Source organism: Balaenoptera musculus, chromosome 2 (genome assembly GCF_009873245.2).
Source record: "Balaenoptera musculus isolate JJ_BM4_2016_0621 chromosome 2, mBalMus1.pri.v3, whole genome shotgun sequence".
NCBI classification, from domain to species: Eukaryota; Metazoa; Chordata; class Mammalia; order Artiodactyla; family Balaenopteridae; genus Balaenoptera; species Balaenoptera musculus.
In genome coordinates, this window is record NC_045786.1 from 19,170,355 (window position 1) to 19,309,101 (window position 138,747).

Consider the following 138,747-nt stretch of genomic DNA (forward strand, 5'->3'; position numbering starts at 1 on the left):
TCCCATTTCTCCATATCTTGTACAGTGTTTCTTATAGTCTTGTGTTTTTGACAAAGCCAATCTAGTGGGTATGAAGTAGAATCTCACTGTGGATTTAATTTACATTTCCCTAGGACTAGTGATTTTGAACATCCTCTGCTAGGCTTTTGGTCATTTGTATATTGTCTTTGGAGAAATGGCTGTTGAAATCCTCCCTCCCTTCTTTGGGTTGTTGTCTTCTGTGCTGTAAGAGATCATATATTCTAAAGATAAGTCCTTTATCATATGGATCTTGTTTTTTTTTACTCCAGTCTGAAAATATCTGTTGTTTGAGTAGGGTATTTAGTTCATTCATATTTAATATTTATGTAGTTGCTTTTACATCTGCCATTTGCTATTTGTTTTCTGTTTTTCTCATATCTAAAGAGATCCCTGTGTTCCTCTTCTTTTTTTTGGCTGCACAGCATGGCTTGTGGGATCTTAGTTCCCCAACAGGAATTGAACCCGGGCCCTTGGCAGTGAGAGCACGGAGTCCTAACCACTGGACTAACAGGAAATTCCCTGTTCCTCCTATTGTGAATTATGTCTTAGCAGTTGCTCTAGGGATGACAATATGCATTTATCACTCTTAATCACAGACTCCTTCAAAATAATACAAGTTTAATTCTGTCAAAATGTAGTAAATTTGTTCCAGTATATCTCCTTTTCTTTTCTTTGTGCTATTGTTGTCATGTTACATCTGTACGTGTTACAACTTAATACAATGACATTAACTACTGGTTTATATAATCTTAAGTCCTCTGTCTTTATCTAGGGATGTCTTTATTTTGCCTTTGTTTTTTAAGGATATTTTTGCTGGATATAGAATACATGATTAACAGTTTATTCTTTAATCACTTGGAATGTGTCGTCCCACAGCCTCTGACTTCCATTATTTTTGGTGAAAAGTCAGCTGTTAATGGTAATTTTGGTCTCCTTTTCCAATAGGTTGTTTTTCACTTGCTGCTTTCAAGAATTTTTTCTTAGCCTTGTCTTTTAACAGTTTGACTATGATGTGTATAAGTGTGGATATTCTTGAGTTTTCCTACTTGGGATTCGTTGAGCTTCTTGGATCTGTAGATTAATGATTTTCATCAGATTTGAGACGTTTTTCGCAATTATTTCTTCAAATATATTTATTTGCCCTTTCTCTCTTCTTCTGGGATTCTCCTTTCACATGTGTTGGTGTACTTGATGTTGATCTGGTCTCTGAGGCTTTGTTCATTTTTTTCATTGCTTTTCTCCCTCTTGTCTTCAGATTGAATACTTTCTGTTGATTCAGCTTCAAGTTCACTGATTCTTCTTCTTTCAACTGAATTTTTCATTTCAGATATTATATTTTTCAGCTCCAAGTTTCTATCTGGTTCTTTCATATACCTTGTATCTCTTTACTGAGATTCTTCATGCATTGCATCATTTTCATCATAGCTCTCATTAATTCTTTAAACATGAATTCCATTAGTTCTTTGAACATGTTCATAATAGCTGCTTTTAAGTCTTTGCTCATTCTAACATCTGGAGATACTCAGTTCCTGTTGAATGCTTTTCTTCCTCAGTAAGGGTACACTTTCTTCTTTCTGTGCTTTGTAATCTTGTTGAATTTCAGATAATGTAGCAATTACTAATTCTGAATTTTTCCCCAGAGGGTTGTTCTTGTTTTATTTAGTAACTTGCCACCAGTAAATTTGTGAAATCTGTCTCCACGGCAGTGTGCAGTCACCGATGTCTCTACTCATTTTTTAAAATATTAAATCTTGCTTCCTAAGTGTTGCTGCTGTGATTGCATAGCTTAGCGTATAGCCAAAGATTGGACAGAGGTTGTGTTCAAACCCAATCAGTCAGGCCTCCACTCTGCCAATGGATCTGTGTGGGCTGGCAAGTACATTCAGTGTTCAGGTCATTTTCAAGTCTGCTCTGGTCTGTGCTTTCTGATGGGCTTTTTTGCTTCTCCCTTGTGCATATGTGCAGGCTTTGGCAACCCATGTACCCATGGTATGTGGGTGGCCTGAACCAGCTTCAGTTTCCTCTTGGCATGCCTGTACATCTGGAGTATATAGAGTGCTTATCAAACCCAGATGGCTGTCTTACCTCCTAGAACTTCCAGTGAAATCCCTAACTACTCTGTTGTTTGCCCCAAACAGGACTACAACCTCACTGAGCCTTGTCTGCTTACCACTGAGCTCCCAGGTTAACTTACAATGCGTCATATCAAATGAGTCCCCTCTGGCAGTGACAGCAAGCCTTGTTCCCTGGGTCTGCTGTTGCCCTGGTTGAACTACTGCACGCGTAGACCTGGCCCAGGATGTGGCAGCACAGGAATCCCACAGGCTCACAGGTTCTTTCCCTAACTGGGTTTCATGAATAAGCACTTCTTAGTTTGTTGTAGATCTTCAGTTAATTTCCAGAGTGCTGAAATGGCTGTTTTATTAAACAGTTTATCCAAATTTATAGCTGCTTTTTAAAAAATGGAGATGATTTGTCAACCTCCTCCCCTCATCATGCTGAAAGTGTATTTCCCCAGCTTATTTGAATCACATTTCAACCAAATCAGTTTAATAAGAATGGACTTCGAGAGGACTTGTAAACTTTTTAAAGCTGTCCATTGAAAGCTACCACAATGCCAGAGTTTTACAAGTAACCTATACCTATTAAATAGATTACTTGTGGTAATTGATACATGTTTTATTTTTAGATATTCTTTGTTCATATTCATTTTAAAGTAAATACTGAGTTACTACAATCTGGCTAGTTATAAGCATTTTTCTTAATGTAAGTATGTAATATTTTAATAAAATATGTTGGAATGTAGACTTGATCTTTGAATTGAAAAAATAACACCTAGTCGTGGACATAAAATTTGGAGAGTTGATACATTTGAACTGAGGATTTTATTAATATGTAGATTCTCCCCTGCCCCCATTCTGTCACATGAATCCCTATTCTTTTGGGCAAGAATGTGATTCCCCGACACACACCCCTCCCCACCTTTTAAAACAGAAACTTAATTTAGTTATGTATCAGTGCTTCATATGGGAATATAATGGGTGGCTAATCTGTTATGAATTTGAGAATGTATTTCATGAAAAAAAGAAATTACAGAGCTGCCAAAGAGAGAGGGTGAGAGGGAGAGAGGTCGTAAAACCTAGTTTGGGGAACTCGATATGAATCTAATCTCCTGCAGTTCTGGGAGCAGGTATGTAACTCATACCCAGGGAGCCTGGAATCTGAAGGAAGTGGTAGGTCGCTTTGGCTCAGGACAGGAGAAGAACTGCTAATGTGTTGAGACTGTTCTGCACTCTCAGCATTTGCTTCGACAAAGACTGAGTGCTTATCGAGGACCAGATGTTCGTCAAGCATGAAAGAGAGAAAGTGAGCCATGGTGGTGGATCCACGTTGGATACCGCACAAAAGGGCCACTTAGAGGTGTGAACAGGCCTCAGAACAGGATAGTCCAAAGTGGGGCTCTGGATTCCTTAAGAGCTAAGAAGAAAGAATGGATTACATTCACTTAGGTCAAGGGAGTTACAGGTGAGAACAGCTGTGGGCACAGAAATGCCCCTGAGAGAAAGAGTCAGCTTTAAAACAATTGCCAGATCCAGACTGCTCAAAACCATCTTAACATGAGAACTCTACCACCCCCTGCGGTTTTGAACCTGGCAGCATGGGAAACCATAATTAGCCAGCTGAAGGAGGAAGGATGGGATGAGGCAGGAAAGAAGAGGACCATGCCTGCTTTCCACCCCTACTGCAGGTGGTCTGCCTGTAGCATGGCCTAGCTGATTAACTCTGACTTGGCATTTTTATAGTGATGTATACTTATGTGGGGCTGGACATTATTTTTCAGTGCTTTGTGAGTTAAAGCAACTCTGGACTTACTACTTGAGAGTAAGGGTTTTCAACCTGGGTTGGGAGAAGAACCTCTGAATATTTAAAAGGGTAGTGGGAGATGAAGTTGCCTTCTAATTATATCCCATGAGTCAAAAACAGTGGTTACATATATTAACAGATTTTTGTTTGAACACTTTTCTGGGTGATATAATTCTATTCATAAGATTTTTCAAAATTGAAATATTTGTGTAATTTCCATCATAATCATGTATGGGATATGTGTGTAAGTAACTATTTTAACAAAGTTTCTAATGTCTTGGTATTTTTAAAAATTTTTATTGAAGTATAGTTCATTTACAATGTTGTATTTCAAGTGTACAGCAAAGTGATTCAGTTATACATATATATCTATATATATATTATTTTCCAGATTCCTTTTCATTATAGGTTATTACAAGATATTGAGTATAGTTCACTGTGCTATACAGTAGGTCCTTGTTTATCTGTTTTATATATAGTAGTGTGTATATGTTAATCCCAAACTCCTAATTTATCTCCCACCACTGCCCCCCTGCTATCCCCTTTGGTAACCTTAAATTTGTTTTCCGTTTGTGAGTCTGTTTCTGCTTCGTAAATAAAATAAGTTCATTTGTATCTTTTTTTTTTTTTTAGATTCCACATATAAGTGATATCATGATGTCTTTCTCTGACTTGACTTCACTTAATATAATAATCTCTAGGTCCATCCATGTTGCTGCAAATGGCATTTCATTCTTTTTTATGGCTTAGTAATATTCCATTGTATATGTATACTACATCTTCTTTATCCATTCACCTGTCAGTGGACATTTATCGAAAAGATACATACACCCCAGTGTTCATAGCAGCACTATTTGCAATATCCAAGACATCATGGAAGCAACATAAATGTCTTGGTATTTTGTATATGATTGTATTTCCTCCTCCCCCTTATATGATATTTATTGTACTATATTATGGTTCAGTATTCTTTCCCCTTAAAATTCCTATGCAATTTAGTCATGTTATATTTCATAATCATTATCAGTTGAATACTTTTAATATTGAAATAGCTAATCTAGGGATTTAGTAGAATGATCTATTTACTCTATTGTTAAAATAGGGACAAGAGAAACTGCTTTTAGTTTGATTACAGCTCTATTTCCCCCTTTATTTTGTTGATAACATTTTTATGATTATGTTAAAATTCAGGAATTATTTTGTGGGATCTTATTCTTTGCTCTCCATTTTATGTTGGTAAACTCTAAAGTTATATATCCTTGGTCCTTTTAGCTTCTGTCTATATTTTTGTATCATCTGTATGCTGATGACTTCTTAGTCTTTCTCTACAGCCCTTTTCCATTTAGGCTACATGTCCGACTGTTTTTCTCCATAGTATTTGATTTGTATGTTCATAAGAAGCTGTTCTTGGGGACTTCCCTGGTGGTCCAGTGGTTAGGACTCCGCACTCCCAATGCAGGGGGCGTGGGTTCGAACCCTGGTCCGGGAACTAAGATCCTGCATGCCACATGGCACGGCCAAAAGAAAAAGAAGAAGAAGAAAAAAAAGCTGTTCTCTAATTTATTGTTTCTGTGTCTGCCTTTTCCCACCTGGTGCTGAGTTCTAGGAAGAAATCTTGAACACTTGTATCTCTGAGACTAAATGGAGTGCTTTATAGGTAGACAGCTAATAAATTTTTCAGTGAGTGAAAGAATAATAGGCATTCAGTAGATTTATCCTAATTCCCCCCATCAGGCAGGCACTGGAACAGATGGGTCAGATTCTCCATAGACGGTTAAATAATGCCAAGAGAAGATGAGTAGTAAGCGGTTTTTTCATCTTTGAAAATATCGCAGTGACTATAACAATAAAGAAGATGGAATGTCTTCTTGAGGAAAATCTGCCTTTTTTGGAAGATAAAATGTGCAAGGTAGAACTGAGTGCCAGGCTAACAGTATCTTTTACATAGAAGGATCTGTTAACTGGATAAAAAGATAACTTTAAGACCTGCAGCATGTGAAATTCCTTAAGTATTCTGGATTGATTTCATACAAGATGTGTTTTACTTTTGATCAACCAGTTGCCTCCATTCACAGTCCTGAGGCATGTTAAAGACCAGTTGTTGGTAAACTTGAGATGTTAGGAATGTCTGTATAACTCTCCTGGAAGTTCTGAACTAGGTGATGAAAGAGACAGAGGTGCGAGAAGACGGAGAAAGAAGAGACAAAATATAGAGGATTGGAGAAGATGGTTGCTAAAGGATTTCCAGGGAGAACAAAAGAGAGACTGTGTTTATATTATTCAGAAATAAGGATCGTTATCTAAAAAGAAACCCAAATCAACTATAACCAAGATATAAATGACTGAATGATTGTAAGAAATTTGTGAATCAAACTATGCAAAGCCTGGGCTTCCCTCGTAGCGCAGTGGTTGAGAATGTGCTGCCAATGCAGGGACACGGGTTCGATCCCTGGTCCTGGAAGATCCCAAATGCCTCGGAGCAACTAAGCCCGTGTGCCACAACTGCTGAGCCGTGTGCCACAACTACTGAAGCCCACACTCCTAGAGACCGTGCTCTGCAACGAGAAGCCACCGCAGTGAGAAGCCCACGCACCGCAACGAAGAGTAGCCCCCACTCACCACAACTAGAGAAAACCCGTGCGCAGCAATGAAGACCCAACGCAGCCTAAATTAATTAATTAGCTAATTAATTTTTTAAAAAAAACTATGCAAAGCCTGATGCACAATGTTTCCTGGTGGAGGGAGCATAGCTCCCACCAGGTAGAAGCATCTTGTCAGCATTAACTCTGCTAGGCCAAAAGGTTCATAATTTTTTATTTTAATTTTGCTGAAAGACAATGTTTTATACTGTTACAGCACAAAGAAAACTGACTTCAAAATTTATCAAAACTTAATGTGATTTTTTTTCTTCCTGTTTGGGAAGTTGATAGGGCAAGTGCATACTTGTACCCTGGTTCTGCTTTCTGTATGCTTCTTCATCCTTGTTAGATTTTAAGATTCTTAAGTTCATGCTTCTTCTTAGTGTCATAAGATCTCCTCAGATCCTCTCATATAAAATTTGAAGAAAGAGTTGTTAAAGGAGTACATATAAGGTAAAAAGAATGTCTCTCTTGGTTAGGTTTTATAGAAAATACACCTTTTCTTTTCTTTTTTTTTTAAATACACCTTTTGTAAAAGTGAACTGTTACTATGCTTCTCAGTACCCCGAATCACAAATTTCATTTATCCACCAAAGCTGCTGTTGGTCACTGTTAGAACTGATTATATGGTTAGCATTATATTTTGTGAATTACTTGTGATGCCAAGGTGATGTTTAGGATTTGTGCTTAACTCTGGGGGAAATATTTCTTTAAATGGATAATGCTGATTTTTTTAAGAGGGTTAACATAAATCATAACAGTGGGAAAATAAATTTTTACCAGAACTTTCAAACTATCTCCTATTTCCTATGCACCTAATACCATCAGCATGAAGTCATCCACACAATGGGTAAATTTGATGTCCTGTAAGGTAGTGAGAATATCAAGATCTTGGTGGATTAAATTATCACAGAATTATCAGCATTTGATGAGCAAATGTTGTCTTGAGGCAAGATGATGAAGTTGAACCCCTATCCATATCAAGTAAGAGTAGAAAGCTTCTGGTACCCATGGTTAATTTGTGAACTGATTGTATCCTTTGATCATTAAAAAAAAATTTAGGGGACTTCCCAGGAGGTTCAGTGGTTAAGACTTCGCCTTCCAATGCAGTGGGTGTGGGTTTGATCCCCGGTTGGGGAACTAAGATCCTTCAGGCCTCACAGCCAAAATAACCAAAACATAAAACAAGCAATATTGTAACAAATTCAGTGAAGACTTTAAAAATGGTCCACATCAAAAAATCTTTTTAAAAAATTTAGTTCCTTGATTGTAAACAAAGAAAGAATGTTTTATTAATTATGCATGTTAATGCCTTATCTATATTTGCATTTATACTGATTTTTTTTTTTTTTTTTTTTTTTGTGGACTGCACCGGCCCTGGCAGCGAAAGCGCCAAGTCCTAACCACTGGACCGCCAGGGAATGCCCTATACTAAATTTTTTGGTCACAAATTTTATGTGGCCAAATGTGCTGATACTTTCTTTTGACACTTCCATTGTTTTTGTTTGAAAAATCTTCAAAAACTTACAAATAATACCACTCATCCATATTTTCTTCTAAAATATTTAATGGTTTCATTAAAAAGACTAAACATTTTTACTACCCTGGAGTTTCTTTTGGTGTATATGTTGAGATATGTAGTTAACTTCTTATCACTAATTGATTTTTCCCAAACCATTTATTAATAATCTATATCATTCTCATTGATTTGTATAGTTTCTCTTATGTTAATAAGTTCTCACCTCTTACTGTTTTCCAGTAATATGCTTATTCTTCTGTAGGCTAGTATTTAATAATTATATTTTTATATTTACTAGTTATATATTTTATAATCTAACAGAAAAAATTAACTTTCTTTAAACATATTTAAAGCTATTTTATTTTAACTAGAAACAAATCACTATATGTCTATGCAAAAGCAACATATGTTTATTGCTGAAAAGTTAGAAAATATAAGAAAATAAATATGAACGAAGGAAGGAAGACCTTAGTAGTGCAGAGTGGATGTAGCTATGCCCTCATTCTCTAACACTGGGTTCCCCCACGTGCAAAGTTCTGAGGGGTGATGCTAAGCTTTTGCCCTACCTCCCTTCCCCTCTTAGAACCCACTTGGGTCCCAGGTTGGTGACTGAGGCACCCTAATTGTTTCCAGTGAAAAAATCTGGCCAACAAGGGGATGGCCATAACACCTTTCTTGGTACCAAACTCCCTATACAACTAAGAGGTTCCTATGTTTGCCCAGACTCTGGAGCAAAAAACGGCTTAAGACTTTATGAAGTAGAGATGCCGACCCATTTTCTTGTAGATGGAAGTGCCATGCTGGCTGACTGTAGTCATGAGAAATAAGCTCAGTACCAATATTGCCTTCTCCCTCATAGGAAGCAAAGACCCTCGTGGGAAGGGCTAAAGTAGGCACGTGCCAGCTGATGCTCCATATCCTCACAGTGCTGGGGGGTCAGGGGCACAGGGCATAGTCTGGAGTCTATGGGGCGAAGTATGGAAGTAAAACAGCTGAAATTTTAACTTGCATTCCTAATGAGTTTTCAATGTCTGAGAGTTACAGAGAAAAGTTACAAACACCCCAGTGTGCCTACGGAATCTCAGGAGTCACAGATGGTGTCTGCTCTGGCTAGGTAGCGAAGGTAGGAAGAGGGTGAAACTTTTTTCCAGCTATAAACTGCCATGATAAGCAGAAATTATCCTAAGGGGGCCACAGAGATGAGGGGTATGTTGGGCATGAAAATGCTCAGATCAGGTCTCCAGTGTTAGGGACAGGGTAACCAACCACGCCAGTTTTCCCAGGACTGTCTTGGTTTTAGCACTGATAGTCCTGTGTCCCAAGAATGCCCCAGTCCTGGGCAAACTGGGGAACCTACTTGGGACACATAGTAGACTGACAGCCCCAGCAGCTGTCCTTCTGGATCCACGTCTGTGTCTGTCCTATGCCCATGCATCCCACAACTGCTCCCAGCCATTGTACCCACAATAGGGGTAAAATACAGGCCCATTCCTGGAAGATGCGGGATTTCTTTATCGTATGACTTTGGCTCCAGGACTCCCCTTTGGCCTGGCCAGAAATGTTTTTTAGAACTGTGCTGCAGTTTAGACTCTCTCTACCCAATCCTCTTTGTTTCCCTCTACCTCCACTTCTTCCATTCTTCCTAGCTCCCTCCCTCCATAATTTTCTATGGCCACTAACATATACCACAAATTTCGTGGCTTAAACCACACATATTTATAGTATAGTTCTGGAGGTCAGAGGTCTGAAATGATTCTCACTGAGCTAAAATCAAAGCTGCATTCCTTTCTGGAGGTTCTAGAGGACAATTAGTTTTCTTGTCTTTTCTGACTTGTAGAGGCCACCTGTATTCCTTGGCTTGTGGCCCCTTCCATCTTCAAAGCCAGCAATGACCTGTCGAGTCTTTCTCACATCATTCTGACACTTTGCCTCCTCCTCCACATATGAAGGACCCTTGTGATTACACTGGACCCACCTGGATTTGTTAAGGCATCCATAACAGATGTTTTTCATCATAAAACAGATATTACTCTGGCATTATTAATTCCATTAGCATATCTATTAAATAAGTATGCAGGAAACCACCAGGGGATTATTTGAGTCTTAGATAGGCATGGGAGCTCTAAGCAACATCTTTCCTTTTTTTTAAAAAAAATATTTATTTGGCTGTGCCAGGTCTTAGTGGCAGCACACGGGCTCTTTTAGTTGCAGCATGTGGCATCTAGTTCCCTGACCAGGGATCGAACCTGGGCCCCTTGCACTGGGAGGGTGAAATCTTAACCTCTGGACCACCAGGTTAATCTTAACCCCTGGACCACTTAGGGAAGTCCCTAAGCAACAACTTTCTAGAGGGCATCTGTTTGCAAAGAAATCTGGGAATCTTAGCTTTCAAGCGCTTGGGGATCCAGATAGCATTTGACAAGGAAATACAGAAGTTCAGAGTTGGCCTAGCATATACTCCTTGAGTATCTCTGGTCTATACAGAACACTAGAGTCAACCAAATTTTGACAACCTACCTGGAGTCCTGGTGTGTGGTTCTTATCTCCCTACAGCCTGGTAGTGTCTTTGACCCTCATTCCAGGCTGCATCAGCAAGTGTCAGAGTCTTCTTCAGATGTCACTATAGGGAGACTTTACTGGTCTCATAGGTCACCCTGGGGAGTACTGCAGAGACAAATAGAGGACAAAAGATAATTTTATGGATGGGCTATTATAGGAAGAAAATTGTGGGTGATCAGAGTTGAAACCAGTCACACACACCAAAACCATTTGGTCTAGCTAAGCTGGATAGACCTGAGAAATGTTTTTTTGTTTGTTTTTTGTTTTGTTTTTGTTCATTGCTCTTTCACCAGTGAAGACACTGTCCTGGAGCCAGCTATCACTTCAGCAGGGACCCTGCCTCCCTCCAGAGTTTTTCGGTGCAATTGCTTGCTTTCTTTCTTTTTTTTTTTTTGGCTGTGCCGCATTCCCCAACCAGGGATGGAACTCGTGCTTGCTGCAGTGGAAGCGAGGAGTCCTAATCTCTGGACCTCCAGGGAATTCCCCCAGCAGCAATTTCTGCTGAAGGTCTGGACACCTGACTTCTGAGTCACTAATTCCAAACAATTTGTTGTCAAATCATTCAACCTACAAAGCACAAAATGGCATTAAATGGCCTCTGAAGAATAAGTACCTAAATTAATATCTATGCATTTGTCTTGCTGTAAAATATGGCTGCCAAACTTTCAAATTTTGCTGGTGCATCTTGTGCAATGGTGGTATCTGTTACTTTTTAATTTGATCAAAATTCTTAAAATCATTAACATGATTTTGATCTTGAAACCATTAACAAATGTAATAGGAACCTGCTGAGTTTTGGGATAGCTGGTTTTGTATTAACTGTTGTTGTGAGACTGCTTCTGCTTCTGTTTCACCCACAATACCAGGTTTGGCTTAATTGCATTGTAACTGTATAATTACAGTAATTGTATAATTACTGGATCAAGTACTACATTAAAAGGAGTTTCTGTATACAGTCGCCTGTTTATACCAGTATGGAGTATGGAGTCAACCTATTTTGCTTTATTCCTAAGAAATGGAATAAAGATGGAAACACAAATTGCACATAGAGAAAGGTGGAAGCAAGGCAAAAGATTAAATTATTTAAAGTTTGGGAAATTTTCAAGAATATGGGACAAGTATAAAGCATAAGAGGTTTCATAAAAATGGAGATGATAAGATTCCACAAGGTCACTATGATTATTAGATTCAGGAGTGGGAAACAGATTTGGGTGGATAAAGCAAAGGAGCAAAGAGACTATTAAGAGGAAACACAAAAGTCAGATGTCCCTATTAGTTAGCTAATTACTGAAAAATTTGGCTAATAGAATTTTAGGGAAATTTAGCTATATTGATTTTTTAAATGTGTAGCAACGATCTTATACCTCAATAAAAACAGAGTACCTTGTTTGCATTCTACTTGATTTTTTTTCATCTGCATACTATTCTTTAATATTCTTCAATCTATACCAACCAGTTTGTGCCTTCCTAAGTACTGCCAGAAACTATCAACTCTTTCTCCCTGTTACAAAATTATAGCTTAAAAAAGTTCTTCACTCTGGTTGTCAAGAGAATACAGTATATCAAACAATAATTATTTACAAATTATAATGAAGAATAATGTACCATTACAAAAAAAAAGCCCAGATATAGATATATCAAGAAGTGTACAGGATTTACATAATGAAAAAAGCTACCAAAGGCTAATGAAGGACATAAAATAAGACAAATTGAGAGACATAAATGTACCCTGGATATACACTGATACAAGAGACTGATTCTCAGTTAAAATTCTCTTAACCTAATTACAATCCAAATCTCACTAAGAACTCTCTTTAGCTTGGCATAGTGATTAAAAATTCATCTCAAATAATGTAGAGGTAAACATTTCCAAGAGAATACTGAAAAGGAAGAATAAGGAGGGGAACCTTGGACCTGTAATAGATATTTATATTTTATACACTACTGACGCTAGAAGAAGCAGACCAGAATGGAAAACCCAGAAACAGAAAAAACATCCGAGAATTAAATGTAAGATTAAGGGGTAAACTAGGTGAGGAAAGATGGATTGTTTGGGACAAGTGAATAACCATTTTTTAAAAAGTTCTCAAATGTTACACCATGCTCCAAAATAAATCTTGAATTGATCAAAGATTTAATTAGGGTAAAATAAAAGCAAAAACTAAAATATAAGTGAAGAAAATGTGCAGACAGAAGGCTGGGCCACAGGGGAGGGTCAGGAGGCATGCGGAAACGCGTCTTCATTTCATCTGGAAAACCTGCGTTGGTTTCTCCTAAGTTTGCACTTGATGACACCTGTTGCCACAATCTCTGGAACCATGAAAACAGCTTTCTGTAGTTACATCTGTTAAATTCCATGAAGAAAGGCTGGGGCCCAGAGGGATGTGAAAAGGAATAAACTGAGGAATAAGGAGATTTAGAGAGTTTTCTTAGGGGAGCTCTCTGGGGGACGAGGCCTTCAGCATCCTGAAGCTCCACGCCACTCTAGCCCCAGTCGCATGCGAAGACGACTTTCTCACGGGAGATTCTAACATTTGCAAATGTCCAGAAACGCTCAGCCAGCTCGCACCACCGTTGGAAAAGAACCCAGCGCAGCCCACAAAGAATCGCAGAGATTTCAGACGCTGGGGCCTCGCACATGCGCACTGGGCACTACTGCGCTCCGAGCCTCTGTGCGCAAGCGCAGTGACGCCTTCTTACGAGGCGCGCACGCGCAGTGTTTAGCTGTATCGCTTGGCTACGGTTAATCTGGGCTGAAAGATGAGAAACCGCGGAGCTTCCCAGCTGGGATGTTGTGGCGAGAGCGCGTTGGCTTATCTGTACCGCTAGTGTTAGGCTCAGGAGACTGTGAGGAGCCGAGGGGGAGGTGAGGTGTGTCTGAAGCCTGTAGGCTCTGCGATGAAGAAGATTTTTGGCTTCGTAAGTAAGAAGGGCGAGTCGCCCTTGGGCTCCTCCACCAGCCCGCGGAGAGAGAGCGGTAATCGAGTCAACTCCCGGCCCGAGTACCACATCCGAGACAAGGATCTCGGGAAGATCCACAAAGCTGCCAGCGTGGGCAACGTAGCCAAAGTGCAGCAGATTCTGTTGCTGGGAAGAATGGCTTGAACGACAGGGACAAGATGAACAGGTAACCGGGGCGGGCGGGAGGAGGCGGGGCGGGCCTGGGACGGGCCCCTGCTGTCAGTGTCCCCTCCGAGGCTCGTGGACACCTACGTGGGGTCCCGCGCCCCGCAGACTTTATAGGCAGCAAAAGCCTTAGCTGGTTTCGGACCCGCTCATGATTCCCCTTATAGAGCACTTTACTGACAGTTTTAAAGTCATTTGACTGAATGTCAGTAATCACAGAAACGAAATTAAACATGAACAGCATCTTATTTTTAATGTACACATTTCTATACCGTAATGTTATATGTTACAGAGAAGTGCATAATGAGGAAAATAACTCTCATGACAGATCAACTTCTGGACTAAAAATTTTTCAGATACAATCCAGTATCTTTTTTTTTTTTAAATTATTTATTGCTGTGTTGGGTCTTCATTGCCGTGCACGGGCTTCTCATTGTGGTGGCTTCTCGTGTTGTGGAGCAGGGGCTCTAGGCGCGCGAGCTCAGTTAGTTGTGGAACGTGGGCTCGGTAGTTGTGGCTCGCCGGCTCTAGAGCGCGGGCGCAGTAGTTGTGGCGCATGGGCTTAGTTGCTCTGCAGCATGTGGGATCTTCCTGGACCAGGGCTCGAACCCATGTCCCCTGCATTAGCAGGTGGATTCTTTTTTTTTTTTAGTTTATTTATTTTAATTTATTTATTTTTGGCTGCATTGGGTCTTCACTGCTGCACGTGGGCTTTCTCTAGTTGCAGGGAGCAGGGGCTACTCTTTGTTGCAGTGTGTGGGCTTCTCATTGGGGTGGCTTCTGTTATTGTGGAGCACGGGCTCTAGGTGCGTGGGCTTCAGTAGTTGTGGCATGTGGGCTCAGTAGTTGTGGTTTGCGGGCTCTAGAGCGCAGGCTCAGTAGTTGTGGCGCACGGGCTTAGTTGCTCCACGGTATGTGGGATCTTCCCGGACCAGGGCTCAAACCTGTGTCCCCTGCATTGGCAGGCGGATTCTTAACCTCTGTGCCACCAGGGAAACCTGCAGTATCCGTTTTATATCCGTGTACACCTATGTATATATGTTCTCTACTGAAGGACCTTAGAAGACAGCTTTGAAGTGGGAAGATGGCTGTGTCCTTGAATAGGAAGACTCATTTTCTTAAAATGTATGGTCTTCCCATATTTAAACCAAATAAGCATATGATGGTTTAAAAAATTTTGAGTTACACATACTTTCTTTATTTGTTGTGATGAAATTAAAAGTTTTATGTAGTAGACAAAGATTTGCCCTTCTAGATATCAAAATGTGCTGTAAGTTCCCACAAATTATTCGTTTACTAACAACTGAAAAGACAGATAAGTGAGTGGAACAGATAGAAAATGCCCAAACACCCAAATATATGTAAGACTTTAGAACTTGAACTGATGACATTTCATATTAGAAGGAAAACATAAATTGTTTGTAAATGGTGGAGAAGTAAACTGCTAACTATTTAGAGAAAAGTTACTAGATTTTTATCTCACAACAATAAGTTTCAGATGGAGTACAGATCAAAAAATTTAAATATACAAAGTGAGAAAACAACCAGAAGAAAGCAAAATTCCTATTTATACATTTTTTGTGCTGACAAAGATCTTCCTAAGAATGACTTCAAAAGCAAGAATTCTGGAGGTTGATTTAACAACATAAAAAAATTAAAACCCTCTGTAGATCAGAAAAGAAGATTAACAAAATAAAAGACAATGAGCTTTTAAAATATATCAACGTATTTGTATCAGGCAAGAAAAGATATCTTCATTTTACAGAGAATTCTTTGAAATCAGTAAGGGGAAAAAACCTCTAATTTGAAATTGAGAAAAGTACTTTTTTGCATATCCATAAGTGACCAATGGATATAGGAAAAAAATTTAGCATTTCTGGTAAGAAAAGGAATTTAAGTTAAAGAGGAATGAAAGACCATTTTCCCTTCACAAAGTTTGTGAAGATGAAGAACAGTGGTACTTATACTGCTGTTTAAAGCCTAAGTTGCTTTTGACTTTTCAAATAGGCAATTTGGTGATAAGTACCACATTTAAAAAATGTATATTCCCTTTACACATCAATTCTCTTTACACAAATTAGAGGTAAATAATTAGAGATAAATTAGAGATAGATAACATACAATTTGTTGTTCTCAACACTGCTTAAAATAGCAATGTATTAAGAAGAAATCAAAGGATTTTATAAATAAATTGCAGTGTATCTGGTATGGAGTAATATATGACCATTGAAGGTGGCATAGATAACAGATGTATGTTGACCTGCAGAGATGTACTTTGGTAGATCACTGAGAAAAAAAAAAATCAACTTCATTATATATAAACACAAGAAGACTATGGTCTTATCTTAGCCAAAAGTATGTACAAAAATGTGATAAAATTTGTTATTTCTGAGCACTTGTATTATAAGTGAAGCTTTCTTTTCCTTTTAAAAAAATCTGTGATTTCTACAGTGAACATGTACAAAAATTCTAGTAAATGTTTAGTATTAGTGAAATAATCCTGAGAGAGAGCACGAATATGAATCTTGTACAGATAAAAATAATTTCTCACTTTCTATTTTTTTGTGGAAGTTTTTCAAGGATTGATATCTTCTGGCAACTTTTAGCCTCTTCAGAAGTAAAGGGAATCTTTTTATCTGTGCCTGTAGATTTTACTAGGTATATATTTCGCTATATACACGTTTTTGATTTTGTGTAGCTTTATTACCTATAATATGTAAATGATTATAGATTAATCATTTTACTTCATTGCAGTCTTATGAAAATAAAAAATAGTAAATATAAGTGGTGATTATTACTATTGCAAAAGTTTATAGAGTTTTAGTTGTGTCCTTATGAAAATAAAAAATCAAAAATACAAATGTAAATGATTATTACTATTGCAAAAGTATTGCTTTACTTCCCAAAAGTTTTCTTTAAAAATATCGAACTCTCCAAAGTAACAACTGCCAACAGAAATACAAAGAATCATGAGAGATTACTACAAGCAACTATATGCCAATAAAATGGACAACCTGGAAGAAATGGACAAATTCTTAGAAAAGTACAACGTTCCGAGACTGAACCAGGAAGAAATAGAAAATATAAACAGACCAATCACAAGCACTGAAACTGAAACTGTGATTAAAAATCTTCCAACAAACAAAAGCCCAGGACCAGATGGCTTCACAGGAGAATTCTATCAAACATTTAGAGAAGGGTTAACACCTATCCTTCTCAAACTCTTCCAAAATATTGCAGAGGGAGGAACACTCCCAAACTCATTCTATGAGGCCACCATCACCCTGATACCAAAACCAGACAAAGCTGTCACAAAGAAAGAAAACTACAGACCAATATCACTGATGAACGTAGATGCAAAAATCCTCAAAAAAAACTAGCAAACAGAATCCAACAGCACATTAAAAGGATCATACACCATGATCAAGTGGGGTTTATGCCAGGAATGCAAGGATTCTTCAATATACACAAATCAATCAATGTGATACACCATATTAACAAACTGAAGGATAAAAACCATATGATAGTCTCAGTAGATGCAGAAAAAGCTTTTGACAAAATTCAACACCTATTTATGATAAAAACTCTCCAGAAAGTAGGCATAGAGAGAACTTACCTCAACATAATAAAGGCCATATATGACAAACCCACAGCCAACATTGTTCTCAATGGTGAAAAACTTAAACCATTTCCTCTAAAATCAGGAACAAGACAAGGATGCCCACTCTCACCACTATTATTCAACATAGTTTTGGAAGTTTTAGCCACAGCAATCAGAGAAGAAAGAGAAATAAAAGGAATCCAAATCGGAGAAGAAGAATTAAAGCTGTCACTGTTTGCAGATGACATGATACTATACATAGAGAATCCTGAAGATGCTACCAGAAAACTACTAGAGCTAATCAATGAATTTGGTAAAGTAGCAGGATACAAAATTAATGTACAGAAATCTCTTGCATTCCTATACACTAAGGATGAAAAATCTGAAAGAGAAATGAAGGAAACACTCCCATTTACCATGGCAATAAAAAGAATAAAATACCTAGGAATAAACCTACCTAAGGAGACAAAAGACCTGTATGCAGAAAACTATAAGACACTGATGAGAGAAATTAAGGATGATACAAACAGATGGAGAGAGATACCATGTTCTTGGATTGGAAGAATCAACATTGTGAAAATGACGATACTACACAAAGCAAACTACAGTTTCAGTGCAATCCCTATCAGACTACCAATGGCATTTTTCACAGAACTAGAACAAAAAATTTCACCGTTTGTATGGAAATACAGTAGACCCCGAATAGCCAAAGCAATCTTGAGAAAGAAAAACAGACCTGGAGGAATCAGGCTCCCTGACTTCAGACTATACTACAAAGCTACGGTAATCAAGACACTATGGTACTGGTACAAAAACAGAAATATAGACCACTGGAACAGGATAGAAGGCCCAGAGATAAACCCGCACACATATGGTTACCTTATCTTTGATAAAGGAGGCAAGAATATACAATGGAGAAAAGACAGCCTCTTCAATAAGTGGTGCTGGGAAAACTGGACAGCTACATGTAAAAGAATGAAATTAGAACACCCCCTAACACCATCCACAAAAATAAACTCAAAATGATTAAAGACCTAAACGTAAGGCCAGATACTCTAAAACTCTTAGAGGAAAACATAGGCAGAACACTCTATGGCATAAATCACAGCAAGATCCTTTTTGACCCACCTCCTAGAGAAATGGTAATAAAAACAAAAATAAACAAACGGGACCTAATAAAACTTAAAAGCTTTTGCACAGCAAAGGAAACCATAAAATAGATTAAAAGACAACCCTCAGAATGGGAGAAAATATTTGCAAATGAAGCAACTGACAAAGGATTAATCTCCAAAATATATAAGCAGCTCATGCAGCTCAATATCAAAAAAACAAATAACCCAATCCAAAAATGGGCAGAAGACCTAAATAGACATTTCTCCAAAGAAGATATACAGATTGCCAACAAACACATGAAAAGATGCTCAACATCACTAATCATTAGAGAAATGCAAATCAAAACTGCAATGAGATATCACCTCACACCGGTCAGAATGGCCATCATCAAAAATCTACAAACAATAAATGCTGGAGAGGGTGTGGGGAAAAGGGAACCCTCTTGCACTGTTGGTGGGAATGTAAATTGAGACAGCCACTATGGAGAACAATATGGAGGTTCCTTAAAAAACTAAAAATAGAGCTACCATACAACCCAGCAATCCCACTTCTGGGCATATACCCTGAGAAAACCATAATTCAGAAAGAGTCATGCGGGCTTCCCTGGTGGCGCAGTGGTTGAGAATCTGCCTGCCAATGCAGGGGACACGGGTTCGAGCCCTGGTCTGGGAAGATCCCACATGCCACGGAGCAACTAGGCCCGTGAGCCACAATTACTGAGCCTGCGCGTCTGGAGCCTGTGCTCCGCAACAAGAGAGGCCACGATAATGAGAGGCCCGCGCACCGCGATGAAGAGTGGCCCCCACTTGCCGCAACTAGAGAAAGCCCTTGCACAGAAACGAAGACCCAACACAGCCATAAATAAATAAATAAACCCAAAGTTAAAAAAAAAAAAAAAAAGAGTCATGCACCACAATGTTCATTGCAGCTCTATTTACAATAGCCAGGACATGGAAGCAACCTAAGTGTCCATCGACAGATGAATGGATAAAGAAGATGTGGTACATATATACAATGGAATATTACTCAGCCATAAAAAGGAATGAAATTGAGTTATTTGTAGTGAGGTGGATGGACCTAGAGTCTGTCATACAGAGTGAAGTAAGTCAGAAAGAGAAAAACAAATACCATGTTCTAACACATATATATGGAATCTAAAAAAAAAAAAAAGGTTCTGATGAACCTAGGAGCAGGACAGGAGTAAAGACACAGGCACAGAGAATAAATTTGAGGACACAAGGAAGGGGGAAGGTTAGGCTGGGACGAAGTGAGAGAGTAGCCCTGACATATATACACTACTAAATGTAAAATGGATAGCTAGTGGGAAGCAGCTGCATTGCTCGGGAGATCAGCTCGGTGCTTTGTGACCACCTACAGGGGTGGGATAGGGAGGGTGGGAGGGAACGCAAGAGGGAGGAGATATGGGGATATATGTATACATATAGCTGATTCACTTTGTTATACAGCGGAAACTAATAAAACATTGTAAAGCAATTATACTCCAATAAAGATGTTACAAAAATTATTGAACTCTCCAGTTATGTTTATCCATTGTTTAATCCATTTATTCATCAAATATAACTTGAATACCTATTATGTAGCAGATGTTTTCTACTCAGGATCCTGCATCTATGTCTCAGAACACTTTCATCCTTAAAAACTTCATGTTGCCCCCGTGAGCAAGATGAGAAATTTAAAATTGAAGTATTAAGACTTAGTCTCAATTGAAGCTTTTCTCCCTTCTTTCAAACAGAAGCATTTCTGAAGGTAGGAAATTGTAAAAGATAACCTTTACTTGTCCTTTTGAACATTTATAATGGTATTAAATACTAATATTGATCATTGGAAATGTCTGATTTCACACAATCTATAAATGTAAATATTGAATAAAATGAGCCATCCCTATTCATTTGAATCCTGAATTTCCTTTGGCTTAAAGTTTCCCGAAAATAAGTTAGAATTACTTTTTAAAAAATTCTTGTTTTGTTTGTTATTTTCGTTCTCTTTCCCTGTGCTGCTTTTATTTTATTATTTTAAAATTGAAGTATAGGTGAGTTACAGTATTGCCCATCATGCCTTTAAGAACTAAAAGTTATTTAAGTGCCAACCGTGTGACTAGAACTGCAGTAGACCTGTTATATAGACCATTATTTCATTTAATGTAAGGCACCATGGATTGTATGATGCCCCACTATTTTATATATTAATAAGAAATTTTTTAAAATGTTGCCAACTCACAGATACAGAGAACAAACTAGTGGTTACTAGTGGGGAGAGGAAAGGGAGGAGGGGCAAGATAGGGGTAGGGGATTAAGAGGTACAAACTATTAGGTATAAAATAAGCTACAAGGATATATTGTACAGCATGGGGAATATAGCCAATATTTTATAATAACTATAAATGGAGTATAACCTTTAAAAATTGTGAATCACTATGTTGTACCCCTATAGTATATAATTTTTATTTTTTTATTTTTTTAAATTTTTGGCTGTGTTGCTTCTTCGTTGCTGCGCGCAGGCTTTCTCTAGTTGTGGCGAGCGGGGGCTACTCTTCCTTGCGGTGCGCGGGCTTCTCATTGCGGTGGCTTCTCTTGTTGCAGAGCATGGGCTCTAGGCGTGTGGGCTCACTAGTTGTGGCTCGCGGGTTCTAGAGCGCAGGCTCAGTAGTTGTGGCGCTCGGGCTTAGTTGCTTTGTGGCACGTGGGACCTTCTGGGACCGGGGCTCGAACCTGTGTCCCCTGCATTGGCAAGTGGATTCTTCACCACTGCGCCACCAGGGAAGTTCCATAATATATAATATTATACATCACCTATACTTAAATTAAAAAAAAAAGGCAACTTTAGGCACAAAGGCATTATGATAATTAGACCAACAGGAAAAATGAGAAATGAACAAACGAAAAGTGCTACCAATTATAGTTGTAAGACATCGTGAATTATAAATTTCATTCCAATATCAGAGATGTTAAAATGTGAGAAAATGAGCATGTTAGAATCATTGAAGTACAGTGTTCTCTCTAGTCCTCAAGACATATCTTCAAAAGAGGTATAATATCCTTTTACTTAATTGAAATGTTGCCCTTGTAAAGTAGTAGTAATAGTAATAATTATGATAGTATTACCTAATAATTATTGAGCTGTTATCTGTGTGGGGAACTGTTCTAAACCCTTTGCATGGGTTCTCATTTAAGCATCACAGTGGTGTCCTGTGAGATAACTACTGCTCTATCCCCATTTTGTTGATGAGGAAATTGAGGCACAGAAAGGCTAAGTGACAGCTAATAAGTGACAGAGTTAAAGTCAAATTCAAACCCAAGTTGAGCTGAATGTCAAGGTCATGCTCTTTCTTTTTTTTTTTTTTTTCATGAAAAGTGTGTGGAGAGGAGTGTATTCATTTGTTTGCCTGTTTATTTTAGCAAGGTACATTGGAGGGAGAATTCCAAAGGAGCTACATTTAAAAAAAAAATAATTAATTAATTAATTTATTTATTTATGGCTGTGTCGGGTCTTCGTTTCTGTGCGAGGGCTTTCTCTAGTTGTGGCAAGCGGGGGCCACTCTTCATCGTGGTGCGTGGGCCTCTCACTATCGCGGCCTCTCTTGTTGCAGAGCACAGGCTCCAGACGCGCAGCCTCAGCAATTGTGGCTCAGGGGCCTAGTCGCTCTGCGGCATGTGGGATCTTCCCAGACCAGGGCTCAAACCCGTGTCCCCTGCATTGGCAGGCAGATTCTCAACCACTGCGCCACCAGGGAAGCCCTGGTCATGCTCTTTCTATTCAAGCAGGTTGTTCTTTCATTAATGTGGAGAGTAAGAAGAGCTAATATATATTGTTCTTTCTCCAGAAGAAAACTAAATATTTGTTTTAAAGGGATAGGAATAGCATGCTATTAAATGTTTTCAATTACATGAACAATTGTATGTTTTGAAATAGTGCACTGCAATTTCCTAAAATCTCCTCTCGGTTTCGTAGGACTGCTCTCCATTTGGCCTGTGCCAATGGCCATCCAGCAGTGGTAACTCTCCTAGTGGAGAGAAAATGCCAGCTTAACCTCTGTGACAACGAAAACAGGACAGCGCTGATGAAGGTACAGAGTAGCCAACCTTGTCAACGTGAGATGGATTTGATTTAACTACTTAGAATAAAAATGGATTTATCTCATTTAAATATAACGAATTGGTGAAACTTCTGGAATGTTTACTTTGAATTCCTAGAATTTACAGTCTGTTTCTTGGCATAACACTTATAGGCCATACAATGTCAGGAAGAGGCATGTGCAACTATTCTGCTGGAACATGGTGCCGACCCAAATGTCATGGATGTCAGTGGCAACACTGCCCTCCACTATGCTGCCCTTTATCAGAATATATCACTCGCGGCAAAGCTGCTTTCACATGACGCCAGTATTGAAGCAAGGAACAAGGTATAGCTCAACTAACTTTATTTACAAAATATTTGCAATACATGGTTGGTTGTTTTTTTTTTGTTTTAGCTGCAGATGTTTTATCTATAATAATATGTATACTGAATACCACCCATCAGGCCCTGTTACCATGGAAACAACTCCAAAGCCAAGTCACGGGCTGGAGAAAGGTGGTGCTCACAGAAAGAGCACAGTTCCGTCTCCCAGCCACCCTTCTACCCCAGAAGGAAAATCTTCCCATTAGGATATGCCTGGGAGTGGGTGGTGGGCTCAGAGCCCATACAGGACGAAGACCTGGGGGGAGTGAGGTGAGGGGGGCGCTGGCGGCTCGCAGGGGCTCAGGGAATGGGTGCCGCTGGGGATGGATGGGAGGAGGAAGGAGACCCAGTACCCGGCAGGGAGAGCTGGGTGAGTGCAGGTGGCCAGGGCAGGCAGCAGGCCCCAAGCCCTCCAGGACCCCAGGTTCTCAGATCGGGGAAAGTGGGGCAGGTCGTGTTTGACACCCAGCAAGGTGTTCGCTTATGCTGGTGGCCATGTGGTCCACCATGTACACCTTGGGGTCTTCCACGCTCAGCCTCGGGCGGCTCCTCAGCAGGGTCGCAGCTGCGCATGGGGAGCAGGTGGCGGCGAAGCTGCTGTTCCTGCTGTTTCTTTGGGGCACACATTACCTCCTCCCGCTGCAGCCCCGCCAGGAACTCCCTCTGCTGACATAGATGGGGTCAGTTTTACATATTTGGAAGCTCAAGCATTCCCTGAGTGAAAATATTTTGAAATAACTTAATTATCTAAGATTTCACTTTAAATCATGATATTTCTAAAGAAGCATTAGAGGGTATAGCTTTCCTTTATGTGTTTATGGCAGATATTTGTGAAAACATTGCATTTGTTAAAGGTAAGACTTTTTTTTTCCCCAAATACTTTTTCCCCCACTCAAGTTTTTTTTCTGATTAGTGTAAAACAACACAGAAATGCAAAACTTGCCTTGGAGATAGACTTTGTCCTAAAACTCGAACAAAACCAAAGCATTTTATAATATAATAGCAATCTTGCTGCTGTTGACAAGTTCCTATTTATTAAAAATGATTTATGTAAAAATGATTTCTCTCTCATTGCCTAAGGCTTCAGAGGGAAAAAGGAAAAGGAAAAGGAGAGAGCAGTTGAAATACGCAGGCCGGGCTTCCCTGGTGGCGCAGTGGTTAAGAATCCACCTGCCAGTGCAGGGGACACGGGTTCCAGCCCTGGTCCAGGAAGATCCCACATGCCATGGAGCACCTAAGCCCGTGCGCCACACTACTGAGCCTGCGCTCTAGAGCATGCGAGTCTCAACTACTGAGCCCACACGCCTAGAGCCTGTGCTCCACAGCAAGAGAAGCCACTGCAATGAGAAGCCTGTGCACCGCGACAAAGAGTAGCCCCCGCTCACTGCAACTAGAGAAAGCCCGCGCGCAGCAACGAAGACCCAACGCAGCCAAAAATAAATAAATAAATAAAATGAATAAATAACTTAAAAAAAAAAAAGAAATATGCAGGCCAATTTGGAAATTTGGCAGTTGGGAAATGCAAGTAGAGGTTTTTGGGGTTTTTTTTTCCCCTTCAGTTATGTATTTAGGCAAAGTTCTTTCAGTGTTTGGGGATAATAATTCTTATTTGGGAAAGAGCCTGAGTGAATTGTAACCCTGCCTAGAGATCAATTTTAGGAGGAATCAGAGGAAATCAGATTGGCAGTGAACGTGTAGTGATTAAATGGGAAATAAGGAGAAGAACAAATAATTAACTGACATATTATCCTGTTTTGGCAGAAACAGCCACTTAGGTAAGAGTCTAGACTCTGCTCCCTCAAATCTAGAATGTCTTGATGGGAAGTAAGGGTTTTATAAGTAATGAGATCAAGTTGCATTTTGAGTTTACTCGTCCTTGTTCTACCTATTTACCCAGAAAAATTAAATGTAGTTTTGGTGACTCTTATCTCTTACACTTTTGTTTTTTTATTCAAATCCTCAATTGAGGAAAGGAATTGGCCTTGTGGGTAGGAGATGAGACTGACATGGCTGCTGCACTAATTCTCAGCTAGAATTGTGCTCGCGAACCACAGTCACCTGGGAGGACTTGGAAAAAATTTACAAGCCTAGGCTCTCCCCTGAAGACTTTGACTGAATAAATCTAGGAAGGCCCGGACGTGGTGTGGTTTGGAAATATTTCCTCGAGATTCTGATACAGCCCTTGGTTAAGTACGTGGAATGGATGAGTGTGATTTATAAATTCACAGATCTCGAAAATAAGAAATCTCTAGAAGAGTTGGAGTTTGATAGATGCTACTTCCATCAACTCCCTCCTTTCCAACAATATTAGCCTGACTTTTATCTTTTTCTGCCTCTGTGATTAAGAAGGTAAACGGGATATTATTGGCAATATCTATTGGCTTGAAGAATAACTCCTTTTTCCTTCCAACCACTAATCATTCACTGGCACTCAGAGAGTCTTTAGAAATTTGCTTATGGTGAGTCATTTAATAAGTAGAGTGTGACCTTTTGCGGATTTTGCACCTTTTGTTATCCAAGTCATTAGGTCAACAGATGTTTATCACAAACATTATCAGGGTTTTCCTGACTGCAGTAATAGTAAAGCATGAGCCTTCTTTTGGTGAAAGCTGCATGACAGACTCTTGCAGTGTGTCTGTTAGGTTCACCGGGCCCTGGCATAAGCAAGATGATAGTCTTAAACATCAAAACCCATGAAGTTAGTAACAGTACAGATAGGAATTGTTTTAATAATTTAGTTTCAGCAGTCTTATGAACTAATTATCCATTTGGTTAACATTAGGGAGAATTATAGAAATAGATTGTAGTTTTAACAGGCATTGGAAACGTTCTTGAAGTGGGTATTATGAGTCTTAATAGCAATTTTTATTACATGTTGGGACCCACTTTTTTTTGTAAAACACATAATACTAAAGAAAGGAAAGGTTTTACATGCAAATATTTGCTTTATACCCACCTGTTTGAAACACTCACAGCAAACATTTAAAACACAAGTGGGCTATAGACTAAACGTGGCCCCTGGATGTGTTTAGCTTTCCTCCACAAATTGAGTCAGCATTTAAAATTTAGGAGACTCATGCAGAAATCTGCATTTCAGGCTTCTCTTAAGGAATCCAATCTGGTCCCCCTTGAGCCCACGCTACTGTTTGGTCTGCCGTGCAAAGGGTGCCCCTTCTGTGTGGGGCACGTTCTCCGGTTTGCTGGGCTCACCTGGGTTCTTCACTTACTTGGGTCACCTACTTTGCCTCCATAAGCATTTGTGTTTCCAATTCCTGTATTACAGTTTATTTTGATAGATATTTCTAGATTTTAAAACAGTCATTAATTTATAATCTATTTCATATTTTAAAAGAATCTCTTAAGAACGGGATCGAATTTTTCAAGTTAGAATTTATAAGTTGGTTTTTAAAAAAAACTCTTTTTCTTTACATGTTCATGTGAAGAATCATGTTCCCATTGGAACGTCTGTAAACCTTATGAGGTTAATTGGTTATCGTTGGATAGATTATGCATGTTGCAGACAATATTATATCTTTCTCCTCAGCATTGTTCCTAAAATATGCAGTTGATTTAATAGTTAAAGGAGTGTTTAGAGTGTATAGACTAGTATAGAGCAATAAAATAACTACAGTATACCTGATAAATTCCATGATAGAAGCAAAGATCCTTGGAACCAGTAAATGTTGGAAGTGAGTTTTAGAGAATGACTTTGCAGTTAATCATGTGAAGAAGTGAGGAGGAGCATTTTAAAGGGAAGGAAGCAGCACAGGGCGGGTGAGAAGGAAGGGGCTCCTTTTTATTTACTTTCTATATTAGATGTTTAAGTTCAGAAAATCTATTATAAGTTTTAAAATACAGTTTAGAAATATGTAACTTTGTACATTCTATATAAAGTGTTTTTGCTGTTTTACAGGAGGACCTCACACCACTTTTACTTGCTGTAAGTGAAAACAATCAGCAAATGGTGGAATTTTTAGTAAAGAAAGAAGCAAATGTACATGTAGTTGATAAGATGAAAAGGTACAGTAGTTTGTTCTTTTTCTTTTTAAAAACCTGAGTGCTGTTCTAGAGTGGTAACAGAGAGATTAAATTAGTAAGAAGAGGATTAATGTATAATCAACACATCGTCAGGTCGAAAAGCAATTATTCTGCTGTGTATCATGAAAAGTAATATATAGCAGGATTCATATTCCTTTATAATATTGACTGATGTCATTTGCAACCTGATTTTTTTCTTTTTTTGGTCATATGATCTTATAATAGCTAAGGGATTTCATATTAGTTTTATTAGCTTGATAAAGTATGGATTCTACTTTTTAGTTTACCATGTGACACAGTATTGAATTTCTTAATTCTTTTTTAATAATTTTTTAACCTCTACTTTGTATATATTTTTCCTTAAAAGATGCATATCTTTGGGATGACTCTTTGCTTTAAATTACTTTCTTTGAAGAATACTGATGTTACTAGGTTATCACTAAGTGATTGTTAATCACTATTACCAGATACTTTGGGCTCATCAGTTTTTATCCTTTTTCATTTCTAGTACATTTTGATGTTCTTATTTTTAATTGGTGAAGGTAGAAGGAAGAAAGGTAGCTTTAATTGGATAAACATTTCCTTCAATGAAGACAAGTCATAGGTGGGTGATAAAGAGGAAAGTGATGGGCTTTAGATTCAGACTGGGTTTAATTCCTAGCTTTCCTACTTATTAGGTGTATGACCTTGGGAACGTTACTTATGATCAGCAAATATGTTTCCTGATATGAAAAGGAGGATAGTAGTATATCCTTCAAGGGTGGTTGTGTGGAAGAAAGATTACATATATAGTATTTCATTTAGTGCCTAGCACATGCTTATCAGCATCATTAACTACAACCATGACTATTTTTATTTCATTATTAATAATATTATTGTTTTAAGCCTGCAAATAGCTTTTCCTTAACCTGACCTCTGGCTGATTTTGAAGTAAAATGTAACAGACTAAGGAAGAAATGGGGAATTCTTCCTTTATATACTCACCTGCTTCAGATAAGTGACCTCAGCATAGTTTCTTGTCCATCAAGGACTTTAAATTAGCAATTTCTACTACATGCTATCCTAGTGGGACAGGAGGCTTCTTTTTTGTCCCTTCATTTTAGCCTTGGAGGTAATTTACAAAGATGAACACTTGAACATGTAAATGGTCAGTTCTACATGGATGGGCAAGATATTAACTTGGTAAAGTATATCAAATTAGCTGTTAAAGTAAGTTAGCTAAACTTCCTAAGGGTGAAGTTATCTCTCTGTTATTTTAGAACAGCCCTCATACTTGCTGTAAACTATGAATCAACAAATATAGTCAGGCTTCTTCTTCAGCAAGGTATTGATGTCTTTTCTCGAGATATCTATGGATGGACCGCAGAAGAATATGCTCTTATTAGTGGTTTTAATATGTAAGTGTTTACATTAAAATGCCAGTTATCACTAAACTGTGGTTAAAAATAATTTAACTGTTACTTGTTATGCGACAGGTGAGAGTTCTAGTTTGGTGCGGGCAGTTTGGGAATGGTGGTGGGATGTTCCCCATCATCAGCTGGAAACCAGCCGAAAGGCCAGACTAGTTAGATGTAGCAGTGGGCACAGGATTCTTTATCTCAGGACTTTAAGAGTTTATATCCTTAAAGATCCTAACATTATGCATTTCATTCCAAGTGTAACCCCTATGCATGGGGTACAAGTAGTGTCACAGCTCTGATTTTTCTAACTTGTTATTTGGGTCTTGAAATGTTTGGTTCAGCAGACTATCCTATATTTTCTCTTGGGGACTTACTTCTATACTCTCCCTCTTAAATTTTGCAAGAACCTAAGGGATTCCCTAAGATCAAAGAGGCAGTCCTCTTCCACAAGTCTTTTGGAGGGGAAAAAAAGGGCATTCTCATCATTCTGTTGATTGCATTGATTCTCTTGCTGCAGTGTTGCTACTAAAACTGGTCTTAGCAGGGTCTCCTTGGCAGCTGGATCTGGAGTCTGGATGTTGCTCTATAAAGACCTTTAATAATTTTAAAAGAAAAAAGAAACCAGTCCTGCAGTCGGGTCACGATTGACCTTTGCTCCCAGGATGCCCTGGCTGATCCAGATTCCTCAGTCTTCATGGTGATGCACACTTAGACTTCAAAGTGACAACTTTTTCAGTTCTCATACATATGCCTGTAGCTCAGCCACTGTTCCAAAGTACCAGCACCCAGTTCTGGCACCTGGGCCTCCTAGCTTTAGCCACACACACCCTCCCTGACACACTCAAAAACCTTATGTAGAGCCCACATCTTAGCCCAGATCTTCACGATGAGTTACCATTTGAGGCTCTTACTTATCTTTTCTGCTGGCAGATGTCAATGGGAACCGTTTTAGGCTGTCAGAGAGGTTCAAATGCTCCTTCCCGGAGGGAGCAGACTTTCCTTTCCCCTTTGTTACCAGACCTGAACCTCAAGGCTGCTTTATATCCTGTGGGGCACTTTTTCTTAGGTCGTGGAAGGTCCCATATCATCCTCCTCAGAGTAGTGGGTGCCCACTTGCTTGAGATTCCATAACTGAGGTTGGCCCCTCAAGTGATCTGTTTTCCATGATAATGAAAATCTTCTAAATGATTTACATCTGCCTCAGCCTTCAAAGTATCTTCAGATTCTGCCTCATAGGGAACCCATTCACCAGAAATCCGTGAATCTCAAGTAGGTTAGCTGGCATTAGGAGAGGTAAGCCCCGTCCAGGACTTGTCAGTATCCATTGTAAAAGTAAGGTTATGTCTTCCAAGTGGATTGGAGATGATCATGGAGCTTAAGCAGCATTCTAAGAAAGATCTGCTGGTTCAGAGTTTGAGTAGGTAGAGAAGGAGTAGTAGTGGTCCAAGCCAGGTCTGGACTTGGATTAGTTTTCTACTCTTAGTGCGATTAGCTGCCATAATGGGGAACAGTTATGTTATCTAATTTAATGAGGTCATATATTTATAAATAAATTCAGTTACAAATTATAGAACAGCTGAGAGTCCCTGAATTACAAACCACAAAGAAGGGACAGCTAATCACCATAATTACTGACATTTTTCCTGAAAACTGCAACATTAGAATGTTAAACCTATGAAAAGACACACACATTGGGTTTTTAATATGATTTTTAAAAATTAATTAATTTATATATTATTTATTTTTGGTTGCATTGGGTCTTTGTTGCTGCGCGCGGGCTTCCTCTGGTTGCGGTGAGCGGGGGCTACACTTCGTTGCAGTGCGTGGGCTTCTCATCGTGGTGGCTTCTCTTGTTGTGGAGTTCGGGCTCTAGGCGTGTGGGCTTTAGTGGTTGTGGCGCGTGGGCTCAGTAGTGGCTCGCGGGCTCTAGAGCTCCGGCTCAGTAGTTGTGGTGCACGGGCTTAGTTCCTCCGCGGCATGTGGGATCTTCCTGGACCAGGGCTCGAACCCGTGTCCCCTGCGATGGCAGGTGGATTCTTAACCACTGTGCCACCAGGGAAGTCCCACAATTGAAGTTTTGATAATAGCTCTGACATTGTCTGAAGTGATCTAAGAATTTAATATATTTGGTAATTGTTTTTCATATTAGTATTAAAATAGTAATGTTATTTATCACATTTTTAATACATAGCAATCGCCAACTGATTTCTGAATATAAAGAAGAAAAGAGACCTAAAACTCCTTCTCAAAATAGCAACCCAGGTAAGATGTCTGATAGTGAATTACTCTTGGTGACCCTACCATAGATAAAGTAAGAGTGAGGAAGTTTTAGTAATGAAAAAAACCAGTGTGTAAATTGCATGTATATTTTTATTTTTTTAATTAATTTCTTAATAGTCTAGTATTCAGAATTGTTTAAGTTAATTGTAGGTAATTTAAAATCAGAGACAGTATTGTCTGAAAAGAAATCCACATATTTAATTATGGCCCCTAAAATCCCGTATTATATCTTTGTGTAAATAAGAAAAAAGATTTTTAAGTTAATATGTTGTATGTTTCCTCTATAATCACATGAATATTAGTTATTGTATAGTGATTAGCCTCACTAAAAAAGTTACCATCTTTAAGGCTGGGAACTCAACAGTACCTTCCTGGTACTTTAAACAAATGGCAAAAAAGAAGAACTGCAAAGCTGAGCCAGTGTGCAGCGTACCAAGAAGAGATTATTTTTGAAAGATACCTACCGATAGTACAGAAGTCAGAAAAGCAATGCCTGGTTGAGAAGCACTGGTTATTTTCCATATTATTGTACCAGCGAGGTCTCGCTCTTACCAACTTCATTCCTCACAAGTCCAAACAGAGTGAGATAGGCTGACTTCATTAGAACCACGTGTTTTCTTCTGTGTGTTGGATAATTGTCATGACACTATAATTTTGTTAGAACGAGATGCTCTGTTGCCATTAGTTAAAGGATTATCATAATATTCAAATAGCCCAACTGGAGACTCAGCAAATTCTAATAAAAGCACAAAAATACTTCACATTAAGAAAAACACTATTGTGTTCCCTAGATGTGGCACCTAGCGCGTTGTGCAATCTGTATGAGGACACCTCTAACATAGTAGACCTCTGTCCATCAAAGAACTTCTGTAGGTTGGTTTTACATGTTAGAAGAGATACAGAGATGAAATAGAGCTTTGGTCTTCAAGGTGCTCATAATAGAGTTGTCCCTGGTTAATTTGTGTATTTTTTTAAATGGAATTTTCAAAGAAAACATTCTTATTTATTTGTTAATTTGTCCACTTAACAAATAACTGTCAAGTATCTTTTAGGTACTATGCACTATTCTGATGTCACAGGATGCAAACATTTAAAAAACACAGTCCTTGCCCTCCAGGAGCTTGTTATTATAATGATCATTTTTATTATTTAGTATACTTTATTCTGTGCTTACTATGTCCCAGAGCCCACTAGGAGTTTATAAATTGTCTTTATGTATTTTTTTTAATTGGTGTTTCATATGTGCCAGGTATTTTAAGTCCATGGTGAGGAATTAGAGTTTTTAAAAAGTGAGTGGACTTTAAGGTAATTGTGCAGAGTGAGGAGAAGTTTGCCAGGTAAAGAGGCAGAAGGACAGCGTTTGGCAGGAGGAACACCTATCAAGATCACGTTTTGCAGAAAGAGCAGCAGTGCACAGGCTAAGATGTACGAGTGAACTTGGCAGGATTTATGAGCAGTTCAGTTTTGCTGGTGCATAAAGTGTGCTGTGGGGATGGTTGGTAAAGAACACTTGAGGAGGGGCTGGAGAAAAGTAGGGCAGGCCCTGAGCTCCACAGCGGGACAGAGGGAAGGTCTCCTGGGGACAATCTGAGTCACATACTGCAGGGATCCTCCTCAAGGAATTTGAGTACCAGCCAATGACGAAAAGATGTCAATGGAATTACAAAGCCCTTAACTGAGGACTGAGGGTCTTGAGATGGAGGGAAGTAGCATTATTCCACATAGATCAGTTTCTTTTCTTTTTTTTTTTTTTTTTAATATTTATTTATTTATTTATTTTGGCTGCGTCAGGTCTTAGTTGTGGCGTGCAGGCCCCTTGTTGCAGCGTGCGGGCTTCTCTCTAGTTGTGGCGCGTGGTAGATCAGTTCCTATATTTGTTCATCTGAGTGTGCTAAATAAAACTCTCATTCAAAATAAAAAATTAAAAAGGAAAAACAGGGGCTTCCCTGGTGGCGCAGTGGTTGAGAGTCTGCCTGCCGATGCAGGGGACACGGGTTCGAGTCCTGGTCTGGGAAGATCCCACATGCCGCGGAGCGACTAGGCACGTGAGCCACAATTACTGAGCCTGCGCGTCTGGAGCCTGTGCTCCGCAACAAGAGAGGCCGCGATAGTGAGAGGCCCGCGCACGGCGATGAAGAGTGGCCCCCACTTGCCGCAACTAGAGAAGGCCCTCGCACAGAAACGAAGATCCAACACAGCCATAAATAAATAAATAAATAAAATTAAAAAAAAAAAAAAAGATGTCAGTATATTTGAAAAAAAAAAAAGGAAAAACAAAAAAAAGAAAAGTAGGAGAGAATGGTGGTGATGTTGCAAAAATTTTTTTAAATGAAAATTTCAAGGAGGGAGTATCAATTATATCAAGTAAAATTACTGAAAAGAAAGTTGGATTTAACTCTTAAAAGTTCTTTGGTGGTAACCTTTTCATAAGGACAATTTAAGAGTCATAACATCTACTTTTTACATGAATGGTACTTCTGATGTCCAAATATGGAAAAATCATCACATCTACCAAGGTCCTACCTAAATTTTTCATAACAGCGGCAGGTGCCCATGCAGGGTCAGCGAAAACGGTCTGGCCTGGTGAGTACGCTTGCCCACGTTTTCCCAGAGTTGTCAAAACCTGGGAGTGGGACTTCCCTGGTGGTCTAGTGGTTAAGACTCCTTGCTTCCACTGCAGGGGGCATGGGTTTGATCCCTGGGGAACTAAGATCCTGCATGCCGCTCGGTGTGGTCACAAAAACAAAAACAAAAACAAAACAAAAAACCTGGCAGTCAACTGTGAGGAATTAAACCCTGCTTAGTTGGAGAAAATTAACTGATCTTTTCATTTTCTTTATAGGAACTTTCATACTTTAGAACATATTATCAATCGTCAGAATTCTTTGTTTTTTTTCTGGTTGAAATAGGATTGTTGCTTGTTTCAATTAGTTTCTGACATCACTGTTTCATCTATCCCTTTTATGCCTTTATTCAAATGGATATAGAAATACAGGAATCTCCAAGGCAGATATCAAGAAAAACAGATTTGAGGAAGGTTATTCTGTGAAATAACCTGACTGTAATCACATATAACACATCAACCCAAATGATACAGATTTCATGTAAACAATGCAACTGTTTGAGAGGTTCCCCAAACCACACCAGGTTCGGCTCTTCCATAGAACTCCCAGGACTCAGCATGTGGTGGTACTCATGCTTGTGATTTATTACAGTGAAAGAATACCAAGCAAAATCAGCAAAGGGAAAAAGGCGCACAGTGCGAAGTCTTCAGGAAACCAGGCGCAAGCTTGCAGGTGTCCTCTCCACGTGGAGTTACTGCATGTGCTTCATTCCCCCAGCATCAGATTATGACAACACATGTGAAATGTTGTCCAGCAGTACCAGAGTCTCTCCCTCCCTCCTTCCCTCCTTCCCTTTTTTTGTTCATCAGCTTAAGATACGATGACATATGCCTTACAAGCTGAAAAAGCATGATTTCTATAATCATTTGCCACATAATGAGAAGGATTGAGAAAAATGACATCCCTCACTACTACACAGCACTAACTGTTTGGACCATGCTGCTCTATGTGGTGGGTCCAGATAGACTCTCGAGCAATGGAAGGAGACAGTCTCAAGAGATTATACTTTTAAAATGTATATATATTTAAAACTTAAAAAAAATTCAACTTCTCCATCCTCACCATCCAGTTGACCCCATTTGCCCTCCCCCGCCTCCCTTTCAGGAGATTATCCTTTATAAAACTGGAAGTACAAAGTCTTTCATGCTTATCTTGCAATTGGAAATAGGGCCAGAAAGAGTGTGTTTTCTGTGTTTTACCATGCTCTAAAGTACAGTGCCCATAGACCAGGCTTCCTTGTGAGAGGGCGTTTTCACCCTGAACTGAAGAGCCGGAGAAGTTGTGTTATGTGATGGCAAAATACATGTATTCTCTACGCACTGCTCTGAGTGATGGAAGTCCAGAAATATCATGCTATTTAAGTTTGCTATTGTCAGTTTATGGTACTGATTCTACTAATGATATCATTTTCTGTCAGTCTCACAGTTTGGTTAGGATTACGGTCATTGTAAACAGCACTTCACTTTTAGGTATCAAATTTTGATAAGTACCTTTTTTTTTTTTTTTTTTTTTTGCATTTGATAAATGTAAAGGAGGGGAAATGGCTCTCATGCATAATTGCCTAGCAGTGGTATAATCAGCATTCACTCTAGTATACTCTCCAGGTGTGGTTCCAAAGGAATACTTTTTTTTTTTAATTAATTAATTAATTAATTTTATTTTGGCTGCGTTGAGTCTTCATTGCTGCACGTGGGGGAGTTGCGGGAGCGGGGGCTACTCTTTGTTGCGTTGCGTGGGCTTCTCATTGCGGTGGCTTCTGTTGTGGAGCACAGTCTCTAGGCGTGCAGGCTTCAGTAGTTGCAGCACGTGGGCTCAGTAGTTGTGGCTTGCGGGCTCTAGAGCACAGGCTCAGTAGTTGTGGCGCATGAGCTTAGTTGCTTCGCGGCATGTGGGATCTTCCTGGACCAGGGCTCGAACCCGTGTCTCCTGCATTGGCAGGCGGATTCTCAACCACTGCGCCACCAGGGAAGCCTGCAGAGGAATACTTTTTAACAAAGCATCAGTCTTACACTTTTAATATTCTGTATTTTTCTATTGTTGATTTAAAATTTATTTTACTTTTTCCTTTAATAGTGGATGAGAGTTCTGAAGAAGAGTCTTTAAGCAGGTAGGATTTTATGGATTTTTAAAACTTGTATGTTTAACTAAGGGAACATGGAGAAAAGAAACTAACGTTTGTTGAGTGTTCTGCTCTGGGTTAGACACTGTATTATGTGCTTAAATTTGTTACATCATAGAGTCGTCACAACCACTTTGCAAAGTAGCTGTGCTATTATAGCTTGCTTTAATTAATTAGACAGCTGTGGTTTGGAGGGGTTGGTTAATTGACCCATGATTCCATAGTTAACAAGTTGCTGACCTATGATGTGACGGTCAGCTCCAGATCCACTCTCACGTCCCTCAGCAGAGATTGATAAGTACCCGTGTAGCACTGGGGTCAAGATACAGACCCAAATCAGATCAACTCAGAAAGTCAAATTTAGTTATGTATTAACTCTGATTTAGAGTTTTCCTAAGAAGCCTGGTTAGTCCAAGCCTTTGTCCTGATATTTTTGACAATTGCAGTGGTAACTAGTACCTTGTATTTACCATTAAGGTGTTATGGCAGATCTCAGGTAGCTGAGTCCTCAGAACCATAGGGTTTTATACAAGCAAGACCTCATTAGGCAGGTCTTCTTAGATATAATGATGTCTACTCTCCTTAAGGTGAATTAGTTTTCTATAAGAGAAGAATATCTACCTATAGACCATGTTATGTTAATTAAATTCAACATCTACACAGAGCATCTGTCTAGTTGATTTCTCTACTTACTGCCTTCCCAGTCTGGTTTTGGTTTTCCCTTCAGGGTAGTACCCTTGCCTGGTTCTCTGAAGTTTTTTCTTTTTTCCTAGAGTCTTTTTTCTTTTCTTTTCTTTTTTTTAAATAAATAAATCTGTTTATTTATTTATTTATTTATTTTTGGCTGCATTGGGTCTTCGTTGCTGCGCACAGGCTTTCTCTAGTTGCGACAAGCAGGGGCTACTCTTCGTTGCGGTGCACGGGTTTCTCATTGCAATGGCTTCTCTGTTGCGGAGTGCTCGGGCTTCAGTAGTTGTGGCACGTGGGCTCAGTAGTTGTGGCTCATGGGCTGTGGAGCGCAGGCTCAGTAGTGTGGCGCACGGGCTTAGTTGCTCTGGGGCATGTGGGATCTTCCCAGACCAGGGGTCGAACCCGTGTCCCCTGCATTGGCAGGCAGATTCTTAACTACTGTGCCACCAGGGAAGTCCCGAGCCCATCCTTGATTCAGGAACCATTGCCTTCACAGGCTGAAATCTTAAAGGTTGGAGGCTGCCATTGAGCAGGCCTCAGGGGTGAGGCACAGGGGTGATTTGGGAGGGGAGCCTATAGGAAGGAAGATACTTAGACAGTACATAGGGAAAGAGAGGCACAGCTGCCAGGACTCTGTTTCTACAGCACTGTCTCTGCTTGGGGATCTGAGTGCCTATGAGGGTTTTTAAGAGCTAGCTTGACCCTCATCGTATGCCTGGTTCTCCCCCTCTAGGTTGGGAGAGATGGAAGCAGAAATAGGTAACTAAAAGCTTTTCTAAAACAGAGGCCACATTTTAATGATGTCAAGAAACATCATTTAATATATAGATAACCAACATTTCACTTGATTTGTTTTGTTTGTTTTTGTTTAAAGAAATGAAGTCACTCATTTTTGTTATATATTTTTGCTCTGAAGGCTTTCCAACAAACCTGGTGTTGATGATTCATGGCCTACATCAGACGATGAAGACTTAGATTTTGATACCAAGGTAAAAGTTCTCTCTTGTGAAATTAGTTTTCCTGCTTTGAATTTAGTTTTGTGTAGTATTAACTTTTAAAATTTAGCAGTGGTCTACCTCTCATTGTTTTATGTTTGTAATAGAAAGTTGGTCAGAGCAAACCATTTTATAAAAATATGACTAGTTGAATTTTGTTTTTACTTTGCTAAATACTGAAGGTCGGGGCTGAAGAGAAAATGGGCTGGGAAGTAGATAGTGACAGGAAAAGTGTATTGGGAAGCGCTTTCCCACAAGGGAGGAAATACGAAATTTGGTCAAGGATAAGGATTCTTACTGTGACTTTTCAACCATACGGACGTGACTTATATAATACTCATGCTTAAATGAAATCTTTAGTGGGTACAGTTACTTATTGTAATAATCACAGAATTTTCCTGGGGCCTTTCAGTTCCAAAACTATATAGCATATATCATCTAGTTCTTTTTTCTTGGACAATTTTTATTTTGGTATCATAGAGTTGTTAGGAGAGAGCTTTTTTTTTCTCTGTTTCTGTCTTTGGTTCTGCATTAAGACTAAAATAACAGTCGAAATTATGGAAATTTAGAAATTAAAAATCTGTTTCTCAAAATCCATATTATGAAGGGATTTCGCTGTGTTTTCTGAAGCATTCCATTAAGCGTATATTCAGGGAATTCCCTGGTTGTCCAGTGGTTAGGACTCCACGCTCTCACCGCCAAGGACCGAGGTTCAATCCCTGGTTGGGGAATTAAGATCCCGCAAGCGGTGCAGGATTTTAGTTCCCCAACCAGGGGTTGAACCCATGCCCACTGCAGTGGAAGCATGGAGTTTTAACCACTGGATCACCAGGGAATTCCCAATAATTCTTATTCTTAAAGCTCTTGTTTTCTTCTCTAGAATGTCCTGAAACCAAGCTTAACAAAGCTAATGAGTGCTTCTCAGCAATCCAAGAAAAACAGTAAGTTATTTGAAGACTGTCCTTCTTGTGTTATTCACTGATTTGAAATTACAGATGTTCTCATGTACTCCACCTTGTTTTCACTATAGTAGAAGCAAAATGTGGCATCGTGAGACCAGAGAAGAGAACCTTCTTTGAGGACAATAGTTTTGATAGTGAAAATGAAGATGTGGTCGAAACCTTTCCCAAACCATCAGTCAGACTCCAGGGCGTCTCTCATCCTGCTTTCCCATCACCTGAACCTCTCCCAAAACCCCTCAAGTCTTTAGCAGGCCTTGGTCTTACAAAGGTAAGTTGTTCTGTTTTGTTTTTAACTTTTTTTTTCTGTGCTTTTTCACATACCAACCCCCTGATTCTTGCAGTGATGAAAAGGATCCCTTACAGAAATGGAATTCCTCAAGATCACGATAGAAAACAGTGTAATAACAAGAGCAATATATGTGTAGGATTGAGATTTATGAACGTTGGTGGCAGTAAACCATTCTGAAGTATGCCATTATGAAAGGAAAGAATTAGAAAGCAACTAGAAAGAACAGCTAGATGAATATGAAGATGGGGAGGGGGATGAAGGGGAAGAATTCGTTTAAGAAGGACAAGATGAATGTAAAGATTGAATGAGGGTCAAGATGAGAGAGATTATTATACAAACACAACAGAAATAGTGGGGTTAAGTGAGAGTAGGAACTCTATATTATAAAATATGATAGAAATTATTTCAAATTCAAATTAACAAGAGAAAGTCAGGTCGTGGGAAAAAAATGCTCTTACTCTTTTGAATGACATATAGTTGATTTTTATGAAGATCTGAAAGAAAATTTGATCCTTACCTTTTTTTGGTGGTTGTTGTTGTTTTTTAATTGAAGTGTAATTGATTTACAATATTGTGTTAGTTTCAGGTGTACAGCAAAATGACTTGATTATACATATAAATGTATATATCTATATTCTTTTTTTTCAATTCTTTTCCATTATAGTTTATTACAAGATATTGAACATAGTTCCATGTGGAAGTTAGTTTTAATTTGAAGTTTTTTCCTTTTTAAAAAATTCTCACTTTTAAGTTAATAAAGTGATGTCTTATATTTAATCTAGCAAAACCTTTGTTCATAGATAATGCAAGATGAGCTCTATTTTAGGCCTTATCAGATTTATTATGAATTAAGAATTTTTGGCCCTTCTGTTTCTTGTGGTTTCTTACTTACTGTTTGGTATATACTTAACTTACTTAACTAATTTATCTTACTGTTTGGTATCATCTTGGTAGGTGTTTTAGATCTTTTTGAGAATAAACAGAGAGGAAATAAATAAGTATTTTATCTAGTCTTTCACTAAGATTATAATTTCTAATTATGTAAATGAGGTTCTTAATTTCAAGTCATTAAATGAGAAAATTTTAAACTGCAACAGTCTTAAAGAAAAAAATATAGAAATCTTTTTTTCTGGAGAGATTCTGATTTATCTTTTCCTAGTAATATCTGCACATAATGGGCACATATACACACATCAAATGAATGAAATCACAATTTATGATTGTTTTCTAATATAAACTACTTGTTATTATAAAATAATAAGGAAGGAAAAATTACCAGCAGAGTGTACAAAATTATCTCTGGAAGATAATTTTTTACTTTTTAAAATATCTCCAGCAATAGGTACATTTCATGTTATTCTTGAGAAACTTTATTAACTTCGGTATTTATAGTTAAACTAGCATGTAAATATTTTGTTATACAAGTTAAACTAACATGTAAATTCTTTCATATCTAAAACTCAGGAATCCTGGTTACTTGATTTTTTAGTCCCTTTGTTCTTCCCTCATGTGAATATTGGGTCCTGTTTGTTAATCATAGATGTATCTGAGAACTTTTAAATCTCCAACTTGGATAATCATAGTTTTACTAATTTTTTTAATACTAAATCATTTCCCCAATCTTTAACTGCCATTCTATAAGGCGTAGATAAGAAGAGTTATTAGCGTGCTGTTCACAGGTGAATAAGAAAACCATGTGAATTTTAAAATAGGGTTTTATATTTCTTTCTTACATCATAGTAGTACTTAAAATTGCCTCATAATTCCATAATCACATAAACATTCTCTTCTACAATTTAAAACTTGTCTTTTAAGATTAATTTTTGAAAAGGAGTCTTCTTGTAGTCTCTTGAATTGGTGTTTTACAATTAAATCTTTTCATTAAACTTAAAAATGCTTATTGCTATAATATCCCAGAAATGAATATTTGCACATATCCATGAAAGAGTATATTTTATATCCTTGAAACAAATGTTGCAATATATAGTCGAAAAATTGAATCTCATAGTTTTCTTCCCCAGTCTTGTTTATATTTTCAAAAGTTCAGAATTCTGCATAGGTTTGCATCATTTAATTATACCAGGTTAGTATATTTTACAGATATTTATCTTTGCATCATATGCTTTTCCTGAATAAGTTTATAAGTTACTAATCCAAATGTATTTATCCAAATCTTTCTTCTAAGTCCCCTGGGTGCCTCAAATTTGTTATGCCCCAAACTGAAGACATTGTCCCTGATGCTTTCCTCTTTCCTGACTCTTTGTAAGCTACTTTGTCATCTGTCTTCACCATCCTAGTAGATAACATCACTGAAATACCGAAGCAGGAAAAATCCTGGACCCCATCCCTCCCTGAAATCACCCCATCCTGTTGCTCATCAAGTTCAGTATTTTCTACCTGCATACCATTTTCATTTCTTATTACTTTCTCACTTATAATTTTGAAATGCTCTTTTCTAGTTTTGCTCCCCTGATGTTCATCTTTACGTTGCTGCCAGAGTGACCTTTCTAAAATATATTTGTGAAGATGTAACGCCTCTACTTATGTAGTGGATCCCCATCGCATGAAGGAGAAAGTTCATGTTCCAGGAGGACACTTGCTTTTTTTGGTTTGGTTCTGATCCTCCAGTTTTGTCTCTCCGTACCATTCCCAGTAAATGTGTTCTAGTTTTCCACGTGACTTGTTATGTTGTTTCACGCTTTGTCCTTTTGCTCAGGCTGCCCTTTCTAGAATCCCCTTCACATCCCCGCTCTACACTGTGTCTGTCTTTTAAGACACAGACCTGTCTTTGCAGCATTTCCTGAGCTACCCAGATACAGCTGACTCCTCTTTCCTTTGTGCCCTTCCTGTACTCTGTTCACATCAATTGTAGAGCTTTTGAATGATACTTTTCTGTTCTTATTTGTTTTCATGCAGCTCTACTTCTCCTAGAATACAGAGCAGAATCGGTCTTCTATTTATATTTCCAGCTTCTCCCAGGATAGTGCCTATGATCTGATAGATCCAGTAAATGTTTGTTGTCTTACTGATTGATTGAATGACCAAATGAATGAATATGATGTTTTCTGGAATTAGGTGTTTGTTTTATTTTGTTTTGTTTTTATAGGAAGGAGCAACAAATCCAGAAATTGGAGAAAAAGAAAATGATACTGATATTGAAAGTGCTCCGCAAGAGCAAACAGATCATAACAATTTGACTTCTTTTGATGGAGCACACAAAAATAATAGGAGTGGTAAGTTAGTGAATATTTATGAATTTTTTCCTGTGCTTAAAGGCTAGTATAAAAACATCTAAAGTGTGTAGATCCAAATATACTATCCGTTTCTTTTTTTTTTAAATTAATTAATTTATTTATTTTTGGCTGCATTGGGTCTTTATTGCCCGGGCGGGGGTTACTCTTCGTTGCGGTGCACAGGCTTCTCATTGTGGTGGCTTCTCTTGTTGTGGAGCATGGGCTCTAGGCCCATGGGCTTCAGTAGTTGTGGCACACAGGCTCAGTAGTTGTGGAACACGGGCTTAGTTGCTCCGTGGCATGTGGGATCTTCCTGGACCAGAGCTCGAACCTGTGTTGCCTGCATTGCAAGGCAGATTCTTAACCCCTGCACCACCAGGGAAGTCCCAGTATCCATTTCTTTTTAAGTATGTTTCTTTTGCTCTGTTTCTTCAGAAGTATCCCAACTACTACCAACTTTTTCTTCCTGAAAATGCCTCAACCCTCCGAAATTCTTTTCTGCTACTTTATTTTATTGAAATATTTGTGGATGGAGATAGACTTATATATGTATTTAAAATTCATAGTAGTAAATGTTCTCATGAATGTATCTGTGGCTGCGTTTTACAGATATGATGTCAGCATTAGGATTAGGAGAAGAGGAAGATATAGAATCACCTTGGGATTCTGAGGTACTGTCTTCTATTATTTTTTTTTTTTTTTTTTAAATATAAGCACTGAGTGATGTTAAAACATAAAAGGGGGGATGCTTTGACTTTACTTTCTCACCTTTGCATTTGCCCATCAAAATTTTTTCCTTATATTTTTAACCTGTAATTAATTAAATAATTGTGTGCTAAATATAATAACTACCACATAGTGCACTTTTGTTAATTTGCAAGATTCACTTAATGAAACCAGTGTCGTATAGAGCAAAAACCAAGGCTTAGAAGTCATAAGGAATCAGTTTGGGTTCTGAAGTTAAATATATCTAAAAACTGAAGCATTATTCCAGGTCAGCCTATGGCCAAATGTATGTTTCTTTTTTCTTTTCTTTTTTTTAAAAATTTTTGTTGGAGTATAGTAGATTTACAATGTTGTGTTAGTTTCGGGTATACAGCAAAGTGAATCAGTTGTACATATACATATATCCACTCTTTTTTAGATTCCTTCCCCATATAGGCCATTACAGAGTATTCAGTAGAGTTCCCTGTGCTATACAGTAGGTCCTTATTATTGATCTATTTTATATATAGTAGGGTGTATCTGTCAGTCCCATTCTCCCAAGCAAATGTATGTTTCTTTGGTACATATGAATGTGTAAAACTCCTAGTGAGGTTCAGAGAGAAACAGGTTGAAATGTAGTTTTTTACCACTTAGACCTGAAAAAGATAGTGCCTGAGACTTGAAAGTATTGTTACATTTGGATTGTCAAATAGATCTGCAAGGAACATTTCAAGAGAAGCAAAAGAATGGGGAATAATAAGTATGTGGCGTTATAATAACAACAGTTTGGTTTAGCGATGTTTTAATAAGTACAAACCATTTTGGATAGTTAAACTAGTGTGCGTTGAGTACCTTTATGGCAGCCGTACTTGAAGTAACGTAAATGTAAAGTAATGATGACCTGTTGTAAGGTGACAGCTATGGAAAGAGATAAGAAGGTCCTGATCTGTTAGACATAGGCAGCTGCTGCAGTGATACAGCACTATGTTTAAAGTCAAAAGACATGGTAGCATCCTGGTCTGTCACTAGCTGTGGGATCTTGGAAAAACTTGTCTACCCTGGTTGAGTGTCAGTGACCTCCTTCGTAAAAATGGTACTGGTACCCACTTCTCAGGTATGTGTAGGGAAGAGATGTGGTAACGGCTGTGAACACACATTGTAAACTGTAAGGGGTGCTATAGAAATGTAAGACAAAAATGATCACAGTGGCAATTAGTGACTCACTAAATGCTGGGGCACTTTTTTAAAACCTGAAGGACAATAAAATGACAGTAGTGTTAAGAATGGGGAAATTAGAATGGGCATGTGGATTTCTAGTTTGGGGTATGTTAGGTTTCTGTAGACTGTTATCGGAGATCTCCTATAGGTACCGAGTGCTTTGGTACTTGAGGTGCTCTCGACATTTTAAATGTTTTGATCTTAAATAAATTCCTGTTATTGAATACCAACTATGTGCTGGGCAGTTAGACACTGACTGTACCAATTGAGGGGTTAGGCTGTAGTGTTGGGAACATAAAACCAAACAGGAATCCTTTATAAGTCACTGTTAAGTCCTTCATGTAAAGAAAATGGAGAATGTTACATTAGACAACATTGAGAGAGTTTGTAGTTAGGATGGGGATGGGATTGGGAGTGGAATTTAGGTAGTCAGAAAAGATCTGCATGTGAGAAAAGCTACCAAGGGGAGGATGGGAAGGAGCCAGTCATGTGAGGGTCAGGGGAGGGACATTCTGGACAGAGAACAGCGGATCCCATCTGTTCGTCACTTCACTCTCGCATCTTGGAATGACCAGGAAACAGGAAGTGGGGTAACTGTCCTTACAATCATTTTTATTATTGTTGTTGTATGTAGAAAATAAAATGTGCATAATAAAAGCTTGGCACATTTAGATGATTAATAAATAAATGTTCTTATTCTTCCCTTATTAAAGCTTGCTATACTTTTTTGAAGAGTTGCATAACTATATTTAAATTTTTTGCTATTATTTAAACATAAAAGTTTTTCTTACTACTTCGCTATTTTATTCAACTATTTTTCCTATCAATAAAAATTTTATCAAATAACAGATTCTTGTAAGCCCTTGTTTACCTAAATGAAGCAGCTTCTACAGTGTTCTGTTTATGCTCAACATGACATACTTCATGGTTTTGTTTCATGCCAAGTATATTATTTTAATACTAAAAGATTTCTGTCTTTAGAAATATTTTAAATTTATAGCAAGTATACTTATTAAAGAATTTATTTAAATACATATTTTTTAAAAATACTCTCTTCTTTTGACAGGGAATGCAAAGTAGAGTTAGGTGTTTTGAAGTTAATTCTTTGCTGAAATGTGCCTGTAAGTCAGTATTGTGTCTGTGAAAATAATTCCTCTGGCTTTCCATGCTCAGTTTACAGAGTCAGTAGCCAAATGAGGATAAAAGATAGACTTGCTCTAGAGAGTGTATATGAAGTTTTCTATTTAAATGTTTGGGTTTTTCAATCCATGCTTCTCTTATTTTTAAATCTAATTGCTTGTAAAGTAGGAAATTTTAAAAAGTAGGGTATTTTCAGGTATTAGAAGGGGATTAGGAAATCTTTATGCAACTCATTATTAATATCAATTTTAACAGAGTATCTCTGAGAGTCTTCCACAGAAGTATGTTGATCATTTATCTGGAGCTACAGGTCAAAGAGGAAAAAAATATATTAAATGGACAAGTAGAAGGTAAGAACTGTATTTTTATGAAAAGTCATTTGACAGCATGTTGATTTAAAATGGGAATTCTGATATATTCTAACAGGCAAAGAAAATCACCTGTCGGTTAAGAGGAAGAATCATTCCTCACACTGATTTCAAGTTGAACTGAGCCTGTCTCATTCTGGAAAACAAGTGCTGTATCAGAAGAACTAAGCAGCTACATCTTTTTTTCTAGTCAAAAATCCATCAACAGTCTTTAGGCAGTTTTTATTTGGCCAAAAAGCAGTGCTTGAATACTTAACTGTGTTGCTGTGCTCTATTTAAGTTCTGACTGTCCAGATGTTCTTTGTAGACAACATGCCATGATATAATCATCTATCTCCATGTCTGTTATCAAGTTACACTGTGAAGTGTGCCACCCTTTTGAGGTGGTCCTCAAAGACACAGTTTGCTTGTTGTTTAACCAAGTGTCCTAAAGCGTGTACCTGAAGTTATATCATTTTTTATTCTAAAAAGCTATGCAGCTTATATTCTGAAAACTGTTAAAAAATATAACACTGTTGATGTAAAAAAAAAAAAAGAAAATCACCTGTCAAATGCATAGTGAGGAAAAAGACGAGAAAGGAGGGAAGCTGTGGTATCTCATCTGGTGTCAGCCACAGATTAAATTGAGAGTCCCGTTTAAGGAGCTAAATTATTAGTTCTGTTTCAAGGTACTCTACAACCTAAGGAAAGTCGGGAAATGAGGAAGAGGAAAGAAGGAATAAAGAATGAGAGAGGCAGAGGTTACAGGGAGTAAATGAAGGAAAAGGTGTTAGGGAGGTAATTGTGGAGGTGATGAGGAAACTTGAGAGAACTCTTGTTAGATGACTTCAGTGTATTTACACTGAAACAAGGTTAGGTCATTGCTGCTCCAGAGAATACTGGAAGCAGGAGTGGGTGCTAGAATTGGGGTAAACCCCAGCTCCTCCTTGTAACTATCAGGCATCAAAGATATATGTTGTGTTGGCATGTGTTATTCAAATGAGATTAATTTGAATATGGAAGCATTGGCTGTTTTTTTTTTTTTAAGATAGGTTTTTGTTTGTTTTTTTTTTGGCTGCTTGGCTTGGCATATGGGATCTTAATTTCCCCGACCAGGGATTGAACCCGTGCCCCCTGCAGTAGAAGCATGGGGTCTTAACCACTGGACCGCCAGGGGAGTCCCTAAGATAGCTAATTTTTTGATGATAATTATTTCACAAAATCCTTTTAAACATTAGCATGATATACTAAACCAAACTAATTTTGGAAACAAAAGAAATTAATAGGGTTCATTCCCTAAATGCTAAAATTGTTATTTTCAGTAAATACTACACTGATTTTGAAATATGAAAGATTTTTAAAATCTAATAATTCTGTGGCAGTAAAATTTATTTTTTCCTTTTTGATAATTGTGCTTCGATATTGAAAACTTATTATACATTATTTCTTAGATGTGTCTTATATACCTTCTTGCATGAGTGGATCGAGAAACTTTAAGATGACTAAACTAGAGGATCCAAGAAATGTAGGCATACCAGTAGCCCACATGGGTATGGAAAAAAAGAAGAATATTTTTATGAACTATTATTCTACAAGTGTATATCCAAGCTGATCAGTTCATAACACTTTCTCTGATGAGAAATGAATTATACATTCAACTGAACTGTCATCCCAACTGTGCACTTCCTAAATTACAGGACAAATTGAAGAACATGATAAATACTTGTAGTATAATGATGTAAATGTTGCTGCTGTATTGCATTCAAGATATGCTGTTGCATTTTACCATCAGCTTTCATATTTACCTTCTCGGGGTCATGATTTGTTCCTCTGATTAAAGATCACTTTTCTCCTCATCAGTCAGCATGTTCACATTGGTACTTGTGCATTTTTCGATTTTATAAAGGCTTTTGGAACATAATCTTACTTTTGAAATCTTAACTGCATGTTTTGTTAAACCTGTACTCCTATTTTTTCTTCAGTATCTATAGTGGATTCATATGTCTGTCTTGTTGCTGTCCTAACTTCCCCCAAGAAACAAAACACCAAAACCTAAAGTATTCACTGCCAAGGCCAAGCATGAGGATTCTGCTCAGTACTAACTGCATGAATATATAGTTGGCTTTCATAGTTACATGTAGTTGATTCTATGTCCCTTTTGCCTTTTAGATTCTCCTGAAAAATATCCTCACTTGAAGGTAAAAACTTATATTTTTATCTTGAATTATTAACTACAGATTGTATCAAATGTACATTATTTATTAATCAACTTGTTTCAAAACCCATTCAGCCTGCAGTTGGAGTGAAAGATTCTGTTCCTAATAAAACAGTAGGAATGTAGGATTTACAAACATCCAGATCAGGTAAATTTTGCAGTGCAAATTTAACTCTGGAAAGAGGTACACTAAAATATTTGAAATGCTCACAGTCTTCATATTCCTAATTCTTTTTTTTTGCAAATTTAATTGAAGGATTTGACATAAATAAGGCACATGTTATTGTTGGTATCCATGTTTTGAAAAAAAGATATTTATAAGCCTAAGAAAAAGATATTTTTAAAATGTAAACTTTAACTCAGATGTTTCTATGTATGTTTCAATACCCTAAAGTTCTCACTTTGGAATCTCTGTACTTCTTAGGGATTCTCAGAGGTTAATTATTAGATTCTAAGATATTTCCAGTTTTATAAAATGCTTATTTGAACTCTGACCTTTACCTAGAGTAAAGCTTCACTTGCTAACATGTCAATTGTATTTCAACTTTAATTATTTCGTTTTAGTGGTGTTACACGGATGAGCTTAAGCCAACCAGATGTTTTGATTAGCAGACTCTGTGTGTGTGTGTGTGTGTGTGTGTGTGTGTGCGTGTGTGGCCTTTGATTATTGAAAGTGGGGGAAAGTAATCATACCTTAATGACGATTTGATAGACACAGTCTTTTAAAACAGTAATTCTGGGCTTCCCTGGTGACGCAGTGGTTGAGAGTCTGCCTGCCGATGCAGGGGACGCGGGTTCGAGCCCTGGTCTGGGAAGATCCCACATGCCGCGGAGCAACTAGGCCCGTGAGCCACAATTTACTGAGCCTGCGCGTCTGGAGCCTGTGCTCCGCAACAAGAGAGGCCGCGATAGTGAGAGGCCCGCGCACCGCGATGAAGAGTGGCCCCCGCTCGCCCCAGCTACAGAAGCCCCTCGCGCAGAGATGAAGACCCCACACAGACATAAATAAATAAATAAATAAACCCAAAAGTTAAAACAAAACAAAACAAAACAAAAAAAAAAAAACAGTAATTCTGAAAGTTTTTGGCCTTAAGATCCTTTTATTTATTTATTTATTTGTTATTTTTTTATGATCCAGATATACGATACTTTTACACTTTTAAAAATTATTGAGAATTCCAAGAAACTTTCGTTTAAGTAGGTTGTATCTACTGATGTTTACTGTATTCGAAAATAATAAAAATTTAAAATACAACCACACACAATCATACATTCTATTAGCTATTAGAGCTATGATGTTATCACATATCTTGTCTCTGGAAAACTCCACTGTACACTTAAAACAGAATGAGAACGGAAATAACGTTTGCTGTTATTGTGAAAATAGTTTTGGCCTCTTGGACCCCTTGAACGGTTGGGTCTTGGGACTCCAGGGATCCTCAGGTGACACTTGAGAACTGCTGTTTTAAACCATTTACAGAGCTCATGGATGTGAAATGATAAAGGGGCCCTTGTGATGAAACAGGCTTTAAAGTTTCACTTTTACATTTCTTGCTTTCTTCTTTGATTTGTCTTTTTTTTTTTTAGATTTTTTTTTCTTTATACAGCAGGTTCTTATTAGTCATCAATTTTATACACATCAGTGTATACATGTCAATCCCAATCACCCAATTCATCACACCACCATCCCCAACCCCCCACGACTTTCCCCCCTTGGTGTCCATACGTTTGTTCTCTACATCTGTGTCTCAATTTCTGCCCTGCAAACTGGTTCATCTGTACCATTTTTCTAGGTTCCACATATATGAGTTAATGAGTTAATATACGATATTTGTTTTTCTCTTTCTGACTTACTTCACTCTGTATGACAGTCTCTAGATCCATCCACGTCTCAACAAATGACCCAATTTCGTTCCTTTTTATGGCTGAGTAATATTCCATCGTATGGAGTATTATGTACCACATAATATGTATGTACATGTATGTACCACATACATGTATGTATCATATGGTATATGTATGTACCACATCTTCTTTATCCATTCGTCTGTCGATGGGCATTTAGGTTGCTTCCATGACCTGGCTATTGTAAATAGTGCTGCAATGAACATTGGGGTGCATGTGTCTTTTTGAATTATGGTTTTCTCTGGGTATATGCCCAGTAGTGGAATTGCTGGATCATATGGTAATTCTATTTTTAGTTTTTTAAGGAACATCCATCCTGTTCTGCATAGTGGCTGTATCAATTTACATTCCCACCAACAGTGCAAGAGAGTTCTCTTTTCTCCACACCCTCTCCAGCATTTGTTGTTTATAGATTTTCTGATGAAGCCCATTCTAACTGGTGTGAGGTGATAACTCATTGTAGTTTTGATTTGCATTTCTCTAATAATTAGTGATGTTGAGCAGCTTTTCATGTGCTTCTTGGTCATCTGTATGTCTTCTTTGGAGAAATGTCTATTTAGGTCTTCTGCCTATTTTTGGATTGGGTTGTTTGTTTTTTTAATATTGAGCTGCATGAGCTGTTTATATATTTTGGAGATTAATCCTTTGTCCATTGATTCGTTTGCAAATATTTTCTCCCATTCTAAGGGTTGTCTTTTCATCTTGTTTATGGTTTCCTTTGCTGTGCAAAAACTTTTAAGTTTCATTAGGTCCCATTTGTTTATTTTTGTTTCTATTTCCATTACTCTAGGAGGTGGATCAAAAAAGATCTTGCTGTGATTTATGTCAAAGAGAGTTCTTCCTATGTTTTCCTCTAAGAATTTTGTAGTGTCTGGTCTTACATTTAGGTCTCTAATCCATTTTGAGTTTATTTTTGTGTATGATATTAGGGAGTGTTCTAATTTCATACTTTCACATGTAGCTGTCCAGTTTTCCCAGCACCACTTATTGAAGAGACTGTCTTTTCTCCATTGTATATCTTTGCCTCCTTTGTCATAGATTAGTTGACCATAGGTGTGTGGGTTTACCTCTGAGCTTTCTATCTTGTTCCATTGATCTATGTTTCTGTTTTTGTGCCAGTACCATATTGTCTTGATTACTGTAGCTTTGTAGTATAGCCTGAAGTCAGGGAGTCTGATTGCTCCAGCTCCATATTTTTCCCTCAAGACTGCTTTGACTATTCGGGGTCTTTTGTGTCTCCATACAAATTTTAAGACTTTTTGTTCTAGTTCGTAAAAAATGCAATTGGTAATTTGATAGGGATTGCATTGAATCTGTAGATTGCTTTGGGTCGTATAGTTATTTTCACAATATTGATTCTTCCAATCCAAGAACATGGTATATCTCTCCATCTGTTGGTATCATCTCTAATTTCTTTCATCAGTGTCTTATAGTTTTCTGCATACAGGTCTTTTGTCTCCCTAGGTAGGTTTATTCCTAGGTATTTTATTCTTTTTGTTGCAATGGTAAATGGGAGTGTTTCCATAATTTCTCTTTCAGATTTTTCATCATTAGTGTATAGGAATGCAAGAGATTTCTGTGCATTAATTTTGTATCCTGCAACTTTACCAAATTCATTGTTGATTAGCTCTAGTAGTTTTCTGGTGGCATCTTTAGGATTCTCTATGTATAGTATCACGTCATCTGCAAACAGTGACAGTTTTACGTCTTCTTTGCAATTTGTATTACTTTTATTTCTTTTTCTTCTCTGATTGCCGTGGCTAGGACTTCCGAAACTATGTTGAATAATAGTGGTGAGAGCGGACATCCTTGTCTTGTTCCTGATCTTAGAGGAAATGCTTTCAGTTTTTCACCATTGAGAATGATGTTTGCTGTGATTTTGTCATATATGGCCTTTATTATTTGAGGTAGGTTCCCTCTATGCCCACTTTCTGGAGAGTTTTTGTCATAAATCGGTGTTGAATTTTGTCAAAAGCTTTTTCTGCATCTATTGAGATGATCATATGGTTTTTATTCAATTTGTTAATATGGTGCATCACATTGGTTGATTTGCGTATATTGAAGAATCCTTGCATCCCTGGGATAAATCCCACTTGATCATGGTGTATGATCCTTTTAATGCATTGTTGGATTCTGTTTGCTAGTATTTTGTTGAGGATTTTTGCATCTATATTCATCAGTGATATTGGTCTGTAATTTTCTTTTTTTGTAGTATCTTTGTCTGGTTTTGGTATCAGGGTGACGGTGGCCTCATAGAATGAGTTTGGATGTGTTCCTTCCTCTGCAATTTTTTGGAAGAGTTTGAGAAGGATGGGTGTTAGCTCTTCTCTAAATTTTTGATAGAATTCACCTGTGAAGCCATCTGGTCCTGGACTTTTGTTTGTTGGAAGATTTTTAATCACAGTTTCAATTTCATTACTTGTGATTGGTCTGTTCATATTTTCTGTTTCTTCCTGGTTCAGTCTTGGAAGGTTATACCTTTCTAAGAATTTGTCCATTTCTTCCAGGTTGTCCATTTTATTGGCATAGAGTTGCTGGTAGTAGTCTCTTAGGATGCTTTGTATTTCTGTGGTGTCTGTTGTAACTTCTCCTTTTTCAGTTCTAATTTTATTAATTTGAGTCCTCTCCCTCTTTTTCTTGATGAGTCTGGCTAATGGTTTATCAATTTTGTTTATCTTCTCAAAGAACCAGCTTTTAGTTTTATTGATCTTTGCTATTGTTTTCTTTGTTTCTATTTCATTTATTTCTGCTCTGATCTTTATGATTTCTTTCCTTCTGCTAACTTTGGGTTTTGTTTGTTCTTCTTTCTCTAGTTCCTTTAGGTGTAAGGTTAGATTATTTATTTGAGATTTTTCTTGTTTCTTTAGGTAGGCTTGTATAGCTATAAACTTCCCTCTTAGGACTGCTTTTGCTGCATCCCATAGGTGTTGGATTGTTGTGTTTTCATTGTCATTTGTCTCTAGGTATTTTTTGATTTCCTCTTTGATTTCTTCAGTGATCTCTTGGTTATTTAGTAACGTAGTGTTCAACCTCCATGTGTTTGTGTTTTTTACGTTTTTCCCCTGTAATTCATTTGTAATCTCATAGCGTTGTGGTCAGAAAAGATGCTTGATATGATTTCAATTTTCTTAAATTTACTGAGGCTTGATTTATGACCCAAGATGTGATCTATCCTGGAGAGTGTTCCGTGCGCACTTGAGGAGAAAGTGTAATCTGCTGTTTTTGGATGGAATGTCCTATAAATATCAATTAAATCTATCTGGTCTATTGTGTCATTTAAAGCTTCTGTTTCATTATTTATTTTCATTTTGGATGATCTGTCCATTGGTGTAAGTGAGGTGTTAAAGTCCCCCACTATTATTGTGTTACTGTTGATTTCCTCTTTTATAGCTGTTAGCAGTTGCCTTATGTATTGAGGTGCTCCTATGTTGGGTGCATATATATTTATAATTGGTTTATCTTCTTCCTGGATTGATCCCTTGATCATTATATAGTGTCCTTCTTTGTCTCTTGTAACATTCTTTATTTTAAAGTCTATTTTATCTGATATGAGTATTGCTACTCCAGCTTTCTTTTGCTTTCCATTTGCATGGAATATCTTTTTCCATCCCCTCACTTTCGGTCTGTATGTGTCCCTAGGTCTGAAGTGGGTCTCCTGTAGACAGCATATATATGGGTCTTGTTTTTGTATCCATTCAGCAAACCTGTGTCTTTTGGCTGGAGCATTTAATCCATTCACATTTAAGGTAATTATCAATATGTATGTTCCTATGACCATTTTCTTAATTCTTTTGGGTTTGTTTTTGTAGGTGCTTTTCTTTTCTTGTGTTTCCCACTTAGAGAAGTTTCTTTAGCATTTGTTGTAGAGCTGGTTTGGTGGTGCTGAATTCTCTTTGCTTTTGCTTGTCTGTAAAGCTTTTGATTTCTCCATGGAATCTGAATGAGATCCTTGCCGGGTAGAGTCATCTTGGTTGTAGGTTCTTCCCTTTCATCACTTTAAGTGTATCATGCCACTCCCTTCTGGCTTGTAGAGTTTCTGCTGAGAAATCAGCTGTTAACCTTATGGGAGTTCCCTTGTATGTTATTTGTTGTTTTTCCCTTGCTGCTTCAGTAATTTTTCTTTGTCTTTAATTTTTGCCAGTTGATTACTGTGTGTCTTGGCATGTTTTCTCCTTGGATTTTTCCTGTATGGGACTCTCTGAGCTTCCTGGACTTGGGTGGCTATTTCCTTTCCCATGTTAGGGAAGTTTTCGACTATAATCTCTTCAAATATTTCCTCGGGTCCTTTCTCTCTCTCTCTCTCCTTTTGGGACCCCTATAATGTGAATGTTGTTGCATTTAATGTTTTTCTCAGAGGTCTCTTAGGCTGTCTTCATTTCTTTTCATTCTTTTTTCTTTATTCTCTGCTGCAGCAGTGAATCCCAACCATTCCGTTTTACAAGTCACTTATCTGTTCTTCTGCCTCAGTTATTCTGGTATTGATTCCTTCTAATGTAGTTTTCATTTCAGTTATTGTATTGTTCTCTCTGTTTGTTTGTTCTTTAACTCTTCTAGGTCTTTGTTAAAATTTCTGCATCTTCTCGATCTTGCCTCCATTCTTTTCCAAGGTCCTGGATCATCTTCACTATCATTATTCTGAATTCTTTTTCTGGAGCTTGCCTGTCTCCACTTCATTTAGTTGTTTTTCTGGGGTTTCATCTTGTTCCTTCATCTGTACATAGCCCTCTGCCTTTTCATCTTGTCTGTCTTTCTGTGAATGTGGTTTTTGTCCCACAGGCTGCTGGATTGTAGTTCTTCTTGCTTCTGCTGTCTGCCCTGTGGTGCATGAGGGTATCTAAGAGGCTTGTGTAAGTTTCCTGATGGGAGGGACTGGTGGTGGGTAGAGCTGACTGTTGCTCTGGTGGACGGAGCTCAGTAAAACTTTAATCCGCTTGACTGCTGATGGGTGGGGCTGGGTTCCCTCCCTGTTGGTTGTTTGGCCTGAGGCAACCCAACAGTGGAGGCTACCTGGGCTCTTTGGTAGGGCTAATGGCAGACTCTGGGAGGGTTCACGCCAAGGAGTACTTCCCAGAACTTCTCCTGCCAGTGTCCTTGTCCCCATGGTGAGCCACAGCCACCCCCCGCCTCTGCAGGAGACCGTCCAACACTAGCAGGTAGGTCTGGTTCAGTCTCCCCTGGGTTCATTGCTCCTTCCCCTGGGTCCCGATGTGCACACTACTTTGTGTGTGCCCTCCAAGAGTGGAGTCTCTGTTTCCCCCAGTCCTGTCGAAGTCCTGCAGTCAAATCCCACTAGGCTTCAAAGTCTGATTCTCTAGGAACTCCTCCTGCCATTGCCGGACCCCCAAGTTGGGAAGCCTGACGTGGGGCTCAGAACCTTCACTCCAGTGGGTGGACTTATGTGGTATAAGTGTTCTCCAGTCTGTGAGTCACCCACCCAGCAGTTATGGGATTTGATTTTGCTGTGAATGGGCCCCTCCTACCATCTCACTGTGGCTTCTCCTTTGTCTTCGGATGTGGGGTATCTTTTTTGGTGAGTTCCAGTGTCTTCCTGTCGATGATTGGATGATTGTCCAGCACCTTGCTGTGATTCTGGTGTTCTCACAAGAGGGAGTGAGAGCACGTCCTTCTACTCCACCATCTTGGTTCAGCTCTGATTTGTCTTAAGAAATTTAAATCTGACAATTTTAGTTTTTTTTAAAAAAAGAAAAATATTTTTGTTATGTATTCATTTCCTGTCTCATGGCACTGTGTGCTCTTTGGATCTATTGTGGACCTAGACTTATCCTATTTTTACCTGGAAACAATTAGTCACTCAAGGCTATCATTTCTTATGTAAGTTTATGATATTTATCCAAGGCTTCTAAAATGAGTTCTGAAGATATTGGTACATTGAGGAAAGACCATCTCATTGTAATTAAAGTAGTACCATTCATTAAAAGATTTTTTAAAACCCATGTCTCTGGAACACACAATACTGTCATGCATATTTAAACATAAAATAAATGGTTAGATGTAATTTTGTTAATGAAAAAATTCGTATGTTGAAGAAACTTAATTATTAATAAAGCTCTTATGGTATACAGAATATGTAATAGAGATTGATGAGTGAATCAAAGTAAGTAATACTAGAAAATTAAAAAGTAGAAAAAATGAGAGACAATAGTTAATGTATCTATATGAATGGCAATGATGTGTAAGATACAATAAGCCATGAAGGAGTAGTGTGTTTGGGGGGAGAGGAGGACATGGGACTGCTTCTCTGAAGAAAGAATTTGTTCAGGTTAGTCAAATTTGTATTAGTATTCACATTCTAATAAACGGAAACTTTGTTTTCAGATTTTTCAGATTGGGATTCTGCTAGTTTGACGCTCAATAATGAGACTTGTCAAAGAGCCGGGCATTTGAAAGTTGATGATAAATATCCATTTGTGTCACAATCAATGACCAAAAATCAGTCAGCATCCACAGAATTTGGACAGATGACCTTAATAGATAAAGAAAAGATTAATATTGGAGGCAGTGTTTCTGTTAGGGAATACCGCTCCATGACCTGTGTGAGTCACAACTGCCAGAAAACAGAGAAAGCAAACAAGGTAATAAATAAGCACAGAGCACTCAACCGTAGGCCACCTTGGCATGGCTTCACCATAATCCTGATGTTTCCAAAATCATTTTGTGGCAAAATCTGCTTTGTGTTTACTCCTTTTATTCAACCTGCAGCTAAACGTCTTTTTAGCAGAGGAAGCATTCTTCCTCTGACCAAAGCAACTTAATAAATAATAAAGAGAATTAGGAGAGAGAATAAGTTCGTTAGGCTAGTATTTAGCATACACCTGAGAGTGGGTAGCAGGATTATATTTAGAACTTTGCGACTAGTTGGGAAACCTAGGTAGACATCTCAAGATTCCCTTCTCAAAATGTAGTTTCTTAGCTTTATTTTTGTTTATCTCTGAATTCATTAGTATTAGTTATAACTATATTCAGTGTAACTAAAAAAGCACCTCCAAAACCAAATACTAAACTATTTCTTGTATTTTCTATGAGTTTATATATTTTAGAATTGCCTTTCCCAACGGTAATGGTCATCATTGGGGATTGCTACATAGTCCCTCCTTCTTAGCTGTGTCCACATAGTATATCAACTTATTATTTTTAATGAATTAATAGTTCACAAGGGATATTGGTTTTACGGAGTGCTGATCATTTAAAAAGAGTATATGGAAAATCAATTCTAACTCTACTAGGATGCCCAGTCTATTGATTAACCACATCTAATATATGTTCTACATAAATACCAATTAATTTAGTGCCCTGAATCAGTCATATGATCAGGGCTATAGTAATAAATCATACACTGTTTTCTTTTTTTCAGTCCTATAGTTTTATCTTCTTGTCTTTCCTTACCTGTAGAATTAATGTTATATTTACAAAAGGTTCTCAGTTATCTCCTGGAGTAGTGACTACAAGCTATAAACTCAAAGTTTTTTTTATCTATACAAGTGACTTGTTTGCTCTCATTTCTCCATGAGCTTGGTAGGTCCAAGAAGCACGAATTCAAATGAAACACCTACACGAGCCCCCTCAACACAGGAAGATATGAAACAGGAAAACTGGAAACTAAATACAAGCAACTTAAAACAGTTCATGCAGATCATTTCTCTTCTCAGTTGATACCTTTTATAAAGTAATAAGCAGAGTCTAGTTCTTGAGGGACCCAGGATTCATGCATTTATTCATTTAATAAAGATTTATTCTATGCTGGGTCCTGGTAATTTTATATCCTAAATATTTCTGGAAACAGTCCCTCAGTGTAGGCCTGCATCATCTTTTTTTTGCATTATAATGCCATCAAATTCATCTCCCTCTATTTATTTGTATGGCCTTCAAATTCATCCCTCCCGCAGCATTTAGAGTGATCTATCTCAAATGCACCAGTGATCGTGAACCACTCTTTAAAGCATATTAATGTCCAGCCATCTTAGAATGACACGAGGCTTTCATAATCTAACTTCTACCTGACTCTCCCTCTCTAGCCCTTTTTTCTGTCCTTTGCTGTGGAATTCTGAACTGCTGGTGATGCTCTCTTACCTATCCCTGTATTTTAGACAAATATTCACCCTGTTTTATGTATGCTTCTCTCCCTGTCTTGCTACAGCTTTCCATGCTCTCTCCCTTTCCTGCCCTCTATTTCCTTGAATCTGACTGACCTCACTGTGTAAGTCTCAGCTCAGGCATTATCTCTAGAAAAGCCATCCCTGACACCTTTTATCTACATTCTTCTTTTAAACTGCAATGTTTAGTACTGAGCAGGAACTCAATAAATAATTATTGAGTAAAAAAAGACTTTATACAAAGATGATTTCAAGAGCTTTCCTCTACAGTCTAGGAGCAAAGAGGATAGACGTGAAGAAATAATTTACAGTTCAGGTGATAAGATACACTAGAAAATCTATAAAGTACCAAGGTAGCTACTAGGAAAGAAATACCTATTGGGGAAAGAGAGCTGTAATCAAGGAGGACTCACAAGCAGGCTGAGTCTTAAAAGATGAAAAGAAATTTGTCAGAATAGAGGAACACATTTCAGATTAAGAACCTGATAAAAGCATGAAAGTAACAGTAATTTTGGAAACCATGAATAACGTTGCAGTTGAAAGTTTGGGGTGTTGTTAAATAGGTACTATCATGAAGTAGAGAACAAAGTGTATGGTGACTTTATATGTTCTGTATTTTAAAATTTTGTTTGGTTTTTTGATTGTTCTGTTCATTAATGTTTGGTGGATGAATTTGTAAATGAATCTTTGAGATGTTTGTGTGCCTGTAACCTGGTGACATCTGGTATTTCCCAGATGGTTTGTTTGAAGTTTTAGGTAATTAGAAGCATTTCTTAAAGAAGTAAACATTCAGCTAAAGATATAAGCTTAATTTAAATTGTCATTTGATAAAATTTTTTAAATCTGTTTTTATAAAGTTATGTCTTTTACTCTAACTGTTCTAAGTAGTTAATTTTACACTAAAACATAATAGATTTGTCAGCAGAACTAGACTTAGAAATAACTTTGGAGGAAGCACAAGAAAGGCTTGATGGAAGTGAAAATAACCACTCACAGGTATGTAAAAATGTAATGTAAATTCTGGCTCAATATTGTTTTCTATGCTTTAACACATAACAGAGTTCCAAATGAAATTACCTTTCAAAATTAACCTCTTAGACTCGATAGATAATAATTTAATATTTAGTTTTTATAGTGCTTTAATTACAAAGCTTAAAATATTGTTAGAATCTATTATAATTTATAGTTAAACTTTGTCCTTGGAATTGAGGCAAAAAAATTTCCTGAATATTGTTTTGACCCTTCTCCCTTACATGATAAAGAAGGTGATAATCAAATACTGAAGTCGTTGATTAAGCAGTTGAAATATGAACAATATATCAATGATGTCCGTGAGTTAGAGTCATGGAAAGAGAAATCATTCCCAGCTGTTTCAAATTTGCCGTTTCAAATTGCCAGTCACTAATGCCAAGATTAAAGATTTATCTGTCTTGTGATCTCTATATAATCGACCCTAAGGATCTGCATTGAGGGAGAGAAGGGGTCATACAATCAACCTAATTGCCTATTAAGGAATCAAACTTCCAGAATTGGACCTTTGTTGTTAGGGTACAGACAACAACTTTCTAATTTATTTCATTTCAGGGTAGGAAACCAGTAAATATTATTAAACAATGTTTTATCCACTTTCATTAGTGGATATTAGAATATAATATAACTGAATGAAAGCAGGTATTATATCAATGTATAATACTATCATAGTATATAATTTGCATTAAAATTTAGGAATTTGTTCCTCTTTCTGATTGGTGTTAATTGATTTTGGCTCCTAGTAATTTAAGGTTTGTCTATTTTCCAGTTACTAGTCCTTAAAAAAAAAATCCTTACGTGCACATAGGGACTCTTTAAGGTAAGGTGAGGTGAAATATTTTTAAGTAAGGAAGACTTTGTAACATTAAAAATCATCTCCTAATTCATTTTTGGTAGATTTAACATAGACAAATTATTTAGTTCAAACAAACAGTGACAAAATTGGGTTTGTGAGTTCATGTTTTTCTCCTGTTTTAGGCTAAGGCAAGTTATTTTTCACTTCTTAGTTGTAATCCAGTGATTTGTGAGTAGCTAAACATAGATTAAGAAGTTTAACGGTTAAATTTTAATTATTTTCTAATTTTTCTTTGTCCGTACTTGATTACTTAAGGATAAAGTTATTTTACAAACATGTACCCTGACAGAAAAGACATCTGAAAATCAAATCAAGCCAATTAATCTTCCACTTTTGCATCTGCAAAAAATGCCTCAAGAACTAGAAATGAATAAGGAATGTGATAGAGAGGACATATCTGTATGTTCAGGACTTCCTTGTGTGCAAAAGTATGAGGAAATGTGGATCAAACAAGGCAAATTAGAGTGGAAAAATAACTTAAAACTCATCACAAATGAGTTAAAGCAGAAGTTTGGTGAAATTTGTGAAAAATACAAAATTACTGTTTGTCCTGAGGAAGAGCCACTACATGATAACCCTAAAGAAGGAGCAAACATAAAGGAAATACCTTCTAATTTGACATATAATATACCTGACTGTGAGGCAAAAGATGCATTTGGAGTATCTATCTCTCTAGCATTCCAAGCATTTCCTGAACAAAAAGAACCCAGTCTTGAAAATGTTTTTCCATCTTATTTAACCTCTGGGTCCTGGGGACATGCTTGCCAGTCATCTTCACAGCTTTATTTAAATGAAAATAAATTAGACTATGAAAGTGATAAACCAGACACTGAACATGTTTTTAACAAAAATGAGATTTTTTATAATGATACAGAAAATAAAAAAGTAAGGGACCCAGTAGTTACATTTGAAGTGCAAGAAGACCAAGAGTTTGATATGCAAACATTACAAAATATGAACCAAAATACCACTAATTGGAAATTAGACATCGGATGTATACCTCAGTCTAGTGATCCCAAAAGACGTTTTGATTCATGGCTTGCCCGCTCCAATGAAATGAAACACATGATTCAAATAAAAAGTGATATTTCTGCTGTTACAAATACTTATAAGAAAACCAAACCAATACAAGACTGGTTCCAGAAGCCATTGCTTGCAGATAATTGCAGTGCTAATAACTATAAAAGCATGGGACCTGAATTAGAAAATGGGAGTTCTTCTCCACCGAATAGTAACAGAACATCCAAAGTGTATCTAAATGAAGAATTACAGCAAGATATGCAAAGGTTTAAGAATGAGATAGGCATGTTACAAGTAGAGTTCCTGGCTTTGGAAAAAGAGAAAATTCGACTTCAAAAAGAGGTAGAGGTTCATTTGCTGCTACTTTGTTCTTTCTCTTTATCAGTGATCTGATCCATTCTGATTTTCCACTTATGAATAAAATGGGGTCAGCTAAATAGGTGATTGTGTAGAAATAGATTACTTCTGCCATCTAAATAATAGGAAACTATTTTCATGGTTTTTGTTCCTTAATCAACCTAAGTCTCTCTCTGTCAGTCTTTCATATGGACTGGGAAACTAATTTAGCTACATACCATGTGACCTTCTGAGCCAGAATAAGCACAAAGGAAATTGCTTAAGAAATATAATAAGCTAGGGTTTGGGGTTTTTTTTTAATCTACTGGGTTTTAAATATAAATTACACTCCTATAGTATGGGAAGGAAGCAGTGACTGAAAGAAGGGACATAAACACGTATTCCTGCTAAACTAATCTCTTTATTGTGCTTTAGTGTGTGCGATCTTCTCTGCTTTACTCAATCCCTTGGCACTTAGAATTCCAACATGGCCACTTCAAGATATTTTTAATAACAAATACATGTACTCCCACATATTCTTTAATTACCACTCTCAGATGTTTCTGTTGAGTCAGACCTTTACATTATGTTGTTTAATAAAATGTGGTAAGTTTTGACATGTATGATTTTATCATATAGGTAGTATAAACCCTCAGCAAAAAAATTCAGTATTTATCTCCAAAGGAGAAAACTGAGTTTTGATGTGAGGTGAGCTTTTTTTTCCTTCCTGTAATAGATTTTTTAATTTGTTTGTTTGCTCTTTTGTGTAAGAGGTGCATTGACTGAGTTTTAAAGATAGACAAAAATCTATATTCTCCTTTAAAAGAAAAAGAGATGAGCCCTACCCCCAACTGAGGCATTAAATTACTTTGCCAAAGTCACACTTTTAACTTATCTGATTAATTTGATGAATTCATTTGGTAATTTATCAGATTCAGGGTTACAGAATTGTATCATCTCTTTTGGTGCCGTGAAATGCTAGGAATGCCACTTTAGGGCTTTGGACAAATCATTGAACCTTTCTTGGTTTTATTCCCATTATTGGTAAATAGTGAGGCTAAAGTACATAATTACTTCTATACCCTTTAGCTGTAAAATTTCATGGTTATTGAATGTGAAATTGGGAGACATTACTCATTTTCCAGAATTCCACACTAACTAACAATCCATCAATTTCACTCTACGCCTGTTTTTTGGTAAACTTTGGTTCATATATTTTAGTGAACACCGTCACTTTTTTGATATCCCCAGGATCCAAATGAAAAAAGAATTGTAAAAGGCAGTGGGGGAAGAATAGCTTCAGTGCAGAAAGAAGAATGTTTCCTTTTTGTTACTGAATGTTTCCTTTTTGTTACCAAGGTGTCACATCCTCTAAATTTGGCTGTTTAATGCAAAATCCAGGTGGTAAAGACGGAAGAGGACAAATTTTGTGTCTTTGTCTCTTTATTTCTCTATCTCTGCCATCAGATGGGGAAGAGTGGATGTGAATAGCTGCACAACATTAAGAAAGTCCTTTTTGAAATTTTTAAAATTTTATTTCTTTTCCTCAAACAGAAGCAGAATTTACAAAAATTTCAATGACTTGTAATTAAAAAAATTAAAGTAAGCACAAAAATATTTTTATTGCTTAAAACCGGGGCACACTCTGAGTCAAGTAATTAATGAAAATGAAAAGGTCTTTATAATGAATAAAGTAATAACAATTATATGTAGTGTCAAACTTTCATTAAAGGTTGAAGAAGAAAAGAAGAAGCACAAAAGTAGTGAAATGGAAGTATCAGAAAACATATATGATGCTGATGATAGTGGATTAATTCAACAGAGAAAGAGCAGAAAAACTAATAACCAGCAGTTTCCTACTATGGAGAATGAAGATTCTGATAGGTAAGCCTATGTCAGTATTTAACAATAGATAATTGTTATTTTCCTATAAAACAAGTGCTCATTTGAGCTAGTGTTCATGATTAACAAATTTTATATTTTACTAGGGTTATAGTTATTTTTAATACTCTTTTCCTTTAACCTTAATACTAGAGTTAATTGGTTAACACACCACCGTATTAGAGTATTCTGGATTTGACTGTATACTTACCTTTACCAGTGTATTGTATATTTAAATATATTTTATGTTACTGATTAGCGTCCTTTGATTTCAGCTTGAAGACTCCTTTCAGCATTTCTTGTGAGGCAGGTCTAGTGGTGATGACCTCCCTCAGCTTTGGTTTGTTTGGGAAAGTCTTTATCTCTCCTTCATTTCTGAAAGACAACTTTTCTGGATAGAGTATTCTTGGTTGGCAGTTTTTTTCTTTTAGCACTTTGAATATGTCATCCTACTCTCTTGAAATCCATTGATAGACTTATGGGGGTTCCCTTATAATTTACAAGCCTCTTTACTTTTGCTGCCTTTAAGACTCTCTCTTTGTCTTTGATTTTTGACAGTTTTGTTATAATGTCTCCTGGCGAGGATTTCTTTAAGTTGAGTTTGTTTGGTGACCTATGAGCTTTAGGAACTTGGATATCCAAATCTCTCCCCAGGTTTAGGAAGTTGTCAACCATTTTTTCTTTAAATAAGCTTTCTGCCACCTTCTCCCTATCTTCTCTTTCCGAACTGCAATGATTTATGAATTATTTCTTTTGATGGTATCTGGTAATTCATGTAGGCTTTCTTCCCACTTTTTCATTCTTTTTTTCTTTATTCTCCTCTGATTGGATAATTTCAAAGCTCCTATCTCTTAACTCACAGATTCTTTCTTCTGTTTGATCCATTCTGCTGTCAGTGCTCTTTATTGCATTTTTCCTTTCATTCATTGTATTCTTCAGCTCCAAAATTTCCATTTGGTTCTTTTTTTTAATTTCTATCTCTTTGTTAAACTCCTCATCTTGTTTGTGTATTACTTTCCTGATTTTGTTGGGTTGTCTTTCTGTGTTTTCTTGTAGCTCACTGAGTTTCCTTAAAACTACTATTTTGAATTCTCTATCAGGTAGATTGCAGATCTCCATGTCTTTGGGATTTGTTACTGGAAAATTATTGTGATCTTTTGGTAGTGTCATGTTTTCTTGATTTTTTTCATGTTACTTGAAGTTTTGCATTGCTGTCTGTGCATTTGAAGTAGCAGTCACCTCTTCCAGTCTTTAATAACTGCCCTCTCCAATGTATCCCAACTTGCATTGTTTTGTTCCAGTGGTATGCTGGCACTTCTCTGCTGGAAACCTGGATTTCCACAAAGGCTCTCTCGTCTGTGGGTGATTGTCTAAGACAGTGTTTTCCAGGGGTTCCCTGGACGTTGCTAAGAGTGGCTGGAGCCAGTTCATGGGCCATGCAGGGTCCACAGCTGGGATGTGGTCTGTATGTCTGTTACTACTTGGGTGGGCAGGACTCTTCCCAGGTCCCTTGGTGTATGGTGCTGGATCCTGCAACTCCCACAAAGCCACTTTTGTCCATGGATAGATGCCAAATTGTTGCTGGTGGTGGAGGAATACTATGAGGTACCTATTTTTCAGCCCTGATGCTGACATGACCCCAACATGTGGGTGTTTAAAAGTAAATTTTCCCCCCAAGATATTTCCTTGAGTTCTTTTTCATATTATATATACCTCATGTTATTTTAAAAAATCATGTAAATTAAACATTATTATATATCAAAACAAAACAAAAAAATATAGTAGAAATCTAATTATTACTCCCATGTCTAAGAGTCATTGCTTTTAGGCAGTGAACTTCAGCTTTTCAGTGTAGCACTTGAGGTTCTTCAGAATGTCTTTCCAGACTCATCTCTCTGCTTCCTTCCATGTATTTTGTACTTTTCCTTCCAAGTTCCTAGGAAACACCTAGATGCCATGTGCCTAATCTTTGTGCTCACATTCTAATCACCAAGTAGAATGATTTTCTCCCTTTTCTTTTCCTCATGACCTCCTCTGTTTATTTCACCTCTTCTGTAAAGCTTTCCTACGTTCACTTATAACTTTCATATGTCAACTCTTACATATCACATTGTATCATAATTGTATATCTGTCTTTGAAGCAAGAATTTGTATTTGCTTACATATGGTTGGTACTTCATAACTGTTTTGTGAACTAATAAATGACTTATGATGGGTAATAGTTGGAATTTTACAAAGATTGGTTTTTTATTCTTTATCAGTAGAATTATTAGAAAACATTGGCTTTTTTATGGATTTTTTAAAGTAGCGGTCCTGGCATGCATATGAAGGAAGTAAAGAAAAATGAAAATGAAAAATGGACATCAAAAGAATGTGTGATTACACCAGTGTTTGAGAAGGCTGATTCACTGATTGGTGGTCTGCTACACATGAATGATGACAGCAGTTTAAGTGGAGTAGATCAGGATGATGGCAGGTAAAATCTACAAATTCTTTATTTTTAGGTCAAGAAATATTAGCACTGAATACTTTTTCTGGAAATAGAACAGCATAATATAGTGTACAGGCCACGACATAGAATTCTCAACTATACCAGACTAACGCTGCTGAAAGTTTAAGATGAGGACGAGTGGCTTTGACCAGAAGTAGTTTCAATAAATACTCCCCATGGAAGCTGGACTGTAGTGAATAAGTGTAAATGGCTCCTTAGGGAATATTTACTTGGAAAGGCAATAGAGAACTGGATGGTAACTGAAGAGGAATGTGGAGTTCAAGGGAGTTTCCTTTCTCTTTTTATGTTAAGATGGGAGTTTCTAGAGTATGTTTGTATGCTGTTGGAAATGAGCCAGTAGAGGACGCGTTTATTCAGTTTAATCTTGTTTGCATGTCCAATATTAGAAAGCTTATTGATTGTATTACATTATCTTTAAAATATTATAGTAAACTAATTGTACATAATACTTCTATTCACGTATAGTTTTATGGTAAGGGCTTGTTCATTGATTTTGAAGTATAATATTCTTATAAAATTGAATATGCAGATGATTACTTAAAAGTTATTCTATCATACATAGATTTTAAAAAATTATATAATCATAAATTTACAAACATTTAGGCCATACTGAATAGGATTTAATCATTCCTTGATAATTCTAGATGACAGTATCATCATGAGTGGCTATGGTTTTGTAAGGTACTCTAAAACAGATTATGTTAACTTCACAGTGGTTTAGATTCCAGGGAAAAGGGTAAGATTTTGTTTATATTCGATAGAAAAAAAAAACTAGTAACAATCTATCACAGATTATTACTTTTGGATTATAAAGTTCTAAATTACAAAAGTCATGCTTCCTGTACCAAAAGTGTCATTAACACTTATTGTGCGCTCAGTAAGTATATGTTGAATGCATGAATAAACAGCTGAATGGGTGAATGAATGCCTGTTGATGAATTTCTTTACAAAAAGCAAATCTTTATTGAAAATAGAATTCCAATATTGCCTAGGTCTAAAGTCTTTTTATTTTTAAAAAATATGTCTAAGATTCAGAAATTATTATTTATAGTTATAACTAGACACTTAAAAACACTTAAAAATAAATATTACCTTCTCATCATATTGTGAAACACAAGTGTTGAAGCCAGATTTCCTGGGTTTGAATTCTGGGTCTGCTGCTGATCTGCTGTATGGGCTTGGGCAAGTTACTTAGCCTTTCTGTGCTCCATTTCTTCCTGTGTAAAGGACCTAATGTATTACCTCTCTCCCAGAATTGTTGTGAGGATTAAAATGCCTTTAAGACATGTAAGGTGCTTATAATAATGCATAGCAGTTACATAGTAAGTCCTCAAAAAGCTAATATCATGATTATTAAGAAAGGGTTTCTTTCATATAAGGACTTAATACTTTCCAAATAGGTTTTAGTGCCATAAAATTAATTTTTATTGAAAATGACACTAACAAAAAACCCTAGTATATTTCTTCCTATCAAATAATGCAAGTAACATTATGTTTTTCCTTTTCCTTTGATTGTCAGCTTGATCTAATTTAATGCTTTGTTAATATTATTATGGTATATTTTCTTTGTCCTTTAATGTTACTTTTCTATTTATTGTTTAATCTCTTTTATAGAAAATTAATTACCAATGCAAAGATTTTATGTAAAAAACAATAGATTTAGGTATTCTTTGTATTTTAAGTATTTAATATTTGCCTGAAAAGAATCGTTTGTTTTTTTAGGGCTGCAAAGGAAACATCTAATGAAAAGAACAAGGTATAGTAAAAAATTAATTATAAAAGATATTATCCTGTAGTAAAAAATTACTTTGTAAAAGGTATAGTGGAAAAATAGAAAATCTTCCTTTGTTGTAGAGACATTTACTTTGAAAAAATAATTTAGAAACACTGTTGATAAAGTTATCCCTTTGATAAAAATCTGTTCTTTTACGAAGTATCTGTGTTTTTGCTTTAATAAAGAGATATTTATCACCTCTGTACACTTAGTATATTTTATAAATATTTTGGGGACATTGTGAAATAGTATTTTTTATTTGTAGGTCAAAGAGCAAATTAATTCTATGGATGACCTTGATGACTTAACTCAGTCATCTGAAACAGCTTTTGAGGATTGCCAGATGCTTTACTCTAATTATAAGAATTCCATGTTGCTAATTGAACAACTTGGCATGGAGTGTAAAGGTAGGACCATGGTATAAGTATAAAGCCTTTTTGTGTATACTGTTGTAATATTTGGTAGAATTCACCAGTGTAGCCATTTGGGCCTGGAATTTTCTTTGTGGGAAGGTCTTTAACAAGGACTTTAGTTTCTTTTTTAGATATAGGACTATTTAGTTTATTTGTTCTTTCTTGATTGAGCTTTGGTAATTTCCCTCTTTCAAGGAATTTACCCACTTCATCTGAGTTGTCAAATTTATTTACATAATGTTCATAATATTACTCTGTTAGTCTTTTAATATCTATAGAATCTGTAGTAATTTCTCATTACTCATTTCTGTGAAATTAGTAATTTGTGCCTTCTCTCTCTTTTTTTTTTCATTATCAGCCTGGCTAGAGGTTTATCACTTTTATTCATCTTCTGAACATATTTGGTTTCACTGATTTTTTAAAAATTTATTTATTTATTTATTTATTTTAGGCTGTGTTAGGTCTTTGTTGCTGTGCCCAGGCTTTCTCTAGTTGAGGCAAGTGGGGGCTACTCTTCGTTCAGTGTGTGGGCTTCTCATTGCTGTGGCTTCTCTTGTTGTGGAGCACGGGTTCCAGGTGCATGGGCTTCAGTAGTTGTGGCACGCGGACTCAGTAGTTGTGGCTTGCGGGCACTAGAATGCAGGCTCAGTAGTTTTGGCACACAGGCTTAGTTGCTCTGAGGCATGTGGGATCTTCCCGGACCAGGGATCAAACCCGTGTCCCTTGTATTGGCAGGTGGATTCTTAACCATTGTGCCACCAGGGGAGTCCCTCATTGATTTTTCCATGTCTTTTTTGTTTTGTTTGTTTTGTTTTTTTCTCATTGATTTTTTCTTTGATGTTTTTTATTTCCTTTCTTCTGCTTGCTTTGGGTTTACTTTGCTCTTTTTTAAAAAATATTTATTTATTTTATTTTATTTTATTTTTGGCTGCGTTGGGTCTTAGTTGCGGCACACGGGATCTTTCGTTGCAGCTCGTGGGCTTCTCTCTCTAGTTGTGGTGTGTGGGCTCAGTATTTGTGACACTCTAAATGGGGTGTGGGCTCCAGCGTGTGTGGGCTCTGTAGTTGCAGCATGCTGGCTCTCTAGTTGTGGCTTGCATGTTCAGTAGTTGCAGCGGGCGGGCTTAGTTGCCCCACTGCATGTGGGGTTTTAGTTCTCCGACCAGGGATCAAACCCGCACCCCCTGGATTGGAAGGCAGATCCTTAACCACTGAACCATTGGGGAAGTCCCCTAATTTGCTCTTTTTCTGGATTTTTATGTTGGAAGCCAAGGTCATTGATTTGAGACCTTCTTTTCTAATATAGACATTCAATGCTATAAATTTTCATGCAAGTAAGCAGCATTCTACAAATTGTAATATATTATGTTTTCATTTTCATTCAGTTCAAAATACTTTGTAATTCCTCTTTTCATTACCTCTTTAATCCAAGGGTTATTTAGATGTGTGTTATTTAGTTTTCAAATATTGGAGTATTTTCGAGAAATATTTTTGTTCTTGATTTCCAATTTGATTGCTTTGTGGTCAGCGAACGTACTTTGTATGACTTAAATCCTTTTGACTTACTCCTTTATTTTATAACCCAGAATATAGTCTTTTTTTGGTAAGTGTTCCATGGCTACTTGAAAAGAATGGTGGTGTTCAAGTCTACAGTATCCTTGCTGATTTTCTGCCTGCTCTTTCTATCACTTATTCATTGAGGGGTATTGAAATCTCAGACTGTAATTGTGGATTTGTCTATTTTTCTTTGCATTTCTCTCAAGTTTTGCTTTATATATTTTGAAGTTATTAGGCGCATAAACGTTTAGGGTTGTTATGCTTCTTATTTTATTTTATTTTTTTAAATTGAACCATCTTTTTCCCTTTATTTATTTATTTTTATTTATTATTTTATGGCTGTGTTGGGTCTTCGTTTCTGTGCGAGGGCTTTCTCTAGTTGCGGCAAGTGGGGGCCACTCTTCATCGCGGCGCGCGGGCCTCTCACTATCGCGGCCTCTCTTGTTGCGGAGCACAAGCTCCAGACGCGCAGGCTCAGTAGTTGTGGCTCACGGGCCCAGTTGCTCCGCGGCATGTGGGATCTTCCCAGACCAGGGCTCGAACCTGTGTCCCCTGCATTGGCAGGCGGATTCTCAACCACTGCACCACCAGGGAAGCCCTGTTATGCTTCTTATTAATTGACACTCTTATCATTATGAAATGACCTTGTTTATTGCTGGTAATGCTTTTTGCTCTGAAGTCTACTTTGTTTGGTATTAATATAGCCACTCTAGCTTAGCTTTGTTTTGTCACATGTTAGTGTGGTATATCTTATTTCTAACCTTATTACAAATTTATGTCTGTATGTTTAAAGTGCATTTCTTATAGGTGGCATACAGTTCGGTCTTGCTTTTTGATCCAGTCTGACAATCTGCTTTTTTTTAAAAAACTTATTTATTTATTTATTTATTTTTGGCTGCATTGGGTCTTCATTGCTGTGCACGGGCTTTCTCTAGTTGAGGCAAGTGTGGGCTACTCTTCGTTGTGGTGCGCAGGCTTCTCATTGTGGTGGCTTCTCTTGCTGTGGAGCACAGGCTGTAGGCCCATGGGCTTCAGTAATTGTGGCACGTGGGCTCAGTAGTTGTGGCGCACGGGTTTAGTTGCTCCATGACATGTGGGAGGACCAGGGCTCGAACCTGTGTCCCTGCATTGGCAGGTGGATTCTTGACCACTGCACCACCAGTGAAGTCCCTGACAATCTGCTTTTTAATTGAGGTTTTCAGACCATTTTCACTTAATGTGATTATTGATATAGTAGGTTTGAATCTGTCATTATGCTGTTTGATTTCTGTTTGTCCCATCTGTTCTTTGTTCCCCTTTTCTTTTTCTGCCATCTTTTAGATTAATTGAGTAATTTTTATGATGTAGTTTTATTTCTTTTTTGTTTTTTTGGTTTATTAACTGTAACTCTTTTGTTTCACTATTTTAGTGGTTGCTTTAGGGTTTACAGTATTTTACTTAGGGTTATCACAGTCCACCTTCAAGTAATATTGTACCACATCATATATAGGATAAGAATATTACAAAAGAGTTTACTTCCACTTCTCTCCTTGCCAGATCCTCCTGGATCTGTGGGATTGTAGTTTTCATTAAGTTTAGAAAGTTGTTGGCCATTCTTTTCTTCAAATATTTTTTTTCTGTCTCTTTCCTCCACCTCTTTAGGGCATTGTATATTTAGCCACTTGAATTCCTGGTCAGGGAATTAAGATCCCGCATGCTGTGCGGCATGGCCAAAAAAAAAAAAAATGTTCAACGTATGGATGAGTGAAGGTGAAAATGCACAGTGCTTTATATACAAAAATTACTCATATATTTTATTTCTATCTTTGTTTTCTTCCTAATGCAGATTCTGTTAGCTTATTGAAAATTCAGGATGCAGTTCTTTCATATGAAAGATTAATAGAACTTAAAAAAAATCACTGTGAACTACTTACAGGAAAAAATAAAAAAATGGAAAGTAAGGTTAGTGGGCTACAAAAGGAGCTATCAGAAACAAAAGAAATGAAATCACAGTTAGAGCATCAAAAAGTGGAGTGGGAACAAGAGCTCTGCAGCTTGAGGTATTGAACATCTTGGTTTTAAAGAAATATTTGAACTGTTTTTATTTACTGTAATACTACAGATGTGTATTTACTTTAATACTATGGGAAGTTTTATAATTGCTAACTTACCTGCTGGGATTTTACAGGGGAGAAAACTTCATTAGTATTGTGAAGTGTGAAATTCTTGGAAATAATACAGCAAGTTCTTAACAGTGAATACTTCTACTAATAATTTAATGTATATATTTCCAAATCATCATTTTCATGGCCATACAAAAGTCCTCCGTACGGAAGCCTCATTTTTATTTTTTTGTAATCTCTCTTTTTTTTTAAAATTTTATTTATTATTTTATACAGCAGGTTCTTATTAGTTACCCATTTTATACATATTAGTGTAAACATGTCAATCCCAAGCTCCCAGTTCATCCCACGCCCCCCCCCCCCCCGCTTTCCCCCCTTGGTGTCCATACGTTTGTTCTCTACATCTGTGTCTCTATTTCTGCCTTGCAAACCGGTTCACCTGTACCATTTTTCTAGATTCCACATATATGCGTTAATATACAATATTTGTTTTTCTCTTTCTGACTTACTTCACTCTGTATGATAGTTTCTAAGTCCATCCACGTCTCTACAAATGAACCAATTTCGTTCCTTTCTATGGCTGAGTAATATTCCATTGTATATATGTGCTACATCTTCTTTATCCATTTGTCTGTTGATGGGCATTTATGTTGCTTCCATGACCTGGCTATTGTAAACAGTGCTGCAGTGAACATTGGGGTGCTTGTGTCTTTTTGAATTATGGTCATTATTTTTTTAACAAATTGAATTTCAGTTGTTTTTCATTTTTCTGTATTATATTTAATGCTACAAGGAACGTCTCTTCTATAAATTCATTTCTACATTTCTGATTATTTATTTTGAATAAATTCTTTAATATTGTGTTATTTGGTTAAAGTATGAGAACTTTTAAAAAGGTCTTTGAGCCACGTTTCTAAATTGTTCTCTGGAAAGTTTATATTACTTTATACTCCCACCCACAGAAGTATGAAATGGCCATTTTTCTCAAGACAAAATTTAAAAAAAAATTTATGCAGTTTTATTCTTAACATATGCATGGATGAAATAAAAGGTAAAAATGGAAGGTGATTACTGATTAGTTTATTCAATTTCTCTTTCATACAGAGATAAAATTAGTTCAAAGGTTTGTGCTGAAAGCACAAAATACTCTTTATTGTTTAATTAATTAATATGGATCCTGCCTTACGGGATTTAAAATGATTTATTAAATAGATAATAATCAACAAGTTGAAAATGTTGCAAAAGAAGAAACATAAAAAGTGTGGTGCAACAGATATTAGACTCCCTAGCCTAGTCTTGGATTACAGTGTCTGAAGATATATGTTCTGTAAAAGACATCTGCAGATTTTATCTGGCACTGTAAGTCATTTAGGGGTACCTGTAGTATTTTATGAAGTTGAAATTTTATTTCTAGTGATCTTATAAACTTGTTTCTAAACAACAGCTTCTCTTTTTAATTAGTAACTAAATTATCTGTCCCAAAGGAGGAGTAATTATGACAGTGTGGAAAACAGGGTAATTTTCGACCTAACTTCACTGAATAATTTCAAAATTTCTTTCCTACACTATTCACCAGAGTTACTCTTGACTAAAACTTACTTAAGTGGCAGAATGTTTTTTCAGTGCTACCTTTCAAGTGTATATATCTTTATGAGGAGATTGAAGTGAGGAATTAAAAATATGAGACCTAGAAAGGAAAAAAAAAACTGGAGAACAGAAATTTCATTAGGATACTAAATCAACGGGTGAATAGACAGATCATAAAATGAACTTTTTATTTTCTAACAAAACACATTTTAAGGTAAGCATATTTAACTGCAGATTCACCCTAAAACAAGAAGAAGAGAAGAGAAGAAATGCTGACATGTTATATGAAAAAATTAGGGAGCAGTTAAGAAGAAAAGAAGAGCAATACAGTAAAGAAGTTGAAATGAAACAACAACTTGAACTCACTCTCAGAGCGCTAGACATGGAACTGAGGACTGTGAGAAATAATCTGAATCAGGTAAGTTAATCTTTGGTGAAAATTTCAAATTTCTAACACTATTTCATCAGTATTATTTATAATATTTCTTTGATTTAATATATATTATTTAGGTTTAAAACAAATAAAAAGTGTTATCCTAAATATGAACTATGACATTTATAGCTTAAATTATTAATTTCTTGCCATTCTTAGCTTCTAATACATGCTCTGTGTATGTTTTCTGAATGGAGGAATGGAAGGTAAATTGAGCTTAATCATTAACATAATGATTGGCATTTTTGGTCCATTCGAAAGTAATATTCTTAATTCCAATCCATGTGTTAATTTTGGCTTTTTTATGTTAAAATACAGGCTAAATTGCCTTGAGACTGTGATGGAACTAGTTAAATGCTTTGTAAAAAGATTTTCTTTCACAATACTGTATCTCCCTGTATTTTTGCTCTGTGATAAGTTTGGTGGTCATTTAAATTAAAATCTGAGTTATTCATGTGGGATAAACATCCTTGTGCTTATTTAAAAAGGTTACTTCCTTTTAACAGTTTTTTTTTTTAAATTCTGCTCTTAAGCTTTTTACTTTTTTTTTTTAATGGTATGAGACCAAAAACCTCATGAAATGTGTCTCCAGGTTGTAGAAGAGCGAAATGACACTCAGAGGCAGCTTTCTCGAGAACAGAATGCCAGAATTTTGCAAGATGGAATCCTGACCAATCACTTTGCCAAACAAAAGGAGATAGAAATGACTAATAAGGAAATGAATTCTGAGGTATTTTCTTTAATCATTTTCAAATATTTGTGCGTATGTATCTGTATATGTATATATTTTAAAAACCAATACTATACATCATAGACAGTATAGAGGATATTTAAAACCTATTTAAGTATATTTTGGGGTGGGGGTGACGTTTCTCATCCGTTGGATATTTAATATTTTTAATTCAAACATAATTGAATTATATTTGATTGAATTTAATTCAAGTTTTTTTTTGAAAGAAAGGGAGAAAGAAAGCTGGCCTCCAGAGTTTTTTTTTTTTTTTTTTTTGGCTGTGTTGGGTCTTCGTTTCTGTGCGAGGGCTTTCTCCAGTTGTGGCAAGCGGGGGCCACTCTTCATCACGGTGTGCGGGCGTCTCACTATGGCAGCCTCTCTTGTTGCGGAGCACAGGCTCCAGACGCGCAGGCTCAGCAGTTGTGGCTCACGGGCCTAGTTGCTCCGCGGCATGTGGGATCCTCCCAGACCAGGGCTCGAACCTGTGTCCCCTGCATTGGCAGGCAGATTCTCAACCACTGCACCACCAGGGAAGCCCCTCAAGTAGTATTTTTAATTCAAATCCATTTGTCTGCAACAGTCAAGCAGTGACATACAATAGCCTCATCCAAGGAGAGGCTTTTAATATTTTCCATAGGAACTGATGAACTTTTCATAATCTCAAAACTATTGCTACCATCTAGAAAAGTCTGCACCCTGATGGTGGTTTAGGCAGGGAAGACCATGTGTGCTCCACCATCGACCACACTACCCAACCAAATCCCAGCACTGAATACGTTCATGCCCTCTGCTTTGGAGTGAACGTCAATCACTATGCACCTCATCATTTTCAGTGTCTAAATCAGAGTCTGTTCTTGGTTTCACTGTCATTTCTTTAACCAGTACCCCATCAATGACATTTTCACATCACTTACAATTTTTCAGTATCGTAAAAGCTGCAATATTAGTTGTACAAACATTTTTGAGCACTTAAAAAAATTATTTCCTTAGAATAAACTTATAAAAGTTTATAAAAACAAACAAAAAAAGAGACCCCCAAAACAAACAAACAAAACAACATTATGGTTTTTGGCAGTGATTTCACTTCCTTGATAGATTAATAGAGAGGTTAGTTTATCCCTTCCACTGATGGTAAGGAGGAAAGGTATAGCCAGTTCAGAGACCGTATTTTGGGTGTCATTCTTCTACTTGTGAGAAAATTAACACTTTGCTCCATGTAGTGTCCTATTTCAGTACAAGGAACTTTTGAAAATAGTGATAGATATGCCATAATATTTATTTAGTGATAATTTATTAAGTATTTTATTTTTAGTGAAACAGTTCATTGTATTTCCCCCTACCTTACTATTTTAAGCATTATGAAGAGAGAATGAAAGTTATTGCAGCAGCGAATAATCTCATGATTTTCTAAGATCTCTATAAATTTTACCTTATTTACCACTAGTGTATGCACCAATTAGTGAAATATAAGGTTTATTTTGTATTTATATGTTTGTACTAGAGAACTAGCTGTGGTTTGGTGTAAGAGGACTCATAGTAAAGTCAGAAGACGTGGGGAAAAGCCTGCAGCTTGCTTGTATTTTTAACTTCCTCATTTCCAGGACTGTCATAGCTAAATGAGTTAATTGATATTTGTAGAAGTGCTTAGTACAGTTATCAGTAGATGTAATTCTTGTAACTGACTATAAAAATATTAGAAACATAGAATATTTATGGAATATTTTCAGGAAAAAAAATTTTTTAGGAAATTTAATCTGTCAAAATATATACAGAGCTAAGGCTTTTACTGTGGGGTAGCTGTATAGGTTAGATAGCAGATGTAATTTTTTTTAAGCTAGCGGGTGGTATTTTATTTTATTTTTTATTGAAGTATAGTTGATTTACAATATTGTGTTAGTTTCAGGTATACAGCACAGTGATTCAGTTTATATATATATATATATATATATATATATATATATATATATATATATATATTTATATATATATATATATATATATCTTTATAGATTCTTTTTCCAAATATTTTTTTTTTTTTTTTTTTTTTAAAGCAATAAAAATTTATTCTCTCACAATTGCGCAGGCGAGAAGTCCCAAACCAAAGTGTAGGCAGCGCTATCTCCCCTTCCGGGGGCTCTAGGAGAGAATCTGCTCCTTGCTTTTTCCAGCTTCAGGTGGCTGGTCCACTGCACATTCCTCTCCTCTGTCTTCACATCACCTTCTCCTGTGCGTGCGTGCCCACGCATGTGTAATCTCCTTCTGCCTCTCTCTTATAAGGACACTTGTATAGTAGTGTGTATATATTAATCCCAACCTCCTAATGAATCCCTCCCCCTCTTTCCCCTTTAGTAACCATAAGTTTGTTTTCTATGTCTGTGAGTCTCTTTCTGTTTGTAAATAAGTTCATTTGTATCATTTTTTTAGATTCCATGTATAAGCAATATCATATGATATTTGTCTTTTCTGTCTGGCTTACTCCACTTAGTATGATAGTCTCTAGGTCCATCCATGTTGCTGCAAATGGCATTATTTCATTCTTTTTTATGGCTGTGTAGTATTCCATTGTATAAATATGTCACATCAGATGCAATTTTTAAGTGTAGTCAGATTTATTAATCTTTTGTTTTAAGCCTTCTGGGTTTGTTATAATTTAGAGAAAGGCCTTTCCAATTCTGAGCTTCTTAAGAATTCTCTTGTGGTTTCTTTTTTGCTTTCATGGATTCATTGTCTTCAATTAAATTTTTGAACTTTTGAAGATTTCTGCTTGTAAGAAGTCTGAGGTTTGTATCCAACCTATTTTTTCCAGTTGGATATCCACTTATTGCAGTCTTTTCATTGTATAAACATATAGGTTAGTCTTTCAGAGGAAATCATGAAATGTCAATTTATTGAGTACTAGCTGAAAATCTCCTTTGTTTCGCTTAGGTGTCCGATAGTCCTGAAAAAGGAAAAGGTCTGTTACATAAAAACCACATGTTGCAGGATGAAATTGCCATGCTAAGACTGGAAATAGACACAATAAAATGTCAGAACCAGGAAAAGGAAAAGAAATATTTTGAGGATATTGAAATTGTAAAAGAAAAGAATAACGATCTTCAAAAGACAATAAAACTGAATGAGGAAACATTAACAAAGACAATATTCCAATATACTGGACAGCTTAATGTTCTGACAGCTGAGAATACAATGCTAAACTCTAAGCTGGAGAATGAAAAACAAAGCAAAGAAAGACTGGAAACAGAAGTGGAATCCTACCGTTCTAGACTGGCTACTGCCATACATGATCACCATCAAAGTCAGACATCAAAAAGAGACCTGGAACTTGCCTTCCAGAGAGCAAGAGATGAGTGGTTACGCTTGCAGGACAAAATGAATTTTGATGTGTCTAACCTGAACGATAACAACGAGATGCTTTCCCAGCAACTTTCTAAAGCTGAAAGTAAATTCAATAGCCTAGAAACCGAGCTCCATCACACGAGAGATGCTCTCAGAGAAAAGACTTTGGTGTTAGAACGTGTACAGAGAGACCTAAGCCAAGCACAGTGTCAAAAGAAGGAGATTGAATACATGTATCAAAGCGAACAAGGCAAAGTGAATAAATACATTGGAAAGCAGGAATCCTTAGAAGAGAGATTATCTCAACTCCAGAGTGAAAACATGTTGCTCAGACAGCAACTGGATGATGCGCAAAACAAAGCCGACAGTAAAGAGAAGACAGTAATTAACATCCAAGACCAGTTTCAGGATATTGTGAAAAAACTTCAAGCTGAAAGTGAAAAACAAGGTCTGATGCTGGAGGAAAGAAACAAGGATTTAATCAACGAATGTAATCATTTAAAAGAGAGAATGTATCAGTATGAAAATGAGAAAACAGAAAGAGAAGTAAGTATCCAAGAAGAGAAATAATTCTCAGACTTCCTGAAAGAAAATTCAAAGTGATTTTGATTATGGCTAAATGTTGAATCTAGTTGAATATAAAAAATATATAGACTATAAATCTATAGGCCGTAAGTCAGCCTAAAAGCATACCTTGTATCCAGCAAATAAAGAATTAGACCTGAGAGGTGCTTTACTTTGAGTAGAGACATCGTGTCACCTATGAAATTTTAAGAGATTAAGTTATAAATTGTTAATGGGTATAGACAGGTATTAGTAATTTACTCTTCTACTGCTAAGATAATAATTTTAATCTTTATGTCACCACATTTTAGTATCATGATGAAGCAGATAAATGAAACGCTCAGATCTAAAATGAATTATTTTGAAATTAAGATTCAGTTGTGTGGATTACCTTGACAGTCAATTCCAGATTTCCCAGATGAACTGATGTGTTGATGCCATATCTCATAGTACTTTTCTTTCAGTAGCTTGTCATAACTTTTTAGTTGATATAATTTTATTTTTATTCATGTCAATTTAAATTAATTTGGGAAATAGTTCAGCCTCAAATCATGTATTTTTATGACCTCTCAACTCTTTAAAGGCATCTACTTTTCATTAAATCATAATTTGGGATTAAAGTAGTGAGTTTTAGCAAAACTATACTTGATTTAATCTTCCCACTTCTGTTTATAATTTACTTGGAACATTTTTACAAATAATTTGCTCATAATTCTCATTTCAAGGCTCAGTTACTATCATTTGGATATAAATTTGTCCAATACAAAGAGAATTGTAGCTCTCTGTGACTTATTAATTTGGCATTGGACTCCCATTTTCAGACTAGTGAGGGGTGGCAGATTCATGAGTAGCAGGAATAGAGTGGGGGACAGGGTCATAGGGGCTGCCATAGGGAGGCAGCAGAGGCCCTGAAGGTCTCATTTTAATTCTAGGAATTGAAATGGGAATGACCTCATTTTAATTCTGAGCTAGGAATCTATTGAGCACTGGATTGAATATGTGAGGATCTCTGAAGTTAATCGAAGCCCGCAGTAGAGAAGAGGGAAGATGTTCCCACCACTCGTGCCATCTACACACCCATTTCTTTCTGAGACTTGAGGAGGTCCTCAAGCTCTGCAAATTGATCAGGAAGGACAGGGAGTGGATAGCGGGACTGAATCCATTGTCTAAATAACTTAATAGCGACAAGGCCAGAGGGTAACACCTTCTTTAACCAAATTCAGTGAGCAGGAAGGTGCACATACGAGAAGAAGGAGACGAATTGATGTCTGTGGTGATAGTTTTCAAAGTACATATGTTGGAGTTATCTATTATTAACATAACTTAATAATAAGGTAATTTATAAAATCAGTGATAGAGTATCTTATTAGGCACTTGTGAGACAACTTCAACAAGAACTGGCTGATACCCTAAAAAAGCAATCTATGTCAGAGGCTTCACTGGAGGTCACGTCACGTTATCGTACTAATTTAGAAGATGAGGCACAGGATTTAAAGAAAAAATTACGTCAAGTCACAAGTCAGGTATGTATGAAATTTAACGTGTCAGTACTTAATGTATAGGATAAAGTGTTTTAGGACACTAATTTTCGTGGACGGCTTTCTTTTGTATTTTCATTACAAGTAAATTTATTACAATTTTGTTATCTTTATAATGCACTTGTTTCTTAAACTCTGACTTTCATTCTGCCGTTTGCATTATATATTTTTTCTTACAATATTTACCCTTAGGAAAGTTGAGAATTGTGCATGATTCCTCACAGAAGTTGAGAGACTTTTTTTTCTATTAAACAGTATTTTTTAGTGATATCTCTACTACCATGATGAAGCAAGCCAGATAAAATCAGAGGATAATGTTTAATGGAATGTTCCATAAAATTGTCATTTTTCATCTTCACTTTCATGAATGGAATAGTGTCTGTGTATATTTATTTCATGGATTTCAGAATAACTTGTGCAGAAAGGTCATTATACAAACCAGTTGAAGTTAGGCATTGCCTTCATTTTCTTTTCATTTTAGATATATTGTAAAAGCGTAGAGATACTCAGATCGTGTATAGTATGTACACTCAAAATAGAAAATTAAGAAAATTATCTAGATCCTGCCATTGTATTTTTAGGAAAATTATTGAGATATAATTCACATATCGTATAATTCACCCATTTAAAATGTGTAGTTCAGTCTCTCCTTGTATATTCAGAGAGTCGTGCACTTGGCACCACAGTCAATTTTAGAGCATCTCCATCACCCGCAAAGGAAAACCGTGCATCCCTTAGCCATCACCCATGGCCCACATCTCCCTCAGCCCCAGCAACCACCAGTCTAATTTCTGTCTCTGTAGATGTGCCTATTCTGGGTGTTTCATATAAATGGAATCACACAGTATGTGGTCCTTTGTGATTAGCTTTTCTCATTTGACGTAACGTTTTCGAGGTTCATCCATGTTATAGCGCATATCAGTACTTACATTTCTGTTTATTGTTGAACAGCACGTTATGTGGCTAAGCCATTTATCCATTCATCAGTTGATGGGCCTTTGGGTTATTTCCACCTTTGGGCTGTTAATAATGCTGCCGTGAACATTCATTTACAAGTTACTGTGTGGACATAATTTTTATTTCCCTGCTGTTGGATTTTATCCTCTGAGTTAATTGGCTGATTTCACCTTTTCTTGGCCTTTACTCATGCTGTCCTTTCTGTCTTTACAGTTTCTTTTCCTCCTGCCTAATCCTCCATTTATTTAGACCTGGCCCCCAGTCTTCTCCATGAAGCTCTCTCTGACTGTCCTAGCTCTCATTGACCCTGTCATCTAGTCTGTGAAGAACAGTTTAGCCCTTAGTTTTACACTGTTTTAATTTTTTTCATGAGAGAGAATCTTGTCTTAAGTATAAATTTGTCTAACAGGGAATATTTATTGATATGCATGGTACCTGTCTTGCATAAATCGAAAATATTTTAGCTTAACAGTTGCTGGGATACAATTAAGTACTTTATACCATACCAATAATTTCTTCTTGGAGATATTGATATAGTAAATCTTTTATTAAAATGTATTTTAAGCAATTAAATATAAAATTAAAAGCTCTTAATCTAATAGAGGAGAATTGTTCAATTAAATGCTCGTTTTTTTTCTCCCTCACTCTGGAAAAAAAAAATCTGAATTTGCCTTCCTTCATTATGCAGCCAGAACTGGGGATTTTCACATTTACAGCATTTCACCAACTGTAAAGCTCTGTGGATAGCTTCTCTGATATCCAAACCACATAACCTTAATTTTCTCATCTGAGTACTTTCTAGACATAAACAGTTGTTGGGAATGAATTGATTCAGAACTTTGATTTAGCAATAGGGTGATATTTCCATGCCAGTGACTTAACCCTTCCTCTGATGGTCATGTAAGTTATGTACCACTCAATCCAGGAGGTGCTATTTGCATCTTAATCCATGATCACTGCCCACTGAGTAGTACAGAGAGGAAGTTAAGTTATAAATTATTATAAGTGGGAAAAAGTACTGGTTGGTTAGTGGAATCAGTGAAAGTTTTTGAAGTACTGGGCACATACATTCTGGTCCTCATGCTTCCCATTTACTGCCAATTTCAATGGTATGGAGAATGATTTCAGTGCACAGGAGACCACTTCTGTTGGCATGCCATCTGCCTAAAATATCCAATTGTTTAGAACATAAAATACAGCGATAGTAATTGTAAACACTTAGCATTTACTATGTACCATGTACTTTTCTAAATACATTATGTATACCCCCCAGTTTAATCTTCCCGACATCCCAGTGAGGTCAGTGCTATTATTATCTTCATTTTGCGGCTGGAGAAACTGAGACACAGAAAATTTAAGTAATTTGCTCAAGGACATACAGCAAATAACTGGTGGAATTGGGACTCAGACCCACACATTCTGGCTCCTGTGTAGATACTGCCTCTCACACTAGTCCCTGAAGCATCTGGTTGTCACCAACAGTAGTGTGTAGTGTGAACGTTCATAATCACTGGAAGAGCTGTGGTCATTCACATATGTGGATATTTAAAATTATAGTTGGTATAGAGCATGGAATAAAAAATATAAATGTCTTTCCCCATTTGGCCAATTTATAAATTTGTGTATTTATTTGATAAAATATAATTTAAAGCATGAATGATGTTGTGGTTTAGTACTAGAGGAGAGGTCAGTAACTTGTAAAGGGCCAGATAGTAAATATTTTAGGCTTTGTGGTTCACAAGGTGTCTGTTGTAGCAACTCAACTCTGCTGTTGCAACAGAAAAGTAGCCATAAACGATATGCAGATGAAAGACACAAAAACAGATGATGGCGGATTTGCTAGATTATCAGTAATTTAAAAAAATTTTTTCTTCTTTTAGTTGCAAGAAGCACAGGATCGACGTACAGAGGCCATGAGATGTGCTGAGAAGACGCAGGATCACATCCAAAAGTACAATTTAAAGCAGCACAGAAAATAAGTATAAGTATAGAGCAGATAAGCAGTATAGTATGAGAATTATATCAGTAATGACAATAAATACGTCATTGTGAAGCTGGGTAAACATTTCAGCTTTGAGCTATTTTGAAATGCATAATTTTTCTCCATTATTTCTAAATTTTGCACATTATCCACAGAACACAACTAGAAAACGGCACAATTGCCAAATCATCTACTTTTCAAAATTCTAAGAACGTATATAATTGAACCTGCAGGTGTTTGTTCAGAAAATGTGTGGTATTTTAAAAATCTATGTGTGAGAATAATTATTTTAAAATATGCATTTTAGGCTTGAAATTGAAAATGCCAAGTTAAAAGCTACAGTCAAAAAGCAAGCGGGAAAAATTGAACAGCTTCAGAAAAACCTGTTAAGTACAAGTTCAGTAAGTCAATCTCTTAATTTCTGTCATGCTGAAAAGGAATTTTAATTTTTTTACTAGTAACATATAAGAATATTTTGGGCAATATGAAAAGTCTCATTGATAAAAGAGTTTATTTTTATATTGATACTACTTGCTACTAGTAGCATAATTCTTTATAGAGGAAGTTGACTGAAATAATAAAATTGATTTTTGTAGTAAGATTTTAATTAAAAAGATTGTGACAGTCCAAAAGCAATATTTTATATATACCACATTTTGTTTATTCATTCATCTGTCAATGAACATTGGGATTTTTCCACCTTCTGGCTATTGTTGATAATGCTGCTATGAACAGTGGTACACAAATATCTGTTTGAGTCCAGAAATTAGAGTAATGATTTGATCTAGAATTCTGAATTCCCCTTGTAATCTAAATCCTCCAGTGCTATTTTGAGAATGAATTACTTTTAATGTTGTAGTTCGTTTTCTTTATCAAGAAGGAATACTAGGTCACTGTACAAGCATTTTTCTGAAAGGAATGTATTTTTTCCTTTCTTTGATTTTATTTACTTTATTTTTTAAAGATTTTTTTTTGATGTGGACCATTTTTAAAGTCTTTATTGAATTTGATACAATATTGCTTCTGTTTTATGTTTTGGTTTTCTTGGCCGCGAGGCATGTGGGATCTTAGCTCCCTGACCAGGTATCGAACTCCCTGCATTGGAAGGCAAAGTCTTAACCACTGGACCTCCAGGGAAGTCCCCCTTTTTTCTTTAAAAAAAGAAAAGAGATGCCAGTGAAAAAGTAGAAATGGCTGCTCAATCAGGGCCTTACATAGTAACAGGTGCTCCTAGCATACCAAGTTCAGAAACAATTTTTTTCCCAGACACTTGAGTTAATCAGCCTTTCAAAGGTGTAACAGCCAGTCTCAGAAAAGACTGATGTGTAATCCAGGATTCCAATTTATCAATGTATAGTGAAAGCTATGTAACTGTTTACCAAGCAGAAAGGGATTCTCCTGCCGTTTATACTCTCCTTTGTAGGGGAAGCTACCTATGATTTAAAAATCAGAAGATTGTATTGTGAACCCTAAGTTGGAGGGATGAGGTAGATGCACCTACAACTCATTTCTTTCCATCACAATAGTTAGATTCACGCAGTGTCATTATACAGATATACCTGTCAGGGGAACTAAAACATTCTGTTGACTGGTCCTTCTTGTGTTCAAAGAAACATTAAAAATTATTTTTTCTAGACTTGATATAAATTAGTCACATTGTATTAGCATACTTTTCATACACGTGACAATACAATATGTTGACAAAAGGAGTCTTCTGTGAATGAGAGTGCCAGATGTCCCCTTACATTGTCAAACAGAAATCTATTCGGGTATCAGAAATTGAAAATTTTGTAAGAATACCCCACACTGATTAAGCGTATTAAAAAAATAATGAGGGATTTTCTGTAGATTCCTATAGAAATGAGTTAGGATTATGACACAGAATTATTGGCCACTTTAAGGTCTACACAAATCAAAAATTTAATGAGACGGCTTTTCACCAACTCAGTCAATAGCCCTGGCTTCTCTAGAAAGTTCTCATCTCAGGAATCCCCAGGCCAGAGCCAACCTGAGTTAAGATATATGATCAGCACAGTGCTGAGGTGAAGAATCTGGGCTGGGAAGAAGAGAGAGCTCTGGCTGACTCAAGACTCCAAACAATATAGTTGAGTATTCACCTGAAAGTAGTGTCAGAAGACTTCCATAAGGTCAGGTCTCTATGGAATAGGAAATTATTCAAAAGAAAACAAGGGCAGGGACTTCCCTGGTGCAGTGGTTAGGAATCCGCCTGCCAATGCATTGGACACGGGTTCGATCTCTGGTCCAGGAAGATCCCACATGCTGGGGAGCCACTAAGCCCCTGTGCCACAACTACTGAGCCTGCACTCTAGAGCCCGCGAGCCACAACTACTGAGCCCGTGTGCTGCAACTACTGCAACCCACGTGCCTAGAGCCTGTGCTCTGCAACAAGAGAAGCCACCGCAGTGAGAAGCCCGCGCACCACAACGAAGAGAAGCCCCTACTCACCGCAACTAGAGAAAGCCCGCGCGCAGCAATGAAGATCCAACGCAGCCAAAAAAAAAAAAAGAAAACAAAGGCAAATAATTGGTAATCTGACCCTTGTGAAAAACTTTCGCATTATAAAAGAAAATAAAGACAAAGTATGCTGGTCAACATCCTAAGGGTGAGGGTGCCCCCCAAGATTAGAAAATAACACTACACTCAAAGTAACACCAATAAGAATAAACATAAAGTGTCCAAGAATAGCTCTGTACAAGGATAATCCACACCGAGTAATGGCTCATGAGTGTGGCTGAGGATGTTGTCTATGAGGAATGAGAAGGGGGAGAGAAAAGTACAGGTGACCTCAGCAAAGGGGTCAAGGCTGGAAAGGTAGGTTAGGGAATCCGGTATGAAGCCTTGAGATGTAAGGAACCCTGAGAGAATTTAAAAAGAGGATTAGAAAGGGTCAAGGACTGGACATCAAGGGTTACTGTCATTCAGACTGAGGTGGGCTCAGAGGAGCTGAGGCAGAGTGTGGTCACGTTAGCAGTTGCTGCTGAGAAGTAAAGCCGGGTAAGGACTGAAGAAACGGTTCTTGATGACCCGCAAAAATTTTAGTGGAGTTACAAGATTGAAAGTCAATTTAGTGTAAAAGAAGAGAATAAGTGATGAAAGATGAATTGTGGATGAGACCATGCGTTAAAGAATGTAAGAGTTCAGGGCTTCCCTGGTGGCGTAGTGGTTAGGAATCTGCCTGCCAATGCAGGGGACATGGGTTCGAGCCCTGGTCTGGGAAGATCCCACATGCCATGGAGCAACTAAGCCTGTGTGCCACAACTACTGAGCCTGCGCTCTAGAGCCCACGAGCCACAACTACTGCAGCCTGTTTGCCTAGAGCCCGTGCTCCACATCAAAGAGAAGCCACCACAATGAGAAGCCCGCGCACCGCAACGAAGAGTAGCCCCTGCTCGCCGCAACTAGAGAAAGCCCATGCGTAGCAACGAATAACTATTTCATCCCATCCAAAGAAAAATTTTTAAGAGTATAACTGTTAAAAACCAGATAGGGCTTCCCTGGTGGCGCAGTGGTTAGGAATCTGCCTGCCAATGCAGGGGGACATGGGTTTTGAGCCCTGGTCCGGGAAGATCACACATGCCACGGAGCAACTAAGCCTGTGAGCCACAACTACTGACCCTGAGTGCCACAACTACTGAAGCCCGCATGCCTAGAGCCCGTGCTCCACAACAAGAGAAGCCACCGCAGTGAGAAGCCCACGCACTGCAACGAAGAGTAGCCCCCGCTCACCACAACTAGAGAAAGCCCGCACGCAGCAACAAAGACCCAACGCAGCCAAATGTAAATAAATAAAATAAATTAATTAATTAAAAAAAAGAATGTAAGAGTCCAGTGGCGGGGGTGGGGGAGAAGAAGGATGAGAGAAAAAGCTACAAGAATCAAGAAGAAGTTACGTTTTTATTTAGTGTATAGAAGACTTAAACTTTATTTAAAGAGAAGAATGGTTAATAGAAATGGAGAAATTGAAACCTATGGAAGAATGCTTACAGAGAATGAAAGGCTTTATCTCATGCTGCGTGGGAATTTTTCAAAAATTATATTAGTAAGATGTGATTTAACAAAACCTGGAATATCTTAAACCATTGATGAAAATGTTTCTAGGGCTTCTTTAGAAACTAAAATGTAAATATAGCCACTCTTTAAAAAAATTTCATTAACATGTATAAAAACCTCTGGGTTTTTAATTAATTAATTTATTTATTATATATATATTTTTTGGTTGCTCCAGATCTTGGTTGCAGCAGGCGGGCTCCCCAGTTGCAGCAGGCAGGCTCCTTAGTTGTGGCATGCAACCTCTTAGTCGTGGTGTGCATGTGGGATCTAGTTCCCTGACCAAGGATTGAACCCAGGCCCCCTGCATTGGGAGCACAGAGTCTTATCCACCATGCCACCAGGGAAGTCCCAAAACGTCTGTTTTTAACAAATAAATTTTGGCAATTTAAATTCCAGAAAAATGATGAAATGATGAAAATGAAAAATCAATTTAAGCTGTTTCAAGAAAAGTCATTATTTTTGAAATCTGTCCTTATTGGCATCAGGTTTATAAACTGTGTTTCACTATAAACATATATTACTCATGAACTCATGAGAAGTAATATTTTTAAGAAAGAAGAGTAAGTCTCTAGGTTTTAAAAAATAATTTAAATTTTTTTTCAAAGTCTGAGGATGAAAAGCAGCAATTAAAGAAATGTACTGAGTTAAAACAGTCTCTGGAATATAGTTTGGATCAAGAAATGAAGAAAAATAGTGAATTAGAAAAAGAGATTACTGGGTAAGATTTTAATATTTCTGATAATTTCAACTATTAATTAATTGATTTAACTATAATTTTGTTTTATTAAAACCTTAGATACAAATTCATTTTATATGTGTATATTCATACTTCAGCAAGTCATCCATCCTATTTAAAAGTTTACTTTAGAAACTCACAGCACAATCTGAAACTGTTTTGAGTGCCCCAGTATTACAGTTCCTCTTTAATGATTTCTAAAACAATAACAATAGTGTGCCTTGCCTATAGTAATGTCACTCTGCTCTTCATCATCTACCTTGAATTTTTATGTCTGCAAGATATCTTTGCTCTTTTCTGGCAATCCTGCCTTCTTTTAGTTGTGTTATTCCCCTTCAGCGTTCAAGTATTTTAATATCTAAAAACCTATTTGTGTCACTGTTTAATAACCTCAAAACCTATCTTGATTTTGCTTATATTTTCTTTCTGCTCTAAAAGTTTAGTTCTAAAATATACATACAAAAACATATGTATGACTTAAAGAATAATAAAATTAGTGATCATGTTTTGACCACTCAGATAAAAAAAAAAAATAGAGTGTTTCCCAATGTCTGTGATGCCTCCACATGGCTTCCTTTCTGGTTATTTGCTGAGCACACTTAGCCCTCAGCATCCGCAGATTCAACCAACCTCAGATTGAAGGTATTCAGGGGGAAGAAAATTCCAGAAAGTTCCAAAAAGCAAAACTTGGATGGGCCTCAGGTGGCAACTATTTCCATAGCATTTATTTACATTGTATTTATAACTATTTACATAGCATTTACCTTGTATTAGGTATTATAAGTGATCTAGAGATGATTTAAAGTATACAGAAGTATGCGCTTAGGAGGACTTGAGCATCTGTGGATTTTGGTATTATACTTATGGTTCTTCCTTGATTCTCATTAGTATTTTTCTCTCATTTAATTTTCTCTACATTGCTTGGCATTTTGTTAACATTGTGCTGGGCAAGATTTCTAGATCTCTTAAAACAGCTTGAAGAGACTGGTACACATTCTCTCCCTGCTGATTTCCTTTCTTATGAAGCTCAGCCTGGTTTTTTTCCCCATCAACTCAGACTCCAAAGATTTTTCTTTCTTGTTTCTTTTTCTATTTTGAGTGAGTGTCGATGTTTTTTGTGTGTTCTTTCTTTGCTTCTTGTAGAGGCTGTGGTCAGTCAGTACCAAAATGTCTTTTTGTGTCTTTTCAAAACATTCATATATGATATGCTCTTCTTCTTCAGCTTGGTTACTGATCTCTGGTTTATAACTAATATTTAATAATAAGTTAATATTTTATATTAACATACTAAAAATGGATACTAATAACAGCTTACTTATAAGAACTGTATAATATATGTAATATATTTTATATGTATACACACACTATATTAACTCTTAGCATGTGTCATAAAATTTTTCTTCATATTATTTACCTAAGATTATAATTTAGTTATTATGCTTTCAAGCAATATTAGATTAGAACAGATGAGAAAGGATTATAATTTATAGAGTTTATTTTATATGATAGAACATATATCTGTTTAAATAATTATTAAATGTCTACTCTTAAAGAACTTGACTTATTCATTCTATGCATTTCTACAGACTTAAGAAACTCTTAAAAATGCCAAGAAGGAAGTTAAATGAATATGAAAATGGAGAGCTTAGTTTCCATGGAGATTTAAAAACCAATCAAATTGAAATGGATATTCAGATTAATATGCTAAAACATAAGGTAATTTTTAATCAGTTTTGGGACCCAAAAGTCACTTAATTTGGGGAAATACAAATCACTTCATGCTTTGAGCAGTGAAACACAGATTTGTCTGTTAATTTTTTAGATTTGATACCAGTAAAAAAGACAGCTTTTTCCTATATCATTTTTCCATAAAAAGGGCACACTGTTGACTGTCTGTGTCTTGAACCATGGCTGGTGATCTGAAGCTGAGCAGCACACCATTACCCCAAAGCATCCATTATTTTTTGGTGACAGCTTTATTGAAATATAATGAACATAACATGCAGTTCACTCATTTAAACTGTACAATTCAGTGACTTTTAGTATATTCAAAGAGTTATACAGTTATCACCACAATCAGTTCTAGACCATTTTCATCACCCTAAAAAGAAACCCTATACTTTTTAGCCATCACCCTGTACCAGTTTTCCCTTCCTCATATTCCCAGCCCTAGTACCATGACTGTACTCCCTGTTTGTATAGATTTGCCTATTTTGGATATTTCATGTCAGTGGAATCACAGAATATGGGGTCCTTTGTGACTGCCTTCTTTCATTCAGCATAATATTTTTAAAGTACATCTGTTTTGTAGCATGGATCAAGACTTCATTTCTTTTTATTGCTGAATAATATTCATTTGTATGGACATACCACATTTTATATATCCATTCATCAGTTCATGGACCTTTGGGTTGTTTCCACTTTTTGGCTATTAATAATGCTGCTATGAACATTCATGTCCAAGTTTCGGTGTGAACATATTTTTTTCATTTCTTTTTGGAATATACTTATGAATGGAATTGCTGTATCACATGGTAACTCTGTTTAACCTTTTGAGGAACTGCTGTACTGTTTTCCAGAGTGGCTGCACCATTTTACATTTTTATCCAAAGTGTGTAAGCATTCCAATTTCTCTACATGCCCGTCAACACTTGTCATTACCTGTCTTTCTGATTATAGCCATCCTAGTAGATATGAAGTGGTATCTCATTGTGGTTTTGATTTGCATTTTGCTGATGACTAATAATGTTGAGGCACTTTTCATGTGCTTATTGTCTATTTGTGTATCTTCTTTGAAGAACTGTCTATTCAACTTTTTGCCCATTTTTAAGTTGGATTGTCTTTTTATTATTGAATTGTAAGAGTTCTTTTTGTATGCTAGATACAAATCTTCTATCAGATATAGGATTTTCAAGTATTTTCTCTCATTCAGGAGCTTGCCCTTTCCCCTTCTTGATGGTGTCCTTCAAAACACGGAAGTCTTTAATATTGATGAAGTTCAGTTAGTCGATTTTTGTCTTTTGGTGTCATATCTAAGAATTGCCAAATCTAGTCATGAAGATAAACACCTGTGTTTTCATCTAAGAATTTTGTAGTTTTAGCTCTTGCATACTGAGTTAATTTCTACATATGGTCTGAGGTAGAGGTCTAATTTTATTCTTTTGTATGTGGATATTATGTTGTCCCAGTACCATTTGTTAAAAAGACTATTCTTGTCTCATTCAATTATTTGGCACTCTTACTGACAATCAGTGGGCCATAAATGTGGGGCTTTCTTTTTAGATCCTCAGTGGTAATGCATTGATCTATATGTCTGTCCTATGCCAGTACCAAGTCATTTTATGAGAATTCTTTCTTACTCATCTGGCATATTACCAGTTGTTTTATGTAATAATAAAAAGTCAGTGTAGTGGAATGTCTTTAGCTCCACTTCTGTGGAGGTTTTTTGCCTCTTGAAGGAGCCTTTGGCCAGCTTATGCCTCACTGACCCCATGACATGATGGGAAGTAGGTTTACAAAGGTAAGGTCCATTCCTTTTTTTCTCCCTCCTTTCAGACCTTTAGTCTCTCACCCAGTGCCTCCCACTTCACTCCAGTTTCCATCAAATCTTGGTCACAAGATCTGCTGACTTAGTCTGCTATCTGCTTCATTATGTTTAGCTCATTATAATTCATAGACTCATCCATAGATTTCACCATCTAGGAGAAGATTAAGTCTGGGCTGTCAGCTTTCCTCGTTGGAAGTCTCTCTAAGCCATCATGTTGCAATTCACAATTAAATCATCTTTTGACGTGGTTCTTGTGTATAACACTAGCGCTGATCTTGTTCTTGACATAGATCGTGCATTCTCAGAAACCACAGTTCCCTGTATCTACCTTCTTTTATTTAAAAAGAAAGAGATGCATAGCTGTACTTTATAGCTTAACACATAATGAATAGAATAACTATTTCATCCCATCCAAAGAAAAATTTTTAAGAGTATAGCTGTTAAAAACTGGGTAGGGGGCTTCCCTGGTGGCGCAGTGGTTGAGAATCTGCCTGCCAATGCAGGGGACACGGGTTCGAGCCCTGGTCTGGGAAGATCCCACATGCCGCGGAGCAACTGGGCCTGTGAGCCACAACTACTGAGCCTGCGCGTCTGGAGCCTGCGCTGCGCAACAAGAGAGGCCACGATACTGAGAGGCCCGCGCACCGCGATGAAGAGTGGCCCCCACTTGCCGCAACTAGAGAAAGCCCTCGCACAGAAACGAAGACCCAAGACAGCCATAAATAAATAAATAAATAATTTTAAAAAACAAAACAAAACTGGGTAGGGCTTCCCTCGTGGTGCATTGGTTAAGAATCTGCCTGCCAGTGCAGGGGACAATGGTTCGAGCCCTGGTCCGAGAAGATCCCACATGCCATGGAGCAACTAAGCCTGTGCGCCACAACTACTGAGCCTGCACTCTAGAGCCCGCAAGCCACAACTGTGGAACCTGTGTGCCACAACTACTGAAGCCCATGCACCTAGAACCCGTGTTCCACAACAAGAGAAGCCACTGCAATGAGAAGCCTGTGCACCTCAATGAAGAGTAGCCCCTGCTCACCGCAACTAGGGAAAGCCTGCATGCAGCAACGAAGACCCAACACAGCCAAAAATAAATAAAATAAATAAAATAAATTTTTTTTAGAAAAGGTAATAGTCAATCAATTTATCCGGGACAAATAATAGATTAGTAATTTGAATTTCAAAATTTCAAAGCCTATTTATATGATATAGAGAAACACTGTGGTACAATGTAAAAATGAGATAGTCCTACCTTCCCTTACAAACAAGCTTTAAGTAAGGTAAAGGAAAAATTATATTGAATTATATACTGCCAAAGGACACTGCATTTGTTTTACTACTAAGAAGATTAAAAATGCTTCCATGATGTTTTATTTCCTCTCTGAGGAAAGGACAATGAAGATTGAGTCCTAGATTAATAAATATTCAAAGCTGCCTATCCCTTAGAATTTCAGTTAATTGAGATGAGGTAAAAAAAGTCTGATTTTGGTAATTAAACTGACGATTTCTAGTTGTTTTTCAACTATTATACTTCATATGTCTCCTTGCTTACCAATCTTCCTTATCTTCAAACTTGAGGGGAAATTCTAAAGAGGCATACCTGCCTATTTGTAAGAAATTGTAAGTGAAGGGACCCCCCCGAAAACTTCCTCCTGAATAGTTCTTAGGTCTTTCTTCTAGTTATCTGCTTCTTCTCATCAGCATTGTTTGTCATTTTAAGTTAATCTCAACATTTATTAGATTCCAGTTTATAGGAAACCAATTTCTACTGTGTCTAAGTTATGTTTCTTATTATCTCTTTTTTTTCATCTACTTTTCTATCTGTTTTTTCCTAAAAATCTCCCCAAAGTTTAGTAGCTTAAATAAGCAACGTTTATTTTGTTCACAATCTACACTTAGGAAAAGCATAGCCAGGACAGCTGGCCTCTCTTCCCCTCAGTTGGAACACCTACCCTGAACATCTAGGCTCTGTTTGTGGCCTGAGCTTCCTCACAACATGGGGCTGGGTTCCAAGGTTAAGAGCCAGGCAGAAGCTGTGTTGTCTTGTTTAACCTCGCCTTGCAATTCGCACAGCATCTCTTTCACCATATTCTGTTCATTAGGAATAAGTCACTTGTGCTTGGCCCATAGTCTACCTTTTTTTATGGAATAAATTTTTTTAAAACTTATGGATATATTTAAAAACCAGCATAATCTACCCACTGGCCACAATTTTTTATATTCCTTCCACACGAAGAATACACTTATCCCTACCCAGTTCCCCCACAAGTCTCAATTGTTACGGTGTCAGACTCAGGCTTGAGTCCAGGATCTTACCATCTTTCACTGGGTACAGATGGGGATGAGGCTCCTGGGTGTGGTTTCTAGAGTATAGCCCCTTGAGTACCAATCCTCTCAGTACTAAGACTTGAGAACTAAAGGGACAAATTTTCTGCCACCCACATACCCAACATCCTGTTAAACTGCTAAAGACTCTCCCATTCAGAAATGGAAAATGGAAGACATGCTGGTCCATAGCAGTTCTGAAATACAGCCTGATACCTGCTGCCAGCTCTTTGATTAGGACTTAGTCCCGACCATGGAAGTGATTCTCCTTTGCTGTACCCTCTGAGCTCTTTGTTCTGTCCTTTTCATAAGAAATGACCTGTGTTTGCAGCTGAGTAGTGTTTCTCAAGCCAGCAAGGGAAGAAAAGGACACTGAAACCTGGAGGAAGGGGGACTTATAGAACTTCTAAGAAAATCCCAAAGGCCTCTCCTCATTTTGTACTGTCTTGGTCTCTGTTAAACCAAGCTAGCAAGCAGTGTTTTTGCTACCACAGTTCTCTTTAAAGCTTTGAGTGTCCTGTGAATTTTATTGGACTTCATGCCATTGGAAAAGCTACCCTCCCAAATCTTTTTGAGATAAGCTCTTCCCCTTGGGCTTCTTGTGAAGCTGTTGTAGGACGGGAAACTTTGTAGGATGATGCCTTTAAAATTCTTATGCTTTTTTAAGATCCTTAAAGGAATTTGAGGCACCAACTTAAGTCTTTCCAGGGTCTTAGTAAAGGGTTCTACAGTCTTGGCTTCATCTTTAGACCATGTTTTCCTGGCAGCACCCTAAATCTGATCTTAGCCCAGAAGCTATTTCTCTGTTTTAGCATTATTTGGGCATGTGGAGATGCTGTAAATGGGATACAGATATTTGAATCCAATGAGTCCTGGATCCTTTATATTTAATAGTCTTTTTTTTTAGCTTATCCCTCTCATCAATTTTACTTTCAGCTGCTTTGTAGCTAGAGTCCCCCTTCTTCCAAGTTGCAGTGTCATTTTCTTCCCTTGCCTAGAAGCTGTCACCTTCAGTCTCTTCAAGGGCCGTCAGGCTTCCATTAACAGTCTTGTGAAGCCCTGGGAATTTCGTGAGAAAAGTGTCAAAGAATCTGTAGACATGTTTTAAAACTACCACATCCACTTGCCTTGTCTTACCAAATAATCATTCTGTCTAAAGGGAAGTAGTTCTTCCCAACTCAGTGTCGTTGAAATTCCAGCACGTTTTTTTGTTTGTTTTGTTTAGTATGTTCTCTTATTCTGTGGAAAGTAGCAAAGCATTACAAGAATTAATGGCACTCTTTTGTTCAGAAAAATGTATGGGTCATCTCCCTAAACTATTACACTGGGAGATGTGATTTCTCCTTAACCCTGCGAAGCATTTCTCCTTGGAATGCAATTCAAATTAGCATAAAATATTTGTAATTCAGAAAAAGGCTTATGGTATTAGAAGCCATATTTACAAGACTCATTAATTAGAGCTTGATTTTCAGAGTCTTATTTTGGGAGGCATTTATTAACTCAGCCCTAAATAACTCAATATGATATCCCTAAAACTTTAAAAATCATGGAGGGTTAAGATGGGGGTGGGGAAGGAGTAAGAGGCTTTCTACTAAGAGGTGACTTATAGTCATTTTATGGAGGACAGACATGAAGCAATAGAAGAATAAAAGAGTATAAAATCAAATGCAAATGTTGTGTAACAATGATGACAGTAAAGGATATATATTTGTGGCTCTTGGTGGTTTGAACTTTTTTCTTCATTTTCTTAGTACTTCAAGGTCCTACATGCTACAATATAGATACCATTTTATTGTAACTGAATTTATTTCAAAAGTTGATACTGGTTTTGAGTTAGGCTATTCTCAGTCTGCGTCCCTAATTACCAAACGATTTTATTTTATTCATGCAGATTGATGACCTTACAGCAGAACTGGAAACTGCATCTTCAAAATGTCTACATCTGGATGCAAAAAATCAAGTTCTTCAACAGGAGTTATTATCTATGAAAGTAATACAAAAGAAATGTGAAAAACTAGAGAAGAATAAAAAGAAGTTGGAACAAGAAGTAGTGAACCTCAAAAGTCATATAGAAATGAATATGATAGAACACAGTCAAGTAGAGCAGTATAAACGGGAGATTGAAGAAAGAGCAAGACAGGATATAATAGAAAAATTAAAAGAAGTCAACCTATTTTTACAGGTTAATTTATTGATCTTTAATGTGCTTTAATTCACTTCACTATAAATTACATTTTGGATGTATACATTTTATGTGTTTCTTCTACTTCCCTTATAGCAGTTTGTTTTGTAAATTTCTGGAAGGAAGGTGGCATTTGTTTCTCCCTTTAAATATTTCAGTTTCCATCATTATTCTCACTAAATTGATCTTTCAGAACGATTCTCACTAGAGAATCATTTTATTTTTAAGACCAACTGGTATAAAACAAAACTATTAGGATTAAAAAAAATATTGTGATTTAGAAATTGTACTGTACTCTTGGATTATTCTTAGTTGTATTGTTCAATTTAAAAATTTTTAAATTGATCCTATTATTCTTTGAATTATGAGATTACATGAGTACGAATATAAGAATGATTCAACTTTAATTTTATAATTAAGATTTAACTCAGTTTGCATTGATGATAAATATTTTTAAAGGTCAGCTTTTTTTTCACATTTAAAATTGCTCTCTGAATCATTGACGCAAAACTAAAGGGCACAAATATAATTATTCAGGTTATAATTATTTTAAACATGTATCTTTTTATTTTACTTTAGACACAAGCAGCATCTCAAGAAAACTTAGAGCAGTTAAGAGAGAATAATAATGCTTCAATAAGAAGTCAAATGGAACTCAGAATTAAAGATCTGGAATCTGAACTCTCCAAAATGAAAACTTTTCAAGAAGATTCTAATAAAGCAGAGTTGGAAAAATATAAGCAACTCTACCTTGAAGAACTAAAAGTTAGAAAGTCATTGGCAAATAAACTAAACAAGTAAGTCAAAACATAGAATCATAGAAAATAAATTTAAATTTAGCTCATTAATTTGCCTCCAAAGCATAATTTTTATTGAGCCAGGTTCATGAGATTAGTAGGAAGTGAAAGCTAACTAGGTAGTATAACTTTGGAAAATGATGTTAGTAAGTGAAGTCACCTTTAAAATGTTAGTCCAGTTTGCATCTCCCCACCTTTTTGTTGGTTTTACATAACTTTATTTTTTATATTTTCATATATTGGGTTGGCCAAAAAGTTCGTTTGTGTTTTCCCGTAAGATGTTACTGGAAAAACCCAAACGAACTTTTTGGCCAACCCAATAGTTAACCTGATTTAGTCTTTAAGCTAAGTGTTTTTGAAACTTTGTAATTTAGATAAAATTTCTTGTTGGAATTCCCGTAAATAGAAATATTAACGAGTTTAATTATTTTTTGGAAGATTACAGCTTAAACACAAAGCGTCACATTTTAGCATTTGGTAAATTTACTTTCTTGATTATGATCTTTGGTATCATCGCTAGAGGGCGCCCTGAGACAAACTACTGTATTTGAAGTTTTTCTACTCTACATAAAGGCATGCTTGTGAAACAAGGGGAAAGTAACAGAGGGGCGAAGGGCTGTATAATTCACAAAGTGTCTAAAAATAACACGGTGGCCTGCGTGAGGGGGTGTGTGGAAGACCGCAAGGGCAGATCTCACCTCCAGTGCCTCAGTAGCAGTGTTACCGGTGCCCGTCTGCAGCCTGTTAGGAAGCAGGCCGCACAGCAGGAGGTGAGCGGTGGGCGAGCCAGCAAAGCTTCACCTGCTGCTCCCCATCGCTCCCCATCGCTCGCATTACCGCCTGAACATACACCCCCATCCATGGAAAAGTTGTCTTCCACGAAACTGGTCCCTGGTGCCGAAAAGGTTGGGGACCGCTGCTCTAGATTATTCCTCAGTGCCGAATGCTTAATTTCTCTGAGGTAATGAGTGAAATGTGTATACAGGGGTGGTGAAAGCAAATGCTTGAAAATGTCTTTGAGGGATGGTTTGTTTTTTCATCCCTGAGCTGGTTTACTAAAGATGAGTGTCTAAGTGCAGCCATCGCAGAAGGCAGCAAGTGTCACCTGTTAAGCCATCTAAACCGCTGACGCCATTTCTCTCCTCTCCCGACTTTGACTTGCTTGTTAGTTAAGGATCCCTCAGACACATATATACTTCTTTAGAACAATTTTACACCTAGAATTGTTTATAGTAGGTCTGCTCTGACCTATTTTCAGTGTTAAAACGTGGTTTAATGGGACATTCCATTTACTATTATGGCAATTTAAAAAATGCAAATCATTTAGGAATCATTTAGGGAAAATGAAATGAATGAAATTGGTGTTTTGCCATCTTCCCAGGACTAATGAGAGGCTGGCAGAGATCAGTACCAAACTACTGGTGGAGAAACAGCAGAACAGATCTTTACTCAGCACTCTTACTACGAGGCCAGTCCTGGAGCCACCTTGTGTTGGAAATCTTAATAATAGTTTAGTGCTCAATAGAAATCTTACTCCAGGAGAAAACTTAGAGATTTCTACCTCAAGTTCACGCCCTTCAAATAAGAGCATGGAGACTTACTTGACTAAGGTTAGTTATATTATCTTTTTTTCCTTGGGTTTCAGATTTCTGATAATTAATTCTTGTTTTTAATTTGGTGAAATTCTGAATTGTTTATTTGACTTACGCACACGAAGTAAAAGCCATAATTAATTGTGCTAATAAAGAGACAGAAATTTTATGATTTTTTAAAGTCCCTGGATTTCTCATTTTCAAGAGAGATTTATCATTAACTTTATTCAGTAACTGTAATTAAACTGACAAATTTTAAATTTCTTGAAAAGCTGCAGTTAAATTCTATTTTAGAAATTAAATATTATTGCCTAATAACCAAAGATATACTTTCAAATTGATTTCAGTTTGGCGATGGTTCATAATCATTTTCAAGCTTTGCTGCACCCTAGTTTTTCTACCCCTAAGCATAAGTGAATGATTGGCATCCAAACACTTAACCATATATGGATTTTTTTTATTTAAAGGAATGCTAGATAAATTCTTTTTGTGAATTAAATAGACTTGTAGCACTAAATAGGTTAATTTCTGTTTTTAAGTTAAAATTTTTTGTCATTTTCGTACATGAGAGTGCATCCTTAATTGCTATTTTACTTACAGCATTTTTATTGAATTTTTATAAAATGTCTTGCTGAGCAATTGTAGAACATTTCTAAATACGTAGTTAAATAAAGCAAATATTTAAATTTTTAAAATGAAGTCCACTTATGTCTCTATTTTGCCATCACCTGGATGAATGATGACTAAGATGGCAATGATGGGGAGTCTTTAAACTGCAATTAGTTTTCATTGTGTATCATTGTTATTAAAATATCCATTTCACTCAGTGCACACGGGTTTATGGTTTTGATGGTGTTTTCATGATGTTCTTGATGCAGAGAAAAGTAGCCCTTGTTAAATGAGGTCTCAGCCTGTTTTCTCATTTGGCTTCACATTGTAACAAATCACAGAAGAGCAAAGCTAAGGTTTCTTAGACAGTGCTGTGGCTAAATTGGGTCTAAGTGCTTCAGAGCTGTGAAACTGGACTCCAGGGTCAAAAAGAAAATGCATGTCAAGCCCTCTGTCAGTTGCTAAGCATGATGTAAACTTAGAATGTTCTCATGAGTTGTCACCCAAAAAATCAGACAATGTATCATTTTACAAGATGAAGATGAAAGAGTGTGTGAATGCAAAAACAATGTGAGAGAAAATTTCTGCGGGAAGTTTTTCCTTTAATTTTTTTGGAGGAAAGAGGTGTTTATTTTTTTAGTAATTCTAGATAAATAGAAAAATAGTTTATTTTAAACTCAATGTTGTAGTTACTAGGTATACATAGTTCCCTTGTGGGGTCTTTGCCAAATCGTGCTGGTTTTAATAAGAGAGATTGAAGAGCACTACTTACTCTATCAAGATGCAAAGACATGTCTCCATAATCACTACAGAATGCCGCAGAAGAGTTATTATACAGTTATTGTTCACATAATTCTTAGTAAGACTTACAGAAAGAAGGTGCCTTCTAGAATTGCTAGGAATATAATTATTTCTACTAGGAAAACACAAGTACTATGAGAGGTGTTAACGTACTGTCTAAAATGATAGAAGGGGGTGGGTTTTTGGATGGGACATTATAAAATGATAGCGTTCTAAAGGTTTTAGCTATGATTCTACAAAGTAAAATGTTAAAAATGGCATTAGGATTGCATTTGTTTATCAGTCTCCTTTATTTGCAAGGTTTTAACATTTTGGACTATTCCTACTGTGAAGTTTTATCTTACTCAGCATTTTCCCCTAACTTTAAGGAAAATAATTATAGCAAAGTACTGCTCTATGTCTGTGGTTTCAGTTGCGCTGGTTGTAGCAGCAATCTTTCTCCATGTACCTAACACTTAGATTTATTACCTCCCTCACCAGTACATGAAGTTCAGTCTTGTCAGTTGATACCATTGTGGGGGTAGGAGATTACTAAGTATCTGTCTTGCTAATTTTACCCTCAGTTTTCACATTCTAGTTAATTCTGGGATGTTTTGTCCTATATATCAGAAGTAATTTTACAGTTTTTTTCAATTGTGTTATTTAATTATATTATTATAAAATACAAAAAGTTAACATTAGCCAGAACAGCTACATCACTGTTAGGTTTTCTTGCACATAGAATTTTTTCAAGAACTGAAAACTTAGAAATCTATTCCAGACAATTTTATAACAGACACAATTTCGCTGGTTTGAAGATTTTTTTATGTTCAAGAGTTTTTAGGTATTTGTGTGCCAAACACGATGCATGGCCACAGTAGTTAATAAATGCCCTTTAAATCTGTCTTAAGTAGGAGGACTACATTTTACACTGACTGATTTTGGACTTTTGGTGCATTACTGACACCTTCAAAATTTTTCTAATCATTTATTTAAGTAATTTAAAAAATTGCTTCAATGTCCATTCAGTTTAGCAACTCTCTTTCTAAATGTGGTCATACAAATGCACTGAAGCTAAAACAATTAATATTCCTAAGACTTTGACTTTTTATATGATACAACATTTTGTATCTCACCAGGATATTGAGTCACATTTCTTTTGAAAAAATAGGCCTCCTCTTTACATCACCAAGGCACTGCCTATCCACTCTGAGTTTTAACTCTAATCAAATTACCACAGTAGTTAAGCTAGTTTCTCATAAGGCACAGGCAGAGTTCAGTAAACTTGTTTATTGTCTCAGTTTATTATATCAGTGTAATCCTTCTTGTTCCCTCTTCATTTTGTCCACATGGACAAATGAGTAGGTGTTTTCTCTTTTGAAAGATAGAGGTAATAGCTCAACTTCTTACAGTTCTTTTTCTTTCATTCATTTTATTTTTTCTGTACTTAGTTTTTCAGCTCTTTGATCTACAAATGCTTCCTCAGTTCTTCTCTCTGCAGCAAAATACATGTATTTAATGTCTACAGACTGCCAAGTGTAATTTCCTTCGTACATTAGCCTGTTTACAATTGGATAATGAATTGAAGTGGTTTAAATGACTTGATTTTATTACATTTTCATGACATTTAAAATGAGTGATATCAAATTTTTAAAGTATCAATAATTACTGAAAATAAATTAACTTTGGAAATGAGTGTGCATGTGTATGTGTGTGGTGTGTATATATTCATCAAATTGGTCTTAAAAAGAGAGTGCAACATTATTTTCCAGCCTGCAGTGTCAGATATAATTTAACAGTAATACATTATGGTTGAGTGAAGGGAACACATACTTGTTGTGCTTCGTATTGTTATTGGCTTCACTACGTTTCTTTCTAAAATGTTCCTTTCACCTTTCCCCTACTTTATAGTGGGGGTTGTTTTGAACAATGTACGTTAATTATAAAGTCAGGGGAGAAGAAGAAAACGTTCCCTCAGTGTCGTGTGGTCCTCTGCCTTGTCGGAGCTGTGGTGGGCAGGTGGCAGATGACACTTCTCTTCCCCTTCAGAGTTCAGCACGCGGGAGTCAGCAGCTGGAGATCAACTAAGGAGCTTTGTTACTGACACATAAGTAATGAATTGGAGGACGTGCTTTAGGTGTGCAGTCACAGTGGGCCTCAGAATACTTCATCCCAAATTAGGCCTAAGGGGGGGAAGCAAATGCTTGACCCCCGCCCCAGGGCAGGCTGCTTACTGTGGGCATGAGAGCAGACCCCCGTTCCCAGTGCCGAGGGCACACACACCTTCTCAAAGAAGAGATTCGGAAGCAAGCAAGCACTTCTTAGTTCCTTCTCCCAAATTCACCCATTGGGTAAATCTCCCCTCCTCTCATGAGGAGGGTAGGAGTGTAAGTCCTCACTTTGAAACTTTAGGCCAAGGAATTAGCCTGTAATTTCTGACTGGTTCTAAATTCTAATTGAGATTACACTCATGTTTTTTGTACATGCAAACTAATGATGAGAGATTGAAGTATGCTAGATGGTAAAGAGAAATCTGTTTTGTGTTTTAAATTTTGCCATAAATAGCCCGCAACGTGGATAATTCATCTGTTGACTCATTTCGGTAAACCAAGTTTTATTTGGAGGAAACGAATATCCTTTTAAAGAAGAATCTCCTCAGTTTTGGCCTGCGTGATTCAACTAAAGATTTTCTCCTTTAAGTTCCCTGTCCTGTGGTTAAAAAAAAAAAAATTCTGTGCTTTATAAATTAAATATATTGACTGCTACTAATAGGAGTTATGATAATTTATTCTTGTTCATGCCTTTAAAACATAATTTAGTTAGAAAGCTACTATTTCATGTCTCATGCATCAAACATTATTGAGCTACATGACAAAGTTTTACATATTTATTTTCTCTGAGTTATAGTTAAAAATCTATGTGTTTTTTTTCTTAATCTGAGGAAGTAGCTGGCGTAGAACTCTAGACTCAGTGAGAAGGCCGTTGGCTTTGTGACACCAGGCAAAGTCTCTCTGAGCCTTTGTTACCTCTTTTGTAAAATTAGGGACTTTGACTAAATCAATGACTCTCATACCTTAAAAAATTTTTTTTCAAGGAAAAGAACCTTCCTTTTATAAAAAAAAAAAAATTTTGCATGAAACTGTATTATATAAAACAGAGACAAATATAGAGCTGTTTTAGCTAAAGGAGTGGCCGGAGACCCTGAAGCTGTGACTTCTCTGTCCTTCAATCCTGCAGTGTCCTCAGTGGGACCTTCCATTTCTATGGGACATAGTTTGGAAACTACCAGTTATGAGAGAATCCTTCTAACTAAAAATCTTTAGGATTAAAACTTGCTGATATATTGTTTTCCTGTGTATAATTTTCTCACCTTTCTGTGTTCTTGTTAAATGGAAAAGTTTAAAGAAAAATGCAGGTGTGTTCTCCTTATTAATGTTCGACTTCCAACTACTGCCTCCAGCTGAATACTATCCTCACCTAGAAATCAACATAAGGGTCTCGGAAGTACGTATTTAGGAAAAGAGCTTTTGGGGGAAAAGAGAGTAATGTTACACGGGTCATTCCCTAATTCAACACGTGTAAAAATGTGACCTACATTTTGCAGTGTTTATTAATGGTAATAAAAAATCATTTCAGTAAAGCCTTCTTCCTTCATCTGTTATGAGTTATTAGTTTCACAAGACCTGTCTAATAATGTTGTCACATTATTCATTTTACAGGGCCTCTCTATAGTGCTGTTGTCAGAAAAGTGTTATGGAAAACAGTCTCTGAAAATATTGGGGAAACCTGCTAGTCAAAAAATTTGTCTTCACACCTAAAATTTACAAAGGCGTTGGCTATCATGTTATCATTATCATCACAGTGTTTATTATGTTCAGTATACTATTATAGACCCTGTTTAGTGAGAGGGTGCCTTTTATAAGAAAGATTTTTAAAAGAACACTCTAGGTGGAGACACTTGTAATACAGTTTGAAATGTTCCCACACATTTCATAATTAAGTAGATAACTATAATTAGTCAAATGTTTCAAAAAGTTGGCCCTAATTTCTAGAATGGAAACAAAGTTACAGTTAAAGAATTATATATTGCTTTCCTTGTTTCTAATTCTAGAAAGTCATGAATCAGACACTGAGTTTGAAAACTGGCTCTAGCCTCTACTTTTCCTTTCTTCTTGCAGATTTTTTGAAATAAATGTTTTAGTCCTAACATAGACAGGAAAATACCTTTACTTAATTTTTTGCCGCTAGAATTTTGACATGACATTACAACAGAACCATTTTCTTCATTTTATGTATTTAAGATTCTATGTTGAAAAATTATTACCATAGAACATACCTTAAAATTTTAGTTTTATAGAAGTGTAAGAATGGAAAACTCATTTTAAGGAAAAATCCATTAGAGTAAAAAAACTGATTAAACTTTTATAAAGAGCAATTTTTCTAAGAATTGCAAAGTAATGCATTCATTGTAATATATGACTTGAATCGTTTAAACTTGTTTGTACCAATAAGATCAAATATCACCCTCTGAAATATGTATATTCAATAGACTGATATTTATTGTACTTTTTATCAGATTAATCTAAATAACATTACATATATATGTTCTCTATTATCTAAAATCAAAATAAGTAGGAATTTATTTTATTTTATTTATGTGATTATTTTTCTGTTTAAGCAATCCTCAAATTAGGTCTAGTCTCTAGAAGTATTATTTAAAGGCCACATTTCATAAGCTATACATCATTCCTACAAAAATGTCTCTTGTCTAACTTAAACATAAATAATATTTTACTTATTTCAGATGCAGCAGGAGATGGAAAAAAATATAACTAGAGAACTAGAAAAAGGTATGTTGCCGAAATTTATGAATTAAATTTAGACATTGAGTTCTGAAATAAACTGTAAATATTCAATAGTAAATGGCATCTCTTTCCATTGTTTGGATTACAGATACTATTGATAGGTTAAATATCTTTTCTTATACATATCTAATGAAAAATGTGAAAGCATGAACATTCATAATGAAAAATATCCTGATTCCTCATTTATTCATCATGTTCCATAGCTTTAAAAAAAAAAATCTCAAAAAGTCTATGTATTTCTTTTTATTTCTGGCTATATCCTTCCTCTACTTCTGCCATCCCTGTGGAACTGTCAGCCTGCACACTGACACTATTAGAAAACATGGGGTTCATCAACTTCTCAAGTTTCTGGTAGTGATTAAGGCCAAAAAACCCAGACTCAAGCAGTCACGTTCGTGTAGCTGTCACTTAGTGGCTGACATTAAAATTTCCTGTCATTGACTTTGTCATTGGTTTATCTTTTGCTCTCAGGAAAAATTCCAAATTCCTTATCATGGAATAAAAACACCCAAATCAGTTTGGGTCCTGCCATAGTATTCAGCCTTATCTCTTTACTCCCTTCCTCTGCCCCTTTGCTCTGCATCCAGTCAAATAGACTGCTTACAATCCCACAGGTGCTCTTCCTCACCTTTAGTCTTTGTATTTGCTTCTTCCCTCCGTCTCCCGTACTTTTTCCTTGTCCTTCAGGTATCCACTTACATACCACCTCCACCAGAAAGCTGACAGTATTGACACAAAGCTGGGTGTCACTTCTGAGGGTTCCTTGTACCCTCTTTTATACCTGTCATAGTATTTATGACTCTGTATGGAAATTGCCTGTTTGTCTGTTTTTCCAGTTTATAGTATATGATTTTTCAGGGTGGACTGTGTCACCTTCATCTTGTAATTTCAGTGCTTGTCGCAGCACCTTAGCAGATGGTTGTTGAGTAAATGAATGAAGAATGAGAAAACCAGAAGCTCTGATACTCAGCCACAAGAGCAATTAATTCACCGTGCAACCACGGGCAAATTATATAATAGTAATCTTGTATTTTGTGTTATGTCGTGTATAGATAATTTTCATTCTTCTGAACACTTAGAAGGTCTCAGCTTTTTTTTTACTAACTTATATTTAGTTAACTCAAGTATTTTAGGTAAAGAATATAATCCTTTCTTTTTCTTTTCAGCTGCTGCTGAATGTGAATCTGGATCCTATAGAGCTTCTCCTCTAGGAGCTACTGATGAGTCAAATCTAAATCAAGATCTAGTTTTGAAAACGTCACAAGAATATGTACAGATTTTGAAGAAAAATTATATGATCTAAAAGATAAATAGTAAAAATTTCCCTACTGGGTTGTTTGCATAACATTTTAGTTGTTTCCCATTAAACATGATGTGAAAATCTTTATTAAAGGAAAATATTTTTGTATTATATGTGTATGATGAAAATTTATATAGTATTTTAAACCATGTTTCTCTGCATCTAACTTACTTTTAAGCAGATTTTGTGAATCAAAACACTGTTGAGTTTTACATACTCAGACTGAGCCCTGATACCAGCACCCAGACAACCAAACTTGTCATTAATATATAGTGGTGTTGATTGATAGCTTTTTTGTATTTCCAATTTTATCACTATATATAGACCTAAAGATTTAGACAGACATCATTTGGATATACTGCTGCTATGGCTATTGTCAATGTTTTGTTTTTTAAAAAAAAATATTATTTATTTATTTATTTTTGACTGTGTTGGGTCTTTGTTGCTGCATGTGGACTTTCTCTAGTTGCAGCGAGCGGGGGCTATGGGCTTCTCATCGCGGTGGCTTCTCTTGTGGAGCCTGGGCTCTAGGCACGCGGGCTTCAGTAGTTGTGGCACGCGGGCTCTACAGCACAGGCTCAGTAGTTGTGGCGCACAGGCTTAGTTGCTCCATGGCATGTGGGATCTTCCCGGACCAGGGCGAACTCGTGTTCCCTGCATTGGCAGGAGGATTCTTAACCACTGTGCCACCAGGGAAGTCCTTATTGTCAATGTTTTGATGTATTAACGATTGTTATAGTGCCATAAAACTTAGTATATATAACTTTAAACACTCATTCATAGATCTTTCCTCATGGAGAAATAAAATTTGCCTAAGACTTTTCACCTTTTCTATTTATTTACTTACTTACTTTTTGGAAACAGTCTTAAAATTAGAGAAAAGTTCCAAGCACCAGACTCAAACAGACATTTTCATAAAACTACCATATCGCCCATATATTCTCCTCATGTAACATTTATCTTTCCTAAATGTCATTTGTTCTCCCATAAGTGCCCTTCCCTCCCCCCACCAAGAAGTCATGTTTTTCAGAAGATGCCTTTCTCCTACTCCCTGTCACTTATTAAGTAGTATATAAGCCCCCAGTTGTAGCCACCCCTTCAAATCACGTTTCTTTGTGAAACCCTCCATGTAGTCATACACAATTAAATGTTTTTTCTCATGGTAATCTGCTTTTGTCAATTTAATTTGCAGATTCCCAATTAATGAACCTAAGAGGGTAGAGGAAGTGTTTTCCTTCCCAACAATTCCAAGAGCTAAAATGTTAGTAACTCTTACTTACATCCTTTATTCCCTTTTCTTCTGTCCTTTCAGTGTACTTAGTTGGCAGAACTCCGTAAGAGATCGCTTATCATTCTTCCCCCTTACCTCCACCCAGGCATCTACGTGCTGCTGAAGAAAATTATTCTACTACTTTTATTTAGTTAATTTGCATCTTCTTTCTTCACAATGTCGATTTCACATCTCCTCTCTCTGTAAACTTTTCACCCTGTTTTTTCCCTCTCATGTGTACCAGGGAATCTCATTACCCACGACAAACTTCTTGAAAGATTTGCCTGTATCCCCACCCACTCTAGGCTGTCTTCTCCTTCCCCCATTCTGTCAAAACTACTCCGAAGTCACCGATGACTTCCACATCGCTAAATCAAAGTGACACCTTTCCAGTCCTTCTCTATCTGAATTTCTCATTCCTCTTGGCACTCAATATAACTGACCTCTTTGAGACACTCTCTCCTTTTGGCTGGGCTTTTAATGCTCTTTAATTTTATCCTGAATGCACCCACAACGTATTGTGATCGGAGACAGAGTTCTTATTAATATCTCACAATAAATACACAGGCCTTTCCCCCTCGCCCAGGCCTGCACCTGGGGCAACATGGTGAGAACAGGTCAGTTCTACGCCAGCAGGTGAAGGGCGGGAGGAAACTGGTTTTCCCTGCTGCTTGTGAAGGGGCGGGAGTTAGCCGTCCTCCTCTCCTGGGAAGCATCTCCTCCTCACTCTGGCCTTTGGTATGTAAGTAAAACTGTTACCCACCCCAACAAGGGTCCTTCTGCCCAGTGTCGCTCCCACCAGTAGAATGAGTTGGGTTCAGAAGCAAAGGAAAGCTTTACTCTTTGATCAAAGAATGGAGAGGCACAAGCTCGGCTCAAGAGGCCGTGGGCGGGGCTGCTTCATAGGGATCCCATCAGCAGGGAAGGGGGTGGAGTTCTCGCGGGGCAGGAGTTCTCGCGGGGCAGGGCCTCTCGCGGGGCAGGGGCAGGCGCAGGCGCAGCTGCTCCCCATCGCAGTGCCCACATGGCCCGCCACCTACATCTTGAATGGGGGTGTCGTGTGCAGCGTTCCTGCATACGGTCGGTCCTCCCACCCCCAGCTGGAGCATTGGCACAGCCATTTCACACCCGGAACTCTGGTCTGAAGTGCCGGGTGCGAGGCCTCTGCACGAAGCACCCTGTGAGCCAGTGAAAGCAGACTAAGCACAAAGGCAAAAAAGGTTAGACTTTATTTTACTACCCAGATTCTATTTTTATTTCCTGGGAACAGCTAATGGGCTTTGCCAGTGATGAAATCTCTCCAGGAGCCAGACCCGGAGTCTCCAAGTTTCTGGGCCTCATTCCTCCTTGAAATGTGAATTCCTAGGGAGATGGTGCACCTTCGGGGAACTACTCAGAGCTGTAACTATTTGGTCCTCCTAGGGGGATGAAACTTTATGAATCCTTTCAGATAAGAGCAATTAACTAGACAAATGGATGTAGATGTGACTCTCACGCTGCACAAAGAGTCTCAGACGGCCAGGGCTTTTCACAAGATTGCTGAGAAATCCCAGGAAATTTTGCTTCCCCACAATTCCACCCCTCATTCCGGAAGGAGTTTTAGCCCCAGCATCGGCCACTGTAACCAGTCCAACCAAAGTTGAAATTGGGCACCAAATCCTTTGGGCTTGTCTTAGCCAACACTTAATCAGAGCTACGATCAGCAGGACCCTGACTTAGCAAAAGCAGTTGGTCTCAGCTGAACTCCTCCAAATCTCAGATTCAGGCATCTAGCCGAGTCCTCCAAACCATTAGGGACTACCTTGGAAAGGCAGGTGGCTTCCTCCTTGTGTTTCCATATTAACCTTTGCTACCTGGCCCAAGGCACTGTAGGGAAGCAAAATTTGTCACCCCAAAGCGTGTCTCTTTGGCATGAGAATTATTTTAGGCTGAATAATTTTAAGAAGTGGAAGACTCAGGAAGTCTTTCTTTTTACCACCCCCTTAACTGTTGAAGAGTTTAGATAAAGGGCCTGGTCCAAGAAGACCGCCATCACCAGAGACACCTAGAAAGAATATGGGCTAGGTGCGGTAAAGAGAACACCAGATATTTACAGGGAGTTCCAAACATTGGCTTTTCCATCTCCATGTGAATTGCCTTCCTCCACTTTGTAGTCCCAAACCACTACCCATAACATCGTCTTTTGTCTTTAGCTGAAGATGGTATTTAAGGGGAGGGTTTTAGCCATTTTGGTGAGTTACTCAGTTTTTCTGGGTCTCTCCCATGTGTACAGGAAGTATACATGTTATTAAGCTTTTTCCTGTTTTTCTCCTGTTAATCTATCTCACATCAATTTTATCCTTAGACCAGCCAGATGAACCTAGAAGGATAGAAGAAGGTTTTTTTTTCTCCCCGACAGCACGTACCTTAGTACAGGTAGCGATGCTAATTTACAAGTGGCACAGACTTTGCCTCGCCTGCAAGGAAGGAATCTGTGGCAAACTCTGTTATCCATACAACACTAGCCAGTGAGTTGAAGCTCACCTGAATGCCTTCAAGCTGAGGTGGGGTCATTGTGTTAGTCATACTGCTCGCTGCAGGACCGGCCAATAAATTGAGAGACGAGTTGTTGGAGCAAGGAATAGCGACCTTATTTGGAAAGCTGGCAGGCTGAGAAGACGGTGGACTCATGTCCCAAAGAACCATCTAGCCTGAGTTAGAACTCAGGCTTCTTTTATACTGAAAGGGGAGGGAGTAAAGTCAAACACTTCCTGGTTCCCATCAGCCTCCTGGGGGGAGGTGTTACTTTTTTCCCCTCCCTGCAGTCATTCACAGGTGGTCCTGGTCAGCATGCTTCCTGGGAGCTAAACAAAGGTAGTTTAGCTTAATGCTCAGTACCTGGGGGGCAGGGTTCCCAGAGATGGGCCATTGTGTATAATTTAAGCTTACAGGCAACATCCCTTCAGTGATTAACTTGTAATAGAATACGAAGGTTCTTTGCTTTGTATTGTACAATTGTTCACTTCAGCAGAAGTCAGGGACAAATTTCATACTGCCTTTTGTGAAAGAAAAATAAAGATGGAGTCAGTAATGGTCCCTAAAGAGGGCTCTCTAAAATGGAGCTGGGAGACCATTAAGGGGTGGGACATATGCAAATCTCAGCCCAGATGGAATCTGACCTTTTGACCATTTATTGTCCTAATGAAGTCATCCAGAACATCTGCCAGAAACTCAAGATACTTCTTGGACCCTACCCTAAAATAACTTGTGGTCCCTTAAGGACAAGTATTTCCTGACTCATATCAGAGTCAGTCATAATTCTCATCAGGCAATTTTTGTCAACCTGTGGCTTTTTTTTTTTTTAATTTTATTTATTTATTTATTTATTTATTTTTGGGGGGCTGTGTTGGGTCTTTGTTTCTGCACGAGAGCTTTCTCTAGTTGCGGCAAGCGGAGGCCACTCTTCATCGCGGTGCGCGGGCCTCTCACTATCGCGGCCTCTCTTGTTGCGGAGCACAGGCTCCAGACGCGCAGGCTCAGTAGTTGTGGCTCACGGGCCCAGTTGCTCCGCGGCATGTGGGGTCTTCCCAGACCAGGGCTCGAACCCGTGTCCCCTGCATTGGCAGGCAGACTCTCAACCACTGTGCCACCAGGGAAGCCCCCAACCTGTGGCTTTTTGTCTTTATAAGCCCCTGACTCTCTCTCGGAACAGTTTTACATGAATCTGTGTCTCCCGAATTGAAATTCTTTTTTGTTCTTTCCAGTTTTATTGAGATATAATTGACATGCAGCACTGTATAATTTTAAGGTGTACAGCATAATGATTTGACTTATGAGATGATTACCACAATATATTTTACTATAATTATAAGCATAACTATATCCCTGTTGCCAGGATATAGTGAAATATAACTATAGCCCTGCTGCTGGGGTATAGTAAAATTATTAGTCAGTGTTCTCCAGAGGGGAAATAAAAACAGTATGGGATTACCTATCTATCTATCTATCTATCTATCATCATCTATCTATCTCTATCAACAGGTCTGAAATCTGCAGGGTGGGCCTGCAGGCTGGAAATTCAGGGAAGAGTTGATGTTGCAGTCTTTTTTTTTTTTTTTTAATAAATTTATTTTATTATTTATTTTTGGCTTCATTGGGTCTTCGTAGCTGCGCGTGGCTTTCTCTAGTTGCGGCGAATGGGGGCCACTCCCCGTTGCAGTGCGTGGGCTTCTCTTGTTGCGGTGGCTTCTCTCGTTGCGGAGCACGGGCTCCAGACATGTGGGCTTCAGTAGATGTGGCTCTCAGGCTCCAGAGCACAGGCCCAGCAGCTGTGGCACACGGGCTCAGCCGCTCCGTGGCATGTGGGATCCTCCCGGACCAGGACTCGAACCTGCGTCCCCTGCACTGGCAGGCGGACTCTCAACCACTGTGCCACCAGGGAAGTCCCGATGTTGCAGTCTTGAGTCTGAATCCCCAGGACAATAGTCAGGAAACTCAGGCAGGGTTTCTATGCTTCAGTCTTGAAAAGAGTTCATTTCACTTTGGGGAACCTCAGTCTTTGCTCTTAAGACCTTCAACTGATTGGATGAGGCTCATGGACATTATGGAGGGTAATCAGCTTTATTCAAAGTTACTGATTTAAATACTAATCACATTTAAATACACCTTCACAGAGGGGATTTCCCTGGTGGCGCAGTGGGTAAGACCCCGCGCTCCCAATGCAGGGGGCCCGGGTTCGATCCCTGGTCAGGGAACTAGATCCCACATGCTCACTGTAACTAAGAGTTCGCATGACACAACTAAGGAGCCTGCATTCCTCAACTAAGGAGCCCACCTGCTGCAACTAAGACCCTGTGCAACCAAATAAATAAATAAATAAATAAATAAAATCATTTCCTCAAAGAATACTTAATGGTATGGTAAAATGCTCCAAATGTGATGTTTATAAAAGCAGGATACAAAACGGTATTTAAATATATATATATATATATATATATATATATATATATATATATATATATATATATATATATATATACATATATATATATGTATATTTAAATACCTTCATGGAAACATCTAACTTTGACCAAACAGCTGGGATCATAATCTAGCCAAGTTGACAAATTAACCATCACACTGGGCAGATATTTTAACTATCAATTTTAAGAAGAATATTGAAATATTCTAATATTTTTCCAGTTCTAGGCTAGGTTTTATGGAGAACCTATAACGCAACCTGTATATTCCTTCCTGCTCCCTTGCAAGAGTCTTTTATTTTTTTAATTTTTAAAATTTTTTACTGGAGTATAATTGCTTTACAATGTTGTGTTAGTTTCTGCTGTACAGTGAAGTGAATCAGCTATATGTATACCTATATCCTCTCCGTCTTGGACCTCCCTCGCCCCGACCCCCATCCCACCCACCTAGGTCATCAAAGAGCACCGAGCTGAGCTTCCTGTGCTTTATAGCATGTTCCCACTAGCTATCTATTTTACACATGGTAGTGTATATATGTAAATCCTGATCTCCCAGTTCATCCCACCCTCCCCTTCCTTCCCTGTGTGCACATGTCCATTCTCTACATCTGTGTCTCTATTCCTACCCTGCAAATAGGTTCATCTCTACCATTTTTCTAGATTCCACATATATGCATTAATATATGATATTTGTTTTTCTCTTCCTGGCTTACTTTACTCTGTATAACAGACTCTAGGTCCATCCACATCTCTACTAATGACCCAATTTCATTCCTTTTCATGGCTAAGTAATATTCCATTGTATATATGTACCACATCTTCTTTAGCCATTCTTCTGTCATTGGACATTTAGGTTGTTTCCATGTCCTGGCTATTGTAAATAGCGCTGCAATGAACACGGGGTACATGTGTCCTTTTGAATTATGGTTTTCTCAGGGTATATGCCCAGTAGTGGGATTGCTGGGTCATATGGTAGTTCCATTTTAAGTTTTTTAAGGAACCTCCATACGGTTCTCCATAGCGGCTTTATCAATTACATTCCCACCAACAGTGCAAGAGGGTTCCCTTTTCTCCACACCCTCTCCAGCATTTATTGTTTGTAGATTTTTTGATTATGGCCATTCTGACCGGCGTGAGGTGATACCTCATTGTAGTTTTGATTTGTATTTCTCTAATAATTAGTGATGTTGAGCATAGGAGTTTGTTACTGATTTTGTTACCAAACCAAACTTGGGTCCACTTGCCCAATGCACAGCAAAGATAATCTACTGACACCAGGTTGTGATGAAGGAAAGTGTGGCATTTATTCCAAGGTGGCGCCAAGCAAGGAGAACAGACGGCTCAGGCTCAATAGACCTGAACTCTCCAGTGGCTTTCAGGGAAGGGTTTTAAAAGGCAACATTAGGGGTAAGGATGTAATGTGCCAGATGAGCTTGTGTACATCCTTCTGGATTGGTTGGCGGTGAGGTAACAGGGTGGTATTTGGGGAATCAACATCATCAACCATCAAGTTCCAACCAGTCTGAGGTCTATGGGCTTGTGGTCAGCATGCAGTTAACTTCTTCCACCTGGTGGGGTTTTCAGTATCTGCAAAACAGCTCAAGGATATATATGGCTTAGAATATTATCTATAACCCTTGAGGAGGAACTAAAGGTCCTTGACTTTGTTTTATGGCTGAACTATTATTATTTTGTCTTGCTTCACTATTTTCCTTTTTTCTCACTTCCCTGATTACATTTGCTCTTTGGAACTGGGGGAAAGCCTAGAAGGCTAAAGGTTTTCTACAAACAAGGGGCAGGGGCCATGGGGAGGTCCCCACAGGGTCCTGCGCCATTGCAATTAGTTTTTCTTTTTAACAGTGTTTCCCCCTTATTTTTAATGGATTCAAGAGGAGGGGAGAGGGTTCCTAGTTAGTTTTTCAATCATAACCCACCTAAACTGGAAGGTCTAGAAAAATCTCTCTCCTTAAAATAAAATAATCTGTGTGTCATATTCCCTCACCTCAGATAGTAAATGTGTGTTATATCATTCGAAAAGCCACAAAACCAAAACCAGCCAATCCCAGAGCTCTAGTCTATGTGCTGGATGCTAGATATGCAACAACAAATAACATGTGGTTTCTTCTCTCTAATTGTTTGTTACCGGTTGTCATTTTGCTCCTTATGCTAATGACTCACTGGAGTAAATAAAACAAAATCACTTTATGAAACTGCAAAGAAAATGGGAAGGAAGTCGTAGGAAAGACCACTTAGCTTCTGAGATATTTATTAGGAGTTGGAGAGATTTGTTCTAAAGGGACATAAAGCCTTGTTCCAGCAGGAAACAAAAAAATTTTTTTATTGGAGTATAGTTGACTTACAATGTTGTGTTAGTTTCAGATGTATAGCAAAGTGAATCAGTTATATATATATCATACCTATATAGGTCCATTATTTTTCAGATTCTTTTCCCATATAGGTTATTACAGAGTATTGAGTAGAGTTCCCTGTGCTATACAGTAGGTCCTTATTAGTTAGTTATCTATTTTATATGTAGTATTGTGTATATGTTAATCCCAGTCTCCTAATTTATCCCTCCCCGCCATGCTTCCCCTTTGGTAACCATAAGTTTGATTTCAAGATCTGTGAGTTGGTTTCTGTTTTGTAAATAAGCTCATTTGTATCATTTTTAAATTAGACTCCACATATGAGTGATATCATATGATATTTGTTTTTCTCTGTCTGACTTACTTCACTTAGTATGATAATCTCTAGGTCCATCCATGTTGCTGCAAATGGCATTATTTCATTCTTTTTTTATGGCTGAGTAAAATACCATTGTGTATATGTACCACATCTTCTTTATTCATTTCTCTGTCGATGGGCATTTAGCTTGTCTCTGTGTCTTGGCTATTGTAAATAGTGCTGCAGTGAACGTTGGGGTGTTTGTATCTTTTTGAATTATGGTTTTCTCAGGGTATATGCCCAGGAGTGGGATTGCTGGATCATATGGTAGTTCTATATTTAGTTATTTAAGGAACCTCCATACTGGTCTCCATAATGGTTGTACCAATTTACATTCCCACGAACAGTGTAGGAGGTTCCCTTTTCTTCACACTCTCTCCAGCATTTATTGTTTGTAGATTTTTGATGATGGCCATTCTGACCGGTGTGAGGTGGTACCTCATTGTAGTTTTGATTTGCATTTCTCTAATAATTAGTGATGTTGAGCAGCTTTTCATGTGCTTCTTGGCCATCTGTATGTCTTCTTTGGAGAAATATCTATTAAGGTCTTCTGCCCATTTTTTGATTGCGTTGTTTGTTTTTTGATATTGAGCTGCATGAACTTTTTGTATATTTTGGAGATTAATCCCTTGTTGGTCGCATCATTTGCAAATATTTTCTCCCATTCTGTGGGTTGTCTTTTCGTTTTGTTTATGGTTTCCTTTGCTGTGCAAAAGCTTGTAAGTTTGATTAGGTCCCATTTGTTTATTTATTTTTATTTATTAATTTTTAAAAAAATTTTTGTGTATTTAATTTTTGTCTGTGTTGGGTCTTCGTTTATGTGCGAGGGCTTTCTCCAGTTGCAGCAAGCGGGGGCCACTCTTCATCGCGGTGCACGGGCCTCTCACTGTCGCGGCCTCTCTTGTTGCAGAGCACAGGCTCCAGACGCGCAGGCTCAGTAGTTGTGGCTCACGGGCCTAGTTGCTCCGTGGCATGTGGGATCTTCCCAAACCAGGGCTTGAACCCGTGTCCCCTGCATTGGCAGGCAGACTCTCAACCACTGCGCCACCAGGGAAGCCCCCTATTTTTGTTTTTATTTTCATTACTCTAGGAGGTGGATCAAAAAAGATCTTGCTGCGATTTATGTCAGAGAGTGTTCTGCCTGTGTTTTCCTCTAAGAGTTTTATAGTATTCATCCTTACATTTAGGTCTTGGATTTTGAGTTTATTTTTGTGTATGGTGTTAGGGAGTGTTCTAATATCATTCTTTTACATGTAGCTGTCCAGTTTTCCCAGCACCATTTACTGAAGAGACTGTCCTTTCTCCATTGTATATTCTTGCCTCCTTTGTTGTAGATTAATTGAACATAGGTGCGTGGGTTTATCTCTGGACTTTCTATCCTGTTCCATTGATCTCTGTCTCTGTTTTTGTGCCAGAACCAGTGTTTTGATTACTGTAGCCTCGTATCATAGTCTGATATCAGGGAGCCTGATTCCTCCAGCTCCGTTTTGGAAGATAGCTTTGGCTATTCAGGGTCTTTTGTGTTTCCATATAAATTGTAAAAGTTTTTGTTTTAGTTCTGTGAAAAATGCCATTGGTAATTTGATAGGTATTGCATTGAATCTGTAGATTGCTTTGAGTAGTATAGTCATTTTGACAGCGGGAAGCAATTTGCTCAGGATGGTTCTAGGTATGCGGTAGGCACCTGATATTCATTAAATCAGATCTGATTTTTTCCAGCCTATGACTCTTTGCGTCCAGCAGATGGCGCCAAATGACTGGCCATGGTTCCAATACATGGGCTCTTCTTCGGAAAACATGAAATATAATTATAAAAGCCCAGCACCTTAAACAGAGCATTCATATTGTCTGTCTGCGACGCTTTCTTTTGCTCTATTTTAGTGTGATGTGAATCAAAATGAGAAGCAGAGAGTAAAATGGTTGCCTTTCCTGGCATGTGGTAATATTGTGGAATGATGAAAATATAAGTCAAACACAGAGACAGCCCAGTAAAACAGCACCTAAACATAGAGCTGGTGTGGGGAACTCGTGTGTGTGTGGGTGTGTGTGTGTGTACCTGTGTGTGTGTGTACTTGTGCTTCTGAGAAAGATAATAAAGAATGGAAGTGAGGAAACATACTTCAATAAAAGGTAAAGAGAAAATATTGTAGAAAAACCTATAAAGAGAGTAAAAAAGTTGGAGATGAAAGAGAAAGAGAAGGGAGAGGTCAAGGGAGCATGAGATTAGGCTACATGGATAAAAGTAGTGACATGGGAACTCCAGGAGACAGGATCCTATTCCTCTATTTCTGGCAGTTCTAATAATAATTGAATTTCTAATGAATATCATACAAGTAGAGGACAAGAAAAAAATACAGTAAGTCATCTGGAACCAATTCAATGGAATTCTTCATTTCAAGGGACTCTGACTTCGTCTCACAAAGACTGGGAATGTTCCATACCCCTCCCATCACCTGTTACAGAAGGTGAAGTCGAAGCTGCAGGTACTGAAAGAGGAAACTCGCTGCTGTGGAAAAGGAGAAAAGAAAAACGCAGCGTTGAGTTCGAATAGTAGACCTATTGAGTTCACTTCTTTGTTAAGCTTTTAAAATCTCCCCCATTAAAAGAGAAAGTCTGCCTCAGATAACGGGGGGCTGTGAAGAGGGAGGTCGTCCCTGCTGCATCGAGGGATCTGTCAGTTCAGAAGCTGCTTCCAGAACAGGGCCACCCACACCCTAATTCGGAAAACACTTCCCTGTGTCCTACGTCACCTGTTGGGAGACATTTCAAAAAGGAATAAAAAGAAAAGCAGTCATGAGATATTCCAGTGAGCAACCACAAGCGACCACTGAAGCCAGGACCAAGACTCTACTACCATGGTTTGCCCAGGAGACTGCGGCTCCTCTGAGGAATCCTGCAAGTTATAAAACTCCTGAGTGAAATGATGCTACAGGCAGAAGTGTCTTTAAAGCATCAGAGTATAAAATATTATGGGCTTTGCGATTTACCTCAATTCCAATGGCCTTACCAAAAACTAAACTTGCCTAAAAACTAAAAGTCCCTTTCTTCCAGGAGAGTTGATTTGTTACAAAAAGAGTATGACACCCAGGTTCTTACAGGTTTGAGTTTCATTATAAAATCTATGGAGGGGAGAGGTGTTTAATCCAGATTATTCCAATTAATCCTTCAAAAGATGCCTTCTTTTTTTTTCTTTTGGCCGTGCCACATCTATGCAGGATCTTAGTTCCCTGACTAGGGATCGAGCCTGTGCCCCCTGCAGTGGAAGGGCAGAGTCCTAACCACTGGACCGCCAGGGAATTCCCCGAAAATGCTTTCTAAACACGCTCTGATAAGCCAGTGGCTCTCAAATTTGTGTGTTAATGAATCACCTGGGGTGCTTGTTAAGATGCAAATTCCCAGGCCTAGCTCCAGACTCTGATCAAAGAGGTTGGGTTTGGAGCCTAGCAATTTGCATTTTAAACAATCATTTCAAGTGATTCAGATGCAGAAGATCCAAAGACCTCTCTTAGAGAAATATTGCCCTAAGCAAAGGCAGGATTGGTCATTCAGGGAGGCCTTCAAACTCACTTCCCATCTATCCATCCATCCTTTCAGTCATTCCCTCCCTTTCTCCTGAACTCATTAATTCAAGAAACATTTCTGGTGCCCTTGCATTGTACTAGGAGATGTTGGACGTAGTAAATACAAAGAGACTCAGTTCCTGCCTGGAAGGTATTTTATACCTAATGACTGATAAGCTGATATATATATATATATATATATATATATATATATATATATATGATATATACACATATACATATAAATATATATTATATTATGTTAAATATATAATCTATTTATATTATATATAATATATATATGAATGACAATGGTAAGTGTTGAATTTACAGCTGTGATACCAAAGAGAGTGTTGCAGGAATTTAGAAGAAAGTTGCGTGGACATGAGATAGTGTGGCTGGGAAAGGAAGACAGCTCCACGGAGGGTGTGGGATGTGGCCTGGGCCCTGAATGATGAGGAGTAGGCAGGATATTTGAGAGGAAGGAACAGTATTAGCTTCCTATCACGCTTGTTAAGCAAGGTCGTTATTAATACCCATAAGCCTGCACTAAAGATAGCAGAGTGGCAAAGCATGGCCAGGGATTAAAAGGATAATCTTATTAACTGCCTTCAGAGGAGCCATAAAGGATGAGAAGCCAAAAGTCCCTGACTCAGCAACATCATCTCCTTGTTTTTTTCAGTATTCTGGTGCCAATTAGACCATTTTTTTACTTTAATAAGTTGATAAATAGTAGGAACGCTTGACATGACATGTTTACTGTATGTATCCTGTCTTTCTCTTAGGTCCATATCTATTTCATCCAGCTGCTTTAAAAAAGTTAAAATTATGGTCATAAGACATAAGAAGGGCATAGACAATTAGCATCATCAGAGGAGGATCAGAACTGTTAGAAACCAAGGGAGGAAGATGAGTTTAACTAAAAATTACTTATGTAATAAGGAGAGCTGTATTCCTGAAGATTTATGCTTAGACATATTATTATATTTAGCTATATTTTGCCTATCTCATTACGTGAAAGACATTTTAATATAGCTACTTTGTTTATCTTCTCCAGCTCTTCTTCCCAACAACCACAAAGCATCAAAAACAAAATATTTAAGCCAATTTTGTCCAGGAGTTTTCACTGACCATGTAGAGAAGGGGTATTACTATATACTACCACCACCACACTTGGTGGGAAAGGGGACCGACTCTGGAGCCAGACAGTTGGGTTTTTAATCTTAGATCCGTCACTTACTATCTGTGTGGCTTTGCTGTGCCTCAGTTTCCTAATCTGTAAAGTAGACACAAATAGGGTCTTGTGATGGTTAAATGAATCCATACGTACACAGCGCTTAGAACAGCCCACATAGTAAAAGCTCAGTGTTAGCTATTGTCATGAGCTCTGGTGTTGAGGGAGGTACACAGGAGCAAGTTTCTTGGGATATATAGATAGATTGGAGAGATGTTAATATGTACTTGAAAATCAACTCTAATATGGGGCTAAAAATTATTCAGCACCGCCCTGAAACTTTTTTTTTTAAACATCTTTATTGGAGTATAATTGCTTTACAATGGTGTGTTAGTTTCTGCTGTATAACAAAGTGAATCAGCTATACATATACATATATCCGCGTATCTCCTCCCTCTTACGTCTCCCTCCCACCCTCCCTATCCCACCCCTCTAGGTGGTCACAAAGCACCGAGCTGATCTCCCTGTGCTATGCGGCTGCTTCCCACTAGCTATCTATTTTACATTTGGTAGTGTATATATGTCCATGCCACTCTCTCACTTCGTCCCAGCTTACCCTTCCCCCTCCCCGTGTCCTCAGGTTCATTCTCTACGTCTGCGTCTTTATTCCTGTCCTGCCCCTAGGTTCTTCAGAACCTTTTTTTTTTTTTTTAGATTCCATATATATGTGTTAGCATATGGTATTTGTTTTTCTCTTTCTGACTTACTTCACTCTGTATGACAGTCTCTAGGTCCATCCACCTCACTACAAATAACTCAACTTTGTTTCTTTTTATCCGCCCCGAAACATTATTTATATTCTTCCTTGTAAGAGGAAACGTTTAAGACTATTTATAAGAATGCACAATAAAAAGCCGTATGACACAGGTCTTAAATATGAGAAGAACAAGGGTAGGGACATGAAAGAGAACTGGAGAAGAACTAGTACAAAATGCGTTCATGGCCTTTGTCTCTGAGCTTTCTAGTAACCATTGCATAAAGGGAAACCTGATCGGTTACTCATGAGATAAAACAGGCCAATTGTTCAGGAGAAACACATTTACTTACAGAACTAATTATGCAATTAAGACCAGAGAGGATACTCCCAGAAGTCGTCTTTAGGATGAAGCTGTGTAATATAATAAAAAACATCTTTAACATCTTTTCATCAAGTGAACCAGAGTTTCACAGGGTGCTCCCATGACATTCCTCAAATCACCACCCCCTCCAAGCACACGTCAGTAGCAGTTCTATGAGGAGATGACATTTGTGCGCAGTGCTCAGCTCTGTGTAGATTCTGCTCTATGGAGAGGAAGATTTTAGAATGTCTGCAACACCCATGACTTACACCCATTCCGAGTTGTTTGGCTTCTTAAAGCACAATTGTACCTGTCCTCTCATTTCATCCTCAGAAACCTCTGTGAGACAGGCATTATTAAGCCCATTTCACAGATAAGAGACCGAATCTGAGGGTAGTTGGACAGCTAGAAAACTGTGGGGGAGGATTTGACCTGCTGACTCCCAAGCCCTCCCCCGTCTCTGGCTGTGCCTTCATCACCAGACTTCTCAGCACCCTGCTCCCTCTTCCTCACCTCTCATTTATTTTTTAATCCATTAACATCTGATTTTTATGTCTGCAACTCCATTTAAATTGCTCTGGCAAAAGTTGCAAATGATATTTTTATTGTCAAATCCATTTACCCTTTTCTCAGCTTTTTTTTTTTTAGTTTTGAAATAATCGATTATTCACTCTTTGGCATTCTGTTCTCCTTTGGCTTTGGGGGCACTAAATACTCCTGGTCCTCCTCCCCCTCTCCCCTGTTCCTTCTGTCATTAGCCTTTAGGACCTACTCCTCTCCACCCACCTCCCATAGGTTGGAGTTCCCCACGGTTCCATCTTTTGTCCTCTCCTCATTTTACTCTATGCATTTCCCCCAAGAAAGCCAATCCTCTCCCATGAATTCAGCTGCCATCTTGAAAACACTAATTCCCAAACTTACACGGTAGTTGCATCTTGTAGGGGGTTGAGTTCTAAGATCAGGGTCAGAGGTAAGAATAGCATTTGTCAACATGAGACTTGTTCATTGTTTTCTCAGTTGAATTAGAGATGAAACAGCTGGCTCAAATTTGGAGCTATTATGCAGGAAAATGTTTCTTTAAAGACTGGAATTATACTCAGAATGGTGAGATTTTCATATCGTGAAGACCTACAAGGGAAATGAACCCATTTGGAGGAAGAGCAGATTCACACCTCCCATTTCTCCATCAGGTTAGAGCCTATGGCTCCAGGTTAGAGCCTGGAGCCATAGGGTAAAATTGCATAAAGAAAACAATTTAAATAATTCTTCCCCACTCTCCATTATTTATTTATTTAAGACTGAGCTCGCACAGGTGAATTTGCATATGTAAAAATGACTCCCTGTGTCTCTACAAACTTGCACTGCTTGCCTGTTAGACATTTTCATTTAGTTGTCCCACAAGATTTCAGTCTCAACTTGCCCAATATTTAATCTATTGTCTTCACTTCCCACTCAGTTTTAATTAGTTATAACAAGATGTGCACTCTATATTATTGCTGTGACAAAGATACTCCCCATTCTTAGTAGCTTAACCAGTAAAAATGTATTTCTCATCTGTGTAACAGTCCAAGGCAAAAGTTCTGGGTCAGGAGACGGAGGGTGAAATGGGCACAGGAGATCCACTCCACACGGTCATTCAGGGATCCAGACTCAAGGAGTTGCAGTGGCTTCCAAGGTTGCCTTGGTGTGAGAAGGAGGGAGCAGAAAAGAGGATGGCAAAGGCCCATCTGAGTTTTAGTGTCACATTACTGCTGTCCCACTCCATTGGGCCACCTAAATGCGTGGGAGGGGAGCATAGCACCCAAGTTTGGTGGAGAGTCTGTCACACTCTCCCTTCCTCTCCATTTCTAATTTTTTCTTCCACCAGTATTTGCTGTGTCTCAGTTTCCTCTTCTGTAAAACGGGCCAACAGTTGTACTCCTCACAGGGGTTGTTGTAATAAGTGAGATAATCTATGTAAGACAATTAGAATGTGCCTGACTCATAGTTGATGCTCCAAAGTCGGTTAACTACTATTGTTATTAGTCAGTTGTAGGAATTCATCAGCCACCCGGTTGCACCAGGCTACAAACTCTCTTCCCCATAACCAACTTCGCCAAGTCAGTGAGTCCTACTTAGTTACTTAAGAAATACACGCATATTATGTTTCCTTAAATGCAAGGAATAAAGCTTCTTACATGGAAATTAAAACATAAGGATTTGGGGACTTCCCTGGCAGTCCAGTGGTTAAGATTCGGTGCTTTCACTGCTGAGGGTGCGGGTTCAATCCCTGGTTGGGTTGGAGTAAAAAAAAAAAAACCAAAGCCACTCTCCTTGGGGGATCCAATGTATTCTTATGGCTTCAACCGCCATCTTTAATATGGGTCATATACGACCTCTATGACTGGGTTAGAACTCCCCGCTGGAAGAGATCTACAAACATCTTCTTATTTCCTCACTTTAAAACTGAGGAAACTACAGCCCGGGTAATGGCAAAGCTGGCACTAAAAGCGAGGTCTCTGAACTCCAGTCAAGCACTTCACTGGACTCAGCTCCCTTCCTCCACGAGCACGTTCACATACTCCTCTTGACTCTCATTCCTGTGTTGACCTCCTAGTTTAATTTCACAGAAAAGTAAGCTGAGCCAAGAAACCAAACATTCGTCCTCACAATTTTTAGTTGGCGCCTATTAAATGAAAATGACTGCTGCACGAATTTCCTCTAATCTTCTATGTTACCAAACCAATTACGATTCCAGAGGGTGTACTAATTTCTGACTCTCCTGCCTGGTTACTGGGATCCCTTCCTGCTTTTTCTTCTGAGCAGCAGATGGCGCCGTGCACAAGCCTGGAAACGTTTTTTTCCATACCCAGGGGAAGTTGAGGGAAGATGTGCTCAAGTTTCTTGCTAAACACTCCTTAATTTTATAGGCATGCTCACCCTCCTCTTCCCAGGTTTGTGTGCTCACAATGAGTGTGAGCTGTGAACTAACAGGCACGAGTGATACTCTGTGTGTAATTTGTATGGTCCAGGACATTGTGGCAGGGACTGCTGGTTCATCATTGAACTTGCTTCCTCTTCTTCCTGGTTACTCAGCAGGACCACATGTCCCGGTTTCCATCATAGTTCACTTTGGCCATGTGACTGAAATGTAGCCAACGGAAAGAGAGAGGAAATGATCTGTGCCATTTCCAGGGCTCGCCTATAAAAATCTCCTGTGCTTTTTCCCCTCCACTCGCTGGATGTATGCCCAGGATGACCTTGGAAATCATGGGTTGAAGGTGGCAGAGCTGCCTCCATCCCGGGTCCCTGAGTGACTGCACGGGGCCAGGTACCCCACTGACTTGGGCCCACATTGGGCTGTTACATGAGTAAGAACTAAAGCCTCATGTGTTAAGCCTCTGAGATTGTGGAGTTTATTGCTGCAGTCGTTAGTCTGCCCTCACTGAACAAAATTAATTGGTGAAACCATGTGATGTTCTTGCGGAAGATGTTTAAAGAAGTATCCAAATTTCTGCACAGTTGCATATCTTTTTCCCACATCAGACACCAAACAGGAGGTGACTGTTCCCTGTCAAAGGAGGTTTCAAAGGCTTCCTCACCCCAGTTGTTTCAGCAAACAAAGGACTTGATCTGCAGCCTGGAAGGCAGGCAGATAGCAGGGAGATTGCAAATCTCCAGATAGCCAGCAAGTTGCCGAGCATATTGGAGTGAAGAAAATCCTTCAGTAGGAATAAAGGTACTGTAATAAGGACTGTCCATGGTGGGGAGATTGTCTTTAAAGCTGGCCACAAACAATTTCTCCCCTCCCTGTATACATAAGTTTCTCCTACATCAAGAGGGGTGTTCTCTCTCCTCCCTTGACTCTGGGCTGGCCTTGTGACTTGCTTTGGCCAACCAAATGCAGTGAAAGTTCTGGGCATAGGCAGCTTCCACTCTCTTGGAACCCAGCTGCCATAGTGTGAGGAAGCCCAACTAGACTGTGAGATGAAGAGAAGCACAGGTGGGGAGAACTCAGAGGCTCCAGCCAATGGCCAGCACCAACCACCTGCCATCTGAGAGAAGTCTTCTTGGCTGTTCTGGCCCAACTGAGCTCCCAGCTGAAAGCAGCCACATAAGTGACCACAATCTACACCATATGGGGCAGAAGAATTGTTGATGTAAGGTCAACCAACCCACAGAATCATAAGAATTAATACATCGTGCTCTTAGTCATTACATTTTGGGGTGGTTTATCCTATGGCAATAGATAACCGAAGTGCAGGAAAAGTCATAAAAGCTCCTGAGCAGATGCTTCAGGACACGGCAGAGGACAAGACATGGTGAGGCAGAAAAGAAAATCCTTCAACAATAAATTACTGAATCCCCGATGATTGAGTCTGCTGGGCCAGGAGGACCCAAAGACCACTGAGATGCAATCCTTGCCCTCATGGAGCTCATGGGAAAGCAGAATGACAGAAATGCAAACAAACAGGTAGTTATTGGACTGGCTATTGAGTGGGGGACAAAAAAATGGGAGCAATCCATTTTTAAGAGCTTAAGTTGAGTTTATAAGATGAATAGGGCTTGATGAGTAGCTGAAGGGGATTGCAGTGGAGGAGCAGAAGCATTCCAGGCATGGGGAGATCACACACACAGTCAGGAAGAGGTGGATCGTGATGGTAAAAAGAGGGAGCACAGGCAGCCTGCAGAAGCCGGGCTGAGAGCAGGCAAGCCAGGTGAGGCCCACCCTTGCAGAGTGCCCTTGTTCTTAGCACAGCTGCCTGGCTGGGCTCGGTGCCGCCCTCTGCCGGACGACGCCGGGAGTTGTGTCACTGCCATGCCTGCCCACGCAGCTCACCAGGGCCAAACGAAGCAGCTCTTATTTTGGTCTGAGCAGTGTACAAATGAAGTGTCAGGTTCAGGTTTGTAAGTGACAAGAGAATAAAAAAATCAACATCCCTCACTTGTACAAGTGGTAACCCTTCTGTTTCTATCACCTATGGTTTTTCACAAAGAGCATCAATTTGGGCTCTCTGTGCTTTTATTACATAAACCAATAGTCGCCAAATGTTTTTATCTCACTAATTTTAACCCTCCTACCTACAAAAACAAGTACGTAACACTACTTTCAGACCTGTGGTATTAGAGAAAGAGAAATGAGTTCTCTTTCTAAGGGTGGAGAGGGAAGACTTTACCCCTGGCCCTACCACCTGTTTTGGGGGCCAGGAGTATCTGAAATTGGATGTGAAAGAAGATCCATTGGATCTTTTTATTTTAAAAAACATTGAATTTAAACAAAAAATTATGGTAAGAACACTTAACACGAGATCTACCCTGTTGCCAAATTTTTTAAGTGCATAACACAGTATTGTTAACTACAGGCACAATGTTTTACAGCAGATCTTTGTATTTTTAAGAAATTTTACCTAAGCCATACAAATACATCATCAATACAGATGAATAACGTATCCATACAAATATGTATATGGAAGTAACCAGAACAAGTCAGGTAAGCAGTCAACAAGGTTTGGAGAATATACTGCCCTTGTCGTCTGTGCCTTCCAGCCTCCTCCTGAAGCCCCTAAGAGGGGCCCTCCCATCCTTCCGCCGAGGGGAGCAGCTGCACACCTTCTGCAAGAGGAACCCAGGAAATGGGCTCCCTTCTGTCCCCTCCCCGGCAGCACATTCCTTGGCTCTGGTCCATTTCTGCTTTGTCTTGTCCAGGCAGAACTGTTTAGGCCTGAAGTCTGCTCCTCCCCAGTCGAGAACTTTCATCATTACCCTTCCTCTCTCCTCACCACCCCCTGGGTCTGGGGCCTGATACCCACCTGTCGCAGGCCCGCTACCTCCCGCCCTCCTGCCCACTCTCCATGGCAGCTGGACTCCTCCTTTCTCCCAGCCTCGCCTTGATAATATCTGAAGTCCGTCCTCAGTAGACTAGTGTTCCGCCTAGTGACAGTGCTTCCCTGATTTTGCAGAAACGGTAATAATATCAATACAATAATAACAGTAGTGACAGCAGCCATGTGTATGCTTACGAGGTGCCCTGAGCTTCACTTTACAGGATAACCTCCGATGCCCACAACAGTTTTGTAAGGTGATGCTATCATTCCCACTTAGGGATAAGACAGTTGAGGCTGAGGGTTTAAACTTAAATATTTGAGCTGGAATTTGCACACAAATGGCCCGCCTGTCACCAAAGCCTGCATCTTTCTGTCGCACCCCATGGTTTTTCTTTATCACTGTGGGGATTAGTTTATATTAATGCCGAATCAGTGCTGGAATGGCCTTGCTGGGTGAGAATTATCCCTCTTCATCCGCAAGCAAACAATCTAATTTTCAGGCTGTGATCAAAGTAGACAGATAAATGCATGGATAGAAAGATAGAGAAAATAAATTCATTGGAAATACTTGAGGTTCATTTGGGGACAGAGTTAGAATAATAATTCAAAGGAATTCCACCGTCTAGAGCTTTGTCTTATTCACATATCACTATTACCACTTTTCTCAAAACCCAGGGCCCAGAAACGACCCATGGGTTCTGTCCTCCTACAGATGTGGTTTATTTAAGCATTTAAACGCCAACATCCCACCTCCTGGCAGTTGGATTTCTCGCGCTCTGACAGCTTCAGAAACTAACCAGGGAGACGACGTGGATGCAGCAGACCTGCAGGCTGCACTTCCCTTTGTCGTGGAGAAATAATTCTCCCGTCGCTCAGCCTCCTTCACAGGCTGAAAATAGACCCTCACCCCCACCACAGGTGCATCCGTGGCCGTGATAAAGAAATGTCTCTCTTCACCCCGCGCGCTCCCAGGTCAACACCTGGCCAATTTCACCGCCTTTCGGGTCGGCCATTGCCCGTCCTGCGGAACCAAAAATGACAGATTTATGCCACGCTGTGGGTTTGGATCTGAAAGTGCCCTTGAGCAGACGTTTATTCTCTGCTTCTTCCCAGCCTTAGCTACTACCTGGAAGAGCCAATGGAGAGAGAAAACAAAACAAAAGCTCGTTTCTTGTTCTTGGGAACTAGGCAGAGGCATGTTGGACATGCGCTACAGCTGTTCTCCACACCAGGGAGACATTGAATCAGAAGACAATGCGTCAGCCCCTCAACAACAAGGTGGGAGTCCCTTCCGTGCCGAGGCAGTGATAGCAGCCCCCGACTGCATGCACGTTAACTCCCCCCCGCTGTCCCACCCCAATCTGTGGGGACGGGTTGGTGATTGAGGGCTTCAAACTCTTTTTTTTCCCTCCAATGAGCATCCAGCTGATGGCCTCGCTGCGTGTTGTTTATTCCCCGGTACTTCGTGGGCAGTTTTCTCTGAACTTTAACCCCTAGAACCTGTGACCTGACGGGCTGAGAGCTCTTATTTCCATCATGTTTCAGCTGTGCCCTCTCCCTTCGACTGTAGGCAAACCATTTAATTTTTGCTCCCTTTGTCTTCCTATAAAAGGGAGTTTGGGGGGGATAATTTCCCAAGAAATCTCAAGTGGTGTTAAGATCAAAAGGTAGTTTTGATTCCTTATCTCGTTTCTTCCAGCTATTTTGAGTTTTGTTCTCCTTGGTTTGCAGAGGCTTATAAAAGTGCATTCATTGTTTTCCAGATTCACAGGTGAGAGCAGAGGTTTCCAAAGAGCAAAGCCAATCTGCGCTGAGGCGGAACCAGTAATCCATATAGTTGGTCTTTGGCTCTAACCAGCTCTCTTGTTCTGAGTAGGTGTGCAGAGTGAAGGTACAGGCAGACAGGCTTCATGGTTCCTGTGTTCCAAGAACAGGTGCTCCACAGGCTGACTCTCCAACCTTCTTTTCCAGCAGGTATGACTGATTTGTTTGAATTTTGAGCTGCAGTCAAGAGTGGAGAGTCTAATTGGATCTCAGTGCTAACCAAAATGTTCAGGACTTGTGCATAGAATATTGACTAATTTCTAACTTGAAGTCCTGTAGTCTTCCTGGTGAATAAAGGGAAAGGGTAGCAGGGGCTTGTTCTTGTGTATCTTCAGTGGTGGTGTCTTAGATCAAATGCCTAAGATGTCCCAGAACGTGACCCAAGTCAGGTAACCCTACCCTCTTTCCCATGCAGTAAACAACTTCAGGGGCTTCTCTACCCAACGGTGATACTTGAACTGTGTATTCTCAACATCATCATGATAGTATAGCCTACACTTTGTGTTTTGCAATGAGAAGATGGACAATTCAAACTAGTTGATTAAAATCCACGTGGCTCTGGAAGTAATGAAAAACAGTCATGTAATGAGGCACAATCTCTGTCTCTCATACATACACACCACTCATATATGTTTGGATTTTAATTTTACTCTGCATCTAATTAGAATCCTCTCTTGGCTTGGCCCATGCTGTCAATGACTGTGGAGCCCAGAAAGACAGCTGAGGAAACACCAAGCTGACCATCCACTGGTGGTTATTTGAGAGTTGATCATAATACTTAAAGTTCATGGCTTCAGTGGGTGCTGCCCAACATCAGTAGCACAGAAGGCTTCCTGTTGTGCCAGAACCTCCATCTAAAAATGGATAACATCAATAGGAAAGCTGGGGCAGAAGGTAACATTTCCTTAGCAGGTAGCAGGTAACAGTCCATGAAAACAAACTGATCTCAGGTCCCCCTGGAGAGTTTAAAGAGGTCTGTATTTGTCCTGAACAGGTCAGGCCACATAGGCAGCACACAGGAGACTCAGCTTGGAGCTCTGTGGACCAGAGCAGATGACTTAAAGTCTCTCTCTATATAACTATGTGTTCTTTGGGGGAAAAGATTGGGGTGGAGGATCAAGTTGGTTTGGGAAATTCTGCACTAAACAAAGTTAAACAGCTTTCTTTAGCCTTTAATATTCAGGTTTTATCTCAAATCTCTAAGAGGGGGAAATAAGAGGGAGCTTTTCCCAAATGTTTTTGACCTGGGAAAAACAGGTCAAAAACAGGTGTCTCTTCACTGGGAATCCCTAACATTTCAAAGGGCACTAATGTCCCACCAAACCCAGTTTGGAGAAGGCTATTTGGAGAAGTCAGGGAAGCTCCAGCTGTCCAGGGTCACCAGCTCCACTGAGACTCAGCTCCCAGGTCAGTGGGGTCATTCCAAGGGGGGTGGCCTTTACATTTGGGCACCCACATCCATAGGGGTGTGTGAAGGCTTGCTAAGGGTACATGGATTAAAAAAAAATTCTAGATCCACAACGTGCATGTGCACGCTTTCCTAAAATCACTCTGCCGAGAGCTGAATGTCAGTAAGCCATTCCAGTGGGGCGGAGGGTCTCCCCTCCTACAAAGGCCACTTCATAAAGGTGAGACATGCTTCTCTCTCCTCTTCTTACTATCATGCATGCCCCAGGGCCCACAAATCTCTGGGGTGTCAGGCAAAATGCTGTTTTTTGAGAAAGCGAATGAGTCTGTTGACTTAGTAGTCTTTTTGCAACTCAGATGATTTTTTAAAAAAATTTATTTATTTATTTATTTATTTGTTTTTGGCTGTGTTGGGTCTTCGTTTCTGTGCGAGGGCTCTCTCCAGTTGCAGCAAGTGGGGGCCACTCTTCATCGCGGTGCGCGGGCCTCTCACCATCACGGCCTCTCTTGCTGCGGAGCACAGGCTCCAGACGCGCAGGCTCAGCAGTTGTGGCTCACGGGCCCAGCCGCTCCGCGGCACGCGGGATCCTCCCAGGCCAGGGCTCGAACCCGTGTCCCCCGCATTGGCAGGCAGACTCCCAACCACTGCGCCACCAGGGAAGCCCTCAGATGATTTTTGATTCTTTGCTTTCATGAAAATTGAGGGAAGACCTAATTGAGCTGTCAGAGATTAGATTAAAAATAATTTTGATGATGGATTACCCTATTAGAAGGAGTTCAGTAATTGACATTTCTATGATAAAATTCCTTTCATTCTCATATATTTATTTTCATGAAAAAGTTTTCACAGTGCTTACAATAACTGTAACAACAATAATTGTAAAATGGGAATAATGTTGATGAGGAACCCCTTCTATTTTAGTAAGAAGTCTGATGAAAAGTAGTTTTTCCAATAAAATTGTACTTTTTGTGTTTAGTAATTATAAGAATTCTATTTTGATAAATCACATATTAATAGTATCTATAAATCACATTAATTTGATAAATCACATATAAATAATTCTGGACTGAATTAATAGTAAAATTCAGTCCAGAATTACTTCTTTGATATCTAGAGCTATTTGGCTACAGGATTTAAAAATTAATTTCAAATTAATTAAAATGTGCAAGATTAATTTCAAGTTATATACATATTTTTGCTGCAGATAATTATTATGGGTTATCAATAAAAGAATTTTAGGCATAAAATAGATCACATTAGCATAAAATTATGTGAAGAAAGTGGAGTGGAAATACAACTTTAAGGAGTAAATGAAATAATGTTTGCCTATTAAAGACGAGCTTGTTGGTGTATATTAAAATGAATTATGGTGGATATCACATGGCTGTGGTATTAGATTGTACTGGAAACATTGAAAAAAGTCATATTAAGATTTTATTTTTAAATGTTTAGTATTTCCAATTCACCAGAAATTATATCCTTTGCAGCTCTTTAAACTGATGAAGAAATGTTTTAGATGTTAAATAGGTGTGAAAAGACATATAGTTGTTTTTTAGTCAAATGACAGTATTAATATGCATTTTGAAATATGCACAAGTGAATAATTTGAAAGACATATAGTTTAAAAAATTATTTTAAGGGGTAAACAAGCAGGAAGTTGAAGGTCTCTGCATCCAACAGCACATAAGGAGAATGAAAAAATAGGGGTCCAGAAATGGCCACATTAGGTCTGAATCAGGCTCACTTCACACTTCCTCCCTCTGCCGTCCCTGTAGTGTAGCGTCCAGGTCTATCCAGCGCTTGGTGCCCTCAAGTTCCAACTTAATGTCCCACGTTACCACTGATCTCCTCCTCCCAGAGGTTGCACTCATTTGTTTCATACTAAATAACCAACCACATTGACTTGGCCCTGGGACCACCTCATGGAACCATCCTGGGATTCATGGTCCCCTGCCCCATGCTCCTTGCCTTGTTCTTCCCCCAAATCCCAGAAACCTTCAGAAGGTAGAAAGCCCAGGGTTGGTCCTGGTCCCCAAGCCCTAGTCCATGCATCACCATCTCAACAATTAGCATTAATTTGTAGGTTTGCAGTTTTCAAAGTGCCTCCCTCTTTATCTTCTTTTACTCTTTACCACAACCTGCTGTGATAGATGAAGATAGAAAGAAGATGGATGTATAGATAGATAGAAAGAAGATGGATGTATAGATAGATAGATAGAAGATAGATAGATGATAGATAGATAGATAGGAGAAACTGGGGCTCAGAGGATTTAAGTGATTTTCCTGTGATGACACAGCAGGAAATGGTGGAGTTGATATTTGGACCCAGGTCACCTGTCTTCAGATTCTTTGCTTTATGCACAACATCTCACTGCTCCAAGTCCAAGGTCAAAGAAAACCAATTGGAATCTTTTGAGTCTGGGGTGGCCCACTTAGCACCCTTAATGGTCACACCTCCGGAGATGGTGGTAGGTGTTAGCATGTGGTCCTTGTCTGATGGCCACTGTCTGGGGCCATCCCACTTCATCAAGATTCTCTGCCAGACATTTGGAAAGGACTTACTGCGAGGGGAAATCAACACATATGTGTACTTATTGTGGAATAAGATTACTTAGAACAGGATATTATGGTGTGGAGCCAAGACGAGCTGAGTATAAACAAACATTCACATAAAAATGTGCAAGATTTGCCGTGAGTGGTGTTTTAGTTTGTATAGCTGTACCAGAAATAAGACTTGATTAGTAAAATACCAGTCATCTAGCTTTAGTTTTGTTTTGTTTTTAAATTTATATTTATTTATTTATTTTTGGCTGCATTGGGTCTTTGCTGCTGGGCGTGGGCTTTCTCTAGTTGTAGCAAGCAGGGGCTACTCTTTGTTGCGGTGTGTGGGCTTCTCATTGTGGTAGCTTCTCGTTGTGGGGCATGGGCTCTAGGCGCACGCAGGCTTCAGTAGTTGCAGCATGTGGGCTCAGTAGTTGTGGCTCGTGGGCTCTAGAGCGCAGGCTCAGTAGTTGTGGTGCACAGGTTTAGTTGCTCCATGGCATGTGGGATCTTACCGGACCAGGGATCAAACCTGTGTCCCCTGCATTGGCAGAAGGATTCTTAACCACTGCACCACCAGGGAAGTCCCTAGTTTTTATTTTTAATTAAAGACACCAACTTTTAGAAACCAAGAGAAATACTAAATCTGTTTCAACTTACCTCAAAGCACCCAAATTAATAGTTATTTCTGGCTAAGTTGACTTTACCTATGCTTTTGTGTTATTTTTTGGAAAACTCTTGAGGATACCTTTTGTGTGTGTGTGCATTCAGACATACAGTTTGGAAAAATAATTGCTCTGTCTTTGGAGCTTGATTTTTTTATTCTTCAGTGTGAGGTATTTCATTTGAGGCTGAGCCCTTGAGAACATTATAAAGTTAATTGGGATCTCTAAGAGTGACTGATTCTCTAGGACTTAAAGGAGCCAGTCTGCAGGTAAGATACACAGTAAATAATTTTAGTCCACTTAGCTCACGCAGGACATAATTTACTAAAGGACTACAGCATCATAAACAGCACAAGGTCACCCTCCAAGACCACCTGGAAGTTCAAGTGTACAGATGGCCAGGAGTTTAGCAACCTGGAACTTATTCTGCCTGTCCTTGTTGGTTGGCTCCAGCTGTTTACTTCTGAGTACAGCTCAACTTGCTGGTTAGTCAGGCTCCACTGGCAGCTGGGACCCACTGGCTTCTAAAAGAGTTGACCTTGGGCTGATGATATTTTTAACACAAGTTGACAGGGTTGCCAATATTAGATTCTTGTGTGGAATTTAGAAGCAAATCTGGGTGAAACATTGGGGCCCTTCCCAAGCAGAAGCTGAGTAACCTGAAAAACTTGCAGATGATAGCCCCTGGTGCCAGTTGTCTGCTCCCTTGCGGTTCCTCTCATCAGGCCTGGGCTGGACCAGCTGAGTGTAGACCTTCATCTCTCTGTGACTGGACTGTCAGTGACCGATATGCATAGACTGTCCAACTGGGAAGGGTGTAAGAGATCACTTACCAGGGTAAATGACCACCCAGAGGGCTCCTGGCATTTGAGGCAGGAAAATCTCTTTCTGTGAAAACTTTGCTGTGCAGAAGAAACAGCATCCAGGCTTCTGGCATCTACATATTACTAATGTGTCTGCCACCATTATTATGATAACTAAAAATCACCTCTCCCAGATTTTCAGGTACTGGGGAGGCGGGGAGAGGAGGAGAGGGTCATATTATTTTCAGCTGCCAATGCTGTGTACAGGGAGGACACGGGGCTCCAGGGAGGACACGGGGCTCCAGGGAGGAGGACCATGATGCAAATTACAGTGAAGTCAGAAGTTTACTCTGATAGCTCTTGACTTTAAACATCCTCCTGCTACTACCCATCTGTAAAGTAGGAATTAATTTACAGATTAATTTACTATTCATGGTCAGTGTTTGTGAAGTGCTTTAAAGTCCTGTGCGAAAGATACTACATAACTGCCCCAGATGATTTATTATCTATTTATAGTGTAGGGCAGTAGCAACAGGAGTATAAATTACAGAATAAAAATTTAAATTGGAATCCATTCTGGAAGTACTTAAAAAAAAGAGATCAGGGATGGATAGAGCACAACTGTGTCCAGACTGACAGCTCTGGGAGGGCAGGTCTGGAATATTCTCTATATGTCCCAGTCCTGAGCACCAAGCCTGGCAGTCAGCTGGCAGTCAGCCGTCATGTGTTCATTCAAACTAAAGCACATGCATGTTTGCATTTGAGCTGCTCTCTTAGATAGTTAGTCAAAAGGCGTACCTTGGAGTTTCATTTCTAATTACTCCAGGGCTTCCTGACCAGGCTCCTCTGGATTATGGTGAGGAAACCGGACTCTCAAAGCAACCCAGATTGAGTGGGAACTCAGAAGGAATCACCTTGAAGCAGGTATGCAAGATGTGGCCAAAATGAGCCACCAGTGCTGCTGGGCAGGCGTATAGAAGAAGCCCCCTGGGCAGCCCATAAACCCCTCCCTCCCAGGAGCTCCAGCATCCTGAGCACGGTGCTGGCTGCCAAGTGCTCCGAGCTGCCGGGAACTTCATCTGTATTCTTGTTTCTAGTCTGCGGATCCAGGCTCCGTGTCTGTAAATACAAAGAAAGGAGCAGGGCTGGGTAGACAAGCAAATACATGCGAGCACCGCAGGCTGCTTCTTGCTACTTGCCTTCCAGCAAGAGACGTGGAGCCTCTACTGCTGAGCCTCGGCAAGTCCTACGACTTTGGCTGTGATACGAGCTTCCTCTTCTGGAACACAAACACTGTTGGTTGTTTCTTTTCCTGAACAATCAACTTTTGTTCTTTCCTGGCAGAGCGCCTACACAGCCCTGGGCTACTCTTTCTTTAACTGGATTGTGGGAACACTTCTCTCCTTTCCAGCTCCCCTAGGAAACCCGTTAGGGATCTCCACTGGAGAAAAGCAGTTTCTTGGGCTCCAAGTGGTTAGTTACATTCCTCCACCTGGATCCAGGGGAAGAGTAGGGTAGCGTGGACACAGGTTATACGCCCACCGGTTTCACCAAATGAGGCAGTACAGAGTGTCCACAATATCAAAGGATGCTCATCTGGAAATCATAGCGAGCCAGGGGGGTTACAGCTTAAGAAATGGCTTTGCAACCACATTCAGGGTGTGGCAAGTTCTTCAGGACTCTGGACCCAGTGTTTTTCAGCTACCCAGTAGCATGGGAAGAAAAAAGGGAAGAGAGAGAGGAATGCTCTAGTGTGGAAGAAACTTAAAAGAGACCTAAGTCACATAATAACCTTATACAGTGTTTCAAATAAACCTATGTTAAGAAAGATTGTTTTAGGTATTTGAGGAACTTTTACGAAGTTGGGTATCATAATTTTGTTGGGTGTGTTAATGGCATTATGGTTATGTGATAGAATATTTTCTTCTTTTTAGATGCCTAATGAAGTATTCAGTGGCAAAATGACTCGAAAACTCGGATTTGCTTTAATATACCCTAGCTTAAGAAAAACGACTATTCATGAAACAAGCATGACAAAATGTTGATGGTTATTGAAGCTGGATAACTGGTACCTGGGGGTTTGTTATACTCTATTTTGGGGTATATTTGGAATTTTTAATCAAAACAATTTAACAGGGAAAAATTAAATGGTTTATATAAACGTATGAGAATTAGTTATGGGATAAAGTTACTTAACATATTTAAGGCTTCTTTTACCTTTTGTCTAGTTTAGAGAGAGCCTGGTTTTCTAGAACTTCTCTGACTTAAGCTCTTTGAAGAAGAGGTTTCTATTTGCAAATTGCGTATGGTTTACCTGGAGTTTAAAATCTCTGTATTTTATGGATTGTTTTACATTTTGGAAATACTGCTAAATTCAGTGATGTCAACTGAATTTAAAAGAGATCAAGCAGGATTCAATATTTTCCACCTTTTTTTTTCAGTTTTTAAAATAATTATTTTATTTTATTTTTTAATTAATTTTAAATTGATATAGTTGATGTACAATATTATATGTTTCAAGTCTACAACATAGTGATTCACAACCTTTAAAGGTTATACTCCATTATAAAATATTGGCTATAGTCCCTGTGTTGTACAATATATCCTTGTAGCTTATTTATTCTATATATAGTAGTTTGTACCTCTTAATCCCTTACCCTTATCTTGCCCTTCCCTCCTGCCGTCTCCCCACTGGTAACCACTAGTTCTCTATATTTGTGAGTCTGTTTCTTTTTTGTTGTATTTACTAGTTTCTTTCATTTTTTAGATTCCATATATAAGTGATATCATACAGTATTTGTCTTTCTCTCTCTGACTTATTTCATTTAGCATAATTCCCTTCAAGGCCATCCATGTTGTTGCAAATGGCAAAATTTCATTCTTTTTAATGGCTGAGTAGTATTCCATTGTGTGTGTGTGTGTGTGTGTGTGTGTCTTTATACCACATCTTGTTTATCCATCCATCTGTTGATGGACACTTAGGTTGCTTCCATATCTTGGCAGTTGTAAATAATGCTGCTATGAACGTTGGGGTGCCTCTATCTTTTCAAATTAGTATTTTTGTGTTTTTGGATATATACCCAGGAGTGGGAATTGCTGGGTCATATGGTAGTACTTTTTTTTATTACTACATACTGGTGGACGGCTACTTCCTAGTGGTATCAGACACTTAAGCCCCTTTTTGCTTTCCTTCCTAGGGGAAAATTTTGTTTGGTGGTGTGTTTCTATTCAAGTTCATTTTCTGAAGTATCTTCCCAAGTGGTTCCAATTCCAGGGCCCCCTTAAGTCATGGAACCATAAATTGTATGTGAATGGTTACCACAAGACTTCGATATTTTTTCTTTTTTAAATAATATACATTTGATTGATAAAATCGACATATAACATTGTGTTAGTTTTAGGTATACAGCATAATTCTTTGATACATGTATTAATTGCAAAATGATCACCACAATAAGTTTAGTTAACCCCTAACACTACACATAGTTACAAATATTTTTTTCTTGGGATGAAAACTTTTAAGATTTACTCTCTCAACAACCGTCAAATATACAATACAGTATTGTTGACTATAGTCACCATGCTGTACATTACATCCCCAGGACTTATTTATTTATAACTGGAAGGTTATACCTTTTGACCACCTTCACCCATTTTGCCCACTCCTCTACCCATGGCCATTGGCAACCACCAAACTATTTCTGTATCTATGAGTTCAGTTTTTGTTTTTTAGATTCCAGATACAAGTGAGATCATACAGTATTTGTCTTTCTGTGACTTGTTGAGAAACAATAAAACAGTAAAACAGCCAGTTATTTTACTAGCAAAATGGTTTACTCAGGAAGAGCAAAGAATTGCAATTTGGGACATGCAATCTGTAGTGAACCACAGGCAAGTTCAGAGAACAAAGAAGAGGAACCTTCTTTTATAGAGGAGAAGGGGGAGTTGGAAGGGGCTGTTATAAACAAGGAGGCCATTGGAGGAAACTGGACGTTTTGAGTGTTTTGGCTTTTTACTGGCTGAATTGTGACAGTCTATTATTGGCTGGCCTGTTACCAGGCAAGGAGGAATTCTTCCTTCTGCTGTGTTGTAAAGTAGTAACCTTCCTCCTGTTGGAGATGAAAATGTACCTCTCTTCCTGTTGGATCTGCAATTGACATTGAGTGGTAGGGTGTGAGAGCTCCCCCTTCTGGCCCCCAATTCCATTTTATTTTATTTTACTTTTTATTTTTTCGGCTGCCTTGGGTCTTCGTTGCTGCATGTGGGCTTTCTCTAGTTGCGGTGAGCGAGGGCTATTCTTCATTGCAGTGTGGGCTTCTCATCGCAGTGGCTTTTCTTGTTGCGGAGCACGGGCCCTAGGCGCATGGGCTTCAGTAGCTCTGGTGCACAAGCTCAGTAGTTGCGGCATGTGGGCCCTAGAGCCCAGGCTCAGTATTTGTGGCGCACGGGCTTAGTTGCTCCGCGGCATGTGAGATCCTCCTGGACCAGGGATCAAACCCGTATCCCCTGCATTGGCAGGCGGATTTTTAACCACTGCACCACCAGGGAAGTCCCCCCACCCCTGACTCCATTTTAAATGAGGTTTCTGTTTATCAGTTTTCACAGACTTATTTCACTTAGCATAATGCCCTCAAGGTCCATCCATGTTGTCCCAATGGCAGGCCTTCCTTTTTTATGGCCGTATAATATTCCATTATATATTTATCATATTTTTCTTTGTCCATTCATGCATCAATGGACCCTTAGGTTGTTTTTATGTTTTTGCTATTGTCAATAATGCTACAATGAACATGAGGGTGCAGATGTGTTTTACAGATAGTGATTTTGTTTCTTTTGAATAAATACTCAGAAGGGGATTGCTGGATCATATGGTAGTTCTATGTTTAATTTTTTAAGGACCCTTCATGCTGTATTCCATAGTGGCTGCACCAATTTATATTCCTGCCAACAATGTACAAGTGTTTGCTTTTCTCTGCATCCTCATGGACACTTGTTATATCTTGTCTTTTTGTTAATAGCCATTTTAACAGTTATGAGGTGATACTTCATTGTGCTTTTGATTTGCATTTCCCTGATAATTAGTGATGTTGAGCACCTTTCCGTGTACCTTTTGGCCATTTGTATGTCTTTTTTGGAAAAATGTCTATTCTGATCCTCTGCCCATTTTTAATAGGATTGTTTTTCTTTCTATTGAGTTTTATGAATTATTTATATGTTGTAGGAATCACATTGAGTCTATAGATTGCTTTGGGTAGTTGGACATTGTAGTAATATTAATTCTTCTAATCCAAGAGCACAGAATAGCTTTCCATTTGTTTGTGTCTCCTTTAGTGTCTTTCGTCAATGTCTTATAGTTTTCAGCATACAGGTCTTTCACCTCCTTGGCTAAATTTTCTTCCTAGGTATTTAATTCTTTTTGATGCAGTTATAAATGGATTATTTTCTTAATTTCTCTTTCTGATATTTGTTCAAGTAATTCAAGGGATTGTTGTATATTGATTTTGTATCCTGCAACTGTACTGATTTTTTAATTAGTTCTAACAGTTTTTTTTGAGGGATTTTTAGTGTTTCCTATATACAATATCATGTCATCTGCAAATAAAGACAGTTCTACTTCTTCCTTTCCAATCTGGATAAGTTTTTTTTTTTTTTCTTGCCTTTTATCTGGCTAGGAATTCCAGTACTATGTTGAATAAAAATGGTGATAATGGGCATCCTCGTCTTGTTCCCGATCTTACAGGAAAAGCTTTCCATTTTTCACCATTGAGTATGATGTTAGTTGTGGGCTTGTCATATATGGCCTTTATTATGTTGAGGTACATTCCCTCTATACTCACTTTGTTGAGAGTTTTTAATCATGAATGAACCTTAAATTTGGTCAAATGCATTTTCTGCATCTATTGAGATGTTCATATGATTTTTATCCTTCATTTTGTTAATGTGGTGTATTATATTTATTGATTTGCAGATGTTGAACCATCCTTGCGTTCCTGGAATAAATGCCACTTTATCATGGCGTATGATCCTCTTAATGTATTGTTGAATTCAGTTTGCTAATGTTTTGTTGAAGAATTTTGCATCTATGTTTATCAGGAATATTGGCTTATAATTTTCTTTTCTTGTAGTGTTCTTGTCTGGTTCTGGTATCAAGGTAATGATGGTTCATGAAATGAGTTTGGAAGAATTCCCTTATCTTCAGTTTTTTGGAAGAGTTTGAGAAGGGCTGTTATTAATTCTTCTTTAAATATTTGGTAGAATTCACTCATGAAGCCAAGTGGTCCTGGACTTTTCCTTGTTGGAGATTTTTCATGACCAAT

At 38.1% G+C, this 138,747-nt stretch overlaps 2 protein-coding genes across 3 annotated transcripts; both read left to right on the forward strand.

Moving 5' to 3' along the window:
• The first annotated feature begins 13,350 nt into the window (after positions 1 to 13,350).
• LOC118890567 (ankyrin repeat domain-containing protein 26-like) lies at positions 13,351 to 47,303 on the forward strand. The gene is given in 16 exon segments (XM_036843604.1): positions 13,351 to 13,690; positions 13,693 to 13,729; positions 22,412 to 22,526; positions 22,689 to 22,862; positions 26,814 to 26,920; positions 30,530 to 30,600; positions 35,316 to 35,349; positions 36,968 to 37,040; positions 37,927 to 37,987; positions 38,077 to 38,276; positions 41,404 to 41,530; positions 42,140 to 42,201; positions 44,849 to 44,943; positions 46,392 to 46,490; positions 47,110 to 47,138; positions 47,231 to 47,303. Coding segments are annotated over 14 exon segments (1,392 nt in total). The 5' UTR covers positions 13,351 to 13,500; the 3' UTR covers positions 46,438 to 46,490; positions 47,110 to 47,138; positions 47,231 to 47,303.
• Positions 47,257 to 105,027, forward strand: LOC118890566 (ankyrin repeat domain-containing protein 26-like). Of its 2 annotated transcripts, none has more exons than XM_036843603.1 (19): positions 47,257 to 47,303; positions 62,145 to 62,296; positions 64,599 to 64,769; positions 66,528 to 66,561; positions 66,845 to 66,986; positions 70,375 to 70,588; positions 72,473 to 72,656; positions 73,264 to 73,401; positions 76,327 to 77,283; positions 78,672 to 78,824; positions 81,677 to 81,747; positions 82,085 to 82,178; positions 86,454 to 86,566; positions 88,171 to 88,300; positions 94,348 to 94,638; positions 95,218 to 95,435; positions 96,817 to 97,045; positions 103,221 to 103,266; positions 104,448 to 105,027. In XM_036843603.1, the coding sequence occupies exons 2-19, from the start codon at positions 62,181 to 62,183 to the stop codon at positions 104,582 to 104,584; spliced, it is 3,438 nt and encodes a 1,145-aa protein (XP_036699498.1). In that variant the 5' UTR covers positions 47,257 to 47,303; positions 62,145 to 62,180; the 3' UTR covers positions 104,585 to 105,027. The 2 variants fall into 2 exon arrangements, with proteins under 2 accessions (XP_036699498.1, XP_036699497.1); XM_036843602.1 differs by lacking the exon at positions 47,257 to 47,303 and adding an exon at positions 59,017 to 60,418.
• The last annotated feature ends 33,720 nt before the right edge of the window (positions 105,028 to 138,747 follow it).

Bases quoted from the DNA above. Each gene is read 5' to 3' on its own strand.
- LOC118890566 (XM_036843602.1), top strand. From the start codon at position 59,405: ATGCCTCAAGAACTAGAAATGAATAAGGAATGTGATAGAGAGGACATA. The intron at 66,987-70,374 runs GTAGGACCATGG...TTCCTAATGCAG, and splicing joins ACTTGGCATGGAGTGTAAAG to ATTCTGTTAGCTTATTGAAA. The intron at 103,267-104,447 runs GTATGTTGCCGA...TTTTCTTTTCAG, and splicing joins AACTAGAGAACTAGAAAAAG to CTGCTGCTGAATGTGAATCT.